This window comes from Anolis sagrei, chromosome X (genome assembly GCF_037176765.1).
Source record: "Anolis sagrei isolate rAnoSag1 chromosome X, rAnoSag1.mat, whole genome shotgun sequence".
NCBI classification, from domain to species: domain Eukaryota; kingdom Metazoa; phylum Chordata; class Lepidosauria; order Squamata; family Dactyloidae; genus Anolis; species Anolis sagrei.
Genome location: NC_090034.1, coordinates 5,689,141 through 5,817,894, shown reverse-complemented (window position 1 = coordinate 5,817,894; position 128,754 = coordinate 5,689,141). Strand labels below are relative to the sequence as shown.

Below are 128,754 nucleotides of genomic sequence, written 5' to 3'. Positions count from 1 at the left end.
CAGTAAGTACAACTCGCATATGTCAAGGTCTATTTCCCCCAAGACTGCCTCAAGAGCGCAAAAATCAACTATACTGCGAATGCTTACTTTGCGTAATGGGTTGAACCGCCTATGCAGGTGACAATTGCATTGAGGAAAAACAACAGGAAAAACTCAGCCGCTATCAAGACCTCAAAATCGAACTGCAAAGGCTCTGGCATCAACCAGTCCAGGTGGTCCCAGTGGTAATAATGGGTGCACTGGGTGCCGTGCCAAAAGATCCCAGCCGGCATTTGGAAACAATAAACATTGACAAAATCACGATCTGTCAACTGCAAAAGGCCACCTGACTTGGATCTGCGCACATCATTCGAAAATACATCACACCGTCCTAGATGCTTGGGAAGGGTTTGACTTGTGATTTTGTGATACGAAATCCAGCATAGAGATCTCGTTTGCTGTGACATACTGTGCTTTTGTGTCAGTAAAATAATAATAATAATAATAATAATAATAATAATAATAATAATAAGGCATATAGATCTCATTTGCTGTGACATTGCCTTGGACTGCGAGAAGATCCAACCAGTCCATCCTCCAGGAAATAAAGCCCGACTGCTCACTGGAGGGAAAGATACTAGAGACAAAGTTGAAGTACTTTGGTCACATCATGAGTAGACAGCAAAGCCTAGAGAAGACAATTATGCTGGGGAAAGTGGAAGGCAAAAGGAAGAGGGGCCGACCAAGGGCAAGATGGATGGATGGCATCCTTGAAGTGACTGGACTGACCTTGAGGGAGCTGGGGGTGGTAACGGCCGACAGGGAGCTCTGGCGTGGGCTGGTCCATGAGGTCACGAAGAGTCGGAGACGACTGAACGAATGAACAACAACGTCATTATTATTATTATTAAATTGTTGTTGTTATTATTATTATTATTATTATTATTATTGTTGCCATCAGTCAAGACTGTCTTGAAGACACAGATCAATAACATGAGACCCAGCCTTTTCCTTTGCACAGGCAGCCTTGGTTGAAGTCAATACACGGAAACATTGCCAGAGGCCTCCATGAAACAAAACCCGTGCTCTGCCCTCAGGCAGTGCCTCCCTTACATGCCAGCGGGCATATATGCCATCCTTACATAAGCATGCACGGATGGAGGCATTCAGCTTGAATCCACTGGAGCTTTTTGTATTCCAGCTCTCTCCTTTCCACTCCACTACCCTCTGAATGAAATGGGAAGCCTTCGCCATCTGAATCTTAGAAAGCTCACTTCTTTCATGGCATCCCTCTCTGCTTGGAAAAAGGGTTGCTTGCTATCTCTCCTCCTATCCACTTTCCAGGGTGTCACCGTGCATTATAAAGCATCTCGTCTTGCAAAAATCTCTGCCCCCAAAACACAAAAACCCCAACGAAAGAGAAGATGGGAATGGGGAAGGGAGGCCAAAGGGGAAGCCGCTCTCATTCATTCAGCAAAAGCAGGTCAGCTTTCCCTTGGCACAATCCACGCCGGGCACTTTCCCAGGCGAAAGGGAAGCCAGCTGAGCAAAACTCCCAGAGGGAAAGGGAACTGCAAAGAAAGAAAAGGCAAGAAAGAAGAAAGTGCATCCACGCCAACCTTTTTTCTCCCCCACCTTGTCGGGAAAGTTGGTGAGGTGTTTCCTTTGTTTTTAAGAGCGTGCCTATGCAGAGGAATGAATGCAGTTTGACACAACTTTAATAATAATAATAATAATAATAATAATAATAATAATAATGGGTTGTTGTAGGTTTTTTCAGGCTATATGGCCATGGTCTAGAAGCATTCTCTCCTGACGTTTTGGCTTCATCTATGGCAAGCATCCTCAGAGGTAGTGAGGTCTGTTGGAACTAGGAAAAAGGGTTTATATATCTGTGGAATGACCAGGGTGGGACGAAGGACTCTTGTCTGCTGGAGCTAGGTGTGAATGTTTCAACTGACCACCTTGATTAGGATATAATGGCTCGACAGTGCCTAGAGCAAACTTTTGCTGAGAGGTGATTAGATGCCCTTGTTTGTTTCCTCTCTGTTGTTGTCCTGTTGTAATTTTAGAGTTTTTTAATACTGGTAGCCAGATTGTGTTCATTTTCATGGTTTCCTCCTTTCTGCTGAAATTATCCACATGCTTGTGGATTTCAGTGGCTTCTCTGTGTAGTCTGACATGGTGGTTGTGAGAGTGGTCCAGCATTTCTGTGTTCTCAAATAATATGCTGTGTCCAGGTTGGTTCATCAGGTGCTCTGCTATGGTTGACTTCTCTGGTTGAAATAGTCTGCAGTGCCTTTCATGTTCCTTGATTGGTGTTCGGGCGCTGCGTTTGGCTTATTTATTTGTTGTGTCAGGGCAACCAGTCATATTATATAACATTTCTAACAGAACAAAACAAACAGACAAAACACAAAATTTGCAAGTTTGGTAGTTGATTAAATGTCCTTTGACCAGTATCTGGCCACTTGGAGTGCTTCTGGTGTTGCCGCAAGAAGGTCCTCCATTGTGCATGTGGCAGGGCTCAGGTTGCATTGCAGCAGGTGGTCAGTGGTTTGCTCTTCTCCACATTCGCATGTCGAGAATTCCACTTTGTGGTCCCATTTCTTGAGGTTGGCTCTGCATCTCGTGGTGCCAGAGCGCAGTCTGTTCAGCGCCTTCCAAGTCGCCCAGTTTTCTGTGTGCCCAGGGGGAGTCTCTCATTTGGTATCAGCCATGGATTGAGGTTCTGGGTTTGAGCCTGCCACTTTTGGACTCTCACTTGCCGAGGTGTTCCAGCGAGTGTCTCTGTAGATCTTAGAAAACTATTTCTTGATTTAAGTCGTTGACGTGCTGGCTGATACCCAAACAGGGGATGAGCTGGAGATGTCTCTGCCTTGGTCCTTTCACTATTGGCTGCAACTTCCCGGCGGATGTCAGGTGGTGCAATACCGGCTAAGCAGTGTAATTTCTCCAGTGGTGCAGGGCGCAGACACCCCGTGATAATGCGACATGTCTCATTAAGAGCCACATCCACTGTTTTAGTGTGGTGAGATGTGTTCCACACTGGGCATGCATACTCAGCAGCAGAGTAGCACAGCGCAAGGGCAGATGTCTTCACTGTGTCTGGTTGTGATCCCCAGGTTGTGCCAGTCAGCTTTCGTATGATATTGTTTCTAGCACCCACTTTTTGCTTGATGTTCAGGCAGTGCTTCTTGTAGGTCCCTCTTATGAGGTGAGAAGCTCGGTATATAAAACTTTGAAATAAATAAATAAATAAATAAATAAATAGGTCAGAGCACGGTCCAGAGTGACTCCCAGGTATTTGGGTGCGCTCCAATGCTCCAGTGGGATTCCTTCCCAGGTAATAATCCTCAGAGCTCGGGATGCTTCTCTGTTCTTGAGATGAAAGGAACATGTCTGTGTTTTAGATAGGTTGGGGATCAGCTGGTTTTCCCTGTAATAGGCAGTAAGGGCACCTAGAGCTTCGGGGAGCTTCTGTTCTACCATCTCAAAGCTCCCTGCTTGAGCGGTGATGGGATGATCATCAGCATAGATGAAACCCTCTGTCCCTTCTGGCAGTGGCTCTTAAGATGCTTGCTGTAGATGCAGGCAAAACGTCAGGAGAGAATGCCTCTAGAACATGGCCATATATCCTGAAAAAACCTACAACAACCCAGTGATTCCGGCCATGAAAGCCTTCGACAATACAGAGAAAAAAATATTTACAGTATATTCTGGTGTATAAGACTACTTTTTAACCCAAGAAAATCTTCTCAAAAGTCAGGGGTCGTCTTATACGCCCAGTCGTCTTATATGACGGAATATACGGTAACTTAAAACAAACAATAATAAGAAAAAATAAGCAGAGAAAGAAAAAATATTTTAAAATTTAAAAAGTTTGTTTACTTCCGTTCTTACGAAAACCCAAAAAGAAAGTCTGTAATTATTTAATTCCAAGAAAACAATTTTTTTCCTCAGTCATACAGTTGTGAACTTATTGATTATCCTCATGATTCATATATTCATCGAAGGTTGTCCAATCCTTCCTTTTTTACTTTACTTTATTTTCATGCTTTCTCTGATCTGGATTGACGAAAAAGGGATTTCTGGTTGCGATTCCCAACAACGTTGCTCCGACTGAATCGCGTCGGTTTTAATCAGACGTAATTTTGTGCCAATCTAGGAATCTTTGCAAACATTTTCTCTCCAGACAGAAAGCTCCGAAGAGGAGGACGAAGAGGAGTGACTCCATCTCTGTGTCCCTTTGTGAACCCATCTCCCCTGCCTTGGGGCGCATCGCAGAGAGTTCAGTGTGGATCAGAGAAGGAAAGATACCTGAAATAAACCACCGGGACGAAAATAGCATCGGTCCTAAGGGCAGAAGACAAGCTGAATGAAAAATAAGTTACTATTTTTAAACCTGGGATGGAGTTGTTATGGCAACGGGCGCCTCTCCGGAAGCAGACGGCAGAAGGACCATAAATTGGTGGAAACCCAGGATGCTCCCAGCAAAACAATAGTATGGAGTCAGGAGCTGGCTTTCAGGAAAAGGAAATCTCCTGGGCTTATCCCCGGGAGATTTTTTTGGTGCATAGTTTACTACTCTTTATCCAACGTCAAGTACAACAGTTTGACTGGAAGGCTTTCATGGCCAGAATCACTGGGTTGTTGTAGGTTTTTTCAAGCTATATGGCTATGGTCTAGAGGCATTCTCTCCTGACATTTCACCTGCATCTATGGCAAGCATCCTCAGAGGTAGTGAGGTCTGTTGGAACTAGGAAAAAGGGTTTATATATCTGTGGAATGACCAGGGTGGGACAAAGGACTCTTGTCTGCTGGAGCTAGGTGTGAATGTTTCAACTGACCACCTTGATTAGCATTTAATGACAGTGCCTGGGGCAATCTTTTGTTGAGAGGTGATTAGATGTCCTTGTTTGTTTCCTCTCTGTTGTTGTGCTGTTGCAATTTTAGAGTTTTTTAATACTCACTTCTGCAGGACTCTACCGTATACCATGCAGCTGTGGACAAGTCTAAATAGGGACCACCAAATGCAGCATGGCCCAAACATGAATCGAGGAACATGGAAGGGTCTGGAGAACAAGCCCTATGAGGAGCGGCTTAAGGAACTGGGCATGTTTAGCCTGAAGAAGAGAAGGCTGAGAGGAGATATGATAGCCATGTATAAATATGTGAGGGGAAGCCACAAGGAGGAGGGAGCAAGCTTGTTTCCTGCTTCCCTGGAGACTAGGACGCGGAACAATGGCTTCAAACTACAAGAGAGGAGATTCCACCTGAACATGAGGAAGAACTTCCTGACTGTGAGAGCCGTTCAGCAGTGGAACTCTCTGCCCCGGAGTGTGGTGGAGGCTCCTTCTTTGGAAGCTTTTAAACAGAGGCTGGATGGCCATCTGTCAGGGGTGATTTGAATGCAATATTCCTGCTTCTTGGCAGAATGGGGTTGGACTGGATGGCCCATGAGGTCTCTTCCAACTCTTTGATTCTATGATTCTATGTAGTAGGTATGTAAGCACTGGGATTGTGGCGCAGCTGGCTGAGTGTCAGCTGCATTAAGATCATTCTGACCAAATGGTCATGAGTTCGAAGCCAGCCCGGGCTGGAGTGGGTGTCCAGCCATTGTGTAGCCCTTTTGTCGACCTTTGCAACCCGAAAGACAGTTGCATCTGTCAAGTAGGAAAATAAGGTACCACCTTGTGTGGGAGGCTAAATTAACTAATTTATGAGGCCATAAAGGAAACTCCGGGGAATGTGGAATGTGGAAGAACTTCATCGGTGTCGCTGATGGACGATGAAAGCAGCAGTTCCCCTGGCAGCCAGAAAAAAGTTAAATAGCCTCTATGTGTGTCTGTATATGTTGTATGTCAAAATTGGCATTGAATGTTTGCCATATATGTGTACACTGTAATCCGCCCTGAGTCCCCTGCGGGGTGAGAAGGGCGGAATATAAAAGCTGTAAATAAATAAATAAATAAATAAATAGGGGTGTGTGCAAATCTTCATTATTAAATCGTAAGTCGTATGCAATTTATAAGTTTTGTATATGCAAAAATGGTTCATGACCTGTATTGTCGAAGGCTTTCATGGCTGGAATCACCCAGTTCTTGTGGGTTTTTTTCGGGCTATATGGCCATGTTCTGGAGGCATTTCTCCTGATGTTTCGCCTGCATCTATGGCAAGCATCCTCAGAGGTGAGGTCTGCTGGAACTGGCAAAAAAGGGGTTTATATATCTGTGGAATGACCAGGGTGAGACAAAGGGCTCCAGTTCCAGCAGACCTCACCTCTGAGGAAGCCTGCCATAGATGCAGGCGAAACGTCAGGAGAAATGCCTCCAGAACATGGCCATATAGCCCGAAAAAACCCACAAGAACTGGATTCATGACCTGCTTATCTTCGTGACCACATCTTCCCCACATGATCCTTAAGATCAGGGGTCCCCAAACTATTGCCCGTGGGCCACTTCCGGCCCGCCAAGGGCATTTATCCGGCCCACAGAAGAGGAGCGCCCCCCCCCCACAGTGCCCCTCCCTTGGCAGGCTCATGCTATCCGTCAGGCCCGATGGGCAGCGTGAGCCAGCCAAGGGAGGCTGCTCCGGCGCTCCATGCAGTCATGCTGGCCACATGACCTTGGAGGTGTCTACGGACAACGCCGGCTCTTCGACTTAGAAATGGAGATGAGCACCACACCCCAGAGTCGGACACGACTGGGCTTCATGTCAGAGAAAAACCTTTAACTAGGAAAATTGTGGAAGATCCAGGGTGGGAGAAAGAACTCTTGTCTGTTGGAGGTAGGTATGAATGTTTCAGTTGGCCACCTTGATTACCATTTCATAACCTGACAGTTTTTAGGGAGAATCCTTTCTTGAGAGGTGATTAGCTGGCCCTGATTGTTTCTTGTCTGGAGTTCCCCTGTGTTTGAGTGTTGATCTTTATTTACAGTTATAATTTTAGAGTTTTTTTTAAAATACTGGTAGCCAGATTTTGTTCAGACTAGAAATAGGAAGATTCCCCATTCTCTGCTCCTGGAATTACTGCCTAAAGAGGGCTAGAAAGAACTCCCTCCCTCTAAGGGCCCTTCCACACCGCAAAATAAGATATGTGACATATGCAGAGGGATTTTTTATTGATTTTTTTTTTAAAAAAACTATAGTCCGGCCCTTCAACGGTCTGAGGGGCAGTGAACTGGCCCCCGGTTTAAAAAGTTTGAGGACCCCTGCTTAAGATCATAGAATCCTAGAGTTGGAAGAGTCCTCATGGGCCATCCAGTCCAACTCCATTCTGCCAAGAAGCAGGGATATTGCATTCAAAGCATCCCTGACAGATGGCCATCTACTGTGTCTATGTACCCAAATGTGATCACTGGTGGAGCTTGGGGGAAAATAGACCTTGACATTTGGGAGTTGGAGTTGCTGGATTGATAGTTCACCTACAATCAAAGAGCATTCTGAACTCCACCAACAATAGCACTGTGGACTCAAATGACAAATACCCAATATGGCCAAAGTTGAATACTAGTGGATTTGGGGGGGGGGGTATTTTGTCATTTGGGAGATGTACTGGCTGGGGTTTATAGTGCACCTACAATCAAAGAGCATTCTGAACTCCATCAATGATGGAACTGAACCAAACTTGGAACACAGAACTCCCATGACCAAGAGAAAATACTGGAAGGATTTAGTGGGCATTGACCTTGAGTTTGTTCAGTGGGCATTGACCTTGAGTTTTGGAGTTGTAGTTCACCTGCATCCAGAGAACACTGTGGACTCAAACAACGATGGATCTGGACCAAACTTTGCATGATAACTCTATATGTCCAAATGTGAACACTGGTGGAGTTTGGGGAAAAGAGACCTTGACATTTGGGAGTTGTAGTTCCTGGGACTTATAGTTCACCTACAATCAAAGAGCATTCTGAACCCCACCAATGATAGAATTGGCCAAACTTCCCACACAGAACCTCAATGATCAACAGAAAATACTGTGTTTTCTGATGATCTTTTGTGATCCCTCTGACACTCCCTCGTGACCCCTCCCCAGGGGTCCTGACCCCAAGGTTGAGAAAAACTGAATTAATTTGAGATGTGAGCTTCAGAAAAAGAAATACTATGGAATGCCGTGAAGACAAATATGTGGCTCCTTGAGCGAATCAGACTTGACTTCTCTTTGGGTTCAAAGATTACTGTTGTATTTCGCATATCATGGGAAGAGGATCGTTCCTGGAGGGATAGTAGGCTTTCGGAAAAGAGGAAGGCTGCCTTCAGAAGGTTTGATTCAATCAAGGAAGCAATGGCAATGGGTTTGCAAGATATCAACCCTTGTTATTGATGATATGGTGACTTGGTGGTCTCTCATTCATGGGAAAGTCAATGGATTAGAACAATAATAATGAATGGCCACCATTGACTTGGCCATCAATGGTCCTGCTCCAGTCCTTCAGCCTTGGGGCTTCCTTGATGGACTCAATCCAATTGTAACGCATTCTTCCTCTTTTCCTATTGCCTTCCACTAGGTCAAGCCTTCCCGTCTTTTCCCACTGAGTGATCCCATGATTACATGATGGCAACAATGTATTGTCGAAGGCTTTCATGGCCGGAATCACTTGGTTGTTGTAGGTTTTTTCGGGCTATATGGAGGCATTCTCTCCTGACGTTTCACCTGCATCTATGGCAAGCATCCTCAGAAGGAGATCTCACTACCTCTGAGGATGCTTGCCATAGATGCAGGCGAAACGTCAGGAGAGAATGCCTCTAGACCATGGCCATATAGCCTGAAAAACCTACAACAATTCAATGTTTTGGACAGCAGTGGCTCCCAAACTGACCCCTTTAAGGTGGAATCAGGTGTAAAATAAATAATTGTATAAATATGTGAGAGGAAGCCACAGGGAGGAGGGAGCAAGCTTGTTTTCTGCTTCCTTGGAGACTAGGACGCGGAACAATGGCTTCAAACTACAAGAGAGGAGATTCCATCTGAACATTAGGAAGAACCTCCTGAGAGCCGTTCAGCAGTGGAACTCTCTGCCCCGGAGTGTGGTGGAAGCTCCTTCTTTGGAAGCTTTTAAGCAGAGGCTGGATGGCCATTTGTCAGGGGTGATTTGAATGCAATATTCCTGCTTCTTGGCAGGGGGTTGGACTGGATGGCCCATGAGGTCTCTTCCAACTCTTCGATTCTATGATTCTAGGTGTCAAACAGGGATGTGTTATTGCTCCAACCTTATTTTCCATCTTCATTGCTATGATACTTCATCTTGTTGACGGGAGTGGAAATAATCTATCGGACAGATGGCAAGCTGTTTAACCTCAGCAGACTGCAAGCCAAAACCAAGATTACAACAACATCTGTTATAGAACTCCAGTATGCTGATGACAACGCAGTCTGTGCACATTCAGAAGAAGACCTATAAGCCACTCTAAACACCTTTGCAGAAGCATACGAGAAGCTCAACCTGTCATCCAACATCAAGAAAACCAAAGTGGTCTTCCAGCAATCACCAGCCAATCCCTCTCCAATGCCAGAGATACAGCTTAATGGTACAACATTAGAAAATGTTGACCATTTCTGCTACCTTGGAAGCCACCTCTCTACCAAAGTCAACATTGACACCAAAATACAACACCGCCTGAGCTCTGCGAGTGCAGCAATTTTCTGACTGAAGCAGAGAGTGTTTGTGGACCAGGACATCCGTAGGGATACCAAGGTGCTTGTTTATAAAGCTATTGTCTTCCCAACCCTGCTGTACGCCTGCAAAATGTGGACTGTCTACAGACGTCACATGCAACTCCTGGAAAGATTCCATCAGCATTGCCTGCAAATCTCTTGGGAAGACTGGCAGACAAATATCAGTGTGCTGTAAGAAGCAAAGACCACCAGCACCGAAGCGATGGTCCTCCGCCATCAACTCCACTGGACCGGCCACATTGTCCGGATGCCCAACCACTGTCTCCCAAAGCAGTTGCTCTACTCCGAACTCAAGAACGGAAAGCAGAATGTTGGAGGACAGGAAAAGAGATTCAAAGATGGGCTCAAAGCCAAACTTAAAAACTGTGGTATAGACACTGAGAACTGGGAAGCGCTGGCCCTTGAGCGATCCAGCTGGAGGTCAGCTGTGACCAGCAGTGCTGTAGAATTTGAAGAGGCACAAATGGAGGGCAAAAGAGAGAAACGTGCCAAGAGGAAGGCATGTCAAGCCAGCCTTCCACCTGGAAACCAATGCCCTCACTGCAGGAGAAGATGCAGGTCAAGAATAGGGCTCCACAGCCACCTACGGACCCACCGCCAGGACACTACACTTGGAGGACCATCATCCTCGGACAACGAGGGATCGCCTCTGAGGATGCTTGCCATAGATGCAGGCGAAATGTCAGGAGAGAATGCCTCTAGAACATGGCCATATAGCCCAAAAATTCCTACAACAACCCAAAAAGAACCTTGTTTGTTTGAAGCAAAAGTGTGAATGTTGCAATTGGCAAGCTTTAAAAGCATTGAGCAGCCATGAAGCTGCAAAGTCAATGAGTGAGCGTGTTTGCAAAAAGGTGTTTGCATAGAGGTAGCCTGGCTGTTGTTGCCTGGAGGAATCCTCTGTTTGGGAGGTGTTAACTGGCACTTGATCGTTTGCTGTCTGGAGCTCCCCTGTTTCTGAATTTTGCTGGCTATTTTTACTGTCCTGATTCTGATGTTTTTTAATTGCATTCTGGTATTTTTTTTAATTGCCACAGTTGCAGAGGAAACGTCAGGAGAGAATGCTACTGGAGCATGGCCATACAGCCTGAAAAATTCACAGCAACCCAATGAAGAGGAAACTTTTGGTGCAGCTGATTGTAAAAATGCAATTATATTTGATTTGCTAAGTGCTAGCACCCTCTGGTGCAAACTAAGGGAACTGCACAATTCTGGGAGGAGAGTAGAAAACAAAGGCATCATCATCATCATCATCATCATCATCATCATCATCATCATCATCCTCTAATAATCCTACAAGCTAAGCAGAGACAGCCCTGGTTAGTACTTGGATGGGAGACTGCCAATGAATAGCAGATGATGCAGGCAGATATCAGAGGAAAGGACTGCCAAAACCCAACTCTGGATATCCCTTGCCTAGACTTGTATGCAGGTTAAGCCCTTGACTGACAGGTCAGAGGTTCGAATCCAGAGAGAGTGCGGATGAGCTCCCTCTGTCAGCTCCAGCTCCGCATGTGGGGACATGAGAGAAGCCTCCCATGAGGATCAAAACATCCAGGCATTCCCTGGGCGACGTCCTTGCAGACAGGCAATTCTCTCACACGCAGACAGGCAATTCTCTCACACCAGAAGCGACTTGCAGTTTCTCAAGTCGCTCCTGACACATACACAAAAAAATCAGCATGACGTGACGACCTGAGTGTTGGACTACGTTTTTGGACATCGTCAAAATGAAGGCGAGATGACAAAAATTGTCAATGAAGGACACACAAACCAAGAACGCTGCAGCACTTTGCTTTTGCCCGGGCCTATTGGGAATCAAGTTTGGGAAATCCAAAATACGAGGGTTGAATGAAAAGTAATGCCTCCACCTTTGTAAATCCTCAACAGATGGCAGTATTGGTATGTGGCAGGTACTGGCTTGTTCTGTAGACGCTCCTCTACAGTTCCATTTTGGAAATACGAGGGTTGAATGAAAAGTAATGCTTCCACCTTCATAACTTCTCAACAGATGGCAGTATTGGTATGCGGCAGGACTGGCTTGTTCAGTAGATGCTCCTCTATAATTCCATTTTGGAAATACGAGGGTTGAATAAAAAGTAATGCCTCCACCTTCGTAGCTCCTCAACAGATGGCAGTACTGGTATGCGGCAGGTACTGGCTTGTTCAGTAGGCGCTCCTCTACAGTTCCATTTTGGCGGGAAGCCTTAGCTGTGAACGGTTCTGTTGTTAAAGTGCAAAGTATGGAACCTTGGTCAATGCAACTTAAACAACGTGCAGTCATTAAATTCTTGACAGCAGAAGGAAATTCATCAGAGATGCAAGCTGTTTATAGTGATTGTGTTGATGTGAGTACTGTGCATCATTGGGGTGACACCTTCTGCTGTCAAGAATTCAGTGACTGCATGTTGCTTGAGTCGCACTGACCGACCATCTGCTCAGGGTTCGATACTTATTTATTTATTTACTTACTTCATTTATATACTGCTTTTCTCAGCCCTTGGGCGACGCAAAGCGGTTAACAATAGCAAAATTAAATGCTCAACATCATAAAAAGAGTTAAAAAACAATTAAAACAATGACATAATAAACAATCAATTAAACATAGCTATAACATCTCATTAGCGTCTCATAGGTAGAATCAAGATCCAATCTCATCATCGGTTGTTCCATATTCCTATATTCATTACACTGCCTATTAAATGCCTGCTCGAATTACGAGGTCTTCACTTTCCTCTGAAATGCTAATAGGAAGGGGGCCTATCTAATTTCTGTAGGAAGGGCGTTTCACAGCCGAGGGGCCACCACTGAGAAGGCCCTGTCTCTCATCCCCGCCAGACATACTTGTGATGCAGGCGGAACCGAGAGCAGGGCCTCCCCAGATAGAATCATAGAATCATAGAATCAAAGAGTTGGAAGAGACCTCATGGACCATCCAGTCCAACCTCATTCTGCCAAGAAGCAGGAATATTGCATTCAAATCACTCCTGACAGATGGCCGTCCAGCCTCTGTTTAAAAGCTTCCAAAGAAGGAGCCTCCACCACACTGAAGCAGAGAGTTCCACTGCTGAATGGCTCTCACAGTCAGGAAGTTCTTCCTCATGTTCAGATGGAATCTCCTTCCTTGTAGTTTGAAGCCATTGTTCCAATGCGTCCTAGTCTCCAGGGAAGCAGAAAGGAAGCTTGCTCCCTCCTCCCTGTGGCATCCTCTCACATATTTATACATGGCTCTCATCATATCTCCTCTCAGCCTTCTCTTCTTCAGACTAAACATGCCCAGCTCCTTAAGCCGCTCCTCATAGGGCTTGTTCTCCAGACCCTTGATCATTTTAGTCGCCCTTCTCTGGACACATTCCAGCTTGTCAGTATCTTTCTTCAATTGTGGTGCCCAGAAGTGGACACAATATTCCAGGTGTGGTCTAACCAAGGCGGAATAGAGGAGTATCATGACTTCCCTAGAGCTAAGCACTATGCTCCTCTTGATGCAGGCCAAAATCCCATTGGCTTTTTTTGCCGCCACATCACATTGTTGGCTCATGTTTAATTTGTTGTCCACGAGGACTCCAAGATCTTTTTCACACGTACTGCTCTCAAGCCAAGTGTCCCCTATTCTGTATCTTTGGATTTCATTTTTCCTGCCAAAGTGGAGTATCTTGCATTTGTCCCTGTTGAACTTCATTTTGTTAGTTTTGGCCCATCATCTCTCTAATCTGTCAAGATCGTTTTGAATCCTGCTCCTGTCCTCTGGAGTATTGGCTATCCCTCCCAATTTGGTGTCGTCTGCAAACTTGATGATCCTGCCTTCTAACCCTTCGTCTAAGTCATTAATAAAGATGTTGAACAGGACCGGGCCCAGGATGGAACCCTGCGGCACTCTGCTCATCACTTCTTAACGTCTTAACATACTTCGCACTTTAACAACACAACTGTTCAATGCTAAGGCTTTCCACCAAAATGGAACTGTAGAGGAGAGACTACTGAACAAGCCAGTACCTGCCTCATACCAGTACTGCCATCTGTTGAGGAGTTACGGAGGTGGAGGCATTACTTTTCATTCAACCCTCGTACCTGGAGAGCCAAAGTTTGCCCATACCTGATCTAAACTGATTCACTGAAGAAAATTGCATTTCCAGATAACATATTGTATTTCCCAGTGCTAACCGCATTCTCTCGCCTTGAAATAGAGTTCTCTGGGAATTGTTTTGTTTTTCAGCCAGGTTTAAAGTCCAATTTTGAAGAACCAAAGGGGAGTTTGCAGGAAGTGGTTTTGCTCCTGCAGGACATTTCTGACTCCATCAATGGCAGCGCCGAATTGGATTAGTGTGGAGACAGGCATGATGAGAAGCAGCCTGGCTTGTTGGCCCAGGGAAAGCAAGGCCGCTCTTCCGCAGCCTCCTTCATTAGCCGATAAGTCGGAGCGGATCTGCTTACCCGAGAGCCTCTTCAAAGCATGTCAAGATCGGTTTGCATGAGGCTGAGCAGACAGGCACTGCAGAGCCCCCAAATTCAATTGAGGGTCTTGCGGGAGGAAAGGCTCCTACTTTATTGTGTTAGGGCTTTAATTCGCTGTCCGAGGAGGCTGCCTCTAAAGCCATATCTTTGCTCCCATTAGACACAATGAGTTAGAAGAGACCCCCAAGGATCACCTAGTCTGACCCTGTTCTGCCATCCAGGAAGACACCATCAAAGCCTTCCCGACAGATGGCCATCCACTCTCTGCTTAAAAACCTCAAGAGTCTTTGAGATGGTCCATATTCCATCGCAGGATAGACTACTGCAACACACTCATATAATCATCGAATCATCCAGTCCAACCCCCTGCAAAGAAGCAGGAATATTGCATTTAAATCACCCCTGACAGATGGCCATCCAGCCTCTGTTTCAAAGCTTCCAAAGAAGGAGCCTCCACCACACTCCGGGGCAGAGAGTTCCACTGCTGAATGGCTCTCACAGTCAGGAAGTTCTTCCTAACATTCACATGGAATCTCCTTTCTTGTAGTTTGAAGCCGTTGTTCTGCGTCCTCCTGGGCCATCCAGTCCAACCCCATTCTGCCAAGAAGCAGGAATATTGCATTTAAATCACCCCTGACAGATGGCCATCCAGCCTCTGTTTAAAAGCTTCCACAGAAGGAGCCTCCACCACACTCCGTGGCAGAGAGTTCCACTGCTGAACGGCTCTCACAGTCAGGAAGTTCTTCCTAACATTCACATGGAATCTCCTTTCTTGTAGTTTGAAGCCGTTGTTCTGCGTCCTCATGGACCATCCAGTCCAACCTCATTCTGCCAAGAAGCAGGAAAATTGCATTCAAAGCACCCCTGACAGATAGCCATCCAGCCTCTGTTTAAAAGCTTCCAAAGAAGGAGCCTCCACCACACTCCAGGGCAGAGAGTTCCACTGCTAAACAGCTCTCACAGTGAGGAAGTTCTTCCTCATATTCAGATGGAATCTCCTTTCTTGTAGTTTGAAGCCATTGCTCCATTGCGTCCTAGTCTCCAGAGAAGCAGAAAACAAACTTGCTCCCTCCTCCCTGTGGCTTCCTCTCACATATTTATACATGGCTATCATATCTCCTCTCAGCCTTCTCTTCTTCAGGCTAAACATGCCCAGCTCCTTAAGCCGCTCTTCATAGGGCTTGTTCTCCAGACCCTTGATCATTTGAGTCGCCCTCCTCTGGACACATTCCAGCTTGTCAATATCTCTCTTGAATTGTGGTGCCCAGAATTGGACACAATATTCCAGGTAAAGTGGTCTAACCAAAGTGGAATAGAGCATGGGGAGCATGACTTCCTTAGATCTAGACACTATGCTCCTATTGATGCAGGCCAAAATCCCATTGGCTTTTTTTGCTGCCACATCACATTGTTGGCTCATGTTTAACTTGTTGTCCACGAGGACTCCAAGATCTTTTTCACACGTACTGCTCTCGAGCCAGGCACTGAATCAAACATAGCACACAGAATTCCCATGACCAAGAGAAAATATTGGGAACGTCTGGTGGACATTGACCTTGAGTTTTCGGAGTTGTAGTTCACCTATATCTAGACTATGGACTCAAGCAATGATGGATCTGGATCAAACTTGGCACAAATACTCAATATGCCCAAACGTGAACACTGGTAGAGTTTGGAGAAAATAGACCTTGCCATTTGGGAGTTGTAGTTGTTGGGATTTATAGTTCACCCACAATGAAATAGCATTCTGAACCCCACCAATGATAGAATTGGACCAAACTTTCCACACAGAACCCCCATGACCAACAGAAAATACCATGTTTTCTGATTGTCTTTGGCGACCCCTCTGACACCCCTTCGCGACCCCCACAGGGGTCCCGACCCCCAGGTTGAGAAACACTGCTCTAAAGCCACATCTTTACTCCCATTAGAAACAATGAGTTGGAAGAGACCCCCAAGGTTCACCTAGTCTGATCCTGGTCTGCCATCAAGGAAGACACCATCAAAGCCTTCCCGACGGATGGCCATCCAGTCTCTGCTTTAAAAACCTCCGGAGTCTTTGAGACGGTCCATATTCTGCTAGAATCCTAGAATCAAAGAGTTGGAAGAGACCTCATGGGCCATCCAGTCCAACCCCCTGCCAAGAAGCAGGAATATTGCATTCAAATCACCCCTGACAGATGGCCATTCAGCATCTGTTTAAAAGCTATGCTAGATTTGGAAAGGGGTCTTCAAGGACCATCCAGTCCAACCCCTTCTGCCAGGCAAGAATACATTGGGTTGTTGTAGGTTTTTATGGGCTATATGGCCATGTTCTAGAGGCATTCTCTCCTGACGTTTCGCCTGCATCTATGGGCAAGCATCCTCAGAGGTTGTGAGGTGGTAGAAACGTCAGGAGAGAATGCCTCTAGAACATGGCCATATAGCCCGAAAAAAACCTACAACAACCCAGTGGTTCCGGCCATGAAAGCCTTCGACAATACAGGAATACTTAATTTATTTATTTATTGACAGTATTTATATTCCGCCCTTCCCACCCCGCAGGGGACTCAGAGCGGATCATAATGCACATATACATGGCAAACATTCAATGCCATAGACACACAACATATATAGACAGACACACAGAGGCTATTTAACATTCCAGCTTTTTCATGAGAGTATTTTGGCCACCAGGGGAGCTGTTGCTTCACCGTCCATTTGTGACACTGATGGAGTATTTCCTCATTCTCTTTTGCTTGCTTGCTGGAGAGTTTTATGGCATTGTAAATTAGTTAAATTAGCCTCCCCGCATAAGTGGTACCTAAATTTCCGACTTGACAGATGCAACTGTCTTTCGGGCTGCAAAGGTCGACAGCAAGCTACACAAAGGTCGGAAGCTCGCTCCAACCCGAGCTGGCTTTAAACTCATGACCGTTCAGACAGTAGTAATCTTAATGCAGCTGACTCCCAGCAAGCTGTGCCACAGTCCCTATGGCTTCTCAGCCTTTTGGCTAAGATCAAGTGTAGTGTGTAGTACACCATCAAAGCACCCCTGACAGGTGGCCATCCACCCTCTGCTTAAAAAGCTTCAAAGAAAGAGATTCCACCACAACTGGGGGCTGGATCTCTGTTTGGAAAACATTGGTGGTAAGCGTAGCTCACCAGGCAGGACCCTCCTTAACTGCGGTCCATAGCTTTTAAATTTTGACTACATACTGTTGGTCACAGCTGACCTCCAATTTTATTTCTCAATGTCCATGTCTACCCAGTTCTCTCTCAGTGTTTATCCCACATTTTTGACCCTCAATGGGTGGCCCTTGGGGGTCGATTCCAATTCAATAGGGAAAGGACCCCTGTGGGGTTATTTATTTATTTATTTATTTGCTTCATTTGTATACTGCTCTTCTCAGCCCTCAGGCGACTCAGAGCGGTTGACAACCAGTTTCAACAACACAATACAAAATCATTAATCAATTAAAACAGTAGTATCAATTAATTAACACCAAAATATCAATACAACAGTACAGCACTATAACAATCCATCACGTCTCATCAATAGAATCAGCATCCGAACTCATTGTCCATTATTCCATTCCAATAATCAATCAATTGCACTGCTTAGTTGAAAGCCTGTTTGAAGAGCCAGGTCTTCACTCTCTTCCGGAATGCCAATAGAGAGGGGGCCGATCCGATGTCTGTCGGGAGGGCGTTCCACAGCCGAGGGGCCACCACTGAGAAGGCCCTGTCTCTCGTCCCCACCAGGTGTGCTTGTGAAGCCGGCGGGACCGAGAGCAGGGCCTACCCAGACGATCTTAACATCCTAACTGGTTCATAGGAGGAGATGCGTTCGGACAAATAGGTCAGGCCAGAACCGATTAGGGCTTCAAAGGCTAAATCCAGCACTTTGAATTGTGCCCGGTAGCAAATTGGCAGCCAGTGGAGCTGGCGCAACAGAGGAGTGGTGTGCTCCTTGAGTGCCGCTCCTGTTAGCATCCTGGCTGCCGATCGTTGGACCATTTGAAGTTTCTGAGTAGTCTTCAGAGGCAACCCCACGTAGAGAGCATTACAGTAGTCTAAACAGGATGTAACCAGAGCATGGACCACTGTGGCCAAGTCAGACTTCCCAAGGTACGGGTGCAGCTGGTGCACAAGTTTTAGCTGTGCGAATGCTCCCCTGGTCACCGCTGAAACCTGGGGTTCCAGGCTCAGCGATGAGTCCAGCGTCACACCCAGACTGGGTTATGAGGATGTTCCAGGGGGGTTGCTAAAGACCATCAGAAAACATATATTTCTGATGGTCTTAGGGACCCCTTGAGCAGAGAAGGCTGAAGATCTCCCCGGTGACTTCTACCTTTTGCCTGGTGACCAAAAGGTAGAAGTCCTGATGGCTCTTCGTCATAGAGGATGGAACGACAGCACCCCCCTGTGGCTGGATTCAAGCACAAGCTCCAAAGGTGCCAAAAAGCTGGATGTCAACACAACATACCTCTTTTTCGTTCTGTCTGTCTCTGTCCTGTCTGGCCAAAATGGCATTGGATGTTTGCCATTATTTATTTATTTATTTACAAAATTTATATGCTGCCCTTCTCACCCCGAAGGGGACTCAGAGCGGTTTACAAGTAAAAAGTAAATACAATATATTGTTGAAGGCTTTCATGGCCGGAATCACTCGGTTGTTGTATGTTTTTCGAGCTATATGTCCATTTTCTAGAGGTATTCTCTCCTGATGTTTTGCCTGCATCTATGGCAAGCAACCTCAGAGGTAGTGAGGTCTGTTGGAACTACAACAGCAAAACAACAGAGAGGAAACAATCAAAGGTATCTAATCACCTCTCAACAAAAGATTATGGCACTGCCAGGCCATAAAATGCTAACCAAGATGGTCAGTTGAAACATTCACACCTAGCTCCAGCAGACAAGAGTTCTTTGTCCCACCCTGGTCATTCCACAGATATATAAACCCTTTTTCCTAGTTGCAACAGACCTCACTATCTCTGAGGATGCTTGCCATAGATGCAGGCGAAACGTCAGGAGAGAATGCCTCTAGAACATGGCCATATAGCCCGAAAAAACCCTACAACAAACCAAATACAATATATTATATTATTATCATAGCACAATATTAATATTTTATATTACATTGTACTATAACATTATACTGTAATATTATTAGTAATATTACATTTAATATAAAATATATAATTATCATATTATTATTAGTAGTAGATTGTATGTAGATACAATATATTATATTATATTAGTACTGTATTTATTTGTCGTGTCAGGGCAACCAGTCAATTATATTACATTTCTAACAGAACAAAGCAAACAAACAAACAGACAAAATACAAAATTTGCAAACTTGGTAGTTGATTAAATGTCCTTTGACCAGTATCTGGCCACTTGGAGTGCCTCTGGTGTTGCCGCAAGAAGGTCCCCCATGGTGCATGTGGCAGGGCTCAGGTTGCATTGCAGCAGGTGGTCAGAGGTTTGCTCTTCTCCACACTCGCATGTCGTGGATTCCACTTTGTAGCCCCATTTCTGAAGGTTGGCTCTGCATCTCGTGGTGCCGGAGCGCAGTCTGTTCAGCGCCTTCCAAGTCACCCAGTCTTCTGTGTGCCCAGGGGGGAGTCTCTCATTTGGTATCAGCCATTGGTTGAGGTTCTGGGTTTGAGCCTGCCACTTTTGGACTCTTGCTTGATGAGGTGTTCCAGCAAGTGTCTCTGTAGATCTTAAAAAACTATTTCTAGATTTAAGTCGTTGACGTGCTGGCTGATATCCAAACAGGGGATGAGCTGGAGATTGGTACTGTGATCCGCCATGAGCACCCTTTGGGAGATAGGGCAGAATACAAATAAAGTGTTGTTGTTGTTGTTGTTGTTGTTGTTATTAAAATAGCATTACTCTCGCTATAGTAACAAAAAATTCACTAACTGTACTTTGAAAACACTTCAGAAACGGAACGTCAGTTTTCTAATGAGTTTTGAACCACTGTGAAGTCAATATGGACTTTTGGAGGGTCTCTCCAGTAAGAGAGACCCCTAGGACCGCACCAAAGAGGGTCCACAACCCTGGCGAGGACAGAGAAGACGAATTCCGGCGATATTAAAATAATAAAAAATAATAATTGTCTCACCAAAGTGGAAGAAGAGGTGACCGAGGCTTTAAATTGAGCGATTCAGCTGAAGCGGATGCAATTGCAGGGATAGCTCACCTACAAGCATGCCATTACAAAGTTTGCAAGCATTTTTATAGCCAAAACATGTACAGAGATTTCAAAATTCCCGCCCTCCCTTCCCTGCCCAGCTTGACTGTGATTGGCTGGTGGCCGAACAGCTGGGAAGAGGCTTGGCGGCCCGCCCTCAGCCTGGGCCAATCACGAGGCTTCCCCACTTCAGGGGAGCCTATCAGGACGCTTTCCCCGCTTCAGGTAATTGACGAATTAGGGAAGAGGTGGCGGGACGATCAGGGACAATGGGGAGCAATAGGATTATGACATTCTTGAAACCTATGTGTCCCTGCGTCCGGGAAATCGGCCAGCTGGGGGATTGGGTTATTGTCTTGATGATGAGAAGTTGATTGATTTAAGAAGAGTTTTCTTGTCCCTGATCTGATAAGAGGTGTTTGTATTGTGTCTTGGGTGAGGAAAAATCGAGCTGGGCAGAAGACCCCCTGGGGCAGTCTGGCCCGTATTGTTTCTATTTATCAAAACTTGACCGGAGGAGATGCCTATCAATCAGTCTGACTCTGAAAATCAATAGGAACTTTCTTTGCTATTGTCCATGCAAGAGTTGGTGTAATGTTTGTTTTTGTGAGGGCAACAGCCCCCTCGGGCAGCTGGTTGTTTCCTGGTCGTCTCTCTAAGGTTGGGTAAGGGGCCAAGAGTCGGGCAAGGCAAAAGGGCAAAGGATAATTCATAGAAAGATACATATACATTCAAATCATAAACATTTCATAGCAACAAACCCCGTCCTTGTCCCACATCCCAAGTACATTTTAATAAAACATTTAATTTCATGAAGAAACTTGAAGTCCAATGTTTTAAAAGGTCTTTGAAGAAAGTTCATGGGGGAGATCGTATTTACTGAAATCCAAGACATGCAGGCAGAGAGTCCATGATCTTTGGGAAGGCTGGCAGATGAAACTCCAGCTATGCTGCAATCGATTCATGCTTTGGTCCTTGGGAAACTAGAATCTCCTCCCAAGGTCCGGGGCCCCTTGGCCAGGCTCTTCCCCAAAGTCCCATGGGGGAACCGCATCAAGTCTCTGGGTCCAGAGCTCGGCAGAGGCGAGAGGCAGCGAGGAGCAATGAGGCAGCAGCAATGGAACCGGCACATTTGACAATCAGCTGTTTCTAATAAACTATATTCTCAAAACTTAAGAGGTTATTTCCCGAGCGTAGGGGTCCAAAATAAGAAAAGCGAGATGGCAGATAGGGTTAGAATTCAGTACAGAAAAATAAGACATTAAAATTGAGCCAATCCACCATTTTGTGGATACGGAGATCTTAAAGGAAAAACTCCGTATCCGCGGGGGACTGCGAGCCTGCTCGGAATGCCTCCCTGGCATTCCGGGGACGCCGGATCCGCACCGCTTGAAACCGCGGATACGGAGTTTGTCCTTTCAGATCTCCGTATCCACAGAATGGCGGATCGGTTCCATTTTAGGTTGAATTCATGCATTTAGTTGGCTCAGGCAAGAAGTGACACAAAGTATCAGGCTAGAAAGTTAAAAAGTTGCAATTTCAAGTACCTTTATTAGGGGAATAGTAACAATGTTAGGGGTTGGGGGAAAGTGACAGAAAGGCATAGAGGCTTGGTATAGTCCCTGTTTGAGCTGTATGTTGGGGCACATTTCAGTTTGTCCCAATTTGGGCTTCCAGGAACTGCGGAACTTTCCGCTGCAGGTCAGACCAACTTGAAAGCAGAGGCCTCTGCTGCCCTTGATGACAACTGTGTTAGAAGTCTTAGCCAAAGTTGTTCAATTTTAACTGGAAAAGTTGGGGGTCGTCTTATACGCCCAGTCGTCTTATATGCCGGAATATACGGTAGATTGTGAGACCTTTGTGACATGGGCACAATCCATCCCATTTCCCCCCAGTAATGCTCAGTGCATTGAAAAAGGTGAGGGCAGCAGTTTCACACCTGAATTCTCAACTGGCCAAATCAGACCTGATAGCTGTCCAGAAGGTCCCAAAACTGAAGGATACTACTTTGTTTTAACTGGGGCAAAGCTGATTTAACTCCATAAAGTCCACATTAATCACCAGAAGTATTCAGGCAACATAAGGACAGCCTTTATTAGGGGAATAATAAATAAATAAATAATAATAAACGTCCTTGTTGTTGTTCATTCGTTCAGTCGTCTCCGACTATTTGTGACCTCATGGACCAGCCCACGCCAGAGCTCCCTGTCGGCCGTCACCACCCCCAGCTCCTTCAAGGTCAGTTCAGTCACTTCAAGGATGCCATCCATCCATCTTGTCCTTGGTCGGCCCCTCTTCCTTTTCCCTTCCACTTTCCCCAGCATCGTTCTCTTCTCTAGGCTTTGCTGTCTCCTCATGATGTGGCCAAAGGACTTCCACTTTGTCTTTAGTATCCTTCCCTCCAATGAGCAGTTGGGCTTTCTTTCCTGGAGGATGGACTGGTTGGATCTTCTCGCAGTCCAAGGCACTCTCAGAACTTTCCTCCAACACCACAGTTCAAAAGCATCTCTCTTCCTTCGCTCAGCCTTCCCTAAGGTCCAGCTCTCACATCCGTAGGTGACTCCAGGGAAGACCATGGCTTTGACTCTGCAATGGATCTTTGTTGCCAGTGTGATGTCTCTACTCTTTACTATTTTATCGAGACTGGACATTGCTCTCCTCCTAAGAAGGAAGCGTCTTCTGATTTCCTGGCCACAGTCTGCGTCTGCAGTCATCTTTGCGCCTAGAAATACAAAGTCTGTCACGGCCAATTCTCTCACACCAGAAGCGACTTGCAGTTTCTCAAGTCACTCCTGTCACACACACACAAAAAAAGCCACTTAAGCGGAAAAGGAAAGGAAAAAGGAAAGGGCCTGAGGGTATTAGGCATTGTGGAAGTTGAAGTCCAAAACAGCTATTTATTATTATTATTATTATTATTATTATTATATTATATATATATTATTATTATATATATTATAATTATTATATATATTATATTATTATATATATTATAATTATTATATATATTATTATATATATTATATATATAGTATATTATAATATTATTATATATTATAATAATTATTATTATAGTATTATTATATATAATATTATATTATATATGATAATATATAATATTATATATAATATTATATATTATTATGTATATTATTATTATTATGATATACAGGTTAAAAATAATGCTTATTATTATTATTATTATTACATTATTATGTATATTATAATATTATATATATATATAATATTATATATATATAATATATATTATAATAATAATTATTATTATATTATTTTTATATATTAAATTATATATAATAATATATAATATTATACATTATTATTATTATATACAGGTTAAAAATAATGCTATTTATTATTATTATTATTATTACTATGATTATGGATGGCACATGCCTAATATTTATATTGCAGTCTTTTCCTTTGCTGCTACAGCTGTGACTGGACTCAATGCGCATGCGTAAAAAAGCCTCAGCCTGGCAATGTGCTTGAGGGGAATAGCGCATGCGCACCGAGGCGGAGTAACCCATGGTCTCCAGGGCGCATGCGTAGCAGCAGTGAGGCGGCTTCTGGGGGAAAAGTGGGCGGGGCGGCGCATGCGCGTCGCGTCAACAAGGCGTCAACAAGGCGCTGTGGTGAGGGATGGAGCGGAACAAGGCCCGGAGCCTCCGACGAGGCTGAGGCCGGGGACGGAGGAGGAGGAGGAGACCCCGGAGGGAAGCGCCATGAACCTGGCCAGCCAGAGCGGCGAGGCCTACGCCGGCCAACTGCTCTTCGCCAACTTCAACCAGGACAATACGTAAGCAGGGGGCGTGGCCATAGGGAGGAGGGGGCGTGGCCAGGGGAAGGAGGGGGCGTGACCAGAGGGAGGAGGGGCGTGGCCAGTGGCTGAACCCTCCCCTGTGTTGCCTTCCTTGGCCCTTGGGGCTAGTCACACTCTCTCAGCCTCAGAGCAGGACCCTCTGAATGAACTTTGCCTATGAGAAGGCTTGGAAGAGGACTCAAGGTTGTTTACCATGATATAAATAAATTTATTATTATTATTATTATTATTTATACCCAGATTAATCTGGCCCAAATTAAGCCGCTGAGCTGCTGAACTTGCTGACCGAAAGGTCGCAGGTTCGAATCCGGGGAGTGGGGGTGAGCTCCTGCTCTTAGCTCCAGCTTCTGCCAACCTAGCAGTTTGAAAACATGCAAATATGAGTATTTATTATTATTATTATTGTTTGTTGTTCATTCGTCCTTGGTCAGCCCCGCTGTTAGCCCCAGCTTCTGCCAACCTAGCAATGTGAAAACATACAAATATGGGTATTTATTTATTTACGACATTTGTATGCTGCCCTTCTCACTCTGAAGGCGACTCAGAGCGGCTTGCAAGATATATATATATATATATATATATATACATATACATTGTTGTTGTTGTTCATTCGTTCAGTCGTCCCCGACTCTTCGTGACCTCATGGACCAGCCCACGCCAGAGCTCCCTGTCGGCCGTCACCACCCCCAGCTCCTTCAAGGTCAGTCCAGTCACTTCCAGGATGCCATCCATCCATCTTGCCCTGGGTCGGCCCCTCTTCCTTTTTCCTTCTACTTTCCCCAGCATAATTGTCTTCTCCAGGCTTTGGTGTCTCCTCATGATGTGGCCAAAGGACTTCAACTTTGTCTCTAGTCTCCTTCCCTCCAGTGAGCAGCCGGGCTTTAAATGGTTCTGGCCCAAGTTACCTATCCGAACGTATCTCTGCCTATCAGCCCGCCAGGACCCTAAGATCTTCTGGGGAGGCCCTGCTCTCTATCCCACCTGCTTCACAGGTGCGGCTGGCGGGGATGAGAGACAGGACCTTTTCTGTGGTGGCCCCCCGGCTGTGGAACGCCCTTCCTATGGAGGTAAGATCAGCCCCCTCGCTAATGGTGTTCCGAAGAAGATTAAAAACTTGGATGTTTGAACGGGCATTCGGTTAAACAGTGCAATGAATGTGATGATTACAGGAATGGAAATTTGGACAACGAATTCGATCACAACTCTAGTTATGAGATGCATTGTGTTGTCTATTGTTGTGTCAATATTGTATATTATGCTTTTATGGTTTTAAATTGTATATCGTTGATTGATTCTTATCCTTGTTGTAAACTGCGTTGAGTCGCCTGTTGGGCTGAGAAACTGCGGTATACAAGCAAATAAATAAATAAAAAAATAAATAAAATAATATTTCCTGGAGGATGGACTGGTTGGATCTTCTCACAGTCCAAGGCACTCTCAGCACTTTCCTCCAACACCACAGCTCAAAAGCATCTCTCTTCCTTCGCTCAGCCTTCCCTAAGGTCCAGCTCTCACATCCGTAGGTGACTACAGGGAAGACCATGGCTTTGACTAGGCAATGGATCTTGGTTGCCAGACTGATGTCTCTACTCTTTACGATTTTATCGAGACTGGACATTGCTCTCCTCCCAAGAAGGAAGCGTCTTCTGATTTCCTGGCCACAGTCTGCATCTTCACTCATCTTTGCACCTAGAAATTATTATCTTTATTTGTACCCCGCTAGCATCTCCCGAAAGACTTGATGCGGCTTACAAAGGCCAAGGCCTCAAACACAACATAACAATACAAAACCTAAAGCAAATTAAAAACAATTAAAGCAAAATTAAACAGCAAAACAACAAGCAATAAACAATACACCAAAACACAATAAAACTGGGCCGGGCCAGAGTAAAGGGTACAGAAGTGCTGATGTGACAGGTAATATGTAAGGATTATAGGGCAAGTGCAGTGTGCAGTGTGCGGCAATCTTAGTTCTACTAAAGCGCTTCTGGGACTTGGTATTGGAGATTTCCTATTCGGGGAAGGCACATCGGAACAGCCAGGTCTTCAAGTTCTTTCTGAAGACTGCCAATGTAGGGGCCTGTCTAAGATCTTTGGGGAGGGTGTTCCAGAGTCGGGGGGCCACCACGGAAAAGGCCCTGTCTCGTGTCCCCACCAAACGCGCTTGCGACGCAGGCGGGATGACGAGCAGGGCCTCTCCAGATGAACGAAGTGAACGCGTGGGTTCATAGACGGAGATGCGGTCACGCAGGTAGGATGGTCCCAAACCGTTCAGGGCTTTGTAGGTAAGCACCTGCACCTTAAATTGGGCTCGGAAAATAAATGGCAGCCAGTGGAACTCCTTGAACAGGAGGGTTGACCTCTCTCTGTAAGGAGCGCCAGTTAACATCCTGGCCGCTGCTCGTTGGACCAGTTGAAATTTCCGAGCCGTTTTCAAGGGCAGCCCCACGTAGAGCGCATTACAGTAATCCAACCTAGAGGTGACCAAGGCATGGACCACCCCGACCAGATCAGACATTTATATGCTGCACTTCACATCCTGAAGGCGACTCAGAGCGGCTTACAAGATGTATATACATACAATATATTATATTATGAGCATAGTACAATATCAGTATTATATATTACTATATTGCACTGTACTATTATATTGTAACATTATTAGTAATATTACATGTAATATCAAATATATCTTTATTATTATTATTATTATTATTATTTCTCGCACTTCTAACCCGCCCTTCTCAACCCCCGAGGGGGGACTCAAAGCACATTCTGAACCCCACCAATGATAGAATTGGGCCAAACTTGGCACACAGTTCTCCCATGACCAACAGAAAATATTGGAAGGGTTTGGTGGGCAGTGTCCTTTGGTTTTGGAGTTGTAGTTCACCTACATCCAGAGATCACTGTGGACTCAAATAATGATGGATCTGGATCAAACTTGGCACAAATATTCCATATGCCCAAATGTGAACACCGGTGGAGTTTGGGGAAAATAGTTCTTGACATTTGGGAATTGTCGTTACTGGGATTTACAGTTCACCTACAATCAAAGACCATTCTGAACCCTACAAACGACAGAATTGGGGCAAACTTCCCACAGAACCCTCATACTTAAGGCCATCCAGTCCACCTCCTTCACTAGGGCAAGAAAACGCAATCAAGGCCCTCCTGACAAAGAGCCATTCAGCCATAGATATAGACAGATGCCAGCACAACAATAAGATAAAAAATAAAACATATATCAACAGTAATTAAAACAATCCATTATACATCACAATCCATAAAACCAATCTAGTGCTCAACGTTTGCCAGCTCAGAGTCCGTAAGTTCAATTCCACATTGTCAAATTCATCAAGTCTAGTTGTCGCTTTATAATATTGTATTATCAGTAGTATTTTATTCTATTACATTATATTATAAGTGATATATATATATATATATATATATATATATATATATATATAAAACACATGTGCATTTATTTATTTATTTACGACACTTGTATGCCGCCCTTCTCACCCTGAAGGGGACTCAGAGTGGCTTACAATATATATATATATATATATGTATATATATATATATATATATACATACACACACACGCACATACATACATACATGCACACACACACATACATACAATATATTATATTATTAGCATAGCACAATGTTGTTGTTCATTCGTTTAGTCGTCTCCAACTCTTCGTGACCTCATGGACCAGCCCACGCCAGAGCTCCCTGTCGGCCGTCCCCACCCCCACCTCCTTCAAGGTCAGTCCAGTCACTTCAAGGATGCCATCCATCCATCTTGCCCTTGGTTGGCCCCTCTTCCTTTTGCCTTCCACTTTCCCCAGCATCATTGTCTTCTCTAGGCTTTGCTGTCACCTCATGATGTGGCCAGAGTACTTCAACTTTGTCTCTAGTATTCTTCTCTCCAGTGAGCAGTTGGGCTTTATTTCCTGGAGGATGGACTGGCATAGCACAATATCAGCATTATACATTACTATATTGGACTATACCATTATATTGTAATATTGTTAGTAATATTACATGTAATATAAATGTATAATTACAATATTTTATCATTATTACTAGTATTGAGTAGATCGATAGGTACCGCTCCAATGGGAAGGTAATGGCACTCCATGCAGTCATGCCAGTGGCCATATGACCTAGGAGGTGTCCATGGGCAACGCCGGCTCTTAAGCTTAGAAATGGAGATGAGCACCACCTGCCAGAGCCAGAAAGGAGTAGACTTAATGTCAGTAGGAAACTTTTACATCTATTTTTTAATGTGGTGATACTAATATATTAAATATAATTACCACTGATGGTATATAATGATATGCTGTTTTTCCTCATCCAACCCATTACCTGCTCCAGACATTCATTCAAAAGAGACATTATTATTTACTTTATTTGTATACCGCTCTTCTCAGCCAATTAGGCGACTCAGAGCGGTTAACAACAAGAAGCGGCAAAAATTCAATGCAAACATCATACAGCCATTTAAAAGACAATTAACACAATAATACACTAAGCAAATAACATCAATAAACATCAATAAACATCAATAAACAGCTCACTAGCGTCTCATAACTAAAATCATAATCCAAGTTCGTCATCCGTTGTTCCGATTCCTATGATTCATTGTAATTCATTGCACTGCCTATTCAAACGCCTGTTCAAACAACCAGGTTTTCACTTTCTTCCAAAATGCCATTAATGAGGGGGCTGATCTGATGTCTGTGGGTAGGGCGTTCCACAGCTGAGGGGCCACCACCGAGAAGGCCCTGTCCCTCGTCCCCGCCAACCGCGCCTGAGTTGCAGGCGGTATCGAGAGCAGGGCCTCCCCAGAAGATCTTAAAGTCCTGGTGGGTTCATAGGCGGAGATGCATTCGGATAGGTAACTTGGGCCAGAACCGTTTAGGGCTTTATAGGCCAACGCCAACACTTTGAATTGTGCCCGGTAGCAAATTGGCAGCCAGTGGAGCTGGCGCAACAGAGGAGTTGTATGCTCCCTGAATGCCGCTCCTGTTAGTATCATGGCTGCCGAGCATTGGACTAGTTGAAGCTTCCGAGCAGTCTTCAAAGGCAACCCCACGTAGAGTGTGTTGCAGTAGTCTAAACGTGCTAATAATGTTGTTTTTAAAATTTATTACCCACCTCTCTTTAACGGCTCAAGTTCCAGTGGAAACCCCCCTGGGTGAACTTGGGTGGGTCACACACTCTCAGCCTCAAGTGTTAAAAGACACACAAACCTGGATTTGAATTGGCCCACGCCGGATTTTAACTACATCTTTTCATTCTTTTGTTGACACACCAGCTGTTTCGTATATCGGTCTTTTCTTGCTCAAATACAGAGTCAAGATGTAGCTTGAGTTCTCCATTTTCAAAAGAAAAGAAAAGAAAAACACCAGCTTGACAATGTGGTTTTGGAGTAGTCGACAAACACTGCTCCTTTCTCCCACTTTTCCTATAGGGAATCAACATTAGGAAGAACATTTTGACGGTGAGAGATGTGGGAGTCCATTGGACTCTCCATCTCTGGGCATCCTAGGAGTAGGACGCAATGGAACAATGGCTTCAAACTACAAGAAAGGAGATTCCATCTGAACATGAGGAAGAACTTCCTGACTCTGAGAGCCGTTCAGCAGTGGAACTCTCTGCCCCGGAGTATGGTGGAGGCTCCTTCTTCGGAAGCTTTTAAACAGAGGCTGGATGGCCATCTGTTAGGGTTGCTTTGAATGCAATATTCCTGCTTCTTGGCAGAATGGGGTTGGATGGGATGGCCCATGAGGTCTCTTCCAACTCTATGGTTCTATGATTTTTCAGTCGAGGCTGGATGGACATCTGTCAGGAGTGCTTCGATTGTGCTTTTCCTGCCTGGCGAAATGGGTTTGGACTGGATGGCCCTTGGGGTCTCTTCCAACTCTATTGAAATGACAAAAGGCAAAACAATCATCCAATGTGATGTTATTGTTGACGTATAGGATTAATACCTTGAAGGAGCTGGGGGTGGTGACGACCGACAGGGAGCTCTGGCGTGGACTGGTCCATGAAGTCACAAAGAGTTGGAAACAGCGGAATGAATGAACAACAGCGAAGGATTAAAACAGCGAAGAAGTAGATTTCAGTCTCCATTCAGCCATGAACTCATTTGTAAGTCAGGCCCCTTCTGAGTAGATTACCTGATTTGAACTGGATTATATGGCAATGTAGACTCAGGGCCTTTCCACACAGCCCTATATCCCAGAATATCAAGGCAGGAAATCACACATTATCAGAGTGTGGACTCAAATAACCCAGTTCAAAGCAGATACTGTGGGATTTTTCTGCCTTGCTATTCTGGGATATAGGGCTATGTGGAAGGGCCCTCAGATAATTCATTTCAAAGCAGATAATGTGGATTCCCTCTTTTGATAACCTGGATTTTATGGCAGTGTAGAAGGTGCCTCTGTGTCATTGTGAGGAAATAAGGAGAGGGAAGGGACAATTACGAATGCCAGCTTGTGTTCTTTCAAAGAATTTGGGTGTGAAGATGATAAAACAGATAAAGGGGAATGCGTACTGGTTGAGAAATTGGGTGTTATAATTCAGTCTGGAGGGCATCAGATAATAATAATAATAATAATAATAATAATAATAATAATACTCTTCAAAGACTGTGGCACAAGACAGGAAAGGTGGTCCCAGTGGTGATCGCCACACTGGGTGCAGTGCCTAAAGACCTTGGCCTGCACTTAAACACAATGGGTGCTGACAAAATTACCATCTGCCAGCTGCAAAAGGCTACCTTACTGGGATCTTCACCCATTATTCGCCGATACATCACACAGTCCTAGACACTTGGGAAGTGTCCGACATGTGTGATCCAATACAACAGCCAGCAGAGTGATCTTGTCTGCTTATTTATTTATTTGTCGTGTCAGATCAACCAGTCAATTATATTACATTTCTAACAGAACAAAGCAAACAAACAGATAATATACAGAATTTGTGAGTTTGGTAGTTGGTTAAATGTCCTTTGACCAGTATCTGGCCACTTGGAGTGCCTCTGGTGTTGCTGCAAGAAGGTCCTCTATTGTGCATGTGGCAGGGCTCAGGTTGCATTGCAGCAGGTGGTCAGTGGTTTGCTCCTCTCCACATTCGCATATCGAGGATTCCACTTTGTAGCCCCATTTCTGAAGGTTGGCTCTGCATCTTGTGGTGCCAGAACGCAGTCTGTTCAGCGCCTTCCAAGTCGCCCAGTCCTCTATGTGTCCAGGGGGGAGTCTCTCATTTGGTATCAGCCATCGGTTTGAGCCTGCCACTTTTGGACTCTCGCTTGCTGAGGTGTTCCAGCGAGTGTCTCTGTAGATCTAAGAAAACTATGTCTTGATTTAAGTTGTTGACATGCTGGCTGATACCCAAACAAGGGATGAGCTGGAGATGTCTCTGTCTTGGTCCTTTCACTATTGGCTGCGACTTCCCGGCGGATGTCAGGTGGTGCGATACCGGCTAAGCAGTGTAATTTCTCCAGTGGTGTAGGGCGCAGACACCCCGTGATAATGCGGCATGTCTCATTAAGAGTCACATCCACTGTTTTAGCGTGGTGAGATGTGTTCCACACTGGGCATGCATACTCAGCAGCAGAGTAGCACAGTGCAAGGGCGGATGTCTTCACTGTATCTGGTTGTGATCCCCAGGTTGTGCCAGTCATCTTGTCTTGTTGTGTTTCAAATAATAATAATAATAATAATAATAATAATAATTTTGTATTTTTTTGTATTGTAATCTGTTGTTCGGGCTTGGCCCCATGTAAGCCGCTCCAAGTCCCCGTTGGGGGAGATGGTGGCGGGGTATAAATAAAGATGATGATGGTTATTATTATTATTAAAAAAATTGGCTGTCAGTCCCTGGTGAGTTTTCAGGGGAGAAAGAAATACTTGGGCACAAGTATGGAACCAAACGTCACATATTGTTGGGTGGAATTGCTGGCCTCCACATGGACCAGTGCATCTCAAAAAGTACACTCATATTCAAGTAAATGTGAATTGGATTGTGGACAATTGAATTGTCGTTGGGTGATAAGGTTTTGAAGCGGGGCAGCTATAATTCTGCTTCGTATAGGAACATTTTATAATTCAATTTGTGACAAATCTAGTTTGGAATTACCCTGGGAAGGAAAGCAGGGGGGATCTGCCTTCCCGTTCGGCAGACAGTTCTGGACTATACGAGTCCCTGATCTGATTATGTCTAGCAAAACCTTGATATGAGATGACTGGCTCTGCAAGTATGAGATTACCCACTTGGGCTTCTGCATGATTGCATTTGGAATATCCCCGCTGTGCGCAAATACAGAGGTGGGATCCTAATCGTTCGCTTGTTTGTGATTATTGAAAGTATCAATGAAATTCACCCTCTTGTCGTAACTCCCACAAATTCCCATTCAGTGTTCCCTCACTTATCATGGGGGTTCTGTTCCAGGAGCCTCCGCGATAAGTGAAAATCCGCAAAATAGGGACACTTTGCCCACTCGTCAGCGGCCTCCTCCTCCTCGCCGCTTGTGCTCCTGCTGGCTTTGGAGGCCCCTTGGCTCTTCCTCCTCCTCCTTCACCCCCCCCCCCCCCGCGCAATATGGCAATATGGCGAGTCCGCAATATGGCGAGTCCGCAAAAAGCGAACCACAAAGCAGCGAGGGAACACTGTATTGGCAGAATATGCAATACGTTTAGCATTAAATAAACACTTTAAAAGATAACCTAGAAGAATGCAATTACCATATATGGAGCCCCAGGTCTCAGCGGTGGTCAGGGGAGCTTTTGCACAACTAAAACTTGTGCACCAGCTGCGCCTGTACCTTGGGAAGTCTGACTTGGCCATGGTAGTCCACGCTTTGGTTACATCCCGCTTAGATTACTGCAACGCTCTCTACGTGGGGTTGCCTCTGAAGACTGCCCGGAAGCTGCAGTTAGTCCAACGTTCGGCAGCCAGATTACTAACGGGTGCTGGGTACAGGGAGCACACCACTCCACTGTTACACCAGCTCCACTGGCTGCCAATTAGCTTCTGAGCACAATTCAAAGTGCTGGTGTTAACCTATAAAGCCCTAAATGACTCCGGCCCTGTTTACCTCTCCGAACGTATTCTCCCCTACGTACCATCAAGACTACTAAGACTGCTCTCGGTCCCACCGGCCTCACAAGCACGCCTGGTGGGGACGAGGGACAGGGCCTTCTCGGTGTTGGCCCCACGACTCTGGAACTCTCTCCCACTAGAGGTCAGAACCGCCCCATCTATCCTGACATTCAGGAAACGGGTGAAGACATGGCTGTGGAGACAGGCTTTTGATGAATGAGACAGCACCCTAGGATTGTGGATGGAAGATGAGGTATACTTGTTTTTAATATGACGACTGACCACCGTAGTTTTTTGTTTTTTTGTTTTTTTAAATATAGTGGTTATTTTAAATGTGTTATTGTAATTATGAACTATGATATTTTACTGATTGTATGTTTTTATGGCTGTAAACCGGGCTGAGTCCCTCTACGAGGTGAGAAGCTCGGTATAGAAAACTTTGAAATAAATAAATAAATAAATATATTCTGGCGTATAAGACTACTTTTTAGCCCAAGAAAATCTTCTCAAAAGTCAGGGGTCGTCTTATACGCGGGAGTCGTCTGTCAGTGTGTAATTCATGTATGATGTGTGTTTAAATGTAATTTTATGTGATAGGATTGTGATTGTAATAGAATTGTATTGCCAGGAAGGGTTAAAAGCAAATTAACAAGCTGTGAGAATGTGACCCTGAGTTCTTGCTCTGTGAAAGATTAGGGAGTGCCAGAGATAAACTTCCTTCCAAATGCAGTTTGTATTTGTTCCTATCTCTTTCGGTTTGTGTGTTCTTCACGTCTGCCCGCTGTGGTGTATGTTGTCTATTTTGAGCTACTTAAGTAAAGTTGAAAACCTGCTTTTACTGGAGACTCCAGAGTCCATTATTCAGAGCCTCTGCTCAGAATGCAGGAGTAGTCTTATACGCCGGGATTTGTCTTATAGAGCAGGTGCTGAAACTTGCAATCCGGATTAGAGAATCTATGGTTGCTGCATATTGTGGGGGGAACTCAAAAATGGCAGTGGCCGCGTCCCTGCCGTATGCAGCAACTGTATGAAAGCATTAAGGGCGATGCTGACAAGTACGGTAGAAGAAAATCCATTCATCAGGATTCGTGGACTTAATGCGGTCCCGATGGTGAGGTGAAGGGGCGCCTTACCGGGAAGGTGTAAGCGAAGGGCGGAGCAAGCTGGAGACATCAGGGGCGCCCGGGGTATGGAAAAAAGAGATAGAGTGGCTCTGGGCCCAGAAAAACACTCCTCTTTTACCTGTCTGGCCCGCCCTTGTGTCCTATTCCTGTACCTCCTCCTCTGCCTCACAGATCTTGCTCCTGAAGACTGCAGTGAAGCGGTGCAGGTGCACATGTGCAACATCTGAGAGGCAGAGAAGGAGGTACAGGAATAGGAAAATTACCATATTGAACCAAATCTGATGCTTTTAAAAATTTTATTCTTTTACCTGTCTGGCCCACCCTTGTGTCCTATTCCTGTACCTCCTCCTCTGCCTCTCAAATCTTGCTCCTGAAGACTGCAGTGAAGCGGTGCAGGTGCACATGTGCAACATCTGAGAGGCAGAGAAGGAGGTACAGGAATAGGAAAATTACCATATTGAACCAAATCTGATGCTTTTAAAAGTTTTATTTGGTGTGCGTTGGAAGAGAGGTTGTCTTATACGGTGAGTATATCCCTAAAATCAGGGCAGTAAATAAAGAGCAACACTCAGGAAGCAGGGGAATTCCAGACAAGAATTGGCCAGGGCCAGCTAACACCTCCCAACAAAGGATTACCCCAGGCAGCAAGAGCCAGGCTTTGACGCCGCAAGGACATTCAGTGGCCAATTGCAAGATTCACACCTGCCTCAAGCAGACAACAGTTTCCCAACCTTTGGGCCTCCAGGTGTTTTGGACTGTAACTCCCACAAATCCCAGCCAGTTTACCAGCTATTAGGAACTGTGGGAGCTGAAGGCCAAAACACCTGGAGGTCCAAAGGTTGGGAACCACTGCCATAAATCCATATCCTAGAGGTTGACTAATCACTGTCAAAAGCCAGTTTACCATAAATAAACAGGTCTTCAAGTCTCCTGAATGCCGTGGGGGTGGATGCTTGTCTAATCTCTAATAGAAGATGGTAATGGCAGATGGTTGTTTCAGATAAACTATCTGCCACCCCAGCCGATCTTCTCTTGCATATCACTTCAGAGGATATGCAAGATAAATCTAGAGCAGTGTTTCTCAACCTTCCCAATGCCGCGACCCCTTAATACAGTTCCTTATGTTGTGGTGACCCCCAACCATAACATTATGTTCATTGCTATTTCACTGTTATGAATCGTAATGTAAATATCCGATATGCAGGATGTATTTTCTTTCATTGGGCCAAATTTGGCACAAATACTCAATACACCCAAATTTGGTGGAGTTGGGGGGAGACTGATTTTGTCATTTGGGAGTCGTAGTTGCTGGGATTTGTAGTTAACCTTCAACCAAAAGAGCATTCTGAGCTCTACCGACGATGGAATTCAGCCAAACTTGGCACATAGAACTCCCATAACCAACAGAAAATACTGGAACGGTTTGGTGGGCATGGACCTTGAGTTTTGGAATTGTAGCTCACCTACATCCAGAGAGCTCTATGGACTCAAGCAATGATGGATTGGGAGTTGTAGTTGTTGGGATTTATAGTCCACTGACAATCAAAGAACATTCTGAACCCAACCAACGATAGAATTGGGCTCAGCTTCCCATACAGAACCCCAATAACCAACAGAAAATGCTGTATTGTCGAAGGCTTTCATGGCTGGAATCATTAGGTTCTTGTGGGTTTTTTTCGGGCTATAGGGCCATGTTCTAGAGGCATTTCTCCTGACGTTTCGCCTGCATCTTTGGCAAGCATCCTCAGACCTCTGAGGATGCTTGCCATAGATGCAGGCGAAACGTCAGGAGAAATGCCTCTAGAACATGGCCCTATAGCCCGAAAAAACCCACAAGAACCTAGAAAATGCTGTGTTTTGTGATGGTCTTTGGCGACCCCTCTGAGACCCCCTCGTGACTCCCTGAGGGGTCCCGACCCCCAGGTTGAGAAACATTGATCTAGAGAATGCTGATGGTGACCTCCAAGCCATTGTCTTTTTCTTCCAGATCTGGTAATGTTTGTGGAGTCTGGGTCTGTAACTTTACAAATCCTTCAGAGTGTAAAGCAAGGGTGGCACTGAACTACTAAGGAGAGAATCCTAAGGGAAGGCTGTGGTGCGACTCAAAAGGTTGTCAATGAAGCAGCAACATGTGGGTCATTCTTTGGTAATCACTAGGGAAGAATCCTGCCCAGATGAAGTGAATCACAGGAAATGATCAGGAGAATTGTGCAATGGGCTGCTGGGAATGACTGTTCCCTTTGTGTGCATACTCCTCTTAACCACGTAGGAGTCTTCCTTTCAGTGAACCTGAGTGACTCATTTGGATTAAAGATTCCCATTGGTCTGTTAATTCCCACCTCGGAATTGTAACCCTCAATGCACTGTCTCCGATCATGTAGCCAGTGTATGTGATCTTTCTAAAGTCTAGAAGTGGCTGCCGTTTATTTTCCGGTCCCAATTCAAGGTACAGGTTATCACCTACAAAGCCCTGCACAGTTTGGGACCCACCTACTTTTGTGATCGCATCCCTACGATCATTCGGGAGGGGGCTCCTTTCACTCCCACCTCTGTTGCAGGCGCGACTTGTGAGGACAAGGGAGAGGGCCTTCTCTGTGGTGGCCCCTAGGCTTTGGAATTTGCTACCCATTGAGATTGAGACTTTGTATTTCTAGGGGCAAAGATGACTGCAGACGCAGACTGTGGCCAGGAAATCAGAAGACACTTCCTTCTTGGGAGGAGAGCAATGTCCAGTCTCGATAAAATAGTAAAGAGTAGAGACATCAGACTGGCAACCAAGATCCATTGCATAGTACAAGCCATGGTCTTCCCTGTAGTCACCTACGGATGTGAGAGCTGGACCTTAGGGAAGGCTGAGCGAAGGAAGATAGATGCTTTTGAGCTGTGGTGCTGGAGGAAAGTTCTGAGAGTGCTTTGGACTGCGAGAAGATCCCACCAGTCCATCCTCCAGGAAATAAAGCCCGGCTGCTCGTTGGAGGGAAGGAGACTAGAGGGAAAGTGGAAGTCCTTTGGCCACATCATGAGGAGACAGCAAAGCCTAGAGAAGACAATGATGCTGGGGAAAGTGGAAGGCAAAAGGAAGAGGGGCCGACCAAGGGCAAGATGGATGGATGGCATCCTTGAAGTGACTGGACTGACCTTGAAGGAGCTGGGGGTGGTGACGGCCGACAGGGAGCTCTAGCATGGGCTGGTCCATGAGGTCACGAAGAGTCGGAGACGACTGAACGAATGAACAACAACAACACCCATTGAGATTAGGCAAGCGCCCACACTGGAAGTCTTCAGGAAGAGTCTAAAAACTTGGCTGTCCCGGTGTGCCTTCGAGGATTAAACAATAAGTTCCTCACCGTGACCAATTCAGCACATAACATCTTTTGATGCACTTTATCTCACCCTTCAGTGAACTAAATCCTATTGTTTGTCCCATCTGAACCTCCCACCAGATATATCACCCTACTCATCCATCTCACCCAGGATTTTAAAAATCCTATTTGTTGTGTTTGGCCCTGCCCACTTGGTTATTGTTTTGTTATTTACGTTTTACCTTGCATTTATATTATTTTCTTTGATTTTATTGTTTTCTAATTGTTGTATTAATTTATGGTTTTATGTTGTATTTTGTTTTACTGTAACTGTTGGGCTTGGCCACCCTGAGTCCTCTTGGGAAGATGGAAGCATGGTATAAATAAATTATTATTATTATTATTATTATTATTATTATTATTATTTGAATGCACGTGCTTAAAAAGAAGGACATGTTGAGGACTGTCCAGGACACTATAAATAAATGAACGAATTTAGATTTCTAGATTGTTGTGAGGTTTCCGGACTTATGGCCATGTTCCAGAAGCATTCTCCCCTGACATTTCAACCACATCTAGGCTGGCATATTCAGAGGTTGTGAGGTCTGTTGGAAACTAGACAAGTGGGCTTTATTTATCTGTGGAAGGTCCAGAATGCCTTGTCTGTTTGAGGCAAGTGTGAATGTTGCAATTGGTCACCTTGATTAGCATTGAATAGCTTTGCAGCTTCAAAGCTTGGCTGCTTCCTGCCTGGGGGAATCCTTTGTTGGGAGGTGATTAGCTGGCTCTGATTGTTTCCTGTCTGGAATTTCCCTGTTTTTTTTAATGTTAATCTTTACTTACTGTCCTGATTTTAGAGTATTTTTTAAATACTGGCAGCCAGATTTTGTTCATTTTCATGGTTTCCTCCTTTTTGTTGAAATTGTCCACATGCTTCTTGTTGATTTCAATGGCTTCTCTGTGTAGTCTGACATGGTGGTTGTGAGAGTGGTCCAGCTGTTCTGTGTTCTCCAGTAATATGCTGTGTCCAGGTTGGTTCCTCAGGTGTACTATGGATGACTTCTCTGGTTGGGTTAGTCTGCAATGCCTTTCATGTTCCTTGATTCGTGTCTGGGCAATGCTGTCTTTGGGGGTCCCTATGTAGACTTCTTGTCCACAGCTATATGGTATGCAGTAGATTCCTGCAGAGGTGAGAGGATCCCTCTTGTCATTTGCTGAACGGAGCATTGGTTGGACTTTCTTGGTGCGTCTGTAGATCATTGGTAGGTTGTGTTTCCTCATCAGCTTCCCTCATCAGTGGTTCCCTTGATGTCTGGCAAGAACCCTTTTCCTCTGGGTGGATCTTCATCTTGACTCTCGTGGCTTGTTCTTGGTCTTGCAGCTCTTCTGATGCCTGTGATGGAGTCTCCATTGGCCTGGAGAGCCCAGTTGAGGTGGTTCAGTTCACCTTGGAGGAGGTAGGCTTCGCAGGTTCCTTTTGCACGGTCTGCCAGGGCTTTGATTGTGCTTCTTTTTTGACTTTGGTGATGATTGGAATGTTTATGTAGGTATATATCCAAATGGTGAAGGTATAGACTTTCTCTTAACTGTGTGGTCCAATTGTTAATTGGGTTTGCAGATGACCAGGACATCTAGAAATGGCGGTTTTCCTTCATTTTCTTTTTCCATTGTGAATTGGATGTTTGGGTGTGTAGTTCAGCCTATGATTGGGTCTGATGTCAATGGGGATGAGGATTTTTCTGGGCCTGAGTCAAGCCCAGGCCTTGCTGAGAAGCCTGAGGTGCCTCATGAACAGAGTGCTTATTCTGCAGATTCACAAGGTCACGTTCCTGGGAGAGGCCCACACCAGTCTTTCTCTGAAGAACTGTCTTCTAAGGAAGATTTGTCAGGTGCAGAAGTTAATGACTGTAAAGATAGCAAAAAAATTGTAAACTGAGACAGAGTTTTCAGGATCTGCTGGAAAAGAAAGAGAAGAAATCCTGGTTGTAAGAGGAAGCTGAATGCTTTCATGTAGGTGTTTATCTGTATGTGCAAATTTTCTGTAAACTGTGTGGTCCAGTTGTTGATAGTTATGGATGACCAGAACATCTAGAAATGGCAGTTTTTCTTCATTTTCTTTTTCCATGGTGAATTGGATGTTTGATTCCCTCTGTTGACGTTTTTACCCAGTCGGCCAAGGCATTGTCCTCTGCAACATGTGGCCTATTGATTCACCTACCACATTTATTGACTGAGGAGTAAAGGGGAAAAAAAAATGTTGTTTTGGCTCTTAACTACATCCTTAATTGAAAATGGTGGTTTAAATATCGTATTAAGGCCATGTTTTGTATTATTCTCCTGGAAAAATGTCAGTAGCTTGTGTGGATTGCAGTCTAAATCAAATCCAATAAATAAGTGTGAAATCTTTGTCAGTTGTGCTCATAGCCTGAGAGCATCAGCAGACATGTTCACCTGTCACAAGGCTAGGGGCCATGGGCAACGTTGTCCCACTTTATCCTCTCTCTTTTTGGATCAATCCTTTTCTCTGACGCAAACTCTCCGAATTGCCTGGGAGCTTCAGATAGCAAACAGCATGGTGCCATCTTCAGAAAATGCTAATTTAACTTCTGATTAATGTTCTGCCTGCCTTTTTTGTTGCTTTTGGGAATTTGAGCAAATTATTGGAAGGCTCTTCCGTTCTCTCACCATCTGAGAACTGCTTGGGTGAAAGTGGTTTTGAGCAGTAATTTCCAAGCAGTGTGTTGATGTGCTGCGATAATTAAAAATACTGGGTTGTTGTAGGTTTTTTTGGGCTATATGGCCATGTTCTAGAGGCATTCTCTCCTGACGTTTCGCCTGCATCTATGGCAAGCATCCTCAGAGGTAGTGAGATCTGTTGGAAGTAGGAAAACGGGTTTATATATCTGTGGAATGACCAGGGCGGGACAAAGAACTCTTGTCTGTTGGAGCTAGGTGTGAATGTTTCAACTGACCACTTTGATTAGCATTTGATGGCCTGGCAGTTGTTTGGTGTGGCTTGTTAGTGCCTGGGGCAATCTTTTCTTGAGAGGTGATTAGATGTCCTTGATAGTTTCCTCTCTGTTGTTTTGCTGTTGTAATTTTAGAATCGGCATTGTCCGTAGACACCTCCAAGGTCATGTGGCCAGCATGACTGCATGGAGCGACGTTACCTTCCCACTATTGATCTGCTCACATTTGCATGTTTTCAAACTGCTAGGTTGGCAGAAGCTGGGGCTGACAGTGGAAGCTCACACCGCTCCCCAGATTCAAACCTGTGACCTTTCGGTCAACAAGCTCAGCAGCTCCTCAGTTTAACCCACGGCGCCAGTGGGGGCTCCTTTTTCAGTTCTAAGACACACTTTTTCTCTTATATAAATATTTTTTAAATGGGGTATTTCTTAGAATCGTAGGTATTTATTTGTTGTGTCAGGGCAACCAGTCAATTGTATTACATTTCTAACAGAACAAAACAAACAGGCAAAACATAAAATTTGCAGGTTTGGTAGTTGATTAAATGCCCTTTGACCAGTATCTGTCCCCTTGGAGTGCCTCTGGTGTTGCCTCAAGAAGATCCTCCCATGTGCATGTGGCAGGGCTCAGGGTGCATCGCAGCAGGTGGTCAGTGGTTTGCTCTTCTCCACACTTGCATGTCGAGGATTCCACTTTGTGGCCCCATTTCTTGAAGTTGGCTCTGCATCTCGTGGTGCCAGAGCCCAGCCTGTTCAGCGCCTTCCAAGTCGCCCAGTCCTCTGTGTGCCCAGGGGGGAGTCTCTCATTTGGTTTCAGCCATTGGTTGAGGTTCTGGGTTTGAGCCTGCCACTTTTGGACTCTCGCTTGCTGAGGTGTTCCAGCGAGTGTCTCTGTAAATCTTAGAAAACTATTTCTAGATTTAAGTCGTTGACGTGCTGGCTGATACTCAAACAGGGGATGAGCTGGAGATGTCACTGTCTTGGTCCTTTCACTATTGGCTGCTACTTCCCGACGGATGTCAGATGGTGCAATACCAGCCAAGCAGTGTAATTTCTCCAGTGGTGTAGGGCGCAGGTGGATCTTAAGCATTTTTGGTGGCAGTGGTGGTAACGAAATTGGGGCGTGCCTTACAATCTATGTCATCTTTATTTTTATTTTTATTATTATTATTATTATTATTATAAACATTTTATAGAGATCTTCGTCATCAGGTATGTTATGGACCGCTCAATCGCTTTTCATACAAAAGCACTGCTACTGAGGAATAATCAGCAGGAACTGAATGGAGTAATGTATATACTCGAGTATAAGCCTAGTTTTTCAGCCCCTTTTTAGGCTGAAAAAGTTCCCCTCGGCTTATACTCAAGTCAAGGTTATTTATTATGTTCCTCTGTTATTAGTTTTATTTTTATTACATTTATTATTTTCCTTTATTATTATTATTATTATTATTATTATTATTATTATTACATTTACATTATTTTCCTCTATTATTACATTTATTATTTTACTCTATTTATTATTATTATTATTATTACATTTACTATTTTACTCATAAACTCATAATACTCATAAACATTTAACCTACTGATGATTACCGGTAAAAGCTAAATTTCTCCCCCTCGGCTTATACTCGAGTCAATACGTTTTTGCAGGTTTTTGTGGTAAAATTAGGTGCCTCGGCTTATATTCGGGTCGGCTTATACTCGAGTATATACGGTAAATCTCTATTACAATGGTTCTCAACCTTTTTTGACCAGGGACCACTTGACCAGGGACCAGTTTGACCAGGGACCACTCTTGTACATTAATACCAAAAGGGTTATGAATTCGTTTTTGGCCAACTTTAGATTCAGTTTGGTTATTTGGGGTCCTGATTCAGAAAATTGCATTGGATAGACCACATCAGCACTAGTTTCTGATACAGAACGTAGTTGCCATGTGATCACCCACAGAAAACCATATTTAAAAGTCTAGAGCTGATGTGGTCTATCCTCGGCACTATAAGAGGGTTTCGCAAGACTAGTCACTCTCGTTGCAACGGTGTAGTAACAGCGAGGTCACGGACCATATTTTAGTTCTTGCGGACCACTGGTGCTCCACGGACCACACGAACCACTGCTCTGTAGGATGCTTCTCTGGTTGCATACAGCAGTTCCTCTTAACGTACCTCAGAAGTCAGCTTGGTCAGTGGTGTACCTAAGAATGGTTTTGAAATTACGTTTCTTTCAGCAAAGGGTTGCTTTGACTAAATGCTCAATTCATTGGATGAATTATTATTATTATTATTATTATTAACTTTATTTGTACCCCGCTAGCATCTCCCGAAGGACTCGATGCGGCTTACAAAGGCCAAGGCCTGAAAACACAACATAACAATACAACACCTAAAGCAAATTAAAAACAATTAAAGCAATATTAAACAACAAGCAATAACAATATACCAAGACACAATAAAACTGGGCCGGGCCAGAGTAATGGGTACAGGATTAAAAGTGCTGATGTGACAGGTGATATGTGAGGATTATAGGGTAAGTGCAGTGTGCAGTGTGCAGCAATCTTAATTCTAATAAAGTGATTCTGGGACTTGTTGTTGGAGTATTCCTATTCTGGAAAGGCATATCGAAACAGCCAGGTCTTCAAGTTCTTTCTGAAGACTGCCAATGTAGGGGTCTGTCTAAGATTTTTGGGGAGGGTGTTCCAGAGTCAGGGGGCCACCACGGAAAAGGCCCTGTCTCATGTCCCCACCAAACGCGCTTGCGATGCAGGTGGGATCACGAGCAGGGCCTCTCCGGATGAAAGAAGTGAGCGCTTGGGTTCATAAACGGAGATGCGGTCACGCAGGTAGGATGGTCCCAAACCGTTCAGGGCTTTGTAGGTAAGCACCTGCACCTTAAATTGGGCTCGGGAAATAAACGGCAGCCAGTGGAGCTCCTTAAACAGGAGGGTTGACCTCTCTCTGTAAGGAGCGCCGGTTAACATCCTGGCCGCTGCCCATTGGACCAGTTGGAATTTCCGAGCCGTTTTCAAGGGCAGCCCCACGTAGAGCGCATTACAGTAGTCCAGTCTAGAGGTGACCAAGGCATGGACCACCCCGGCCAGATCAGCCTTTGCGAGGTACGGTCGCAGTTGGCGCATTAGTCTCAATTGTGCAAAAGCCCTCCCGGACACTGCGGACACCTGAGCCTCAAGCGTAAGCAATGAATCCAGGAGGACTCCCAAACTGCGGATCTGTGGCTTCAGGGGGAGTGTAACCCCGTCCAACACAGGTTGCCACCCTATACCCCGGTCAGGTTTACAATCGACCAGGAGGACCTCTGTCTTGTCGGGATTGATCTTCAGCTTATTACTTATTTATTTGATTTACTATATTCATACGCTGGTCTTCTCACCCTGAAGGGGACTCAGAGCAGCTTACAGATTATGACAAAACTTCATTGCCACTTTGGTGACACTGAATGAAGCTTTGGGACTTAAAGTGGAATCATTATGTAGTATGAAAGGACCTTAGTTCTCAGAAACTTCAGCAACATGGCTGATGGTAGAGCATCTAGGCCAGTGGTTCTCAACCTGTGGGTCCCCAGGTGTTTTGACCTACAACTCCCAGAAATCCCAGCCAGTTTGCCAACTGTTAGGATTTCTGAGAGTTGAAGGCCAAAATATCTGGGGACCCACAGGTTGAGAAGCACAGACCTAAACAGTCCCAAACATGTATAGGACCCACATTTTGCAGCCCAACTGTTCCTAAAGTAACCTGGGACTTTAGTGTAGAGCAGTGGTTCTCAACCTTCCAAATGCCACGACCCCTTAAACAGTTCCTCATGTTGTGGTGACCCCCAACCATAACATTATTTTCGTTGCTACTTCACAACTGTAATTTTGCTACTGTTATGAATCGTCATGTCAATATCCGATATGCAGGATGGATTTTCATTGACTGGACCAAATTTGGCACAAATACCTGGTATGCCCAAATTTGAATACTGGTGGAGTTGGGGGAAATAGACCTTGACATTTGGGAGTTGTCGTTGCTGGGATTTCTAGTTCACCTACAATTAAAGAGCATTCTGAGCTCCACCAATGATGGAATTGAACCAATCTTGCCACACAGAACTCCCATGATGAACAGAAAATACTAGAATGATTTGGTGTGATTGACTTTGAGTTTGGGAGTTGTAGTTCAGCTACATCAAGAGAGCACTGTGGACTCAAACAAAGATGGATCTGGACCAAACTTGGCACAGATACTCAATGTGCCCAAATGTGAACACTGGTGCAGTTTGGGGGAAATAGACCTTGACATTTGGGAGTTGTCGTTGCTGGGATTTCTAGTTCACCTACAATCAAAGAGCATTCCGAACCCCACCAATGAGAGAATTGGGCCAAACTTCCTACACAGAACCCCCATGACCAACATAAAATACTGTGTTTTCTGATGGTCTTTGGCAACCCCTCTGACACCCCCTCATGACCCCTTCAGGGGTCCCGACCCCCAGGTTGAGAAACACTGGTGTAGAGGGAGCCTGGGCAACAAAAACAGCAACAGCAGAAGAAAGCACCAGCTGTGAGTGACAATCTCAAGGCAAACATTTTGCCGCTGTAATGTATTTTCATTTTCTGACAAGTGTAGCCTTAATTATTCATGACCTTATATCGCAGCATGCAAGTAATTGATCTCTAGCGGCATTGGGAAAGGTAATAGAGGGAGAGAGGTAATGGAGGGTGTGTCCCTGGAAAGCTGGAGGGGGGTTGTGGGCTCTTAAGGCAGAACCAATGTGGAAACTCGGCACGGCGGGTGTTTTAGGAAAGCAGCCTCTTTCCCATCTGTAGAATCACGTGGGAATGTCAACATGGCCAGGGTTCATGTGCACATTGTGATGCCATTGTTGCTGTGTATCTTGGAGTAATTTCCAAATTATGGTGACCCCATCTTGGATTTTCTTGGCAAGATCAGTTGAGAGCGGGGTTTGCTGAGAAAATGGGACTTGCACAAGGTCCCCAAGTGGGTTTCCGTGGTTGACTCTGTTCTCCAAAGTCATATCCCATTCTCGAATCACAGCACCACACTGACATTGTTGTTGTTTATTTGTTCAGTCGCTTCCGACTCTTCGTGACCTCCTGGACCATCCCATTCCAGAGCTCCCTTTCATCCGTCACTACCCCCAGCTCCTTCAAGGTCAATCCAGTCACTTAGAATCATAGAATCAAAGAGTTGGAAGAGACCTCATGGGCCATCCAGTCCAACCCCATTCTGCCAAGAAGCAGGAATATTGCATTCAAATCACCCCTGACAAATGGCCATCCAGCCTCTGCTTAAAAGCTTCCAATGAAGGAGCCTCCACCACACACCGGGGCAGAGAGTTCCACTGCTGAACGGCTCTCACAGTCAGGAAGTTCTTCCTAATGTTCAGATGGAACCTCCTCTCTTGTAGTTTGAAGCCATTGTTCCGCGTCCTAGTCTCCAAGGAAGCAGAAAACAAGCTTGCTCCCTCCTCCCTGTGGCTTCCTCTCACATATTTATACATGGCTATCATATCTCCTCTCAGCCTTCTCTTCTTCAGGATAAACATGCCCAGTTCCCTAAGCCGCTCCTCATAGGGCTTGTTCTCCAGACCCTTGATCATTTTAGTCGCCCTCCTCTGGACACATTCCAGTTTGTCAATATCTCTCTTGAATTGTGGTGCCCAGAATTGGACACAATATTCCAGATGTGGTCTAACTTCAAGGATGCCACCCATCCATCTTTCCCTTGGTTTGCCTCTCTTTCTTTTTCCTTCCAATTTCCCCAGCATAATTGTCTTCTCTAAGCTTTGTCCATGGCCCTCATCATGTAACCTCTCAGCCTTCTCTTTTTCAGGCTAAACATGCCCAGCTCTTTAAGCCGCTCCTCACAGGGCTTGTTCTCCAGACCCTTGATCATTTTAGTCGCCCTCCTCTGGACACATTCCACGCCAGAGCTCCCTGTCATGCGTCACCACCCCCAGCTCCTTCAAAGTTAAGCCAGTCACTTCGAAGATATTGTGTCCAATTCTGGGCACCACAATTGCAGAGAGATATTGACAAGCTGGAATGTGTCCAGAGGAGGGCAACTAAAATGATCAAGGGTCTGGAGAACAAGCCTTATGAGGAGTGGCTTAAAGAGCTGGGCATGTTTAGCCTGAAGAAGAGAAGGCTGAGAGGAGACATGATAGCCATGTATAAGTATGTGAGAGGAAGTCATAGGGATAAGGGAGCGAACTTGTTTTCTGCTGCTCTGGAGACTAGGACGCAATGGAACAATGACTTCAAACTACAAGAAAGGAGATTCCATCTGAACATGAAGAACTTCCTGACTGTGAGAGCCGTTCAGCAGTGGAACTCTCTGCCCCGGAGTGTGGTGGAGGCTCCTTCTTTGGAAGCTTTTAAACAGAGGCTGAATGGCCATCTGTCGGGGGTGCTTTGAAAGCAGTTTTCCTGCTTCCTGGCAGGGGGTTGGACTGGATGACCGATGAGGTCTCTTCCAACTGTGTGATTCTCTGATTCTATCTATCCATCTTGCCATTGGTTGGCCCCTCTTCCCTTCCATTTTCCCCAACATCATTGTCTTCTCTAAGCTTTCCTATTGTCTCATTCTGTGGCCGGGAGCCCCCGGTGCCACAGTGGGTTAAACCCCTGTGCCGGCAGGACTGAAGACCGACAGGTCGCAGGTTCGAATCCGGGGAGAGCGCGGATGAGCTCCCTCTATCAGCTCCAGCTCCTCATGCGGGGACATGAGAGAAGCCTCCCACAAGGATGATAAAACATCAAAACATCCAGGCGTCCCCTGGGCAGCGTCCTTGCAGACAGCCAATTCTCCCACACCAGAAGCGACCTACAGTTTCTCAAGTCGCTCCTGACACAACAAAAAAATAAATATATCTGCGGCCAAAGTATTTCATCTTTGTCTCTAATCTCCTTCCCTCCAGCGAGCAGTTGGGCTTTTTTTCCGGAGTAGGGCCTAGTTGGATCTTCTTGCAGTCCAAAGCACTCTCAGAACTTTCTTGCAGCCAAAGCACTCTCAGAACAGCACCACAGTTCAAAAGCATCCATCTTCCTTTGCTCAGCCTTCCTTATGGTCCAACTCTCACATCCATAGATTACTACGGGGAATACCATTTCTTTAACTATGTGGATCTTCATTACCAGTGTGATATCTCTACTCTTCACTCTTTGATCGAGATTGCTCTCCTCCCAAGAAGGAAACGTCTTCTGATTTCCTGGCTGCAGTCTGCGTCTGCAGACATCTTTGCACCTACGTGGGGTTGCCTTTGAAGACGGCCCGGAAGCTCCAACTGGTCCAACGTGTGGCAGCCATGTTACTAACAGGAGTGGGACGCAGGGAGCATACAACCCCCCTGCTGTACCAGCTCCACTGGCTGCCGATCTGCTACCGGGCTCAATTCAAGGTACTGGCATTGGCCTATAAAGCCCTAAACGGTTCCGGCCCAAGATACCTAACTGACCGCCTCTCGACCTACGAGGACTTTGAGATCTTCCGGGGAGGCTCTGCTCTCGATCCCGCCTGCTTCACAGGCACGGCTGGCGGGGACGAGAGATAGGGCCTTCTCGGTGGTGGCTCCTCGGCTGTGGAACACCCTCCCCGTGGACATCAGACTAGCTCCCTCCCTGCTGATATTCCGCAGGAAATTAAAGACCTGGCTGTTTAAGAAGGCGTTTGAACAAGAAGTGCAATGATTGGTAATTGACCATAGGAATGAACAGCGGAAATTGATACTGGGTTGTGGTTTTGGCGATGAGACGACACAGAATGGCTTTTGTAGTAATGATGATGTTTTTGATGAGGATGTTTTCTGATAATGTTGAATTGTGGATTATTTTATACTGTGTCTTATATTTTGCACCTTGTTTTTTGCTATGTTGTACACCACAGTGAGTCGCCCCTGTGCTGAGAACTGCGGTATATAAGCGAAGTAAATAAATAAATAAATAAATAAATAATAGAAATACAAACCCTGTCACTCCCTTCACGTTTTCTCCCTCTATTTGCCAGTTATCAATCCATCCGGTTGCCATCATCTTGGTTTTTTTTTATATTTAACTGCAACCCAGCTTTTGCACTTTCTTCTTTTACCTTGGTAAGAAGGCTTCTCGGCTCCTCCTCGCTTTCAGCCATCAAAGTAGGATCATCTGCATATCTAAGGCTGTTAATGTTTCTTCCAGCAATTTTGACTCCAGCTTTGCATTCATCAAGCTCCGCACATCACATGATGTGTTTTGCATCTAAGTTATTTATTTATTTATTTATTGTGTCAGCAGCAAACCAGAACAGTTGTATTGCATTAAAAAAATCAGGCAAACAAACAAAACACAAAATTTGCAGACTTGGTATTCTATTAAATGTCCTTTGACCAGTAGCTGGCCACTGAAGTGCCTCTGGTGTTGCTGCAAGAGGGTCCTCCATTGTGCATGTGGCGGGGCTCAGGTTGCATTGCAGTAGGTGGTCTGTAGTTTGCTCTTCTCCACAGTCATATGTCGTGGATTGCACTTTGTAGACCCATTTCTTAAGGTTGGCTCTGCATCTCGTGGTGCCAGAGCGCAGTCTGTTCAGCACCTTCGAAGTCGCCCAGTCCTCTGTGTGTCCAGGGGGGAGTCTCTCATTTCGTATCAGCCATTGATTGAGGTTCTGGGTTTTAGCCTGCCACTTTTGGACTCTCGCTTGCTAAGGTGTTCCGGCGAGTGTCTCTGTAGATCTTAGAAAACCATTTCTAGATTTCAGTCGTTGACGTGCTGGCTGATACCCAAACAGGGGATGAGCTGGAGATGTCACTGTCTTGGTCCTTTCACTATTGGCTGCTACTTCCCGACGGATGTCAGGTGGTGCAATACCAGCTAAACAGTGTAATTTCTCCGGCATCCAAGTTGAATGGGTTGGGTGAGAGTATACAATCTTGAATCAGTCTGTTGTTCCGTGGTCAGTTCTGAGTGTTGCTACGTGGTCACTGACACTGACATTACTTGGAGACACTGATATTAGCACCGTAAAGTTCTATTTAAGAGTCTCTGTAGGCAAACAAAAAGCCTTCAAGGGGACCGTCCCCTCAAGACCCTTGCCTTAATTCATGCAGGTTATAGAACAAGAATGCTTTGTTGTTGGACTACATTTCTCAGTGGTAATCAGCTAATTCTTATTGCCTGCCTTCAAGTCATTTCCGACATGTTGACCCTTTCATGTTGTTCCCTTGGCAGGATTTGTTCAGAGGGGGTTGTTCTTGCTTTTCTCAAAGTCTGAGAAAGATTGCGACTTGCCCAAAGTGGGATTCCATGACTGGACAGAGACTCAAAATCCCAGCGTCACAGTCCAATACTCAGACCACTCCAATGGCTCTCTTATCCTCACCATGAGGATGTGTTGAGGGAGGCCCTCTCAGAGCTGGGGAAGGGAGAAAGTAGGCAGGCAGCAATCTCAATGACAACCGAGTAACAGTGGGTATATATGTTAGCTTTATAATATCTATGTATGTATGTATGCGGAGGGGGGCGTAGGGCAGCTTTGTTATTGGCTGCCACTTTCACAGCTCACTGTCACCAGCACGGGTGATGAACCTAGACCAAACTTGACACAGATAACTTCCATGACCCCCTTTACGTCCTTGTGAGGTTTGGGGAGGATGGACAATGGGTTATGGGATTTGTAGTACTTTCAAACCCTTCGGTTCCCACAGACCACTGTGACCCCCAACTAAGACCAATAAAAACCAAACTTGATGTAGAGCCTCCATGACCCATTCTACATCCTACTGTAGTTTGGAGGAGGGCGGACCATGGATGATGGGACTTGCAGTACCTTCACTCACATCCTGAGACTACTGCAACCCTCATCCAATGACCAATAAAGACCAAACTTAGCACACCGAGCCCCCATGACCCACTCTACTTCCTGGTATGATTTGGGGGAGGACAGACAATGGATGATGGAACTTGGAGTACCTTTACTCACTTCTTGAGAGCACTGTGACCGTTATCCAATGACCAATAAAGACCAAACTTGGCACACAGAGCCCCCATGACCCACTCTACATCCTAATGTAGTTTGGAGGAGGGCAGATCATGGATGATGGGACTTGCAGTACCTTCACTCACATCCTGAGACTACTGCAACCCTCATCCAATGACCAGTAAAGACCAAACTTGGCACACCGAGCCCCCATGACCCACTCTACTTCCTGGTATGATTTGGGGGAGGACAGACAATGGATGATGGGACTTGGAGTACCTTTACTCACTTCTTGAGAGCACTGTGACCGTTATCCAATGACCAATAAAGACCAAACTTGGCACACAGAGCCCCCATGACCCACTCTACATCCTGCTACGTTTTGGAGGAGGACGGACCATGGATGATGGGACTTGCAGTACCTTCACTCACATCCTGAGACTACTGCGACCCTCATCCAATGACCAATAAAGACCAAACTTGGCACACAGAACCCCCATGACCTACTCTACATCCTGGTGCAGTTTGAAGAAGGGCAGACCATGGATGATGGGACTCGCAGTACCTTCACTCACTTCCTGACACCACTACAACCCACACCATTGACTGATCAAGATCAAACTTGACACACAAAGTCCCCATGACCCACTCTACATCCTGTTCTGGTTTGGAGGAGGATTGGCCACAAATGATGGGATTTGCATATCGGAGTTATAGTTCACCTGTACCCTGTAAATCCAGCTGACACTGGATCTGGACTAAACTTGGACTATTCACTTTAGTAGATGAATAACCACACATTTAAAAACATTCACTCCTTTAGCACCTTTAATTTCCCAGATTCAACCATGGGCACAGGACAGGGGAAGAAGACCAGATTTCCAGTAAATGCCCTTTACTTCCCAGCCTTCCTGCCTGTTTTCATTGTATTCCAGCCCCCAGGAAAGGTAGTATGGGCATTCCTGAGTTCAAAGAGCCTTCCTCTGGTTCATTCTAAGGCAGATTCGCGTGATTAGCCCATCCATCTGCTTGGGTTTGCCTTCCCTTTCCTCCATAAACCGATTGCTTTAATCCTTGTGTACTGAGCTGGATCCAAGCAGTTTGACTTCATCCCAGCGTGTGCACGAAGCCTGCTGGATTTTACCTTTTTTTTGTTTGTTTTAACAGCTCCCTGAACACTATTGCTGTAGGCTGTATTTCAGAGGAAGGAACTGACAAAAACACCTCTGAGTCTTGCTTGGCTGAGAAAACCCAACGAAACAGTCATGGGGTTGTCTTAAATCGACAGAAAGTGCAGACACACAAACATAATTGCATTGTTAGGGTAACTGGAATTGCCCACCAGGACCACACACTCCTGCATTTTAGGACTTCTGTTATATATAGAGAGATGTACATGTGTGTGTATGTGTGTATCATATATATGTGTGTGTATACACACACACACACACTAACTGTACCTCCCACGTGTTGCAGTGGCCAACCTTCCCTCTCTCTTTCTCTCTTTTTCTTTCTTTCTCTCCTTCCTTCCCCCCTTTTCCTTCCCTTCTCCTCTCTCTACTTCCTCCCTCCCTCCCTCCCTTCCTCCCTCCCTCCCTTCCTTCCTTCCTTCCTTCCTTCCTTCCTTCCTTCCTTCCTTTGCTCTTTGGTTCCTTCCTTCCCTCCCTCTCTCCTTCTCTCCTTCTTTTCTTCCTTCCCTCTCTTTTCTTCCTTCTCTTTTTTCTTTCCTTCCTTCCTTCCTTCCTTCCCTACCTCTTTTCTGCGTACCCCTTTTCCCTCCCTGTCTCTCCTTCCTTCCTTCTGTACTTCTTTCCTTCCTTGCTTCTCTGCTTTTTTCCTTCATTCCCTCTTTCCTTTCCTCCTTCCTTCTTTCTCTCTTTCTCTACCTCCTTCTCTCCTCCCTCCCTCCCTTCCCCCTCCCCCTTTTCCCCCTTCTCCTTTCTCTCCTTCCTTCCTTCCATCCTTTGCTCTTTGGTTCCATCCTTTCCTTCTCTCTTTTCTTCCTTCCTTCCCTCCCTCTTTCTCTCCTTCTTTTCTTCATTCCCTCTCTCTTCCTTCCTTCTTGTTTTTCTTTCTCTCCTTCCTTCCTTCTCTACCTCTTTTCTGCATACCCCCCTTTCCCTCCCCCATTCTCTCCTTCCTTCCTTCTCTACCTCTTTCTTTCCTTCCTTGCTTCTCTGCTTTTTTCATTCATTCCCTCTTTCCTTTCCTCCTTCATTCTTCCCCTCTTTCCCTACCTCCTTCCTCCTCCTTCCTTCCTTCCTTCTTCCTTTGTTCTTTGGTTCCATCCTTCCTTCTCTCCTTCCTTCCTTCCTTCCTTCCTTCCTTCCTTTGCTCTTTGGTTCCTTCCCTCCCTCCCTCCCTCTTTCTCTCCTTCTTTCCTTCCTTCCCTCTCTCTTTTCTTCCTCCTTTTTCTTTCTTTCTTTCTTTCTTTCTTTCTTTCTTTACCTCCCTCAATCTCTCCTTCCTTCCTTCTCTACCTCTTTCTTTCTTTCCTTCTTTATTTCTCTGCTTTTTTTCCTTCATTCCCTCTTTCCCTTCCTCCTTCCTTCTTTCTCTCTTTCCCTCCCTCCTTCTCTCCTTCTTTCCTTCCTTCCTTCCTTCCTGCCTGCCTGCCTGTCTTCCTCCTTTCTCTCATTCCTTCCTTCCCTCTAGACATAGGCTAGAAAAGAGTTGGGCTCAAAAGCAGCGCTTGAGAGAGGTACATCAGCATCTGTATTATCATTTAGCTTTGGGGAGAGGGTTAAATCCTTTCTGCTGATTTTTTTTGGGGGGGATTATGGGGGATGGTCACTTGTTGGTCTGTTAAGGGTGTAGTGTCCAAATTTGGTGTCAATTCGTCCAGTGGTTTTTGAATTATGTTAATCCTACAAACATACATACATACATACATACACACACACACACACATATGTATGTATGTATGTCAAATAGAATTGAATTATTTCCCTAGCAGGCTGCATAAAAGACAACAATTCCCCCTTCTGCCTTGGGGATCCCTATCAGCCAATGGCTGGATTATCTTTAATCAGGATTACCGTCTCATAAAATCAGGATTACCCATTTCTCCTCTTTTTGCTAGACGAGTGTCACGATGCCAGGTTCGGGTCACTTGATGTGGCTGCTGTTACAATGAACAGTGACTTGGAATAATGGGCAGCCCAAACCCCAGAAATCATCCCATAACAGCATCAGGATGGTTAGAAAGAAAGGCTTTGCATGAGGGTTGAATGAAAAGTAATGCCTCCACCTTCATAACTCCTCAACAGATGGCAGTACTGGTATGCAGCAGGTACTGGCTTGTTCAGTAGACTCTCCTCTACTCTTCCATTTTGGTGGGAAGCCTTAGCATTGAACAGTTGTGTTGTTAAAGTGCGAAATCATCCCAAAACAGCATCAGGATGGGTAGAAAGAAAGGCTTTGTACGAGGGTTGAATGAAAAGTAATGCCTCCACCTTCATAACTCCTTAACAGATGGCAGTACTGTTATGCAGCAGGTACTGGCTTGTTCAGTAGACTCTCCTCTACAGTTCCATTTTGGCAGGAAGCCTTAGCATTGAACAGTTGTGTTGTTAAAGTGCGAAATCATCCCAAAACCGCATCAGGGTGGGTAGAAAGAAAGGCTTTGTATCTTTCAAGAGGAAATGAATTGTCAGCATCAGGATAGATCGAAAAAAAGGCTTTATATCTTTCAAGAGAAAACAAATTCTGTGATTTCTGTTTGTTGTTGTGTGCCTTTTGTATTCCTGCTGGGATGCAGAGTGTTTTGTCTGGTTGATATCTCACTCTCTCAAGAGGAGGACATGCAAGGAAGCTGAGCTTAGCAACAGTTTGGGAGAGGAAAACATTCAACTGATCCTTTTCCAGACTATCACGTTGCTTCAGCAGTGAAGTCTGCAACTGGGTATGCAGCAGCTATCTAATAATTTATTGTTTTACTTCCTACTCCTTGCATCATGTCCTTTAAGAAAAAGTAATGTTCATCTTTGGTTGTTCATACGGGAAGGAGAAGACAACTAGACTTTGGAGAGCCAGTGTGGTGTATTGGTTTAAGCCAGCCTTTCTCAACCTGGGGGTCGGGACCCTGTGGGGATCGTGAGGGGGTGTCAGAGGGGTCGCCAAAGACCATCAGAAAACACAGCATTTTCTGTTGGTCATGGGGGTTCTGTGTGGGAAGTTTGGCCCAATTCTATCGTTCGGGGGGTTCAGAATGCTCTTTGGTTGTAAATCATGAAAATAAACAAAATCTGGCTACCAGTATTTAAAAAAAAACTCTAAAATCAGGACAGTAAATAAAGAGCAACACTCAAAAAATAGGGGAATTCCAGACAAGGAAAAATCAGGGACAGCTAACGCCTCCCAACAAAGCATTCCCCCCAGGCAGCAACAGCCAGGCTTTTAAGTTGCAAGGCCATTCAATGCTAATCATGTAAATAAATCCAGTAAACCTTGTGAATAAAGAATAGTGCTCCGAAAACAGGGGAATTCCAGACAGGGAACAATCAGGGCCAGCTAACACCTCCCAACAAAGCATCCTCCCAGGCGGCAACAGCCAGGCTTTGAATCTGCAAGGCCATTCAATGCTAATCATGTAAATAAATCCAGTAAACCCAGTGAATAAAGAATAGTGCTCAGAAAACAGGGGAAATCCAGACAGGGAACAATCAGGGCCAGCTAATGCTTCACAACAAAGGATTCCCCCAGGCAGCAACAGCCAGGCTTTGAATCTGCAAGGCCATTCAATGCTAATCATGTAAATAAATCCAGTAAACCCTGTGAATAAAGAATAGTGCTCAGAAAACAGGGGAAATCCAGACAGGGAACAATCAGGGCCAGCTAATGCTTCACAACAAAGGATTCCCCCAGGCAGCAACAGCCAGGCTTTGAATCTGCAAAGCCATTCAATTCTAATCAAGGTCGCCAATTGCAACATTCACACCTGTCTCAAGCAGACAAGAGTTCTTTCCCTCATCCTGGAAATCTCACTTGCCTAGTTTCCAACAGACCTCACAACCTCTGATGATGCCTGCCATAGGTGCAGGCAAAATGTCAGGAGACAATGCTTCTGGAACATGCCCATACAGCCCGGAAAATTCACAGCAACCCAGTGATTCTGGCTATGAAAGCCTTCGATAACATAATAGTGCTTACAGTTTTGGTAAGTTGCTTACAGTTTTGACTGATGATTGAACAGGCCTTGGAGTTGTGATATTCTTTGTCAAGGGGCTTTAGACACCATTGCGTTCCATGTAATATTGGTGTTTGTTCAATTCTCACATTTGCTTGACTTTGTATCTTGCTTTGCAGGTCCTTGGCTGTCGGCAGCAAATCGGGTTACAAGTTCTTCTCCCTCTCTTCCGTGGACAAACTGGAGCAGATCTATGAATGCAGTAAGTCTTCACCCACCTTCATTCTTTTGCAAGGTTACCAGTAGCATACAGTTCACCTGCGTATAACACAAGTTTGTATTACAGTAATTCAGTTATATGTGAAGCATGACAGTCAGGGTGGACTACCTAGATGATACCTAGAAAGGACAACTTTGAAGTCATTTTCCCCCAAACTCCACCAGTGTTCACATTTGGGCATATTGAGTATCTGAGCCAAGTTTGGTCCAAATCCATCATTTTTTGAGACCACAGTGGTTTCTGGATGTAGGTGAACTATAACTCCAAAACCCAAGGTCAATGCTCACCAAACCCTTCCAGTATTTTCAGTTGGTCATGGGAGTCCTGTGTTCCAAGTTTGGTTCAATCCCATTGTTGGTGAAGTTCATAATGCTCTTTGATTGTAGGTGAACTATAAATACCAGCAACTACAACTCCCAAATGTCAAGGTCTACTTTCCCCAAACTCCACCAGTGTTCACATTTGGGCATATTGAGTATCTGTGCCAGATCCATCATTGTTTGAGTCCACAGTGCTCTCTGGATATAAGTCAGTGTTTCTCAACCTGTGGGTTCCCAGGTGTTTTGGCCTACAACTCCCAGAAATCCCGGCCAGTTTACCAGCTGTTAGGATTTCTGGGAGTTGAAGGTCAAAACATCTGGGTACCCACAGGTTGAGAACCACTGATGTAGGTGAACTACAACTCCAAGGTCAATGCCCACCAAACCGTTCCAGTATTTTCTGTTAGTCACAGGAGTTCTGTGTGCCAAGTTTGGTTCAAAACCATCAATGGAGTTCAGAGTACTCTTTGATTGTAGGTGAACTATAAAGCCCAGCACCTACAACTCCCAAATGTCAAGGTCTGTTTTCCCCAAACTCCACGAGAATTCACATTTGGGCATATTGAGTACTCATGCCAAGTTTGGTCCTGATCCCTCATTGTTTGGGTCCACAGTGCTCTCTGGATGTAGGTGAACTACCACTTCAAAATTCTAGGTCAATGCTCAACAAACCCTTCCAGTATTTTCAATTGATCATGGGAGTTCTGTATACCAAGTTTGGTTCAAATCCATCGTTGATGGAGTTCAGAGTACTCTTTGATTGTAGGTGAACTATAAATCCCGGCAACTACAACTCCCAAATGTCAAGGTCTGTTTTCCCCAAAATCCACACCAGTGTTCCTATTTGGGCATATTGAGTATTCATGCCAAGTTTGGTCTAGATCCATCATTGTTTGAGTCCACAGTGCTCTCTGGATGTAGGTGAACTACAACTCCAAAATTCAAGGTCAGTGATCACTATAAATCCCAGCAACTACAACTCCCAAATGACAAAATCAATCTCTCCCCAACCTCAGCAGTATTCAGATTTGGGCATATTGAGTATTTGTGCCAAATTTGGTCCAGTGAATGAAGATACATCCTGCATCTCTGATATTTACATTATGATTCACAACAGTAGCAAAATTACAGTTGTGAAGTAGCAACGTAAATAATGTTATGGTTGGGGGTCAGCACACCATGAGGAACTGCATTAATGGGCCGTGGCATTTGGAAGGTTGAGATACACTGGCCTAACGACTGTTAGGAATGGTGGGAGTTGGAATCCAAAACACCTCAAAGGAGTGTTTATTTCAGGTGAGAAAATTAAGATTCCCTATTACATATGAAAATCGTTATATGCAAAGGATCCTGGAGTGTATCTCTCAAGTAATAAGCGAATGCGAATCCTCACTACCTCTGAGGATGCTTGCCATAGATGCAGGTGAAACGTCAGGAGAGAATGCCTCTAGACCATGGCCATATAGCACGAAAAAACCTACAACAACCCAGTGATTCCGGCCATGAAAGCCTTCGACAATACAATAAGCGAATGGGCTGTGAATTGATTATTCCTGAGAGAAGCCCAGGCACTCTTCTTGTTACTCGCTCTTGATGTAGTGATATTGATCGCCGCACACTTTCTTCCATCTGCAGTGAAGTAGATAAAGGCAGAGAGCCATTCCTTCGCCCTGGGTCCCACTCTGCTGCATTTCGCATTTACATTGACCGTCTCATTAGTTCTTTAAGGCAAGCAGGGAAATAGGGAGAGGAGAAAGTGACCTAAAATGGCAGCGGCTCGTCCCTGCAAAGACCCAAGAGAAATGGTGCTAGTAAACAATCAGGTTGGTTGAGGAGTTCTGAGATTTAGGGCATAAGGTTTAGCTAGACTAGTATTGCCATCTAAGTTTATGAAATTATTTATTTGTTTGTTTGTTTACAGTATTTATATTCCACCCTTCTCGCCCCGCAGGGGACTCAAGGCGGATTTCAGTGTACATGGCAAACATTCAATGCCATAGACACACAACACATATAGACAGACACACAGAGGCTATTTAACATTCCAGCTTCATGAGGGTATGCTCAAATTCCAGCCACCGGGAAACTGTCGCTTCACTGTCCACTGCTGTCGCTGATAGAGTACTTCCTCATTCTTTCGCACATTGCTGGAGATTTTTATGGTGTCATAAATTAGTTAAACTAGCCTCCCCGCATAGGAAGTACCTAAATTTCCTATTTCACAGACACAACTGTCTCTCGGGCTGCGAAGGTCGACAGCAAGCTAAACAAATGGTTGTGAGCTTACTCTGATCCATGCTGGTTTCAAACTGCGGTGTAGTAACAGTGAGGTTGCGGACCATATTTTAACTGGATTGTTGTAGGTTTTTTGGGCTGTATGGCCATATTCTAGAAGCATTCTCTCCTGACGTTTCACCTGCATCTATGGCAGGCATCCTCAGAGGTTGTGAGGCCTCACCATCTCCGAGGATGCCTGCAGAGAATGCTTCTTGAACATGGCCATAAAGCCCAAAATACCTACAACAACCCAGTGATTCCGGCCCATTAAAGCCTTCGACAATACATATTTTAGTTCTTGGGACCACTGGTCCCAAGGCCTGTATGGCCATGTTCTAGAAGCATTCTCTCCTGACGTTTCACCTGCATCTATGGCAGGCATCCTCAGAGGTTGTGAGGCCTCACCATCTCCGAGGATGCCTGCAGAGAATGCTTCTTGAACATGGCCATAAAGCCCAAAAAACCTACAACAACCCAGTGATTCCGGCCCGTTAAAGCCTTCGACAATACATATTTTAGTTCTTGGGACAACTGGTGGTCCACAGACCTCAAGTTGGGAACCACTGTGATAGACACACAAACACACCTTGACATAGCTAGATAGATAGATAGATTCTTATTAACTAGCCGTCCCCTGCCACGCGTTGCTGTGGCCCACATGGGGATTCTGTGTGAGAGGTTTGGCCCAATTCTATCGTTGGTGGGGTTCAGAATGCTCTGTGATTGTAGGTGAACTATAACTCCCAGCAACTACAACTCCCAAATGTCAAGATTCTATTTTCCCCAAACTCCACCAGTGTTCACATTTGGACATATTGAATATTCTTGTAGAGTTTGGTCCAGATCCATCACTGTTTGAGTCCACAGTGATCTCTGGATGTAGGTGAACTACAACTCCAAAACCAAAGGACACTGCCCACCAAACCCTTCCAGTATTTTCTGTTGGTCATGGGAGAACTGTGTACCAAGTTTGGTTCAATTCCTTCGTTGGTGGGGTTCAGAATGTTCTTTGATTGTAGGTGAACTATAAATCCCAGCAACTACAACCCCCAAATGTCAAGATTCTATTTTCCCCAAACTCCACCAGTGTTCACATTTGGACATATTGAATATTCTTGTAGAGTTTGGTCCAGATCCATCATTGTTTGAGTCCACAGTGATCTCTGGATGTAGGTGAACTACAACTCCAAAACCAAAGGACACTGCCCACCAAACCCTTCCAGTATTTTCTGTTGGTCATGGGAGAACTGTGCGCCAAGTTTGGTTCAATTCTATCATTGGTGGGATTCAGAATGTTCTTTGATTGTAGGTGAACTATAAATCCCAGCAACTACAACTCCCAAATGACCAAATCATTTTTTTTTTGAGTGAAGGACATACATCGGGTTGTTAGGTGTCTTGTGTCCAAATTTGGTGTCAATTCGTCCAGTGGTTTTTGAGTTCTGTTAATCCCACAAACGAGAGTGGATTTGGGAATTGGCTGCTGTATCTTGCTTGATAAGAGCAAAAAAACCCAAACCAAAACATAACAATATCCCGAATCCGAGCTGGTAAAGGTGTTTATTTCTTGGTTGTTTTCTTCCTTGACAAATATTGACTTTTGCACTGCTTGATACCTAAGAGTTATACTAATGGGTCTGGCCAGGAGCTCTCAGTGGCAACTTGAAATCTGTTTCTGGGCTTAGAAGCTTTTTATAAGCAGCGTTTGTATTTACAGCTCTCAAGACCTTGAGTAAAGCTGGGCGCCTTCCTGTTCTGTTGTCTTCTCCCACTTAGAAGCTTTGTAATAGGAAATTATATTTACGGCCAACTCTCCCATGAAATGCCAATTGATCGAGCCACCAGGAAGAATGAATCTTTTGTCAATCCGTGGCATAGCAAACCCTCTTCCTTTCTGGCCAGTTCAGAATAGTCTCTTGCATGAACCCAGGTTTCTCTCTCTTTAAATATAAGGTATAAGTATTCCTTGGTTGCCAAAATCTCTGCCAGAGAGGCACCTTTTTTTACAAAGGATGTTTACGGCTTGCCCTCCTTGCTCGTTGTTTACCTGGAAGTCTTTTTAGAAGTAAAGGAGGGCTAGAGAAAAACAGGCTTTCATTGTGTCTGCAATAAACAAATATGGAGTTGGGAAAATATCAGTTTGCTGTGAGTTTGCCGGGCTGTATGGACATGCTCCAGAAGCATTCTCTCCTGACATTTTGCCCACATCTATGACAGGCATCCTCAGAGGTTGTGAGGTCTGTGGAATGATGCCCAGGGTGGGAGAAAGAATCATAGAATCATAGAATCAAAGAGTTGGAAGAGACCTCATGGGCCATCCAGTCCAACCCCCTGCCAAGAAGCAGGAATGTTGCATTCAAATCACCCCTGACAGATGGCCATCCAGCCTCTGTTTAAAAGCTTCCAAAGAAGGAGCCTCCACCACACTCCGGGGCAGAGAGTTCCACTGCTGAACGGCTCTCACAGTCAGGAAGTTCTTCCTCGTGTTCAGATGGAATTTCCTCTCTTGTAGAATTCTTGTCTGTTAGAGGCAAGTGTGAATGTTGCAGTTAGCCACATTGATTAGTATTGAATGGCCTTGCAGCTTCAAAGCCTGGCTGTTTGCTGCCCGTGAGAATTTATTTATTTATTTACTTCACTTATACCCCACCTTTCTCCCCCTCAGGGGACTTAAGGTTGTTTACAACTCCAGTACAATTCAATACCAGTAAAATCAACAGTAAAAACAATAACATACCCCTGCCATTAAAACAGTTTATAATTAATCAATAAACATATTAAAACAGTAAACAGTCTAAAAACATATAAAGAGCATCGTTCTGAGGGCGAGCCCTCCCAAGGCCCCTGCTTTCCAGCTGATCTGACCAGCTGCAGGGAGTTCCCCAGTTCCTGGATGCCCCGTTGGGCCAACTCGCCAGACCTCAAATGATGGTTGCCACCATTGATCACAATATTTTTAATATACCAAACATACCATGTTTGTATGAAAATGTGACTCTATTTCCTGTGCAGGTCAATGACCGAAATAAATGATTTGATTTGATTTGATTTGACACAATAGCTGGTCGGCTGGAATGCCCCTGAGGACTCGCCAGCCACATGGAATCACAACAAATCTACATAATCCACTCAAGTTCCATTGTTTCTCTGTCGTCCCACCTCCCTCTCTCCTGATTGACCAGGGGGCCAAGGCGGCAGGAGCTCACCAAGCCTCCTCCCAGCTGTAGAGCTCCAGCCAATCATCACCGAGCCGGCTGAGGGGCGGGGAGTGGGAAATTCAAATATGACAGCTCTGTTTATGTATAAAAAGGCTTTATTTTGTGTACAATGTATGCTTGCTCGTCGAATTATCGCAGCTTTGCATCCTTTCCAGCTGGATCACAATAAAAACAACTCGGTGGCGCTTCCTTCAACTTTGGTGAGATTCATTTGGGAACCTAGGGAAATTTTTAACTTGTGGCTTCATCTTTCTTTTGCTCACCAAAGTAGCGGATCCTCCTTTGTGGGTCTGTAGGGTCTCTCCCTCCTGGGTGAGACCTTCCTAAATCCGTGCTCGACTTCAGTTCTATTCATCCTTGTTCATAATCCGTATTCAAACCGTGTCGAAGCCCATAGTCACGTATTCTTCAAATACTTGTGTCTAAGGCCATGTCTTTAAGTTCTTTCTAAAAACTAAAAGGCATGAGGCCTTCCTGATTTCACTGGGGATGGAGTTCCACAGCCGAGAGGCCACCACTGAGAAGGCTCTGTTTCTCGTCCCCACCAATCTTGTTTGCAAAGAGGGTGGGACTGAGAGTGGAGTCTTCCTAGACGATCTTTTAGTAGGCTCATATGAGGAGATAGGTTCGTAGGGAAGTTGGATCAGAACCATTTAGGGCTTTATAGGCCAAGACCAGCACTTTAAATTGGGCTCAGTAGCAAATTGGCAGCCAGTAGAGCTGACACAACAGGGGAGTTGTGTGATTTCTGTACCCCACACCTGTTAAAAATCTGGCTTCCGCCCATTGGATTAACTGAAACTTTTCGGGTGTCTTGAAAGGCAACACACGTAGAGAGTGTTGCAGTAGTCTATGAGAGACGTAGCAAGAGCATAGACCACCGTGGAATCATTTGTTGGGAGGTGTTAGTTGGCCCTGATTATTTCTTGTCTGGAATTCCCATGTTTTTTGAGTGTTGCTCTTTATTTACTGTCCTGATTTTAGAGTTTTTTTTTAATATTGGTAGCCAGATTTTGTTCATTTTCATGATTTCCTCTTTGTTGCAATTGTCTACATCAGTGATTCTCAACCTTCCTAATGCCATGACCCCTTAATACTGTCCCTCATGTTATGGTGACCCCTAACCATAGTACTGTTTTCGTTGCTACTTCATAACAGCCATTTTACTACTGTTATAAATCATAATGTAGATATCTGATATGTAGGATGCATTTTCATTCACTGGACCAAACTGGGCACAAATACCCAATACATCCAAATGTGAATGCTAGTGGGGTTGGGGGAGGATTGATTTTGTAATTTGGGATTGTAGTTACTGGGATTTATAGTTCACTTATAATCAAAGAGCATTCTGAACTCCACCAGCGATTGATTTGAACCAAACTTGGCTCCCATGACCAATGGAAAACACTGAAAGGGTTTGATGGGCATTGACCTTGAGTTTGGAGTTGTAGTTCACCTATATCCAGGGAGCACTGTGGACTCATGCAATGGTGGATCTAGACCAAACTTGGCACAAATACTCAATATGCCCAAATGTGAACACTGGTGTAGTCTGGGGAAAATAGACCTTGACATTTGGGAGTTGTAGTTGCTGGGATTTATAGTTCATTACAATCAAATAACATTCTGAACTCCACCAACGATAAAATTGGCTCAAACTTTCCACATGGAATCCCCATGACCATCGGAAAATACTGTGTTTTCTTATGGTCTTTGGCGACCCCTCTGACACCCCCTCAGGGGTCCCGACCCCCAGGTTGAGAAACACTGGTCTACATGCTTATGGATTTCAGTGGCGTTTCTGTGATGCCTGACATGCTGATTGTGAGAGAGGGTTGTTTTTTCTGTACTCTATCACTTGTTTCTTTCTTCCTTTCCCCTGCAGCGGACACGGAAGATGTGTGCATCGTGGAGAGGCTTTTTTCCAGTAGCTTGGTGGCCATTGTGAGCCTCAAAGCCCCCCGCAAGCTCAAAGTCTGCCACTTCAAGAAGGGAACGGAGATCTGCAACTACAGTTATTCCAACACAATCTTGGCAGTCAAACTTAACAGGCAGGTGAGCAAGCACGCTTTCTGGGTTGCTTTTGCAGGTCTTTTCCTTGCAACCATTTTGGCGACTGGTGGGAAGTGTAAGGAGACACATGCAAGCAGGTGACCCTTTTAAACAACAGAAGATCCGTTTTCTGGACCAAATAACAGTTGATGGGACTGAATTCTCCTCAAATGATATAATTCTCATGTGGAGAAAGGCAGCAATATGCTTGACGTGTTCTCTAGGAATTTGCCAAGTCCTCCAGCATTGCTCTATGGCAATTTATCATAAAATTTCCTAGCAAATTCTCAAAGAGAACATTTTTTTTTCTCCTGATGTGTAAATGAAACGGTGGATATGGGTTCCCTGGAAACAAGGGTCTTTTTATACTTTGTGTTTCCATAAGGCAGTTCTGTAGCCTTATTGAATTTTGTCTGTGTTTTTTTCTTCTTTTGTTTACTTTGTCTTGTTTTCTTCCTCCAGAGATTAATAGTATGCTTAGAAGAGTCTCTGTACATCCACAACATACGGGATATGAAGGTGTTGCATACCATCAGGGAGACGCCCCCCAACCCTGCAGGTATTTATTTTCTCACCCAGAAGGGACTCAGAGCGGCTTACTATATATGTCCCCTGCCAGGCGTTGCTGTGGCCCAGTCTGGTGATCTGGAAAATAAAGTAATGAGAAAGTGTTGGTTTCTAATATATGTAATTCCTTTATGCTTGCGAGTAAACAGTATTTCTTGTTGTTTCTTTGTCAGTGTTGATGTGGAGAGTGTCTGGTTTGCCTACTCTGGAATATGCAACATATCATAGTCCTTCTTTAAGGGTCTCTTTCAAATCTATGATACTATATCTGTGTGTGTGTGTGTGAGAATCATATCTATGTATATTTATGACTGGATATCTCTCTGTCAGGAGGGCTCTGATTACATTTTCTTGCCCTGGGGAAGAGAGTTGGACTGGATGGCCTTAAGTATTTTCTGTTGGTCATGGGGGTTCTGTGTGGGAAGTTTGCCCCATTTCTGTCGTTTGTGGGTTTCAGAGTGCTCTTTAATTGTAGTGAACTATAAATCCCAGCAACTACAACTCCCAAATGTCAAGGTCTTTTTCCTCCAAACTCCATCTGTGTTTATATTTGGGCATATGGAATATTTGTGCCAAGTTTGGTCCAGATCCATCATTGTTTGAGTCCACAGTGCTCTCTGGATGTAGGTGAACTACAACTCCCAAACTCAAGGTCAATGCCCACCAAACCCTTCCAATGTGTTCTGTTGGTCATGGAAGTCCTGTATGCCATGTTTGGTTCAATTCCATCATTGGTGGAGTTCAGAATGCTCTTTGATTGTAGGTGAACTATAAATCCCAGCAACTACAACTCCCAAATGCCAAGGTCTATTTCCCTTAAACTCCATCTGTGTTCATATTTGTGCCGAGTTTGGTCCAGATCCATCATTGTTTGAGTCCACAGTGCTCTCTGGATGTGGGTGAACTACAATTCCCAAACTCAAAGTCATTGTCCACCAAACCCTTCCAGTTTTTTCTGTTGGTCATGGGAGCCATGTGTGCTAAGTTTGGCCCAATTCCATCATTTGTGGAATTCAGAATGCTCTTTGATTGTAGGTAAACTATAAATCCCAGCAATGACAATTCCCAAATGACAAAACCAATTTTTTTGAGTGGAGGACATAAATTGGACTGTTAGGTGTCTTGTGTCCAAATGTGGTGTCAATTCCGCACAAACGAACATTACATTTTTATTTATATAGATATACTGTACTATGCTAATAATATAATATATTGTATGTATGTGTGTGTGTGTGTGTGTGTGTGTGTGTGTATGTGTGTGTGTATATATACATATATATATATACACACACACACAATATATTATATTATTAGCAAAGTACAATATCAGTATTATATATTACTATATTGTACTATACCATTATATTGTAATATTATTAGTAATATTACATGTAATATAAAATATATAATTATAATATCATATTATTATTATTAGTACTAGCTGTCCCCTGCCAGGCGTTGCTGTGGCCCAGTCTGGTGATCTGGAAAATAAAGTAATGAGAAAATGTTGGTTTCTAATATATGTAATTGTTTTTTGCGTGTGGTAAACAGTATTTCTTGTTGTTTCTTTGCCAGTGTTGATGTGGAGATTGTCTGGTTTGTCTACTCTGGAACATGGAGCTTATCATTGTCGTTCTTTCTATATATCTGTCATGTGCATATGTGTGTGTGTGTTTGTGAATCATATATATCTGTCTATTTCTATGCCTGGATGGCTCTTTGTCAGGAGGGCTTTGATTATGTTTTCTTGACTTGGTGAAGGGAGTTGGTCCAACCTGGGAGAGGGTCACAAAGACCACCAAAAACATAGCATTTTCTGTTGATCATGGGGGTTCTGTTTAGGAAGTTTGGCCCAATTCCTTTCCTCTCCTTCCCCTTTCCTAGGTTTGTGTGCCCTGTCCATCAACAATGACAACTGCTACCTGGCCTACCCGGGAAGTGCAACAATCGGGGAGGTGCAGGTCTTTGACACCATCAACCTGGTGAGAGTCTGCAGCCTTTGTACAGGTGTTTCCCTCCCCCACCCCCTCCTTGGGTTTTTGCCACACTGAATGATGGCCCTGTGTGCTTCGAATATTGCAGAGAGCTGCTAACATGATCCCGGCCCACGACAGTCCCTTGGCCGCCTTGGCCTTCGATGCAAGCGGCACCAAACTAGCCACAGCGTCAGAAAAGGTGAGCACATGATCTATTTTGAACAATCAGAAACACCCAGAGGGTGTTCTTGGGTTGAGTGTTACTGCGAACAGTAACTACAGTCCTGCCTCAAAAAGGATAACTTTTTGAGGCAGGACTGTAGTTACTAGGCTTGGGCGATCAAGAAAAAAATTGGTTCTAAACTCGTTTCGTTTCTAGGGTGCGCTAGCGTTTCGAAATTCTGAGGACTTCCGAAATTTAAGATTTCAAAATTTCGAAATTTCCGAAATTTCGAATCAATTCGTTAATGGCGGACGCGATTGCGCAATATGCTAAAAAAACCTCCAAATGGGACTGGGGGAACTTCTGAAGCTTCCCTCTCCCTCTGTTGTTGACTGTTGGGTGTGATAAAACTAACAACAACTATATTATATATTATATTATATTATATTATATTATATTATATTATATTATATTATAGTTATATTATATTATATATTATTATAATAATATAATATATATAATACAATATAATAATTTATTATATTATATTATATATATTATATTATTATAATATTATTATATTATATTATTGTATATTATATTATTATTATATATTATATTATATATTATATATTATACTATAATATATTATATTATAATATATTATATATATTATATTATAATATACAATTATAATATAATATAATAATATAGTAATATAATATATAATATAATATTATAATATACAATACTATAATATAATAGTATTATAATAATATACTATAATATATAATATATATTATATTATTATAATATTATTATATAATGTATTATATTATAATTGTATATTATATTATTATATTATATATTATATTATATACTAGCTGTACCTGGCAACGCATTGCTGTGGCATAGAGTGAAGGTATGAAAAATAAAGTAATGAGAAATTTTGGGTTAATTACGAAATAATTACGAAAAGATTACAAAATTGGAAAAAAATGTTTCGATTCTTAATGACTCCTCACACTATTCCTGCATGGCTCAATATTGGACCATAAGCTAATTTAAATACGATTCAATAACGAATTACGAAATTAACGAACTGGATTTCCCAAGCCTAATAGTTACTGTTTGCAGTAACACTCTAGTTCTATCTCCACAAGAAATCAGGTTGCTGTCTGACACTTCTCCTGTCAGTTAATCAGCCCCTGTCTGACACAGACACCTCTCCCTGAAAACCCAGTTCAAAAAACTTCTTCACCTACCAACTCCAGTTTTCAACTCTCACAAAAGCTGAAATTTTTCCCTCCTAAGCCATGGCTCCCCCCCCCCCCCCCCCCCCACACACTTGCTCTAGCCAATATTAGGCGACCTCAAACCCCTTCCTTCTAACTATCTTCACTCAAGATGCTTCTTTCCTGGCTTACACTCTCAAATGGGGGATTGCCATACTGTTATCCAGGCTTCCTTTCATAGAATCATAGAATCAAAGAGTTGGAAGAGACCTCATGGGCCATCCGGTCCAACCCCATTCTGCCAAGAAGCAGGAATATTGCATTCAGATCACCCCTGACAGATGGCCATCCAGCCCCTGTTTAAAAGCTTCCAAAGAAGGAGCCTCTACCACACTCCGGGGCAGAGAGTTCCACTGCTCAACAGCTCTTACAGTCAGGAAGTTCTTCCTCATGTTCAGATGGAATTTCCTCTCTTGTAGTTTGAAGCCATTACTCCCTTGCATTCTAGTCTCCAAGGAAGCAGAAAACAAGCTTGCTCCCTCCTCCCTGTGGCTTCCTCTCACATATTTATACATGGCTATCATATCCCCTCTCAGCCTTCTCTTCTTCAGGCTAAACATGCCCAGCTCCTTAAGCCGCTCCTCATAGGGCTTGTTCTCCAGGTAAGATTCTCTTGAATCTTACCTTTCCGGCCTACTAGGTAAGATTCACTACAGCCTCCCTCTCTAACCCTCCCCAGCAAGCAGTCAGCTGATTCCCTCCCTCCCTCCTTGACATCCCAAATTCCTAATAAAATATGGACTTATGGGTTGTTATCATGAAGTAAGGTGGTACAAAGTGTTATTGCATGAAGATATAAGGTTAAGGGTACAAGGTGCCAAGATTTTTAAAGCAGTTAGCCATAGAATGAAAGGGTGTCAATATTTAGATCTTAAGTGTACTGGGACTTAACACTCAACAACCAAATTCTGTCCCAACTATTTTCCTGCACATACTGTGGCTGTATTCTGCAAAGACCTCTTGGATTGCTTAGGACAGAAGCATCAACCCTGTGGCCCTCCAGATGTTTGGGCCTCCAACTCTCAGAAATGTTAGTGAAAACTACCCTAAAATATACCCTAAAGGTAAAGGTAAAGGTAGTCCCCTGACATTAAGTCCAGTCATGTCTGACTCTGGGGTGTGGTGCTCATCTCCATTTCTAAGCCGAAGAGCCAGCGTTGTCCGTAGACACCACCAATGTCATGTGGACGGCATGACTGCATGGAGCGCTGTTACCTTCCCGCCTACCTATTGATCTACTCACATTTGCATGTTTTCGAACTGCTAGGTTGGCAGAAGCTAGAGCTGACAGCGGAAGCTCACGTTGCTCCCCGGAATCGAACCTGCGTCCTTTCGATCAACAAGCTCAGCAGCTCAGTGCTTTAACCCACTGCGCCACTGGGGGTTCCAAAATATACCCTACAACTACCTAAAATATAAACTTCCATAAAATATGTTTCTTTCTCCCAACAGGGGACAGTGATCCGGGTCTTTTCCATTCCAGAGGGGCAGAAACTCTTTGAATTCCGGAGGGGAGTGAAGAGGTGAGGTACAATGTTTGTGTGGTAGATTGTCCCTCTCCTTGAATATGTGTGTGTAACAATGGGAAATTATTACAGCTTCCAGGGAACGGTAGCAGTGTTTGCTTATGAAAGGCAAAAAGAACAGTGCCATGGTGTGACAGTACATCGACTGGAGCCAATAAAAGTGTCACAAAGTGGGAAAACGCACTGTATTCTATATATGAAATTATTGAACGTTTCTTTTGAGCAAATTACAATTCCCTCACTTATCGCGGGGGTTACATTACAGGACCACCCGCGATAAATGAAAACCGCAAAGTAGGGATGCCCTCGCCTTCTTTACCTTCCTCTTCCTCCTCCTCGTTGCCGCCTGGGCCTCTTGCAGACTTGCCAGTGAGGCGGAGCCGAAGGAGGCAGTGGCACGACCCCTCACAAATTGTGTATCGACCCCTCTAGGGGTTGCGACCCCAAGGTTGAGAACCGCTGTTCTAAACAATATACAGTTGGGCATTTCCACACAGCTCTTTAGTACACTTCCCTCCAAGCCACACTACAGAGTTATAGCAGTTTGGAACCCCTTGAACTACCATCACTCCATTCCAGTGTTTCTCAACCTGGGGGTCAGGACCCCTGGAGGGGGTGTCAGAGGGGTCGCTGAAGACCATCAGAAAATGCAGTATTTTCTGTTGGTCATGGGGTTTCTGTGTGGGAAGTTTGGCCCAATTTTATTGTTATTGGGGTTCAGAATGCTCTTTGATTGTAGGTGAACTATAAATCACAGCAACTACAGCTCCCAAACGTCAAGGTCTATTTTGCCCAAACTCCGCCAGTGTTCACATTTGGGCATATTGAGTATTTCTGCCAAGTTTGGTCCTGGTCCATCATTGTTTGAGTCCACAGTGCTCTCTTGATGTAGGTGAACTACAACTCCAAAACTCAAGGTCAATGCCCACCAAACCATTACAGTTTTTTTTCCTGTTGGTCATTGAAGTTCTGAGTGCTACGTTTGGTTCAATTCCATTGTTGGTAGAGTTCAGAATGTTTTTGATTGTAGGTGAACTATAAATCCCAACAACTTCAGCTCCCAAATGACAAAATCAATCTCCCCAACCCCACCAGTATTCAAATTTGGATGTATCGGGTATTTGTGCCAAATTTGGTCCAGTGAATGAAAATTCATCCCACATATCAGATATTTACATTACGATTGATAACAGAAGCAAAATTACAGTTATGAAGTAGCAACGAAAATAACGTTATGTTTTGGCGGGTCACCACAACATAAAGAACTGTATTAAGGGGTCATGGCATTGGGAAGGTTGAGAAACACTACTCTATTCCATGGAATGCATTGTACCCCTGGATGAAGAAGCTAATGGGCTTCTAAAGCTAGCAAATTGTGTTCTGCACCTTTTAGTTAGCCACTATTCTCTTGTACGTAGAGTACCATTTTGCTCTTTGGGGTTATATCATTTTTGAGATCAAGCAGGCCACTTCTTGACAGTGAATGGAAAGGGATGGAAGATGCCTGGGCCCCAAAACAGGGCCAAAACATGACATCTATATATATAAATCTGTAAGGGGCGTCCAACGGGACAGCAAAACTAAAAAAAAACCAACGAAAATTAACCAAAATTCCCATGCACATACCTAAACCCACAAAGTACAAACAAATTGAATCAAAATAAAAAAACAACACAACAACACACTCACAAAAGGACAAAACAACTGAGCATGCGCAATGGCGCAAAGACCCCGGTGCGTGCACATGGCCAAATGGCCAACGCACCCTCCGCACCTCCCTCCCCCCTCCGCCGAAGCCCCGCCCACACCCACCGACGTCCCGCTCCTGCACTCCTCCTCCTCCTCCCACCCCCCTCTGCCAAAGCCCCGGCCACACCCATCGACGCCCCGCCCCTGCACTCCTCCTCCTCCTCCTCCCACCCCCCTCTGCCAAAGCCCCGCCCACACCCATCGACGCCCCGCCCCTGCACTCCTCCTCCTCCTCCCACCCCCCTCTGCCAAAGCCCCGGCCACACCCATCGACGCCCCGCCCCTGCACTCCTCCTCCTCCTCCTCCCACCCCCCTCTGCCAAAGCCCCGCCCACACCCATCGACGCCCCGCCCCTGCACTCCTCCTCCTCCTCCCACCCCCCTCTGCCAAAGCCCCGCCCACACCGATCGACGCCCCGCCCCTGCACTCATCCTCCTCCTCCTCCCACCCCCCTCTGCCAAAGCCCCGGCCACACCCATCGACGCCCCGCCCCTGCACTCATCCTCCTCCTCCTCCCACCCCCCTCTGCCAAAGCCCCGGCCACACCCATCGACGCCCCGCCCCTGCACTCCTCCTCCTCCTCCTCCCACCCCCCTCTGCCAAAGCCCCGCCCACACCCATCGACGCCCCGCCCCTGCACTCCTCCTCCTCCTCCCACCCCCCTCTGCCAAAGCCCCGGCCACACCCATCGACGCCCCGCCCCTGCACTCATCCTCCTCCTCCTCCCACCCCCCTCTGCCAAAGCCCCGGCCACACCCATCGACGCCCCGCCCCTGCACTCCTCCTCCTCCTCCTCCCACCCCCCTCTGCCAAAGCCCCGCCCACACCCATCGACGCCCCGCCCCTGCACTCCTCCTCCTCCTCCCACCCCCCTCTGCCAAAGCCCCGGCCACACCCATCGACGCCCCGCCCCTGCACTCCTCCTCCTCCTCCTCCCACCCCCCTCTGCCAAAGCCCCGCCCACACCCATCGACGCCCCGCCCCTGCACTCCTCCTCCTCCTCCCACCCCCCTCTGCCAAAGCCCCGCCCACACCGATCGACGCCCCGCCCCTGCACTCATCCTCCTCCTCCTCCCACCCCCCTCTGCCAAAGCCCCGGCCACACCCATCGACGCCCCGCCCCTGCACTCATCCTCCTCCTCCTCCCACCCCCCTCTGCCAAAGCCCCGGCCACACCCATCGACGCCCCGCCCCTGCACTCCTCCTCCTCCTCCTCCCACCCCCCTCTGCCAAAGCCCCGCCCACACCCATCGACGCCCCGCCCCTGCACTCCTCCTCCTCCTCCCACCCCCCTCTGCCAAAGCCCCGGCCACACCCATCGACGCCCCGCCCCTGCACTCATCCTCCTCCTCCTCCCACCCCCCTCTGCCAAAGCCCCGGCCACACCCATCGACGCCCCGCCCCTGCACTCCTCCTCCTCCTCCTCCCACCCCCCTCTGCCAAAGCCCCGCCCACACCCATCGACGCCCCGCCCCTGCACTCCTCCTCCTCCTCCCACCCCCCTCTGCCAAAGCCCCGCCCACACCCATCGACGCCCCGCCCCTGCACTCATCCTCCTCCTCCTCCCACCCCCCTCTGCCAAAGCCCCGCCCACACCCATCGACGCCCCGCCCCTGCACTCCTACTCCTCCCACCCCCCTCTTCCAAAGCCCTGCCCACACCCACCGACGTCCCGCCCCTGCACTCCTCCTCCTCCCACCCCCCTCTGCCAAAGCCCCGCCCACACCCATCGACGCCCCGCTCCTGCACTCCTCCTCCTCCTCCTCCCACCCCCCTCTGCCAAAGCCCCGCCCACACCCATCGACGCCCTGCCCTGCACTCCTCCTCCTCCTCCTCCCACCCCCTTCTGCCAAAGCCCCGCCCACACCCATTGACACCCCGCCCCTGCACTCCTCCTCCTCCCACCCCCTCTGCCGAAGCCCCGCCCACACCCACCGACGCCCTGCCCTACACTCCTCCTCCTCCTCCTCCCACCCCCTTCTGCCAAAGCCCCGCCCACACCCATTGACACCCCGCCCCTGCACTCCTCCTCCTCCTCCCACCCCCTCTGCCGAAGCCCTGCCCACACCCACCGACGCCCTGCCCTACACTCCTCCTCCTCCTCCACCCACCCCCTCTGCCGAAGCCCCGCCCACACCCACCGACGCCCTGCCCTACACTCCTCCTCCACCCACCCCCCTCTGCCGAAGCCCCGCCCACACCCACCGACGCCCTGCCCTACACTCCTCCTTCTCCACCCACCCCCCTCTGCCGAAGCCCCGCCCACACCCACCGACGCCCTGCCCTACACTCCTCCTTCTCCACCCACCCCCCTCTGCCGAAGCCCCGCCCACACCCACCGACGCCCTGCCCTACACTCCTCCTCCTCCACCCACCCCCTCTGCCAAAGCCCCGCCCACACCCACCGACGCCCTGCCCTACACTCCTCCTCCACCCACCCCCCTCTGCCGAAGCCCCGCCCACACCCACCGACGCCCTGCCCTACACTCCTCCTTCTCCACCCACCCCCCTCTGCCGAAGCCCCGCCCACACCCACCGACGCCCTGCCCTACACTCCTCCTCCTCCACCCACCCCCCTCTGCCAAAGCCCCGCCCACACCCACCGACGCCCTGCCCTACACTCCTCCTCCACCCACCCCCCTCTGCCGAAGCCCCGCCCACACCCACCGACGCCCTGCCCTACACTCCTCCTTCTCCACCCACCCCCCTCTGCCGAAGCCCCGCCCACACCCACCGACGCCCTGCCCTACACTCCTCCTTCTCCACCCACCCCCCTCTGCCGAAGCCCCGCCCACACCCACCGACGCCCTGCCCTACACTCCTCCTCCTCCACCCACCCCCTCTGCCAAAGCCCCGCCCACACCCACCGACGCCCTGCCCTACACTCCTCCTCCACCCACCCCCCTCTGCCGAAGCCCCGCCCACACCCACCGACGCCCTGCCCTACACTCCTCCTTCTCCACCCACCCCCCTCTGCCGAAGCCCCGCCCACACCCACCGACGCCCTGCCCTACACTCCTCCTCCTCCACCCACCCCCTCTGCCAAAGCCCCGCCCACACCCACCGACGCCCTGCCCTACACTCCTCCTCCACCCACCCCCCTCTGCCGAAGCCCCGCCCACACCCACCGACGCCCTGCCCTACACTCCTCCTTCTCCACCCACCCCCCTCTGCCGAAGCCCCGCCCACACCCACCGACGCCCTGCCCTACACTCCTCCTCCTCCACCCACCCCCTCTGCCAAAGCCCCGCCCACACCCACCGACGCCCTGCCCTACACTCCTCCTCCACCCACCCCCCTCTGCCGAAGCCCCGCCCACACCCACCGACGCCCTGCCCTACACTCCTCCTTCTCCACCCACCCCCCTCTGCCGAAGCCCCGCCCACACCTACCGACGCCCTGCCCTACACTCCTCCTCCTCCACCCACCCCCCTCTGCCAAAGCCCCGCCCACACCCACCGACGCCCTGCCCTACACTCCTCCTCCTCCACCACCCACCCCCTCTGCCGAAGCCCCACCCACACCCACTGACGCCCCGCCCCTGCACTCCTCCTCCTCCTCCCATCCCCCTCTGCCAAAGCCCCGCCCACACCCACCGACGCCCTGCCCTACACTCCTCCTCCACCACCCACCCCCTCTGCCGAAGCCCCGCCCACACCCACTGACGCCCCGCCCCTGCACTCCTCCTACTCCTCCCATCCCCCTCTGCCAAAGCCCCGCCCACACCCACCGACGCCCTGTCCTACACTCCTCCTCCACCACCCACCCCCTCTGCCGAAGCCCCGCCCACACCCACTGACGCCCCGCCCCTGCACTCCTCCTCCTCCCATCCCCCTCTGCCAAAGCCCCGCCCACACCCACCGACGCCCTGTCCTACACTCCTCCTCCACCACCCACCCCCTCTGCCGAAGCCCCGCCCACACCCACTGACGCCCCGCCCCTGCACTCCTCCTCCTCCTCCCATCCCCCTCTGCCAAAGCCCCGCCCACACCCACCGACGCCCTGTCCTACACTCCTCCTCCACCACCCACCCCCTCTGCCGAAGCCCCGCCCACACCCACTGACGCCCCGCCCCTGCACTCCTCCTCCTCCCATCCCCCTCTGCCAAAGCCCCGCCCACACCCACCGACGCCCCGCCCCTGCACTCCTCCTCCTCCTCCCATCCCCCTCTGCCAAAGCCCTGCCCACACCCACCGACGCCCTGCCCTACACTCCTCCTCCACCACCCACCCCCTCTGCCGAAGCCCCGCCCACACCCACTGACGCCCCGCCCCTGCACTCCTCCTCCTCCTCCCATCCCCCTCTGCCAAAGCCCTGCCCACACCCACCGACGCCCTGCCCTACACTCCTCCTTCTCCACCCACCCCCCTCTGCCGAAGCCCCGCCCACACCCACCGACGCCCTGTCCTACACTCCTCCTCCACCACCCACCCCCTCTGCCGAAGCCCCGCCCACACCCACTGACGCCCCGCCCCTGCACTCCTCCTCCTCCTCCCATCCCCCTCTGCCAAAGCCCCGCCCACACCCACCGACGCCCTGTCCTACACTCCTCCTCCACCACCCACCCCCTCTGCCGAAGCCCCGCCCACACCCACTGACGCCCCGCCCCTGCACTCCTCCTCCTCCCATCCCCCTCTGCCAAAGCCCCGCCCACACCCACCGACGCCCCGCCCCTGCACTCCTCCTCCTCCTCCCATCCCCCTCTGCCAAAGCCCTGCCCACACCCACCGACGCCCTGCCCTACACTCCTCCTCCACCACCCACCCCCTCTGCCGAAGCCCCGCCCACACCCACTGACGCCCCGCCCCTGCACTCCTCCTCCTCCTCCCATCCCCCTCTGCCAAAGCCCTGCCCACACCCACCGACGCCCTGCCCTACACTCCTCCTTCTCCACCCACCCCCCTCTGCCGAAGCCCCGCCCACACCCACCGACGCCCTGCCCTACACTCCTCCTCCTCCACCCACCCCCCTCTGCCAAAGCCCCGCCCACACCCACCGACGCCCTGCCCTACACTCCTCCTCCTCCACCACCCACCCCCTCTGCCGAAGCCCCACCCACACCCACTGACGCCCCGCCCCTGCACTCCTCCTCCTCCTCCCATCCCCCTCTGCCAAAGCCCCGCCCACACCCACCGACGCCCTGCCCTACACTCCTCCTCCACCACCCACCCCCTCTGCCGAAGCCCCGCCCACACCCACTGACGCCCCGCCCCTGCACTCCTCCTCCTCCCATCCCCCTCTGCCAAAGCCCCGCCCACACCCACCGACGCCCTGCCCTACACTCCTCCTCCACCACCCACCCCCTCTGCCGAAGCCCCGCCCACACCCACTGACGCCCCGCCCCTGCACTCCTCCTCCTCCTCCCATCCCCCTCTGCCAAAGCCCCGCCCACACCCACCGACGCCCTGTCCTACACTCCTCCTCCACCACCCACCCCCTCTGCCGAAGCCCCGCCCACACCCACTGACGCCCCGCCCCTGCACTCCTCCTCCTCCCATCCCCCTCTGCCAAAGCCCCGCCCACACCCACCGACGCCCCGCCCCTGCACTCCTACTCCTCCTCCCATCCCCCTCTGCCAAAGCCCTGCCCACACCCACCGACGCCCTGCCCTACACTCCTCCTCCACCACCCACCCCCTCTGCCGAAGCCCCGCCCACACCCACTGACGCCCCGCCCCTGCACTCCTCCTCCTCCTCCCATCCCCCTCTGCCAAAGCCCCGCCCACACCCACCGACGCCCTGCCCTACACTCCTCCTCCTCCACCACCCACCCCCTCTGCCGAAGCCCCACCCACACCCACTGACGCCCCGCCCCTGCACTCCTCCTCCTCCTCCCATCCCCCTCTGCCAAAGCCCTGCCCACACCCACCGACGCCCTGCCCTACACTCCTCCTCCACCACCCACCCCCTCTGCCGAAGCCCCGCCCACACCCACTGACGCCCCGCCCCTGCACTCCTCCTCCTCCTCCCCTCCCCCTCTGCCAAAGCCCCGCCCACACCCACTGACGCCCCGCCCCTGCACTCCTCCTCCTCCTCCCATCCCCCTCTGCCGAAGCCCCGCCCACACCCACCGACGCCCTGCCCTACACTCCTCCTCCACCCACCCCCCTCTGCCGAAGCCCCGCCCACACCCACCGACGCCCTGCCCTACACTCCTCCTTCTCCACCCACCCCCCTCTGCCGAAGCCCCGCCCACACCCACTGACGCCCCGCCCCTGCACTCCTCCTCCTCCTCCCATCCCCCTCTGCCGAAGCCCTGCCCACACCCACTGACGCCCCGCCCCTGCACTCCTCCTCCTCCTCCCATCCCCCTCTGCCGAAGCCCTGCCCACACCCACTGACACCCCGCCCCTGCACTCCTCCTCCTCCTCCCATCCCCCTCTGCCGAAGCCCTGCCCACACCCACTGACGCCCCGCCCCTGCACTCCTCCTCCTCCTCCCATCCCCCTCTGCCGAAGCCCCGCCCACACCCACTGACGCCCCGCCCCTGCACTCCTCCTCCTCCTCCCATCCCCCTCTGCCAAAGCCCCGCCCACACCCACCGACGCCCTGTCCTACACTCCTCCTCCACCACCCACCCCCTCTGCCGAAGCCCCGCCCACACCCACTGACGCCCCGCCCCTGCACTCCTCCTCCTCCCATCCCCCTCTGCCAAAGCCCCGCCCACACCCACCGACGCCCTGCCCTACACTCCTCCTCCACCACCCACCCCCTCTGCCGAAGCCCCGCCCACACCCACTGACGCCCCGCCCCTGCACTCCTCCTCCTCCTCCCATCCCCCTCTGCCAAAGCCCCGCCCACACCCACCGACGCCCTGTCCTACACTCCTCCTCCACCACCCACCCCCTCTGCCGAAGCCCCGCCCACACCCACTGACGCCCCGCCCCTGCACTCCTCCTCCTCCTCCCATCCCCCTCTGCCAAAGCCCTGCCCACACCCACCGACGCCCTGCCCTACACTCCTCCTCCACCACCCACCCCCTCTGCCGAAGCCCCGCCCACACCCACCGACGCCCCGCCCCTGCACTCCTCCTCCTCCTCCCATCCCCCTCTGCCAAAGCCCCGCCCACACCCACCGACGCCCTGCCCTACACTCCTCCTCCACCACCCACCCCCTCTGCCGAAGCCCCGCCCACACCCACTGACGCCCCGCCCCTGCACTCCTCCTCCTCCTCCCATCCCCCTCTGCCAAAGCCCTGCCCACACCCACCGACGCCCTGCCCTACACTCCTCCTCCACCACCCACCCCCTCTGCCGAAGCCCCGCCCACACCCACCGACGCCCCGCCCCTGCACTCCTCCTCCTCCTCCCATCCCCCTCTGCCAAAGCCCTGCCCACACCCACCGACGCCCTGTCCTACACTCCTCCTCCACCACCCACCCCCTCTGCCGAAGCCCCGCCCACACCCACTGACGCCCCGCCCCTGCACTCCTCCTCCTCCCATCCCCCTCTGCCAAAGCCCCGCCCACACCCACCGACGCCCTGCCCTACACTCCTCCTCCACCACCCACCCCCTCTGCCGAAGCCCCGCCCACACCCACTGACGCCCCGCCCCTGCACTCCTCCTCCTCCTCCCATCCCCCTCTGCCAAAGCCCCGCCCACACCCACCAACGCCCTGCCCTACACTCCTCCTCCACCACCCACCCCCTCTGCCGAAGCCCCGCCCACACCCACTGACGCCCCGCCCCTGCACTCCTCCTCCTCCTCCCATCCCCCTCTGCCAAAGCCCCGCCCACACCCACCGACGCCCTGTCCTACACTCCTCCTCCACCACCCACCCCCTCTGCCGAAGCCCCGCCCACACCCACTGACGCCCCGCCCCTGCACTCCTCCTCCTCCTCCCATCCCCCTCTGCCAAAGCCCCGCCCACACCCACCGACGCCCTGCCCTACACTCCTCCTCCACCACCCACCCCCTCTGCCGAAGCCCCGCCCACACCCACTGACGCCCCGCCCCTGCACTCCTCCTCCTCCTCCCATCCCCCTCTGCCAAAGCCCTGCCCACACCCACCGACGCCCTGCCCTACACTCCTCCTCCACCACCCACCCCCTCTGCCGAAGCCCCGCCCACACCCACCGACGCCCCGCCCCTGCACTCCTCCTCCTCCTCCCATCCCCCTCTGCCAAAGCCCTGCCCACACCCACCGACGCCCTGTCCTACACTCCTCCTCCACCACCCACCCCCTCTGCCGAAGCCCCGCCCACACCCACTGACGCCCCGCCCCTGCACTCCTCCTCCTCCCATCCCCCTCTGCCAAAGCCCCGCCCACACCCACCGACGCCCCGCCCCTGCACTCCTCCTCCTCCTCCCATCCCCCTCTGCCAAAGCCCTGCCCACACCCACCGACGCCCTGTCCTACACTCCTCCTCCACCACCCACCCCCTCTGCCGAAGCCCCGCCCACACCCACTGACGCCCCGCCCCTGCACTCCTCCTCCTCCTCCCATCCCCCTCTGCCAAAGCCCTGCCCACACCCACCGACGCCCTGCCCTACACTCCTCCTCCACCACCCACCCCCTCTGCCGAAGCCCCGCCCACACCCACCGACGCCCCGCCCCTGCACTCCTCCTTCTCCTCCCATCCCCCTCTGCCAAAGCCCCGCCCACACCCACCGACGCCCCGCCCCTGCACTCCTCCTCCTCCTCCCATCCCCCTCTGCCAAAGCCCTGCCCACACCCACCGATGCCCTGTCCTACACTCCTCCTCCACCACCCACCCCCTCTGCCGAAGCCCCGCCCACACCCACTGACGCCCCGCCCCTGCACTCCTCCTCCTCCTCCCATCCCCCTCTGCCAAAGCCCTGCCCACACCCACCGACGCCCTGCCCTACACTCCTCCTCCACCACCCACCCCCTCTGCCGAAGCCCCGCCCACACCCACCGACGCCCCGCCCCTGCACTCCTCCTCCTCCTCCCATCCCCCTCTGCCAAAGCCCCGCCCACACCCACCGACGCCCTGCCCTACACTTCTCCTCCACCACCCACCCCCTCTGCCGAAGCCCCGCCCACACCCACTGACGCCCCGCCCCTGCACTCCTCCTCCTCCCATCCCCCTCTGCCAAAGCCCCGCCCACACCCACCGACGCCCCGCCCCTGCACTCCTCCTCCTCCTCCCATCCCCCTCTGCCAAAGCCCTGCCCACACCCACCGACGCCCTGCCCTACACTCCTCCTCCACCACCCACCCCCTCTGCCGAAGCCCCGCCCACACCCACCGACGCCCCGCCCCTGCACTCCTCCTCCTCCTCCCATCCCCCTCTGCCAAAGCCCTGCCCACACCCACCGACGCCCTGTCCTACACTCCTCCTCCACCACCCACCCCCTCTGCCGAAGCCCCGCCCACACCCACTGACGCCCCGCCCCTGCACTCCTCCTCCTCCCATCCCCCTCTGCCAAAGCCCCGCCCACACCCACCGACGCCCCGCCCCTGCACTCCTCCTCCTCCTCCCATCCCCCTCTGCCAAAGCCCTGCCCACACCCACCGACGCCCTGTCCTACACTCCTCCTCCACCACCCACCCCCTCTGCCGAAGCCCCGCCCACACCCACCGACGCCCCGCCCCTGCACTCCTCCTCCTCCTCCCATCCCCCTCTGCCAAAGCCCTGCCCACACCCACCGACGCCCTGTCCTACACTCCTCCTCCACCACCCACCCCCTCTGCCGAAGCCCCGCCCACACCCACCGACGCCCCGCCCCTGCACTCCTCCTCCTCCTCCCATCCCCCTCTGCCAAAGCCCTGCCCACACCCACCGACGCCCTGCCCTACACTCCTCCTCCACCACCCACCCCCTCTGCCGAAGCCCCGCCCACACCCACCGACGCCCCGCCCCTGCACTCCTCCTCCTCCTCCCATCCCCCTCTGCCAAAGCCCTGCCCACACCCACCGACGCCCTGCCCTACACTCCTCCTCCACCACCCACCCCCTCTGCCGAAGCCCCGCCCACACCCACCGACGCCCTGCCCCTGCACTCCTCCTCCTCCTCCCATCCCCCTCTGCCAAAGCCCCGCCCACACCCACCGACGCCCCGCCCCTGCACTCCTCCTCCTCCTCCCATCCCCCTCTGCCAAAGCCCTGCCCACACCCACCGACGCCCTGTCCTACACTCCTCCTCCACCACCCACCCCCTCTGCCGAAGCCCCGCCCACACCCACTGACGCCCCGCCCCTGCACTCCTCCTCCTCCTCCCATCCCCCTCTGCCAAAGCCCTGCCCACACCCACCGACGCCCTGCCCTACACTCCTCCTCCACCACCCACCCCCTCTGCCGAAGCCCCGCCCACACCCACCGACGCCCCGCCCCTGCACTCCTCCTCCTCCTCCCATCCCCCTCTGCCAAAGCCCCGCCCACACCCACCGACGCCCTGCCCTACACTCCTCCTCCACCACCCACCCCCTCTGCCGAAGCCCCGCCCACACCCACCGACGCCCCGCCCCTGCACTCCTCCTCCTCCTCCCATCCCCCTCTGCCAAAGCCCTGCCCACACCCACCGACGCCCTGTCCTACACTCCTCCTCCACCACCCACCCCCTCTGCCGAAGCCCCGCCCACACCCACCGACGCCCCGCCCCTGCACTCCTCCTCCTCCTCCCATCCCCCTCTGCCAAAGCCCTGCCCACACCCACCGACGCCCTGCCCTACACTCCTCCTCCACCACCCACCCCCTCTGCCGAAGCCCCGCCCACACCCACCGACGCCCCGCCCCTGCACTCCTCCTCCTCCTCCCATCCCCCTCTGCCAAAGCCCCGCCCACACCCACCGACGCCCTGCCCTACACTCCTCCTCCACCACCCACCCCCTCTGCCGAAGCCCCGCCCACACCCACTGACGCCCCGCCCCTGCACTCCTCCTCCTCCTCCCATCCCCCTCTGCCAAAGCCCCGCCCACACCCACCGACGCCCTGCCCTACACTCCTCCTCCACCACCCACCCCCTCTGCCGAAGCCCCGCCCACACCCACCGACGCCCCGCCCCTGCACTCCTCCTCCTCCTCCCATCCCCCTCTGCCAAAGCCCTGCCCACACCCACCGACGCCCTGCCCTACACTCCTCCTCCACCACCCACCCCCTCTGCCGAAGCCCCGCCCACACCCACCGACGCCCCGCCCCTGCACTCCTCCTCCTCCTCCCATCCCCCTCTGCCAAAGCCCTGCCCACACCCACCGACGCCCTGCCCTACACTCCTCCTCCACCACCCACCCCCTCTGCCGAAGCCCCGCCCACACCCACTGACGCCCCGCCCCTGCACTCCTCCTCCTCCTCCCATCCCCCTCTGCCAAAGCCCTGCCCACACCCACCGACGCCCTGCCCTACACTCCTCCTCCACCACCCACCCCCTCTGCCGAAGCCCCGCCCACACCCACCGACGCCCCGCCCCTGCACTCCTCCTCCTCCTCCCATCCCCCTCTGCCAAAGCCCTGCCCACACCCACCGACGCCCTGCCCTACACTCCTCCTCCACCACCCACCCCCTCTGCCGAAGCCCCGCCCACACCCACCGACGCCCCGCCCCTGCACTCCTCCTCCTCCTCCTCCCACCCCCCTCCGTTGAAGCTGCTGGGATTTATAGTTTACCTATAATCAAAGCATTCTGAACTTCACCAAAGACGGAATTAAACCAAACGTGGCACACAGGACTCCCATGACCCAACAGAAAGCACGAGAAGGGTTTGGTAAGCAATGGGAAGGAAGAAAGGAAGGAGGGAAGGCAGGAAAGAAAGAGGTACCAAAGGAAGGAAGATGAGAAAGCAGAAAGGAAAGAAAAATAAAAGGAAGGAAAGGCAGGAAAGAGGTAAAGAAGGAAGGAGAAAAGGAAATAAAAAATGAAAGAAGGAAGGAAACATGGAGGGAAGAAAGGAGGCAAAGGAAGAAAGGTGGAGGGAATGAAGGAAAGAGAGAAGGATGAAACCAAGGAGCGCAAGAAAGAAGGAAGGAAGGAAGGAAGGAAGGAAGGAAGGAAGGAAGGAAGGAAGGAAGGAAAGAAAGAGGTAGAGAAGGAAGAAAGGAGAGAAAGGGGGAGAAAAAGGGGGAAGGAATAGGTAGGTACCTCTCTTTCATAATACTCCAGTTATCTACCTCTGCTTTGAAAAGATTTACTATAGGCCACAGCAACGCGTGGCAGGGTACAGCTAGTTCTTCTTTAAGAAGGGAATGGCTGCTTTTCGATTGGCCCTTGCTGCTTCCTCGAAAGGCAGACATTCTCTTTCTCCCCCTTGCCAAAGTCTGCAGGGAAGATGTTTGAAAGATTCCTCTTTAGAAGAGTGTTGAATAATACAGAGCAATTTGGGATCATTATGGCTGGAAGGCAACATTTCCAAGCTCGAGGGCCATTGTTGTGTAGTTGCTTCCTCTCATATCTGCATTGCAACAGTCTCTTAAGACTGAGGTGACATTCTTTCTTTTTGTGTTTCTCCTTCCTTCAGGTGCGTGAGCATTTCCTCCTTGGCCTTCAGCATGGATGGCATGTTTCTCTCGGCCTCCAGTAACACAGAGACAGTGCACATTTTCAAATTGGAGACTGTGAAAGAGAAGTAAGTCATAGAATCATAGAATCAAAGAGTTGGAAGAGACCTCCTGGGCCATCCAGTCCAACCCCCTGCCAAGAAGCAGGAATATTGCATTCAAATCACCCCTGACAGATGGCCATCCAGCCTTTGTTTAAAAGCTTCCAAAGAAGGAGCCTCCACCACACTCCGGGGCAGAGAGTTCCACTGCTGAACGGCTCTCACAGTCAGGAAGTTCTTCCTCGTGTTCAGATGGAATCTCCTCTCTTGTAGTTTGTTCCATTGCGTCCTAGTCTCCAGGGAAGCAGAAAACAAGCTTGCTCCCTCCTCCCTGTGACTTCCTCTCACATATTTATACATGGCTATCATATCTCCTCTCAGCCTTCTCTTCTTCAGGCTAAACATGCCCAGCTCCTTAAGCCGCTCCTCATAGGGCTTGTTCTCCAGACCCTTGATCATTTTAGTCGCCCTCCTCTGGACACATTCCAGCTTGTCAATATCTCTCTTGAATTGTGGTGGCCAGAATTGGACACAATATTCCAGGTGTGGTCTCACCAAAGCGGAATAGAGCATGGGGAGCATGACTTCCCTAGATCTAGACACTAGGCTCCTCTTGATGCAGGCCAACATCCCATTGGCTTTTTTTGCCGCCACATCACATTGTTGGCTCATGTTTAACTTGTTGTCCACGAGGACTCCAAGATCTTTTTCACACATACTGCTCTCGAGCCAGGCGTCCCCCATTTTGTATCTTTGCATTTCGTTTTTCCTGCCAAAGTGGAGTATCTTGCATTTGTCCCTGTTGAACTTCATTTTGTTAGTTTTGGCCCATCATCTCTCTAATCTGTCAAGATGGTTTTGAATCCTGCTCCTGTCCTCTGGAGTCTTGGCTCTCCCTCCCAATTTGGTGTCGTCTGCAAACGTGATGATCCTGCCTTCTAGCCCTTCATATAAGTCATTAATAAGTCACTTAATGGAGTTGGATTGGATGGCCCATGGGGTCTTGTCCAACTCTTATGATTCTATGAGGTGAACCGTGGTCATTCCAGCTTCCTTTCTCCGCTTCCAGACCTCAAGAAGAGCCCACGACTTGGACCGGCTACTTTGGGAAAGTCCTGATGGTCTCCACAAACTACCTGCCTGCCCAGGTCACAGAAATGTTCAACCAAGGCCGAGCCTTTGCCACCGTCCGCCTCCCGTTCTGTGGGCACAAAAACATCTGCGCCTTGGCCACGTGAGTGAAGGGGTGTCTGAGAAGGCGATGCTGACTCTGAACCCTGGATTTTGGGGGAGAGAGAGATCACAAAGAAGGGCTTTTGCTTTACAAGCGTTTCAGAGCCATCTCTGTTCATTGTTGCTTGTTATACAGGGTGCAGCAGCATAACTTCCTGTTTTCAAAACTTAATAAAACCCATTGTATGAATCAGATTTTTTTTTATGATGTAGGCACATACCTAAAGTTTTGTTTTACGTAGTTTTGAAGATCAAATTAGGTCGGTGACGTCCCCCATTCTCCATACACTGAGTAAACCGATTTCTGGCGTTTGCATGACTCTTGCCAGCATAGCAGGCGTTCTGTTGGCAATTTCTTCCTGGATGTTGGTCGTCAAATCTTGGAGGGTCCTTGGACGATTCACAGAAACACGGGATTTCAAAAAACCCCATAGAAAAATATCCCAAACTACAGCAAAAATTCAATGCTGTGTCGTGCATCTAACAATGAACATACCATATAAAATAATAAAATAATAAAAACAGTAATACAGATTAAAAGCCTACGAAGTGCCACATCATTATTTCCAAACTTCATAGTTTTCCCATAGATGTTATACAGACTCCTAGGTTAGAATGATATAGTAACTAAACCTCCACTCCCTAGCAATTCCCCCCCCCCCCTCCTTGACACAACCTAAATTCCTGATAAAATATGATCTTATGGGTTGTTATCATGAGGTACAGTGGTACAAACTGCTATTGTGTGAATATATAATGTTAAGGGTACAAGGTGCCAAGATTTTAAAGCAGTTGACCATAGAGTGAAGGGGTGTCAATATTTAGATCTTAAAATTCTGTCATAAATCAAAATAGCAAAGATACAGTGAACAGAACCCAATCAGAAGAGCTTACTGGAGATATTCCGGCCTCTTCTATAGCAGCCACAGGAGCATTCTCCTCTAGCCCTGCCTCAGTTTTTGTAGCTGCACCCCCCTGGAGTTGGTTAGTCACTCCTAGCTGGAAATGGCCTGGGGTTGGGCCTTCTTCACGAGGAGCCCCAAAGCCAGGAGCAGGAGAGGTTGCTGGAGATGTTCGGGCCTCACAATGTCTCCAGGGCAATATGGCTCTCTTTGTGGCTCTTTCCTTCATTGCTTCCTCCCTTTCCCTCATGCACATGTAACTTTTCCCAGTGACATGACAAAGGGCCACTTCACCTAACGACAATCTGGTGGCATTACAGAGGGCCACTTCACCTACCAACAACTTTTGTGGTATAAACATACATATATATTTTGATACTTTGAGATAGACAAACAGACATACACACACACATACACACACATACATACATATATATGGTGAAGGTAAAGGTTTCCCCTGACATTAAGTCTAGTCGTGTCTGACTCTGGAGGTTGGTGCTCATCTCCATTTCTAAGCCAAAGAGCCAGAGTTGCCCATAGACACCTCCAAGGTCATGTGGCCAGCATGACTGCATGGAGTGCCAATATCTTCCTCCAGAAATGCTACCCGTTGATCTACTCACATTTGCATGTTTTTGAACTACTAGGTTGGCAGAAGCTGGGCCTAACAGCGGGAACTCACCCTTCTCGTCAGATTCGAACTGCTGACCTTTCGGTCAGCAAGTTCAGCAGCTCAACAGGGAGCATATATATGGGTGTGTGTGTGTGTGTAATCTTCCAGTCCATGAAGCCAAGTTTGTAGGTGGCAAAAAATCTAGAATCCTGTCGAGGATTTGCTGCATTTTCTTAAGTGCATTTCTGTATGTGAGAATTAGGACTGGGCAGTTCCACAATATCCATTTTCAGCAAGGGATGCTGTGCTGTCCCCACACATCAGGACCCTGACTTGAATGTAATGAACTTGTTGGTGTCCCATTGCACTTCTTTGCAGTGCACTCACGAGGTTTCTTAGCACCTCTGCTACACAGTTAAGTGAATGGAAAGGTACATGACATAGACTGTAATTGTCAGGATCACCGTATCAGCCTGAGAGCTGCTTTGGCTCTCTGCTTTGGCTCTCTGCCATAGAGAAAGGAGGTGGGTATAATTAGGGAAGGCAGTGTAGATATGACATCTATTTTGTGCGGAAAATTTAAACTGAAGTTAACAGACTGTGGGCACAGTATTGGCCACTAGAGGGCAGATGGGAATCGGGGCTGATATATACAGGAGGTTTGAGCGGGAAAACTTTAGAACTGTCTTTTTAAGATTGTGGAAGAATGGAATCTGTAAGCCACTTTGATTCCCTTTTGGGATAAAGAAAGCTGGGATATAAATATAGTAAATATATAATTAAATAAACCACTTGTCTCCAGCATTTTTTGTTGTGAACTTGATTTTAACTCCAAGACATAAAGACAGTTCTAAAGTTTTCCACGCTCAAACCTTCTGTATATGTCAGCCCTAACTCCCATCTGCCTCCTAGTGGTCAAACACTGTACCCACAGTCTGTTAACTGCAGTTTCAGTTTCCCTGCCAAAGCAGAGATCTTATCTACACTACAAGTCCTGTTTACAGAAGAACCTCTCTCTTTGTCTCTTTGTGTATAGGATTCAAAAGATTCCCCGGTTGCTGGTGGGAGCAGCCGATGGTTACCTGTATATATACAACCTGGACCCTCAGGAAGGAGGGGAATGCACACTGATGAAACAGCACAAGTAAGTCTCTTCTTTCAGCTCCACATAGATCTTGTGGGATGACTGTTTCCTGTATTGGATCTCTTCAAATCCATGTTGCGTTCACACGAACCAAAATGAATACAGTGATCACAGCACAGAGCTGAATCATAGAATCATAGAATCAAAGAGTTGGAAGAGACCTCATGGGCCATCCAGTCCAACCCCATTCTGCCAAGAAGTAGGAATATTGCATTCAAATCACCCCTGACAAATGGCCATCCAGCCTCTGCTTAAAAGCTTCCAAAGAAGGAGCCTCCACCACACCCCGGGGCAGAGAGTTCCACTGCTGAACGGCTCTCACAGTCAGGAAGTTCTTCCTCATGTTCAGATGGAATCTCCTCTCTTGTAGTTTGAAGCCATTGTTCCGTTGTGTCCTAGTCTCCAAGGAAGCAGAAAACAAGCTTGCTCCCTCCTCCCTGTGGCTTCCTCTCACATATTTATACATGGCTATCATATCTCCTCTCAGCCTTCTCTTCTTCAGGCTAAACATGCCCAGTTCCCTAAGCCGCTCCTCATAGGGCTTGTTCTCCAGTCCCTTGATCATTTTAGTCACCCTCCTCTGGACACATTCCAGCTTGAACTTAGCTAGTAGTTAGGAAATAAGATCCATCTTTATTTAATTTAAAAGTATTTTATATTAAATGTATTGTCGAAGGCTTTCATGGCCGGAATCACTGGGTTGTTGTAGGTTTTTTCGAGCTATATGGCCATGGTCTAGAGGCATGTCTCCTGACGTTTTGCCTGCATCTATGGCAAGCATCCTCAGAGGTAGTGAGGTCTGTTTGAACTAGGAAAAGGGGTTTATATATCTGTGGAATGACCACGGTGAGACAAAGGACTCTTGTCTGCTGGAGCTAGGTGTGAATGTTTCAACTGACCACCTTGATTAGCATTTGATTGCCTGGCAGTGCCTGGGGGAATCTTTTGTTGAGAGTTGATGAGATGTCCTTGTTTGTTTCCTCTCTGTTGTCGTGCTGTTCTAATTTTGGAGGTTTTTTGTTGTTGTGAGCTAGATTTTAACTCCCAAGATATTCCAGTATTAAAAAACTCTAAAACATGGCCATATAGCCCGAAAAAACCTACAACAACCCACTATTTTATATTAGTTTTTGAATTCTGGAGGATTTTTTGTTGCACGAGAAAGGGGCCATTGTGTCAAGCGGAGAAAGCTTTGGACTTCAATGCTGATACGCTATTTTAGGATACAGTTGTGCTTCAGTTTCTCTCTCTCCTTCCAGTTTCAGAGCAAATCCTTGTGTAAAGGGTTGTCTCTGTGCTGGTGCCTTCACATGCCATATTTGCTTGGAAGCGCCATTTGGCATCACCACGTCAAGGCTGGGATAATGTTCCTCTGGATCTAGCTGCAAATAATAAAAGGAGGGAGAGATTATGGATATAGTAGCAGAGATGGTGGGGAGAGACCTGTGTGCGGCTATGAAGGACTTCGTTCCTTCCCACTTAACCATTACTTTGCATGAAGCTGACCTGATCAACTGGCACTGTGAACAAACAGATTTGGACACAGGCTCATTACAATGCATTACTTAGGTTCCTCTTTTGATCTGAAACAATGGCAGTGATCTGCAAGTTGTCTTGGACGCTCCAGGGAAGATGTTGTTGGTGCTGTCGGCTTTATAGTGATGGTGTTGGTCTCTGTTGCTTGTTTCTTCTCGTAGGTTGGATGGCAGTATGGAGCCAGCCAACGAAATCCTAGAATCCGCGTCACACGACCGGCCATTAGTAGCACAGACGTACAGTGCCGCCGTGGCTAAAGGTACTTACGCACCTTCTTCGCCTACGAGACACGGTAAGGAGCAAGCAGAGGGGACACAGAAGGCTGATGGGAGGGAATGGTCACAAGGTCTTGCTGTCCCTTAACCTCACAGGGTTACTGTGAGTTTTCCAGGCTGTCTAGCCATGTTCCAGAAGCATTCTCTTCTGGCGTTTTGCCCACATCTCTGGCAGGCATCCTCAGGAGTTGTGAAGTCTGTTGGAAACTAGGCAAGTGGGGTTTATATATCTGTGGAATGATGTCCAGGGTGGGAGAAAGAACTCTTGTCTGATAGAGGCAAATGTGAATGTTGCCATTGGCCACCTTGATTAGCATTGAATGGCCTTGCGGCTTCAAAGCCAGGCTGGTAGCTGCCTGGGGGAATCCTTTGTTTGGAGATGTTAAATGGCCCTGATGGTTTCCTGACAGGAATTCCCCTGTTTTTTGAGTGTTGCTCTCTATTTCATGTCCTGATCTTAAAGTATTTTTAATACTGGTAGCCAGTTTGTGTTCATTTTCATAGTTTCCTCCTTTCTGTTGAAAATGTCCACATGCTTCTTGTGGATTTCAGTGGCTTCTCTGTGTCATCTGACATGGTGGTTGTTCGCTTTTCTGTGTTCTCAAATAATAATAATAATAACAACAACAACAACAACAACAACAACAACAACACTTTATTTGTACCCCGCTACCATCTCCCCAAGGGACTCGGTGCGGCTTACATGAGGCCGAGCCCAAACACAACAATACAAGCAAAAATAACAATACAAGCAACTAAAAAACATAGATAATAAAATACACAACATTATCAGTAAGACAACACACAATTAAAAACAGTGGGAAGGCCAAATGTAGAGTTAAAATTGGAAATTATGCTGGGACATGGACGAAAGGTGATAGTGGTGTTTGTGGAAGGGCATACGAGCAGACCTAAAGAAATGTAAAGTGCTTTGGAGGACAAAGTGCTATGGGATCATTATTCTGGGAAGGCACACTGGAACAGCCACGTCTTCAAGCTCCTCCTGAAGACTGCCAGAGTTGGAACCTGTCTGATGTCTTTAGGGAGTGAGTTCCAAAGTCGAGGGGCCACCACCGAAAAGGCCCTCTCTCTTGTCCCCACCAATCGCGCCTGCGATGCTGGTAGGATCGAGAGCAGGGCCTCCCCGGATGATGGAAGGGGTTGTGTGGGTTCGTATACAGAGATGCGGACCCGCCTACCTTCGTGACCACATTTCTGTATACGAACCCACACGATCACTTCGTTCATCTAGAGAGGCTCTGCTCACGATCCCATCTGCTTCACAGGCGCCACTGGTGGGAACGAGGGAGAGGGCCTTCTCAGTGGTGGCCCCGCGACTCTGGAACTCCCTCCCTAAGGACATCAGGCAGGCCCCAACACTGGCAGTCTTTAGAAGGAGCTTGAAAACGTGGATATTCCAGTGTTCCTTCCCAGAATAAGGAATCCTAAGCAATATGTCCTTAATGCACCTTATGAGAGATTTAGAATTGTCTGCACGTCTACCTATCCCAAAACACTCCTCCTATCTCCCTTGAACTCCCCAGCTTTTAACTTAAAATGTTCACATTTGGCCCTGCCTCATGTTTTTAAAATGAGTCGTGTTATTACTGTATTGTTTTTTGCTTTTATAAGTTATTCATTGTTTCGTTGTGGTTGTTTTGTGATGTTGTGGGGCTTGGCCTCTTGTAAGCCGCACCAAGTCGTGCGGGAGATGGTAGCGAGGTATAAGAACAATAAATAAATAAAATAAATAATAATAACTTTTGTTTTTAAACAAGGAATAATCAGCATACAGCCTATGTAGTGTGCAGCTTTTTTTGCCAAGTAAAAGAGTGCACTTTTTGCTTCTGCACACTTCATTCACCAGCAAATACGTCTTTTTTTGTTTTGTTTTGTTCTGTTTTGGTGTCAGGGTTTTGAAAATTGAGGTACACATTAGATTCGATGGCGCATTAGACTTGAGTAAATGAGGGTCCTTTTGTTGATTCCAGGCCTTAGGGACTGTATAAGATTCCCTGCTAACTGTTGTGGTTCCCTTTCTGTCCCGCCAGCCTACAACGAGGACCTGGGGGCAGTTGGGGGCGCATGCCTGGAAGACGACGCCAGCGCCCTGCGTTTGGAGGAAGACAGCGAGCACCCCCCCATGATCCTCCGGACGGACTGAACCCCCGACCTGTGAACTCCACTCCCGAAAACCCCCCAACAGTTGAGGCTCCTCGTTGGTCGATGCTGCTACGAACTCTGACCTGAGCTGAGAGCGAGAAAGAGAGAGAGGATGGATGACAGACTATATATATTATTTTTGAAACAACCCCCCCCCCCCCCCCAAGTAGCTATAGGTCAACTCAGTGCCGAGGGGAAAGGAATGGGGAGGGGAAAACAACGTCTGGTTTCGCTTCAGTGGCTTTTAAACCCTGCTCTATCTTTTAGCTGTGAGGATATATATATATATATGTGTGTGTGTATATATATATATATCTATTTTTGTTGTAACCTGTTGCCAAATCCTGCTGTTTTTTGTGCAGCCTCCGGCACCTTCTAGCTTTGCATGCCTTCTTGTGCCAAGCAAGCAGATCCGTTTTATAACACCCGTTGCAGTTTTTTTTTCCTTTCTATTTTTTTTTCTAAAGGAGACAAATAATGTGTACATAGTATTCAGCAATGGAGTTTGGTCCCGGGTACTTCAGCGGCTCGGACCGGACTTCCACATGGGTTCGTCTTGCGCATGGGCTTTGCGAGCGCATCTGGTGACTTTTGAACAACCCTTCCGCGTTTCCCTTTCTTCGTTTTCTTTCTCGCCCCAACCTGCCTTCCGCTATCCTTTTCCTATCCTTTTCCACCTTTCCTCGGACCATTTTGTTAATTAAAACTTCTTTTGAATGCTGCCTCACTTGTGGGACTGTTGTATTCTCTTACCAATGGGGACAAAATCCCTCTTTAGGTTATTATTATTTTCCTCTTCCCCAAGGATCTGAATTTTTTTCAATGGTGTGATGATATATTCCAAAAGGCAAAGAACTAAACAACATGGCATTTGTATTGTCGAAGGCTTTCATGGCCGGAATCACTGGGTTGCTTTGAGTTTTCTGGGCTGTCTGGCCACGTTCCAGAAGCATTCTCTCCTGACATTTCGCCTGCATCTATGGCAGACATCCTCAAATGGAAAGTAGAGAAGTGGGGCTTGTATATCTGTGGAATGTCTGGGGTGGGAGAAACGACTCTTGTCTGTTTGTGGCAAGTATGAATGTTGCAGTTACCACAACAATTGGCCACCATGATGATGATGATGATGATGATGATGACGATTATTATTATTATTATTATTATTATTATTATTATTATTCCACTGTTAGTTGTAAATGTACTGTCGAAGGGTTTCATGGCCGGAATCACTGGGTTGTTGTAGGTTTTTTTGGGCTATATGGCCATGGTCTAGAGGCATTCTCTCCTGACGTTTCGCCTGCATCTATGGCAAGCATCCTCAGAGGTAGTGAGGACCCTCCAGATTTTGGGGTTAACATGCAACAATCCCCCTTTAATTTATTTGTGTGACGAAAGGAGACGAGAAGAAGTGTCGGATGACATCGTGGTTTAATAAACCACGAATCCTGGCTTAACGCGACAGTTTGAATGCACCCAATGTGTGATGTGTATAAAAAATGTTAGTGGGTCATTCCACAGATATATAAACCCTTTTTCCTAGTTCCAACAGACCTCACAACCTCTGAGGATGCTTGCCATAGATGCAGGCGAAACGTCAGGAGAGAATGCCTCTAGAACATGGCCATATAGCCCGAAAAAACCTACAAGAAACCCACTGTTAGTGGGTCATTTTTAAAAATCTGAAACCATGCTCCTCTCTGGCTTGCTTTGTCCCATCGATGTTCATGGGACAAGATGCCCTTTGCTCTTGAGTGGAGGAGAGCTCTTGTCTGCATGGTCTATAAGCTGATGCTCTTGGCTTCTGGATGTCTTTGGTGGCCAAACTTCATGCTTTATATTCCATGATCTTGGCTTCTTTGGTGGCCAAACTCCACACTTTCTGTTGTTCAGCATGGAATGACAACGGTGTGAGGAACTGAGGCCTGCTGTTTGGAAGCTCCATAAGATAATAGAGAAGCTTCTCCTGTGACTCAAGTGTCCTCATGTTGTGTGTTTTCCCCATCAAGACCATTTGTGAAGGACAAGCCACCATCTGTCCCATGCTAAACACAGAGTCGCTTTGTGTTTGCCATACAATGTAGTTCTGGTGTTGGAGGGCCACATCTTCTGTAGCTGTCTGGATACAGCAGAGATGTCAAACTGGTGGACCTTCAGGTGTTGGGGCAGTGGTTCTCAACCTGGGGTCCCCAGATGTTTTTGGCCTACAACTCCCAGAAATCCCAGCCAATTTACCAGTGTTGAGATTTCTGGGAGCTGAAGGCCAAAAACATCTGGGGACCTCAGGTTGAGAACCACTGTGTTGGGGGCTCTTACCTCCAGTGACCGGGAATTCTGGAAACTGGAGTCCAGTACATCTGGAGAGCCACAAGTGGGACATCTCTGGGACCTGGGACTGACCCATAGCATGCACCCTTGTCCAACTTCATCCCCTTTGCTCCAAGAGCCCTTGACATCCGCTCTCAAAAGTCTCGTGCAGCACGACCTTCTTGTTGTGTAGCCTCCACCTCCGACAGCCTGTTTGTGGCAGTTCTGGTGTCGCGCAAAGGATTTCGGGTCTCTCTGGAACTGCCGGGACTCTTGACGAAAGAGTGACCAAAGCTGGGCAAAACTGCCGCCCTCTTTTTACGGAGCTGTAATGTGCCTTTTCTGTTTTTCTCCTCTCTTTGTTTTCAGTTGTGTTGGATTAGATTTGTTTTCGGTGAGCAAACGGAAAAAAAAAAACACGTGTAAAAACCCTTTGAGTGTGAACCTCTCATTTTCCATAGATTGTTAGCTAATTTTTTTTTGGATTAAATTATTACTCACTCTCTTTCTGTGGTGTTCTCTTCCAGAGGGTGCGTGTGTGTGTGTGTGTGTGTGTGTGTGTGTGTGTGTGTAATCAATGGATCCAAATGGATCAGTCTTTTCAGAAGCTCAACCGCTGGGAGGAAAAACACCCATAATATGCTTCCTATAAAATTATTTTTCACAACCTTAGAATCATGGAGTTGGAAGAGACCTGGTGGGCCATCCAGTCCAACCCCATTCTTCCAAGAAGCAGGAAAATCCACATTTCAAGCACTCCCGACAGATGGCCATCCAGCCTCTCTTTAAAAGTCTCCAAAGAAGGAGCCTTCACCACACTTTCGGGCAGAGAGTTCCACTGCTGAACAGCTCTCACAGTCAGGAAGTTCTTCCTCATGTTCAGGTGGAAGCTCCTTTCCTGCAGTTTGAAGCCCTTGTTCCATTTTGTCCTAGTCTCCAGGACAGCAGAAAACAAGCCTGCTCCCTCCTCCCTGTGACTTCCCCTCACATATTTATACATGGCTATCATGTCTCCTCTTAGCCTTCTCTTCTGAAGGCTAAACATGCCCAGCTCTTTAAGCCGCTCCTCATAGGGCTTGTTCTCCAGACCCTTGATCCTTTGAGTCGCCCTCTGGACTCATTCCAGCATGTCAACATCTCCCTTCAATTGTGGTGCCCAGAATTGGACACAATATTCCAGATGTGGTCTAACCAAGGCAGAATAGAATTGAGGGGTAGCATGACTTCCCTGGACCTGGACCTTCATCTGTCTTGGACTACAACTTCTATTTTATTTACAGCATTTATATTCTGCCCTCACTCAAAGAAGTGGTATTCCCCATAGTCACCTATGGATGTGAGAGCTGGACCATAAGGAAGGCTGAGAGAAGGAAGAGATACGCTTTTGAACTGTGGTGTTGGAGGAAAATTCTGAGAGTGTCAGAAGATCCAACCAGTCCATCCTCCAGGAAAGAAAGCCCAACTGGAAGGAAGGCTATGAGAGGCAAAGATGAAGTACTTTGGCCACATCATAAGAAGACAGGAAAGTTTGGAGAAGAGAATGATGCTGGGGGAAAAGGAAGGAAAAAGGAAGAAGGGCCGACCAAGGGCAAGGTGGATGGATGGCATCCTTGAAGTGACTGGCTTGACTCTGAAGGAGCTGGGGGTGGTGACGGCCAACAGGGAGCTCTGGCCTGGGCTGGTCTAGGAGGTCACAAAGAGTCGGAAGCAACTGAACGAATAAACAACAAACCCCTCATGTTTCTTAGAATTGCCTTATATGTACAAATCTTACGAAATAGATTGTTGTTGTTCATTCATTCAGTTGTTTCGGACTCTTTGCGACCTCATGGACGAGCTCACGCCAGAGTTCCCTGTGGGCCGTCACCACCCCCAGCTCCTTCAAGATCAATCCAGTCGCTTCAAGGATACCATACATCCATCTTGCCCTTGGTTGGCCTCTCTTCCTTTTTCCTTCCACTTTCCCCAGCATCATTGTCTTCTCTAAGCTTATATCTAACGAAATAGATACAACAAACGAATTAGAAATGAAGTTTTGCACAGCCTTATTGTCTAATCAATAGAGATTAGACCACATCTGGAATATTGTGTCCAATTCTGGGCACCACAATTCAAGAGAGATATTGACAAGCTGGAATGTGTCCAGAGGAGGGCGACTAAAATGATCAAGGGTCTGGAGAACAAGCCCTATGAGGAGCGGCTTAGGGAACTGGGCATGTTTAACCTGAAGAAGAGAAGGCTGAGAGGAGATATGATAGCCATGTATAAATATGTGAGAGGAAGCCACAGGGAGGAGGGAGCAAGCTTGTTTTCTGCTTCCCTGGAGACTAGGACGCAATGGAACAATGGCTTCAAACTACAAGAGAGGGGATTCCATCTGAACATGGGGAAGAACTTCCTGACTGTGAGAGCCGTTCAGCAGTGGAACTCTCTGCCCCGGAGTGTGGTGGAGGCTCCTTCTTTGGAAGCTTTTAAGCAGAGACTGGATGGCCATCTGTCAGGGGTGATTTGAATGCAATATTCCTGCTTCTTGGCAGAATGGGGTTGGACTGGATGGCCCATGAGGTCTCTTCCAACTCTTTGATTCTATGATTCTATGATTCTAATCATGTGGAAGTTGAAACCTTGTAGTTTGTGGTGGAGCCACTAGATGGTGGACCTCTCCTGCTTTGAATTCGTATGTGTGTGTTTTTGAACTACAGCACAGTTACATTCAGGTTGCAAACATATCCACCACACACCATGCATTGCAGTGGTTAAGCAGTGTGAACATCCATCACCCTGTTTTCAGAGCGACAAAGGGAAGGATGCATCCAGCTCAGTTTACACATCTACCTACTCAGTAGGAAAGGAAGAGAAATCTGGGTGAAGCAAAGCTTCAGAACATAGAAGTGAACAGTTGCATTGATGGCTGATGGCTCCATGCCATTGGGGTAATGAATCCATGTAAGCACTACCTTTAAATCAGTATTTCCCAATCTGGGGGTTGAGACCCCTGTGAGGGGTTCATGAGGGGGTGTCAAAGGGATCACAAAAGAGCATCAGAAAACAGTATTTTCTGTTGGTCATGCAGGTTCTGTGTGAGAAGTTTAGCCCAATGCTATCATTGGTGGGGTTCGGAATTCTGTTTGGTTGTAGATGAACTATAAATCCCAGCAACTATAACTCCCAAATGTCAAGGTCTGTTTTCCCCAAACTCCACCAGTGTTCACATTTGGGCATATTGAGTATTTGTGCCAGGTTTGGTCCAGATTCATCATTGTTTGAGTCCACAGTTCTCCCTGGATGTAGGTGAACTACAACACCAAAACTCAAGATCAATGCTCACCAAACCCTTCCAGTATTTTCTGTTGGTCATAGGAGTCACTGTGTCAAGATAGGTTCAATTCCATCATTGGTGGAGTTCAAAATGCTCTTTGATTGTAGGTGAACAATAAATCCCAGCAATTGCAACTTCCAAATGTCAAGGTCTATTTTCCCCAAACTCCACCAGTGTTCACATTTGGATTTATTGAGTATTTGTGCCAGGTTTGGTCCAGATCCATCATTGTTTGAGGCCACAGTGCTCTCTGGATGTAGGTGAACTACAACTCCACAACTCAAGGTCAATGCCCACCAAAGCCTTCCAGTATTTTCTGTTGGTCATGGGAGTTCTGTGTGCCAAGTTTATTTGAATTCCATTATTGGTGGATTTCAGAATTTTCTTTGATTGTAGATGAACTATAAATCCCAGCAACTACAACTCCCAAATGTCAAGGTCTATTTTCCCCAAACTCCACCAGTGTTCATATTTGGGCATATTGAGTGTTTGTGCCAGGTTTGGTCCAGATCCAACATTGTTTGAGTCCACAGTGCTCTCTGGATGTAGGTGAACTACAACTCCAAAACTCAAGGTCAATGCCCACCAAAACCTTCCAGTATTTTCTGTTGGTCATGGGAGTTCTGTGTGCCAAGTTTATTTGAATTCCATCATTGGTGGATTTCAGAATTTTCTTTGGTTGTAGATGAACTATAAATCCCAGCAACTACAACTCCCAAATGTCAAGGTCTATTTTCCCCAAACTCCACCAGTGTTCATATTTGGGCATATTGAGTATTTGTGCCAGGTCTGGTCCAGATTCATCATTGTTTGAGTCCACAGTGCTCCCTGGATATAGGTGAACTACAACATCAAAACTCAAGATCAATGCTCACCAAACCCTTCCAGTATTTTCAGTTGGTCATGGGAGTTCTGTGTGCCAATTTGGTTCAATTCCATCGTTGGTGGAATTAAGAATGCTCTTTGATTGTAGGCAAACTATAAATCCCAGCAACTACAACTCCCAAACGTCAAGGTCTATTTTCCCCAAACTCCACCAGTGTTCACATTTGGATTTATTGAGTATTTGTGCCAGGTTTGGTCCAGATCAGTTGTTGTTTGAGTCCACAGTGCTCTCTGGATGTAGGTAAACTACAACTCCAAAACTCAAGGTCAATGCTCACCAAAGCCTTCCAGTATTTTCAGTTGGTCATGGAGTTCTGTGTGCCAGTTTGGTTCAATTCCATCATTGGTGGAATTAAGAGTGCTCTTTGATTGTAGAAGAACTTTAAATCCCATCAACTACAACTCCCAAATGAGTATTTGTGCCAGGTTTGGTCCAGATCCATCATTGTTTGAGTCCACAGTGCTCTCCGGATGTAGGTGAACTACAACTCCAAAACTCAAGGTCAATGCCCACCGAACCCTTTCAGTATTTTCTGCTGGTCATGGGAGTTCAGTGTGTCAAGATAGGTTCAATTCCTATCAAAATGCTCTTTGATTGTAGGTGAACTATAAATCCCAGCAAATGACAAAATCAATCCCCCCAACCGCACCAGTACTCAAATTTGGGCGTATCGGGTATTTGTGCCAAATTTGGTCCAGTGAATGAAAATGCATCCTGCATAGCAGATATTTACATTACAATTGATAACAGGAGCAAAATGACAGTAATGAAGTAGCAACGTTATTGTTATGTTGTGGTTGGGTGTCACCACAACATGAGGAACTGTGTTAAGGGGTTGCGGCATCAGGAAGGTTGAGAACCAATGTGCTAGAGGATAGATTTCAGCACCTTGGAGAGATCCTTTAAATCCTAGATGGAAACCTGAATAACGAAACAGGGCAGTGACTTGCCACTATTGACTCTGTGCTGTCGCACGCTGGGCCTGCGCATAAGACTGTAGACAGGACATAAATTCTGTGTGCCCAACGGGACGCCGGGGCTGCCTCAGATTAAAGGCCTTTGGATTTCCTTAAACAGAGTCTTTAGATTGCTTAAAGGTTCAACAAAGGTCTTTATTATTGAAATCAAGCAGGTACTTCAAGGCTTTCTTAATAGTCTATTGGCTCTCTCAATCTTATCCACAGGTAACAGGCACTATCTTCATAACTGTATTTTAACTAATGGGGAGATCCTTAACCTCTAATCTGGGCAGTCTGTCTTTGCCTCTGTTGGCGTGGAGCCCCTACACCCAGTACCAACTGCTTCTGGCTTCCGTGAGTGACCCTTACCAAGCAGAGCTTTGTAGACTTCCAGGGGAAAACAAGGAGTTCAGGTTTCAGTGATGGCTGGCTGAAATGCTGTGGGACCGGATTCCCTCAGCAAAGGACCTGTAAGGCTGTAAAATCCTCGGCCAAGCTATGGGGCCTTTTCTCCCCGGCCAAGCTATGGGGCTTTTCTCCCCGGCCAAGCTATGGGGCTTTTCTCCCCGGCCAAGCTATGGGGCTTTTCTCCCCGGCCAAGCTATGGGGCTTTTCTCCCCGGCCAAGCTATGGGACCTTTTCTCCCCGGCCAAGCTATGAGGCCTTTTCTCCCCGGCCAAACTATGGGGCCTTTTCTCCCTGGCCAAGCTGTAGAAGACAAAGCTTTCTACAGGAACTCTTGGTTTTATGTCCTGTATGAAAGGCTTCTCTGTGTGGACTGACCCAAAACGGCTCCTATTCCCTCCAAAACCCAAAAATTGGGTGAGACCAGGGAACCTAACGATAATTGACAGGTGGCTTGCCCTATGATTGCAGCCAAAAGAAGCCACCTATCTGCAGAGTCCCTGAAACTTAGGACTACAACAAACATTCAATGCAAAGCAAACAAAACTGGAGCTCCTGGAACAGCTGTACCTGCACAGACACACATCCAAATTATGACTTCCAATCGTTTAGGGATGCCTTCTTACACTAACAGCAAGCATGTCATAACACACATTTTCTTCTGGAAAAGGCTATTGCGCCCATCGTAGGATTGAAAGCACTGCCTTCCAGCAAGAGAGATCTATTCTTTGGCCCAAGATGCAGAGGTTGAACAGAACAGAGCTCAGCAAAATTCCTTTTATTGGGTCTGTATCCCATACTTCACACCTAATATAAGCAACTAGAGGCATCTTTAGAGACAAGCTTGAGAAATCTGCATTTGAGTTCCCAGATTTCTTAAAAAAGAGCCTCAAGTTGGCCACCTTGCGCTCATTGGAGGAAAGGTGCCATACAAATGGGATAAAGAAGCTGGCTGGAATCCTGTTGACGCATGATGCTGGCAGTAAGAAAAATAGCCAGAGAAGCAATGATCACGAAGGACTTGGACAAATAGGTTGCTGGAAGCCAGCAGAGTTTGATCTGGCTTCACTCCCTTGCTACTGCTGCAAGATCCTGGGGGAAAAAAGATGCAACACAAAGAAGAACCCCTAAAAAACCGCTAAATTGTTGATTCTCAACCCTGGGGGTCTGCAAAGGATTGAAGAAATGTTATGGCTTTCTGCACTTAAATCTGAATGTGCAAACAAGCGAATGAATGAAAGCAAGCCGGAAAGAGAACTGGAACTGTATCTTAATGTTCTCTTCTTCTTTTGGAAAGCTTAGCTTTTATACATATTGCCTCAATCATAGAATCATAGAATCATAGAATCAAAGAGTTGGAAGAGACCTCATGGGCCATCCAGTCCAACCCCATTCTGCCAAGAAGCAGGAATATTACATTCAAATCACCCCTGACAGATAGCCATCCAGCCTCTGCTTAAAAGCTTCCAAAGAAGGAGCCTCCACCACACTCCGGGGCAGAGAGTTCCACTGCTGAACGGCTCTCACAGTCAGGAAGTTCTTCCTAATGTTCAGATGGAATCTCCTCTCTTGTAGTTTGAAGCCATTGTTCCGCATCCTAGTCTCCAAGGAAGCAGAAAACAAGCTTGCTCCCTCCTCCTCCCTGTGGCTTCCTCTCACATATTTATACATGGCTATCATGTCTCCTCTCAGCCTTCTCTTCTTCAGGCTAAACATGCCCAGTTCCCTAAGCCGCTCCTCATAGGGCTTGTTCTCCAGACCCTTGATCATTTTAGTCGCCCTCCTCTGGACACATTCCAGCTTGTCAATATCTCTCTTGAATTGTGGTGCCCAGAATTGGACACAGTATTCCAGATGTGGTCTAACCAAAGCAGAATAGAGGGGTAGCATTACTTCCCTAGATCTAGACACTATGCTCCTCTTGATGCAGGCCAAAATCCCATTGGCTTTTTTTGCCACCACATCACATTGTTGGCTCATGTTTAACTTGTTGTCCACGAGGACTCCAAGATCTTTTTCACACGTACTGCTCTCGAGCCAGGCGTCCCCCATTCTGTATCTTTGCATTTCATTTTTTCTGCCAAAGTGGAGTATCTTGCATTTGTCCCTGTTGAACTTCATTTTGTTAGTTTTGGCCCATCTCTCTAATCTGTCAAGATCGTTTTGAATTCTGCTCCTGTCCTCTGGACTATTGGCTATCCCTCCCAATTTGGTGTCGTCTGCAAACTTGATGATCATGCCTTCTAGCCCTTCATCTAAGTCATTAATAAAGATGTTGAACAGGACCGGGCCCAGGACGGAACCCTGCGGCACTCCGCTCGTCACTTCTTTCCAAGATGAAGAGGAAGCATTAGTGAGCACTCTCTGTGTTCGTCCACTTAACCAATTTCAGATCCACCTCACCGTAGTTTTGCCTCACCCACATTGGACTAGTTTCCTTGCCAGAAGGTCATGGGGGACCTTGTCAAAGAAGGCCTTACTGAAATCCAGGTACGCTACATCCACGGCATTCCCCGCATCTACAACAACCAGAGGTGGGAATCAACTATGAGAGTAGCTTATAAGTGTTGATCTTAAATTTGTATGGAATCATTATATGAGGGTTCTCTGGAAAGTAAGGTTACAAGGCATGTAGCTCTCGTGGGGAATTTTCTCGGTGGAATTTGGTCTCACTGCTGTGTAGCGGGAAGCCAGTGGAAGCGAGCGAGCAGTGCCAGTCATCAGTAGCTCATCGACTGGCGTTGTGGTGAAGGTTAGAGATGAACATCCTCATTCCATTTCCCTCCAAGTGAAAAGTTCATGCTGTACAAAGGGTATTAGGAAAGTAAGGCATATAGCTCTCTCTAATGGGGAATTTTCTCGAGGGAAGTTGGTATCACTGCTGGGTAATGGGAAGCCAGCGGAAGCGAACGAGCAGTGCCAGTGGTCAGTAGCTCATCAACTGGTATTGTGGTGAAGGTTAGAGATGAGCATCCCCATTCCATTTCCCTCCAAGTACGAGGGATATCCAGAAATTAAGGTTACAAGGCACATATCTCTTATGGGGATTTTCTCGGTGGAGGTTGGTCTCAGTGCTGTGTAGCAGGAAGCCAATGGAAGTGAATGAGCAGGGCCAGTCGTCAGTAGCTCATCGACCGGCATTGTGATGAAGGTTAGAGATTAGCGTCCTCATTCCATTCCCCCCAAGTGCAAAGTTTGTGCTGTACAAAGGATTTTAGGAAAGTAAGGTTGCAAGGCACATAGCTCTCTCTCTTGTGGGGAATTTTCTTGAGGGAAGTTGGTGTCACTGCCGGTTAATGGGAAGCCAGCGGAAGCGAACAAGCAGTGCCAGTGGTCAGTAGCTCATCGACTGGCATTGTGGTGAAGGTTAGAGATGAGCGTCCCCAGTCCATTTCCCTCCAAGTACGAGGGATATCCAGAAATTAAGGTTACAAGGCACATATCTCTTATGGGGATTTTCTCGGTGGAGGTTGGTCTCAGTGCTGGGTAGCGGGAAGCCAGTGGAAGCGAGCGAGCAGTGCCAGTCATCAGTAGCTCATTGACTGGCATTGTGGTGAAAGTTAGAGATAACGTCCGCATTCCATTTCTCTCCAAGTGAAAAGTTCGTGCTGTACAAAGGATATTAGGAAAGTAAGGTTACAAGGCATATAGCTCTCTCTCGTGGGGAATTTTCTCGAGGGAAGTTGGTATCACTGCCGGGTAATGGGAAGCCAGTGGAAGTGAACGAGCAGTGCCAGTGGTCAGTAGCTCATCAACTGGCATTGTGGTGAAGGTTAGAGATGAGCGTCTGCATTCCATTTTCCTCCAAGTACGAGGGATATCCAGAAATTAAGGTTACAAGGCACACATCTCTCATGGGGATTTTCTCGGTGGAGGTTGGTCTCAGTGCTGTGTAGCAGGAAGCCAACGGAAGTGAATGAGCAGGGCCAGTCGTCTGTAGCTCATCGACCGGCATTGTGATGAAGGTTAGAGATGAACGTCCTCATTCCATTTCCCCCCAAGTGCAAAGTTTGTGCTGTACAAAGGATTTTAGGAAAGTAAGGTTGAAAGACATGTAGCTCTCTCTCATGGGGATTTTTCTCGGGGGAAGTTGGTCTCACTTATGTGTAGAGGGAAGCGAGCGGAAGCAAGCAAGCGGTGTCAGTCGTCAGTAGCTCATCGACTGGCATTGTGGTGAAGGTTAGAGATGAGCGTTCCCATTCCATTTCCCTCCTAGTGCAAAGTTCACACTCTAAGAGGGATATCCAGAAATTAAGGTTACAAGGAACATATCTTTCATGGGGATTTTCTCGGTGGAGGCTGGTCTCACTGCTGTGTAGCAGGAAACCAGTGGAAGTGAATGAGTAGGGCCAGTCATCAGTAGCTCATCGACTGGCATTGTGGTGGAGGTTAGAGATGAGCATCCTCATTCTGTTTCCCTCCAAGTGCAAAGTTTGTGCTGTACAAAGGATTTTAGGAAAGTAAGGTTGCAAGGCACATAGCTCTCTCTCTCTTTCTCTCTGGGAATTTTCTCAGGAGAAGTTGGTATTACTGCCGTGTAGCAGGAAGCCAGCGGAAGCGAACAAGCAGTGCCAGTTGTCAGTAGCTCATTCCATTTCCCTCCAAGTGCAAAGGATTTTAGGAAAATAAGGTTTCCTAAGGATGTACAAAGGATTTTAGGCAAGTAAGATTGCAAGGCACATAGCTCTCTATCGTGGGGGATTTTCTCGAGGGAAGTTGGTATCACTGCTGGGTAATGGGAAACCAGCGCAAGCGAACGAGCAGTGCCAGTGGTCAGTAGCTCATCGACTGGCATTGTGCTGAAGGTTAGAGATGAGCGTCTGCATTCCATTTTCCTCCAAGTACGAGGGATATCCAGAAATTAAGGTTACAAGGCACATATCTCTCATGGGGATTTTTTGGTGGAGGTTGATCTCACTGTTGTGTAGCAGCAAGCCAGCGGAAGTGAATGAGCAGGGCAGGTCGTCAGTAGCTCATCGACTGGCATTGTGGTGAAGGTTAGAGATGAGCATCCTCATTCTGTTTCCCTCCAAGTGCAAAGTTTGTGCTGTACAAAGGATTTTAGGAAAGTAAGGTTGCAAGGCACATAGCTCTCTCTCTCTTTCTCTCTGGGAATTTTCTCAGGAGAAGTTGGTATTACTGCCGTGTAGCAGGAAGCCAGCAGAAGCGAACGAGCAGTGCCAGTCGTCAGTAGCTCATTCCATTTCCCTCCGAGTGCAAAGGATTTTAGGAAAATAAGGTTTCCTAAGGATGTACAAAGGATTTTAGGCAAGTAAGATTGCAAGGCACATAGCTCTCTCTCGTGGGGAATTTTCTCAAGGGAAGTTGGTATCACTGCTGGGTAATGGGAAGCCAGCGCAAGCGAACGAGCAGTGCCAGTGGTCAGTAGCTCATCGACTGGCATTGTGCTGAAGGTTAGAGATGAGCGTCTGCATTCCATTTTCCTCCAAGTACGAGGGATATCCAGAAATTAAGGTTACAAGGCACATATCTCTTGTGGGGATTTTCTCGGTGGAGGTTGGTCGCACTGCTGTGTAGCAGGAAGCCAGCGGAAGTGAATGAGCAGGGCCAGTCGTCTGTAGCTCATCGACCGGCATTGTGATGAAGGTTAGAGATGAACGTCCTCATTCCATTTCCCCCCAAGTGCAAAGTTTGTGCTGTACAAAGGATTTTAGGAAAGTAAGGTTGAAAGACATGTAGCTCTCTCTCATGGGGATTTTTCTCGGGGGAAGTTGGTCTCACTTATGTGTAGAGGGAAGCGAGCGGAAGCAAGCAAGCAGTGTCAGTCGTCAGTAGCTCATCGACTGGCATTGTGGTGAAGGTTAGAGATGAGCGTTCCCATTCCATTTCCCTCCTAGTGCAAAGTTCACACTCTAAGAGGGATATCCAGAAATTAAGGTTACAAGGAACATATCTTTCATGGGGATTTTCTTGGTGGAGGCTGGTCTCACTGCTGTGTAGCAGGAAACCAGTGGAAGTGAATGAGTAGGGCCAGTCATCAGTAGCTCATCGACTGGCATTGTGGTGGAGGTTAGAGATGAGCATCCTCATTCTGTTTCCCTCCAAGTGCAAAGTTTGTGCTGTACAAAGGATTTTAGGAAAGTAAGGTTGCAAGGCACATAGCTCTCTCTCTCTTTCTCTCTGGGAATTTTCTCAGGAGAAGTTGGTATTACTGCCGTGTAGCAGGAAGCCAGCGGAAGCGAACAAGCAGTGCCAGTTGTCAGTAGCTCATTCCATTTCCCTCCAAGTGCAAAGGATTTTAGGAAAATAAGGTTTCCTAAGGATGTACAAAGGATTTTAGGCAAGTAAGATTGCAAGGCACATAGCTCTCTATCGTGGGGGATTTTCTCGAGGGAAGTTGGTATCACTGCTGGGTAATGGGAAACCAGCGCAAGCGAACGAGCAGTGCCAGTGGTCAGTAGCTCATCGACTGGCATTGTGCTGAAGGTTAGAGATGAGCGTCTGCATTCCATTTTCCTCCAAGTACGAGGGATATCCAGAAATTAAGGTTACAAGGCACATATCTCTCATGGGGATTTTTTGGTGGAGGTTGATCTCACTGTTGTGTAGCAGCAAGCCAGCGGAAGTGAATGAGCAGGGCAGGTCGTCAGTAGCTCATCGACTGGCATTGTGGTGAAGGTTAGAGATGAGCATCCTCATTCTGTTTCCCTCCAAGTGCAAAGTTTGTGCTGTACAAAGGATTTTAGGAAAGTAAGGTTGCAAGGCACATAGCTCTCTCTCTCTTTCTCTCTGGGAATTTTCTCAGGAGAAGTTGGTATTACTGCCGTGTAGCAGGAAGCCAGCAGAAGTGAACGAGCAGTGCCAGTCGTCAGTAGCTCATTCCATTTCCCTCCGAGTGCAAAGGATTTTAGGAAAATAAGGTTTCCTAGGGATGTACAAAGGATTTTAGGCAAGTAAGATTGCAAGGCACATAGCTCTCTCTCGTGGGGAATTTTCTCAAGGGAAGTTGGTATCACTGCTGGGTAATGGGAAGCCAGCGCAAGCGAACGAGCAGTGCCAGTGGTCAGTAGCTCATCGACTGGCATTGTGCTGAAGGTTAGAGATGAGCGTCTCCATTCCATTTTCCTCCAAGTACGAGGGATATCCAGAAATTAAGGTTACAAGGCACATATCTCTTGTGGGGATTTTCTCGGTGGAGGTTGGTCGCACTGCTGTGTAGCAGGAAGCCAGCGGAAGTGAATGAGCAGGGCCAGTCGTCAGTAGCTCATTGACTGGCATTGTGGTGGAGGTTAGAGATGAGCATCCTCATTCTGTTTCCCTCCAAGTGCAAAGTTTGCGCTGTACAAAGGATATTTGGAAAGTAAGGTTACAAGGCACATAACTCTCTCTCTGGGAATTTTCTTGGAGGAAGTTGGTCTCACTGCTATCTAGTGGGAAGCCAGTGGAAGAGAATGCACAGTGCTAGTTGTCAGTAGCTCATCAACTGGCATTGTGGTGAAGGTTAGAGATAAGCATCCTCATTCCATTTCCCTCCAAGTGCGAAGTTTGTGCTGTAATACGCTACCTAAATGCTAAGGGCATGAACACCACTGCAATTCATCGCAAAATCATTTCATTTTATGGAGAGGACGTAATGTCAAGACAGCATGTGGCAAAATGGGTACGAAATATATAGTGAGACCTGCAGAGCCATCCAAAACAAACATGGTGGCATGCTGACGGCAGGAGTCTGCCTCCTTCACAACAATGCGTATCTGCACACCATTCATGCCAACACAAGAGTTGTTGCCTTCCTTTGGTTGGGATGTTTTAAGCCATCCCTCTCACAGCCCCGATATCGCACCCAGTGACTATCAGTCTGTTCACCAAATTGAAGGAACACCTTGGTGGAAAACACTTTTCCAATGTTGACGAGGTTAAAATCAAAGTGACGAACTGGCTGAAAAATGCAGAGGGAAACTTCTATGACACAGGTGTGCAGAAGGTATTAATACTTTGCATGTTTTAAACTGTATATATATGTGTTTGGGTTAGCTACAGTAACACTGGTGCAGCCTATTTCAGAGATCCTCAGTCAGCATTACCATGGAGACCAAGGCAAGCTGGCAGAAGGAGGAGTGGGAGGAGCCAAGTGGAGAGAGTTTTGAAAACAGACAGTTTGAGAGTCAGTTGGGAGTTGATTTTGTATCTGAGAGGAGTAAAAGAGTGGAAGTGAAGAGTAGAGTGGGAGAGTTAAGTGTGAAGCAAAGAATTGTGGCTTTGGGAAGCCTGAATAGCTACTGGAGGTTTCTCAATCTTAGGAGGCTGAAAGGAGAAACATAGCCAGTTTTCTTTAGTCAAGGGAAAGGCTAAAGGATAAGCTTGTTAATTTATTTGATCAAGGAAAGATCAAATAGGGAAGATAGTCCTGTACTGAAACATTGTTTAGTAATAAGAGCTTCACCTCAGTGAGATACTGTGTAACCTGGAAGAGTGAAATGTTTAACTAACCAAGTATTGTTCAAAGTTCTATAAATTAAGTTACAACTTGTAACCACATGCTTTGTACTCAATAAACCAGTTATCTTTTGTTGGAGACAGTCTCATCTCCATCCATTCTGCATCTGTATTGCCATATCTCACAGTAATACCTAATATCTCACATTGGTGGCAGTTACCATAGATTACATACAACAATTGGCCTCCACTATACCAGTTGGTGGCAGAATTCAGAGAAATAAACAATAAATCTTCCTCTACTCTCCTGTCATACGACAGCAGCGTGTGCTTTCTCTCCACTCTGATCACCTCCTCGCAACAGGCATCAAAAACTCATCCCATGGATGACAAAATATATTGAACTGAATCTGTTCCCTGCATCACAGACACCTTCCAAATAAAATAGCTAGTGTGGGGGCAGAACACCCTGCAATAGGCATATTTTTTGGTGTCTTGCTTTGCATTGTCACAATTCAGTATCATGGTTTCATTATTGTGAAGGCAATGTAGCCTTAAATGGAGGATCTTGTCCCAGTTTGAAAGTCTGAAATGGAAAGGCAGTCAAAAAAGTTAAGGAATTTCCATGGGTTTTAGCTGGAAGTGTCTAAGAACACGGCAGCTCTGCGAAAATCTCATTGACTTTACTGTCTGTTTTAGTAGGTTTCTTGCCTTCAGTTGGTCCTGTTTTGTAAATAAAAGAAAATTGACTAAGAAACTAATTCTTGGGGCGACTTTTTCCCACCACGGGAAACCGATAAAACCCTCTCCGGCCCACGTCCGTCTCCTGCTATCTTCTTTCCTTTAATTGCCAGCACGCGGCAAGAATTAAGTTGCTTTGGAGGAAGGGGAAATAAAACCAGCAAATCTCCCTGCAAAAGTTGGATTCTTCAGCAAGCTAATTAATGCCGTCTTTGTAAGCGAGGTCAGCGCCAAGTCGAAGGAAGATTAACATTCAAATTACAGATGGAACCGAGCAGAAAATAACTCTTTAAAAAGCTACGGTTCATCTAAAAATGCAACCCCATTAAGTGGGGCTTTGGCTTAATGATGCCCTTGTTCACCGAGGGCACAACCCCGACTCTCCTGTTTGGAGTCACCGGGGGGGGGGGGGGAATTTAAGACCTTGCCTCAACCTCCCATCGAAAGCAATAGGATTTTGCCTTCTGTTCCTTACAACCAACAGGTGCTAAGGAAAAGCAGGTTCAAGAACATCTACACTGTGGAATTAATGCAGTTTGACACCACTTCCACCACTTCATGGAATTGTGAGAATTGTAGTTTGGGGACTCAACTTCATGGAATCATGGGAATTGTAGTTTGGGGAGGCCCCAGCACTCTTTGGCAAGGAAAGCTAAAGATCTCCCCCATGACCTTCTGACAAATGAACTAGTCCTATGTGGGCAAGGCAAAACTATGGTTAGATAGCTCTGTAATTGGTTAAGGAAACCAACCCAAAGGGTGATTCTCCCCAAGGCTTCCTCTTCTTCATCCTGGAAAGAAGTGACAAGTGGAGTGCCACAAGCAGGACTCCCTCCTGAGCCCGGTCCTGTTCTGGATCTTCATTAATGACTTAGATGAAGGGTTAGAAAGCTTGAAAATCAAGTTTGCAGATGACACCAAATTGGGAAGGAGAGCCAATACTCTGGAGAACAAGCCCTATGAGGAGCGGCTTAAGGAGCTGGGCATGTTTAGCCTGAAGAAGAGAAGGCTGAGAGGAGATATGATAGCCATGTATAAATATGTGAGAGGAAGCCACAGCGAGGAGGGAGCAAGCTTGTTTTCTGCTGCTCTGGAGACTAGGACGCAATGGAACAATGGCATCTAGCTACAGGAAAGAAAGGAGATTCCACCTGAACATTAGGAAGAACTTCCTGACTCTGAGAGGTGTTCAGCAGTGGAACTCTCTGCCGCATATAAATATGCATAAATATGTGAGAGGAAGCCACAGGGAGGAGGGAGCAAGCTTGTTTTCTGCTTCCTTGGAGACTAGGACGCAATGGAGCAATGGCTTCAAACTACAAGAGAGGAGATTCCATCTGAACATGAGGAAGAACTTCCTGACTGTGAGAGCCGTTCAGCAGTGGAACTCTCTGCCCCGGAGTGTGGTGGAGGCTCCTTCTTTGGAAGCTTTTGAATGGAGGTTGGATGGCCATCTGTCAAGGGTGATTTGAATGCAATATTCTTGCTTCTTGGCAGAATGGGGTTGGACTGGATGGCCCATGAGGTCTCTTCCAACTCTTTGATTCTATGATTCTATACTCCAGAAGAACGGAGCAGAATTCAAAACAATCTTGACAGATTAGAGAGATGAGTGGACAAAACTCACACAATGAAGTCCAACAGGGTCAAATGCAAGAGACTCCACTTAGACAGAAAAAAGGAAATGTAAAGAGACAGAATGAGGAGTGATGCCTGGCTCGAGAGCAGGGTGTGTGAAAAAGATCTTGGAGTCCTCGTGGGGAGGAAGGAGAACATGAGGCAATAATGGGATGCAGCAGCTTAAAAAGTCAATGGGATTTTGGTCTGCATCAAGAGGAGCCTAGTGCCTAGATCCAGGGAAGTCCTGCTCCCCTGCTCTTCTATTCTGCTTTGGTCAGACCACTTTACCTGGAATCTCAGTGTGTCCTATTATGGGCACCATAACTGAACGGAGATGTTGACTCTAAGCTGGAATATGTCCAGGGGAAGCTGACTCAAAGGATCAAAGGGCTGGAGAACAATCCCCATGAGGAGCGGCTAAAAGAGCTGGGTATGTTTAGCCTGCAGAAGAGAAGGCTGAGAGGAGATATGATCAGGGCCATGGATCAAGAGGTGAGGGGAAGTTCATAGGGAAGAGGGAGCAGGCTTGTTTACTGCTTCCCTGGAGACTAGGACGCAATGGAAAAATGGCATCTAGCTACAGGAAAGAAAGGAGATTCCACCTGAACATTAGGAAGAACTTCCTGACTCTGAGCTGTTCAGCAGTGGAACTCTCCGCTCTGGAGTGTGGTGGAGACTCCTTCTTTGGAGGCTTTCAAACAAAGGATGGATGGCCAACCCCCTGCCAAGTCCAACCCCATTCTGCCAAGAAGCAGGAATATTGCATTCAAAGCACCCCTGACAGATGGCCATCCAGCCTCCATTTAAAAGCTTCCAAAGAAGGAGCCTCCACCACATTCCAGGGCAGAGAGTTCCACTGCTGAACGGCTCTCACAATCAGGAAGTTCTTCCTCATGTTCAGATGTTCTTCCTCATGTTTTTGAGTTATGGTAATCCCACCAACAAACATTACGTTTTTATTTATATAGATTTTTGATGCCGAGATTAAAAAAAAGAGAATAGGTAATGGAAAAAAAGAAAAAGGGGGAAAATAGGAATTCTATGATCTTTAGCTACAACAAAACAAAAATGATGTGACGACACACAACAACCCAAACTATAATCCCATTTTCCCATGGGTTGGAATAGGAGCTCCTGGTCCATGTGCCAGCAGGACTGAAGACCAACAGGTTGCAGGTTCGAATCCAGGGAGAGTGTGGGTGAGCTCCCTCTGTCAGCTCCAGCTCCCCATATGGGAACTTGAGAGAAACCTCTCTTCAGGATGGTAAAGTATCAAAACATCCGGGCATCACCCAGGCAACGTCCTTCCAGATGGACAATTCTCCAGCAGGACTGAAGACCAACAGGTTGCAGGTTCGAATCCGGAGAGAGTGTGGGTGAGTTCCCTCTGTCAGTTCCAGCTCCCCATACGGGAACATGAGAGAAGCCTCTCTTCAGGATGGTAAAGCATCAAAACATCTGGGCATCACGCAGGCAACGTCCTTCCAGATGGACAATTCTCCGGCAGGACTGAAGACCAACAGGTTGCAGGTTCGAATCCGGAGAGAGTGTGGGTGAGTTCCCTCTGTCAGCTCCAGCTCCCCATACGGGAACATGAGAGAAGCCTCTCTTCAGGATGGTAAAGCATCAAAACATCCGGGCATCACCCAGGCTACGTCCTTCCAGATGGACAATTCTCCAGCAGGACTGAAGACCAACAGGTTGCAGGTTCGAATCCGGGGAGAGTGTGGGTGAGCTCCCTCTGTCAGCTCCAGCTCCCCATACGGGAACATGAGAGAAACCTCTCTTCAGGATGGTAAAGCATCAAAACATCCGGGCATCACGCAGGCAACGTCCTTCCAGATGGGCAATTCTCCGCCAGGACTTAAGACCAACAGGTTGCAGGTTCGAATCCGGAGAGAGTGTGGGTGAGCTCCCTCTGTCAGCTCCAGCTCCCCATACGGGAACATGAGAGAAGCCTCTCTTCAGGATGGTAAAGCATCAAAACATCCGGGCATCACGCAGGCAACGTCCTTCCAGATGGGCAATTCTCCGCCAGGACTTAAGACCAACAGGTTGCAGGTTCGAATCCGGAGAGAGTGTGGGTGAGCTCCCTCTGTCAGCTCCAGCTCCCCATACGGGAACATGAGAGAAGCCTCTCTTCAGGATGGTAAAGCATCAAAACATCCGGGCATCACGCAGGCAACGTCCTTCCAGATGGGCAATTCTCTCACACCAGAAGCGACTTGCAGTTTCTCAAGTTGCTCCTGGCACAAAAAAGAAAACAAAAAAAATGTCAAAGGCTTTCATGGCCGGAATCACTGGGTTGTTGTAGGTTTTCCGGGCTATATGGCCATGTTCTAGAGGCATTTTCTCCTGACGTTTCACCTACATCTATGGCAAGCATCCTCAGAGGTAGTGAGGTACCTCTGAGGATGCTTGCCATAGATGCAGGCGAAACGTCAGGAGAAAATGCCTCTAGAACATGGCCATATAGCCCGGAAAACCTACAACAACCCAAACAAAAAAATTGATGGGAATTACAACAATATAACTGCGTAATGCGACAAAGCTTTGGAATATTCCCTTTAAAAGCTGAGAGCAAGGAGGAAAAAGTTTGATCACAGCTTGAAAAATGAAACTCTCCGTAAAACGAAGCGGTTTCCATCCTGGGTAGTGCCTACCAGCTCCTTTATCAGCAGAAAACAGAGCAATTGGTATACAAGCAAAAGGGAAAATAATTTTAGATATAGGTTTGAGTTTCCCACCTAAAGGTCAGTAAAAAAAGAAATTGGGTAGCTTTATCTATTGTTGGGGAGGGACGATTTGGAAACAGACCAAAGGCAGTCCTGTTTTGCATGGCGCATAAAATTCACTGCTGGAAGAAGGAGGCAAACAATAGCCATTTGTATTGTCGAAGGCTTTCATGGCTGGAATCACTGGGTTGTTGTAGGTTTTTTTGGGCTATATGGTCATGGTCTAGAGGCATTCTCTCCTGACGTTTCGCCTGCATCTATGGCAAGCATCCTCAGAGGTAGTGAGGTCTGTTGGAACTAGGAAAATTGGGTTTATATATCTGTGGAAGGACCAGGGTGAGACAAAGGACTCTTGTCTGCTGGAGCTAGGTGTGAATGTTTCAACTGATCAGTTTGATTAGGATTTGATTGCCTGGCAGTGCCTGGAGCAATCTTTTGTTGAGAGGTAATTAGATGTCCTTGTTTGTTTCTTCTCTGTTGTTGTGCTCACTCTGCTGGCTGTTGTATTGGATCACACATCGGACACTTCCCAAGTGTATTATTATTATTATTTGAAACACAACAAGATGAGTCCACAGCAGACAAGATCACTCTGCTGGCTGTTGTATTGGATCACACATCGGACACTTCCCAAGTGTCTAGGACTGTGTGATGTATCAGCGAATGATGTGTGCAGATCCCAATAAGGTGGCCTTCTGGAGCTGGCAGATGGTAATTTTTTTAGCACCGATTGTGTTTAAGTGCAGGCCAATGTCTTTAGGCACTGCACCCAGTATGCCAATCACCACTGGGACCACCTTGACTGGCTTGTGCCAGTCTTTGCAGTTCAATCTTTAAATCCTCATATCGTGTCAGCTTTTCCAGTTGTTTGTCTTCAATCCTGCTATTGCCTGGGATTGCAACATTGACGATCCATACTTTGTTTTCCCCCATGATCGTGAGGCCAGGAGTATTGTGCTCCAAAACTCTTGTCAGTCTTATTTTGGAAGTCCCAGAGGAGTTTGACGTGTTCATTTTCTGTAACCTTTTCAGGCTTCTTATCCCATCAGTTCTTTGTCACAGGCAGATGGTATTTGTGGCACAAGTTCCAGTGGATCACTGGAACGGTGTTGTGCCTCTGCTTGTAGTCTGTCTGCGTGATTTTCTTGCAGCAGCTCAAGATGTGATCTATTGTTTCATCTGCTTTCTTGCAGAGTCTACTTATTATTATTATTGTTATTGTTATTGTTATTGTTATTGTTATTTGAAACACAACAAGATGAGTCCACAGCAGACAAGATCACTCTGCTGGCTGTTGTATTGGATCACACGTCAGACACTTCCCAAATGTCTAGGACTGTATGATGCATCGGCGAAAAATGCATGCAGATCCCAGTAAGGTGGCCTTTTGCAGCTGGCAGATGTAACTTTGTCTGCGCCAATTGTGTTTAAGTGCAGGCCAAGGTCTGTAGACTCTGCAAGGAAGCAAATGAAACAATAGGGCACATCTTCAGCTGCTGCAAGAAGATCGCACAGACAGACTATAAGCAGAGGCATAACACCCTTGCTTAGATGATTCATTGGAACTTGTGCCACAAAGACCATCTGCTTGCGACAAAGAATTGGTGGGATCACAAGCCGGAAAGAGTTACAGAGAATGAACACGTCAAACTACTCTGGGACTTCCAAATTCAGACTGACAGAGTTCTGGAGTTCATTTTCTGTAACTTTTTCCACAATATTATTATTATTAATTATTATTATTATTATTATTATTATTATTATTATTATTATTATCAGATATTCTATAGCAGTGTTTCTCAACCTTCCTAATGCCGAGACCCCTTAATACAATTCCTCATGTGTGGTGACCCCCAATCATAGCATTATTTTTGTTGCTACTTCATAACTGTAATTTTGCTCCTGTTATGAATCAGAATGTAAATATCTGATATGCAGGATGTATTCTCATTCACTGGACCAAAATTTGGCACAAATGCCCAATTCACCAAAATCTGAATCCTGGTGGGGTTGAGGACGGGGGATTGATTTTATCATTTGGGAGTTGTAGTTGCTGGGATTTATAGTTCACCTACAATCAAAGAACATTCTGACCTCTACCAGGGATAGAATTGAACCAAACTTAGCACACAGAACTCCCATGATCAACAGAAAATTCTGGAAGGGTTAGGTGGGCATTGACCTTGAGGTTGGGAGTTGTAGTTCACCTACATCTAGAGAAAACTGTGGACTCCCAACAATGGTGGATCTGGACCAAACTTGGCATGGATAGTCCATACTTCCTTCTAGATCTAAGGAAGTAATGCTACCCCTCTATTCTGCTTTGGTTAGACCACACCTGGAATATTGTGTCCAATTCTGGGCACCACAATTCAAGAGAGATATTGACAAGTTGGAATGTGTCCAGAGGAGAGCGACTAAAATGATCAAGGGTCTGGAGAACAAGCCCTATGAGGAGCGGCTTAAGGAGCTGGGCATGTTTAGCCTGAAGAAGAGAAGGATGAGAGGAGATATGATAGCCATGTATAAATATGTGAGAGGAAGCCACAGGGAAGAGGGAGCAAGCTTGTTTTCTGCTTCCTTGGAGACTAGGACGCGGAACAATGGCTTCAAACTACAAGAGAGGAGATTCCATCTGAACCTTAGGAAGAACTTCCTGACTGTGAGAGCCATTCAGCAGTGGAACTCTCTGCCCCGGAGTGTGGTGGAGGCTCCTTCTTTGGAAGCTTTTAAGCAGAGGCTGGATGGCCATCTGTCAGGGGTGATTTGAATGCAATATTCCTGCTTCTTGGCAGAATGGGGTTGGACTGGATGGCCCATGAGGTCTCTTCCAACTCTTTGATTCTATGATTCTATGATTCTATATGCCCAAATGTGAACAGTGACCAACAGAAAATACTGTGTTTTCTGATGGTCTTTGGTGACCCCTCTGACGCCTCCTCGTGACCCCCTCGGGGGTCCCGACCCCCCAGGTTGAGAAACACTGCTCTATAGTCTTCACACTACAGTGTAAATACACCCTTAGTGATTCTGATTTATCATTCTTCAAGGTTGCAACCACATAGGATTTTTGAAGCTCCTGATCTTTGATTAAACATTTAGGGAGCCTTCAGGTTTGTTTTGGGGGTGTCCCAAGGCGCCCCCAATTTTGCAGATTGCCTTGATAGACACCCAACGGTTCATGGTAGTTAGGACAAGTAATTGGATGCAGGTCTTTAAGTGACTGGCTTTTCATGCTGCATAGAGCAGAGAGTATGATCTCTCTGCTGATGAACTGATTCCAATGCTCTGCAGTGACATCAATGACATTCTGGTTCAGCATTAGTTCCATTTAGGACCTCAGCAATGTTAATTCAGAAGAGCAATTATAGCAAGATCAAAAACAAAATTCCAAATGACGTGGAGAGAGCGAGTTCTATACCGCAGCAGACCTTCTTTTGTACACCAAGGGAACCCAAGATTTCTCCCTCGAAGCTTTTCCTCTCAATAAAGAATGCCAGACATGCAGATGTATGCCATGTTTTATTCATTTTTCCACATTGGGAGTGTGATGACAGTGCGGGAGTCTTTTCCTTCAGAGTGTGTGTTCAAGCTTTGCATTAGGTCATTTGATATTTGCACATATTTACACGGTTGTGTAAATTCCAGGGACTCTGGGTTATTATATCCTGCCTTTCTCCTAGGACTGGGATGCTAGCAATACTTACTTACTTACTCGTTGGCCGAGTAGGATAGTCTTCCAGGATCAGTATTCTGGTGGCTCCATAGGTGACTATGGAGTCCTATTCTCGATCTGCATCTTCTCCCGCAGTGAAGGCATCGGTTTCCAGGTGGAAGGTGGTCCCGGTCGGGGTTGGGTTGACGCGCCTTCCTCTTGGCACGTTTTTTTCTTTCGCCTCCATTTGTGCATCTTCAAATTCCACAGCACTGCTGGTCACAGCTGACCTCCAGCTGGAGCGCTCAAGGGCCAGGGCTTCCCAGTTCTCAGTGTCTATGCCAGAGTTTTTAAGGTTGGCTTTGAGCCCATCTTTCAATCTCTTTTCCTGTCCACCAACATCCCATTTCCATTCTTGAGTTCAGAGTAGAGCAACTGCTTTGGGAGACGGTGGTCAGGCATCCGGACAACATGGCCGGCCCAGTGGAGTTGATGGCAGAGGACCATCGCTTCAATGTTGGTGGTCTTTGCTTCTTCCAGCATGCTGATGTTTGTCCGCTTGTCTTCCCAAGAGATTTGCAGGATTTTCCGGAGGCAGCACTGATGGAATCGTTCCAGGAGTTGCATGTGACGTCTGTAGACAGTCCACGTTTCGCAGGCATATAGCAGGGTTGGAAGGACAATAGCTTTATAAACAATCCCCTTGGTCTCCCCACAGATGTCTCAGTCCTCAAACACTCTCTGCTTCATTCGGAAAAATGCTGCACTTGCAGAGCTCAGGCGGTGTTGTATTTCGGTGTCGATGTTGACTTTGGTGGAGAGGTGGCTGCCAAGGTAGCGGAAATGGTCAATGGTGCAATGCTAGCAAAGCACCAAACTACAAATCCCAGAATCCTGTAGAATATAGAAGTTCTAAGTTCCAAAAGATGCATATTTTCCAGGTCCTCTAATGGTAGTTTATGATAGGGCATTCAACCAGATTCGCTGTACTATAAATCCCAGAATTCCAAAGAATGTCGATTTTCTAGATCTTCCAGGACAATTCAATGATAGGTTTGTTATTATCCGCCGTTTCTCATTTCCACAGTAAATCTAGGAACATATTCCGCCCGTGGATTTGGTATTCTTATTCTCCTCATTGGCCATAAAGGCATTTGTGATGAGAAACCACCAAAGAAAAAGGAAGCGTGCACTTTAATTTAGCAGTAAAATTGCTTCATTGGCAGGAATTTGTACCAAGGCGTTCAAGAGGCAAGCGGATAAAACTCAACTAAATGGATGGCTCAGTCATGTTTGATTTCTCTCGTGCTCGGATTTTGTACAACATAAGCGCTTTCCGGCTTGCTTAGGAAGAAGTTTGCAAAGTTCCATAAATTCTCATCCGACTCGAAAGGGCGATGCCAGGGATCCCCCTCCCCTTGAAGGCCCGCAGAGCTTAATTTGGCGACGCTCTTTCGAAAATGCCTTTGGGGAAGGAAATAAAAATCCCAATTCCAGATAAATATAGAGCAGGATGGCTGTAATAAGTACCGTTTGAAAGGGAATGATTAATGCGGATTTGGGGTGTCCGCTCTGATTATGGAATGCATTAGCATAATGTCATAATTAATGTGATGTTGGGAGCCTCGAACAAGGCTCGTTTCCATGTCTTTCTTTTGTCTTTCTTCCTTTTCCTCGATATTGAATTAATCACTGACCCGGGAGAGCAGGCCGTAGCAGAAGAGTTCATTGTCCCCGCTGTTCCATACCAAGTTTTGCCATTTGAAATACATTAAAATATTATTAGCTCAACAATATACATCGGAATACTGGGTTTGGAAATGACAAACTTCAAGATTGGGACTTATAGAATCCTAGAATCCTAGAATCAAAGAGTTGGAAGAGATCTCATGGGCCATCCAGTCCAACCCCATTCTGCCAAGAAGCAGGAATATTGCATTCAAATCTCCCCTGACAGATGGCCATCCAGCCCCTGTTTAAAAGCTTCCAAAGAAGGAGCCTCCACCACACTCCGGGGCAGAGAGTTCCACTGCTGAACGGCTCTCACAGTCAGGAAGTTCTTCCTCATGTTCAGATGGAATCTCCTCTCTTGTAGTTTGAAGCCATTGTTCCATTGCGTCCTATTATTATTATTATATTATAACTTTATTTGTACCCCGCTAGCATCTCCCGAGGGATTCGATGCAGCTTACACAGGCCGAAGCCCCAAAACACAATACAACAATACAATAACTAAAGCAAATTAAAAACAGTTAAGCAGAAAACAACAACAGTAAAAATACAAGAAGACACTATTAAAACTGGGCCGGGCCAGAGTAAGGGGTACAAGATTAAAAGTGCTGATGTAGCAGAAGGTATGTAGGATTATAAAGTAAGTGCAGTGTGCAGTGTGCAGTAATCATGGTTCTATTAAAGTGCTTCTAGGACTTGGTGCTGGAGGTTCCTAATCTGAAAAGGCACATCGGAACAGCCAGGTTTTCAGATTCTTTCTGAAGACTGCCAATGTAGGGGTCTGAGATCTTTCGGGAGGGCGTTCCAAAGTCAGGGGGCCACCACAGAAAAGGCCCTGTCTCGTGTCCCCACCAAGCGCGCTTGCAACGCGGGCGGGATCACGAGCAGGGCCTCTCCGGATGACTGAAGTGAGCGTTCGTAGACAGTGATACGGTCACGCAGGTCGGGTGGTCCCAAACCGTTCAGTGCTTTGTAGGTAAGCACTTGCACCTTAAATTGGGCTCGGAAGATAAACGGCAGCCAGTGGAGCTTCTTGAACAGGAGGGTTGACCTCTCCAGGCCCGTAGCCAGGATTTCGTTTCGGGGGGGGCTAAAAAAATTTCAGGGGGGTTTCGGGGGGGGGCTGAGTTTCGGGGGGGGGGCTGAGTCTGAGTGAAAGAGGGTCTAGCCTAGCAAACCTTTTGTATCATTACCCCAATACCCCCATACATATGGGATATATTGAGAATGGTGATCAAATCATGATATTAATAAACATAACAGTTTAAATAATGCACCAGTAAGGCCTTTTCGCGAACCACCATGAGAATTTCGGGGGGGGCTGAAGCCCCCCGAGCCCCCCCCCTGGCTACATGCCTGGACCTCTCTCTGTAATGGGCCCCGGTTAACATCCTGGCCGCTGCCCGTTGGACCAGTTGGAATTTCCGAGCCGTTTTCAAGGGCAGCCCCACGTAGAGCGCATTGCGGTAATCCAATCTAGAGTTGACCAAGGAATGGACCACCCCGGCCAGATCAGCCTTCGCGAGGTACGGGCGCAGCTGGCGCACAAGTCTCAATTGTGCAAAAGCCCTCCCGCCGACGCCTGAGCCTCAAGCGTGAGCAATGAGTCCAAGAGGACTCCCAAGCTACGGACCTGTGGCTTCAGGGGGAGTGTAACCCCGTCCAACACAGGTAGCCACCCTATACCCCGATCCAGTTTGTGAATGACCAGGAGGACCTCTGTCTTCTCGGGATTGATCTTCAGCTTGTTCGTCCTCATCCAGATAGACACAGCGGCCAGGCACTCGTCCAACACCCGAGAGGCCTCCTTGGAATTAGTCTCCATGGAAGCAGAAAACAAGCTTGCTCCCTCCTCCCTGTGGCTTCCCCTCACATATGTATACATGGCTATCATATCTCCTCTCAGCCTTCTCTTCTTCAGGCTAAACATGCCCAGCTCTTTAAGCTGCTCCTCATAGGGCTTGTTCTCCAGACCCTTGATCATTTGAGTCGCCCTCCTCTGGACACATTCCAGCTTGTCCATATCTCTCTTGAATGGTGGTGCCCAGAATTGGACACAATATTCCAGGTGTGGTCTAACCAAAGCGGAATAGAGGGCTAGCATGACTTCCCTGGACCTAGACACTATGCTCCTATTGATGCAGGCCAAAATCCCATTGGCTTTTTTTGCCACCACATCACATTCTTGGCTCATGTTTAACTTGTTGTCCACGAGGACTCCAAGATCTTTTTCACACGTCCTGCTCTCGAGCCAGGCCTCTTTCCCCATTCTGTATCTTTGCATTTCGTTTTTCCTGCCAAAGTGGAGTATCTTGCATTTGTCACTGTTGAACTTCATTTTGTTAGTTTTGGCCCATCTCTCCAGTCTGTCAAGATCGTTTTCAATCCTGCTCCTGTCCTCTGGAGTCTTGGCTCTCCCTCCCAATTTGGTCCCTCTTGCCAACGTGATGATCCTGCCTTCTAACCCTTCATCTAAGTCATTAATAAAGATCCTGAACAGGACCGGGCCCAGGGGGGAACCCTGTGGCACTCCGCTCGTCACTTCTTTCCAAGATGAAGAGGAAGCGTTGGGGAGAATCACCCTCTGGGTTCATCCATTTAACCAATTACAGATCACCTCACCGTAGTTTTGCCTAGCCCACATTGGGCTTCCTCTTACATATTTATACATGGCTATCATATCTCCTCTCAGCCTTCTCTTCTTCAGGCTAAACATGCCCAGCTCCTTAAGCCGCTCCTCATAGGGCTTGTTCTCCAGACCGTTGATCATTTTAGTCGCTCTTCTCTGGACACCTTCCAGCTTGTCAATCTCTCTCTGGAATAGTGGTGCCCAGAATTGGACACAATATTCCAGGTGTGGTCTAACCAAAGCGGAATAGAGCATGGGGAGCATGACTTCCCTAGATCTAGACACTATGCTCCTATTGATGCAGGCCAAAATCCCATTGGCAAAACCCTCTCCCTTTTATGTTTGAGGTGGCTTAAAAGTAACAAGAACTTGCCAAATGCCAGAACGAGACAGATACAACGCGAGCATCGCAATGAAACGTCATTTTTTAAAAAGCACCGCAGCCAGTGCTGAAAACCCATTGTCCTTGGCTCTGAATAGAAAACGCCTGTCAGAATAATTGGTCTTGAAAAATCCCTCAAAAGAATGGCGGAGAGAAGTGAACAGATACGCTTCCATGAAGAGAGAGGCTGGTCTCCTCTATCTCTTCTGCTTTCAAACTTCATGATTACCTAACTGGATTTCTGGCCCTCAAAACACAAAATGTCCAGATCTAATAAAAGGACTGGTTGCCCTGCTTAGGCGATCCCTCGTTGGACGAGTAAGATGGTCTTCCATTATGCGTTTCCTTGTGGGTTCGTAGGTGGCTGTGGAGCCCTATTCTTGACCTGCATCTTCTCCCACAGTGAGGGCATTGGTTTCCAGGTGGTCAGGGTTGGCTTGACGTGCCTTCCTCTTGGCACGTTTCTCTCTTTCACCCTCCACTCGTGCCTCCTCGAATTCTGTAGCACTTCTGGTCACAGCTGACCTCCAACTGGAGCACTCAAGGGCCAGGGCTTCCCAGTTCTCAGTGTCTATGCCAGAGTTTTTAAGGTTGGCTTTGAGGCCATCTTTCAATCTCTTTTCCTGTCCTCCAACGTTCCGTTTTCCATTCTTAAGTTCAGAGTAGAGCAACTGCTTTGGGAGACGGTGGTCAGACATCCGGACAATGTGGCCGGTCCAGCGGAGTTGATGGCAGAGGACCATCGCTTCAATGCTGGTGGTCTTTGCTACTTCCAGCACGCTGACGTTTGTCCGCTTGTCCTCCCAAGAGATTTGCAGGATTTTCCGGAGGCAGCGCTGATGGAATCATTCCAGGAGTTGCATGTGACGTCTGTAGACAGTCCACGTTTCGCAGGCATATAGCAGGGTTGGGAGGACAGTAGCTTTGGATGTCTCGGTCCTCAAACACTATGGATGTCTCGGTCCTCAAACACTCTCTGCTTCATTTGGAAAAATGCTGCACTCGCAGAGCTCAGGCGGTGTTGTATTTCGGTGTCGATGTTGACTTTCGTGGAGAGGTGGCTGCCAAGGTAGTGGAAATGGTCAACATTTTCTAATGTTACGCCATTAAGCTGTATCCCTGGCATTGGGGAGGGGATGGCTGGTGACTGCTGGAACAGCACTTTGGTTTTCTCAATGTTCAGTGACAGGCCAAGCTGTATGTATGCTTCTGCGAAGGTGTTTAGAGTGGCTTGTAGATCTTCTTCTGAATGCGCACAGACAACATTGTCATCAGCATACTGGAGTTCTATAAGAGATGTTGCACTGTAACGCCCAGGATATAACAGATACTGCAGCTCTGGTCATCTGTTGGGAGTGCTTGGATTGTGTCTTCCTCTATGGCAGAATGGGGTCAGACTGGATGGCCTTTGGGGATTCCTCGATGATTCTCAGAACAGACCTTATGAGCAGAAACCAAGTACAGACGGCTCTTAAGAAGACACCCAAAGACTAGGCAGAATTATCATCCTGCTTCTTTGAGGAGAATACAATGTTTTTAACAGAAATAATGAACACTCAGATTCCTTGCATAGGATGGGTTGACTCTCCAGGGTAAACAAGACAGGATAAATAACGCCTTAGCAGTCTTTGGATCTTTAGAGCCCCATCATTGTTATTGCATCGTATTGACTTACACAACTTAGGTGCCCAAAGCAAACAAAACGAGACGTAAAAGGGAGCGCTCCCTTTTACGTCTCGTTTTGTTTGCTTTGGGCAGCCGAACTCTTTGCAATGTGTTCTTCCAGTCTGCTGTAGAACATGGAAGCAAAGACCACCATCTTTTACATCTGTATTTTTGTTCGGAATTATTTTAAATCCCACTGAATTCAATGGGTGCAAAGATGACTGCAGATGCAGACTGTGGCCAGGAAATCAGAAGACGCTTCCTTCTTGGGAGGAGAGCAATGTCCAGTCTCGATCAAAGAGTAAAGAGTAGAGACATCAGACTGGCAACCAAGATCCATTGCCTAGTCCAAGCCATGGGCTTCCCTGGAGTCACCTACGGATGTGAGAACTGGACCTGAGGGAAGGCTGAGCCAAGGAAGATCGATGCTTTTGAGCTGTGGTGTTGGAGGAAAGTGCTGAGAGTGCCTTGGACTGCGAGAAGATCCAACCAGTCCATCCTCCAGGAAAGAAAGCCTGGCTGCTCACTGGAGGGAAGGAGACTATAGACAAAGTTGAAGTCCTTTGGCCACATCATGAGGAGACAGGAAAGCCTAGAGAAGACAATTATGCTGGGGAAAGTGGAAGGCAAAAGGAAGAGGGGCCGACCAAGGGCAAGATGGATGGATGGCATCCTTGAAGGGACTGGACTGACCTTGAAGGAGCTGGGGGTGGTGATGGCCGACAGGGAGCTCTGGCGTGGACTGGTCCATGAGGTCACGAAGAGTCAGAGACGACTGAACGAATGAACAACAACAACGAATTCAGTGGGAGGTGTAGGAGTGGAGATCTGGGTTCGCATCTCCACTCAGCCTCCCCTTCTTCTTTTCCTCCCTCTCAGTCGTACCCCAAATCTGAAGCCACCTTTGACCACAACAATACAGGAGTCCAAGATAGAAACAAACAGTTTCTTGTAAAAAATACACAAAAAGATATATATAGAAAAAAAAATCAGAAATAAGGAAATCAGGTTATCATCCAAATAATTGGATGCTTGTTTATAAAGCCATTCCCCTCCCAACCCTGCTCTATGCCTGCGAAACGTGGACTGTCTACAGACGTCACATGCAACTCCTGGAACGATTCCATCAGTGCTGCCTCCGGAAAATCTTGCAAATCTCTTGGGAAGACAAGCGGAAAAAATGTCAGCGTGCTGGAAGAAGCAAATACTATCAGCACTGAAGCGATGGTCCTCCACCATCAACTCCGCTGGACCGGCCACATTGTCCGGATGCCTGACCACCGTCTCCCAAAGCAGTTGCTCTATTCCAAACTCAAGAATGGAAAATGGAAGGCGGGAAAAGAGATTTAAAGATGGGCTCAAAGCCAACCTTAAAAACTCTGGTATAGACACTGAGAACTGGGAAGCCCTGGCCTGTGAGCGCTCCAGCTGGAGGTCAGCTGTGACCAGCAGTGCTGTAGAATTTGAAAAGGCATGAATCTCTTTTCCTGTCCTCCAACATTCCGTTTCTGATCTTGAGTTCGGAGTAGAGCAACTGCTTTGGGAGACGGTGGTCAGGCATCCAGCAGAGTTGATGGCGGAGGTCCATCGCTTCAATGCTGGTGGTCTTTCCTTCTTCCAGCACGCTGATGTTTGTCGCAGGATTTTTTGGAGGCAGCGCTAATGGAATCATTTCAGGAGTGACGTCTGTAGACAGTCCACGTCTCGCAAGCGTATAGCAGGGTTGGGAGGACAATAGCTTTATAAACAAGCGCCTTGGTATCCCTATGGATGTCCTGGTCCTTAAACACTCTGCTTCTTTCAGAGGTTTTTTTGTGAGGTTCGATTCCTCAATCACCCCATATTGCCTCATCGCCTCACGTGTACATATATACATGTACACAGAGGTGGGATATCCAAGGTCTTGGTATATATTACACCCTTGGTATATCTGTCCCTTCATTACACCCTGCCTCAAAATCTATGTATCTCAAGTCCCGGGAAGAAGAAAACATCAGTTCCATTGGTTATGAGGATGAAAAATGTACCTATCCAAATAAGAACATCTTGAGACGTGGGAATGTGAGTGGCGCAATCCATGCGACTCTGTACTATTCTTACGTGGAGCATTCCTGAGAGCTCCGCAGCCACTTTGCCGTTGCCAGCATCTTTTCGCCTCCATCCAATTCCTGGCATTCAGAGCTTTGTGTTGAACAGATGCAGCTCCGAACTGTTCATTTTGCTTGTTTGCATGGCAAGGAAATACCAAACCTGTCGCTGTCGTAATAAGGAAGCTTTTCAAAAAGCTTGGGATGGATGGATCACTTTCCACGGTGCCTTTAAAGATTTCGTTTTTTAAAACGGAGCCATAGGAGGGCGGGATCAAAAGAAAGCTGGTGATTATTTTTAGCTTCAGGTTAGATATTTTGGAATATGCTTCCCACACTTGCTGAGATCATTCAATAAGGGAGGCCATGCTAGAGACTGTGGGTTCATCTACACCAGGCATGGGCAAACTTCAGCCCCCCAGGTGTTTTGGACTCCAACTCCCACAATTCCTAACAGCTGGTAAATATACTGGAAAATACTGGAAGGGTTTGGTGGGCATTGACCTTGGGTTTTGGGAGTTGTAGTTCCCCTACATCCAGACAGCACTGTTGATTTAAACAATGATAGATCTGGACTAAACTTGACATGAACACTCAATATGCCCAAATGTGAGCATTGGTGGAGTTTGGGGAAAATAGATCCTGACATTTGGGAGTTGTAGTTGCTGGGATTTACAGTTCACCTACAATCAAAGAGCACTCTGAACCCCACCAACGATAGAATTGGGCCAATTTTCCCATACAGAACCCCCATGACGAACTGAAAATACTGTGTTTTCTGATGGTCTTTGGTGATTTATAGTTTACTTACAATCAAAGAGCATTCTGAACTCCACCAACAATGGAATTGAAGCAAACTTGGCACACAGAACTCCCATGACCAACAGAAAACACTAGAAGGGTTTGGTGGGCATTGACCTTGAGTTTTGGGAGTTGTAGTTCCCCTACATCCAGACAGCACTGTTGATTTAAACAATGATAGATCTGGATTAAACTTGACACAAATACTCAATATGCCCAAATGTGAGCATTGGTGGAGTTTGGGGAAAATAGATCCTGACATTTGGGAGTTGTAGTTGCTGGGATTTATAGTTTACTTACAATCAAAGAGCATTCTGAACTCCACCAACAATGGAATTCAAGCAAACTTGGCACACAGAACTCCCATGACCAACAGAAAACACTGGAAGGGTTTGGTGGGCATTGACCTTGAGTTTGGGAGTTGTAGTTCCCCTACATCCAGACAGCACTGTTGATTTAAACAATGATAGATCTGGACTAAACTTGACACGAATACTCAATATGCCCAAATGTGAGCCTTGGTGGAGTTTGGGGAAAATAGATCCTGACATTCGGGAGTTGTAGTTGCTGGGATTTATAGTTTACTTACAATCAAAGAGCACTCTGAACCCCACCAACGATAGAATTGGGCCAATTTTCCCATACAGAACCCCCATGACGAACTGAAAATACTGTGTTTTCTGATGGTCTTTGGTGATTTATAGTTTACTTACAATCAAAGAGCATTCTGAACTCCACCAACAATGGAATTGAAGCAAACTTGGCACACACAACTCCCATGACCAACAGAAAATACTGGAAGGATTTAGCAGGTATTGACCTTGAGTTTTGGAGTTGTAGTTCACCTACATCCAGAGAGCACTGTTGATTTAAACAATGATGGATATGGACCAAACTTCACACGAATACTCAATATGCCCAAATGTGAACATTGGTGGAGTTTGGGGGAAACAGACCTTGACATTTGGGTGTTGTAGTTGCTGGGATTTATAGTTTACTTACAATCAAAGAGCATTCTGAACTCCACTAACAATGGAATTGAAGCAAACTTGGCACACAGAACTCCCATGACCAACAGAAAACACTAGAAGGGTTTGGTGGGCATTGACCTTGAGTTTGGGAGTTGTAGTTCACCTACATTCAGAGAGCACTGTGAACTCAAACAATCATGGATGTGGACCAAACTTGGCACGAACATTCCATATGCCTAACTAGGAACACAGATGGAACTTGGGGGAAATAGACCTTGACATTTGGGTGTTGTAGTTGCTGGGATTTATAGTTCACTTACAATCAAAGAGCACTCTGAACCCCACCAGCGATAGAATTGGGCAAAACTTCCCACACAGAACCCCCATGACCAACAGAAAGTACTATGTTTTCTGATGGTCTTTGGTGACCTTTCTGATACTCCCTCATGACCCCCTCCCCAGGAGTCGCCACCCCCAGGTTGAGAAACACTGTTCTAAAATAAATAAATAGTTTATTTACTTTACTTTACTTTACTTTACTTCTATACCGCTGTTCTCAGCCTGGAGTTACCCTGGAGCATGTTCTGACTTACAAGAAGCACTATCAAGCAAAAAGTGGGTGCTAGAAATAATATCATACGAAAGCTGACTGGCACAACCTGGGGATCACAACCAGACACAATGAAGTCATCTGCCCTTGAGCTTGGGTACTCTTGCTGAGTACGCATGCAGAGTGTGGAACACATCTCACCACGCTAAAACAGTGGATGTGGCTCTTAATGAGACATGCCGCATTATCACGGGGTGCCTGCGCCCTACACCACTGGAGAAATTACACTGCTTAGCCAGTATTGCACCACCTGACATCTGCCGGGAAGTAGCAGCCAATAGTGAAAGGACCAAGGCAGAGACATCTCCAGCTCATCCCCTGTTTGGGTATCAGCCAGCACATCAACGACTTAAATCAAGAAATAGTTTTCTTAGATCTACAGAGACACTCGCTGGAACACCTCAGCAAGCGAGAGTCCAAAAGTGGCAGGATGTATGCAGAGTGTGGAACACCACCCTAAAACAGTGCATGTGGCTCTGAATGAGACATGCAGCATTATCACAGGATGTCTATGCCTGAGAGTCAGAAAAACAACCTCAGGCCTAATGGTCCTTTAAAGACAAAGACATTCATTACCGCAGGAGTTTTCTTGGATTCTGACCCACTTCATTGAGCACGGTTTGATATTTATTTATAGCCCGTAAGAAGGCAGCCAGGCATATGGCTGGAACGGAGACAGGGCTGCAAGGAAGAGTCGTTTATAACCTCCTCTTTCTTTTTTTCCTTTAAAAAAAATCTAAATTCTCAACCCGGAAAAAAAAGACTTCCTCCACCAGGATGCATTATGCAAACTGAGCACATTTGCATCCATGTGTTTATTTCCCATAATTTATTCTGCATCTGGTATTCGCAGGAATTTGCAACAGGGCACCAAAGCACAGTCATACCTTGATTGCCAAGTCTGGATTCTTAAAATTTCTCCAAGAATAATCCACTCCATACTTTTGATCTTAAAGTACTGCTTTTAATCTGGGTTGTTGTAGGTTTTTCGGGCTATATGGCCATGTTCTAGAAGCATTCTCTCCTGATGTTTTGCCTGCATCTATGGCAGGCATCCTCAGAGGTTGTGAGTCATGGGAGGTCTGTTGGTCATGGGAGTTCTGAATTCAATTCCATCACTGGTGAAGTTCAGAATGATCTTTGAATGATAGTTGAACTATAAATCCCAGCAACTACAACTTCCAAATGTCAAGGTCTATTTCCCCCAAACTCCACCAGTGTTCACATTTGGGCATATTGAGCATTCATGCCAAGTTTGGTCCAGATCCATGATTTTTTGAGTTGACCATGTTTTCTGGATGTAGGTG

The 128,754-nt window shown here is 47.4% G+C and overlaps 1 protein-coding gene across 1 annotated transcript; it reads left to right on the top strand.

Annotated features, from left to right (window-relative positions):
- The first annotated feature begins 23,907 nt into the window (after positions 1-23,907).
- LOC132781570 (WD repeat domain phosphoinositide-interacting protein 2) lies at positions 23,908-92,272 on the top strand. Its single transcript, XM_067473322.1, has 12 exons — positions 23,908-24,117; positions 55,944-56,026; positions 63,748-63,917; positions 64,377-64,473; positions 66,366-66,463; positions 66,564-66,656; positions 69,368-69,438; positions 83,604-83,711; positions 84,754-84,918; positions 87,469-87,576; positions 89,274-89,404; positions 91,439-92,272. Exons 1-12 carry the CDS (start codon positions 23,915-23,917, stop codon positions 91,549-91,551), a joined length of 1,440 nt encoding a protein of 479 aa, XP_067329423.1. The 5' UTR covers positions 23,908-23,914; the 3' UTR covers positions 91,552-92,272.
- Positions 92,273-128,754: the final 36,482 nt, after the last annotated feature.

Bases quoted from the DNA above. Each gene is read 5' to 3' on its own strand.
- LOC132781570 (XM_067473322.1), top strand. From the start codon at position 23,915: ATGCGCGTCGCGTCAACAAGGCGTCAACAAGGCGCTGTGGTGAGGGAT. The intron at 66,464-66,563 runs GTGAGAGTCTGC...CGAATATTGCAG, and splicing joins TCTTTGACACCATCAACCTG to AGAGCTGCTAACATGATCCC. The intron at 69,439-83,603 runs GTGAGGTACAAT...TCCTTCCTTCAG, and splicing joins TTCCGGAGGGGAGTGAAGAG to GTGCGTGAGCATTTCCTCCT.